This window comes from Macaca thibetana, chromosome 1, assembly GCF_024542745.1.
Source record: "Macaca thibetana thibetana isolate TM-01 chromosome 1, ASM2454274v1, whole genome shotgun sequence".
In the NCBI taxonomy this organism is placed as follows: Eukaryota; Metazoa; Chordata; class Mammalia; order Primates; family Cercopithecidae; genus Macaca; species Macaca thibetana.
In genome coordinates, this window is record NC_065578.1 from 111665399 (window position 1) to 111787294 (window position 121896).

The window sequence follows — 121896 nt, forward strand, 5'->3', positions numbered from 1 at the left end:
GGAGTGTGATGGCATGATCTCGGCTCACCGCAACCTCTGCCTCGTGGATTCAAGCGATTCTCCTGCCTCAGCCTCCTGAGTAGCTGGGATTACAGGCATGCACCACCACGCCTGGCTAATTTTGTATTTTTAGTAGAGATGGAATTTCTCCATGTTGGTCAGGCTGGTCTCGAACTCCTGACCTCAGGTGATCTGCCCGCCTCAGCCTCCCAAAGTTCTGGGATTACAGGTGTGAGCCACTGGGCCCGGCCTCTATCTGAAAGTTTCCGCTGTGTTCAGTGATTTGGCCTACAGGAATAAAAATGAGGACCCAGCACTCTGACTCCATTGTCCTTCCTCCACCTCTCCCTTCTTTCTCCATGCCCCTCAGGTGAGAAGGGTTGAGCTTCCCAAGTGACTTCCGTCATACCATAATCTGAATTATCTCTACCCTATTGTTTACAGGGAAATTCTATGATCATATTATTGGGAGGTTGCTGAATTTAGAAATTTATTTGCTTTCTACACAAAATCTTACTTTCAAGACTGTTTTGTCTTGATGGACTCAAAAACAAGAACTTGGCTCTGAGATTTAAACTGAACAATAACCTTGTGTTGAGGTGGTTCCTGCCCTTCCTAAAGCACTAAAACCTATTGCTTTCATAGGTGGAGAACCCCAGGAAAACAAAATGTACAGGATATGGATACACACCCAAAATACATTTTAAACATGCTATCTCTGTCTATTGCCTTAAGCAATTGGAGTATTTTCTCCAAAAGTACCATTATTGTCATCAATTCTTCATTGAGGTCAACTCCAACTTGCCTATTAAGGATACCCTCCCTCTTCCTCCAGACCCTAGTCCCAGCTACTAAATCCCTCTTTATACACAGCTCAGTTTGGACCCATTGTCCCGGCTTTGAACTTAGCCATTCTTCAAGCGTGTGAGTTCCAGTACTAACCCTTCTTGACTCAGGGTAAGAAAGAACTTACCCAGCCCTATTTCTTCACCTCACAGTCAGGAAAGGAAGATCAAACACAATGATGTTTTAAAACATGGAAAGAAAACATGTATGTGAAGTCACTTTGCAAACTGTAACACACTGTACAAATATCAAGTATTATCTCATGAAAGAAGCCTTCTCAAGCAACTGAGAATGGTTCTTTTCATCTTTTGAACCACAACAGTTGTCTCCAGAGTCCAGGAAAGATAAAGTTAGTGTCAGAAGGGAGGCTTAAGTCATTGAAGAAAAAGGATGAAGGAAAAGGGGCCACCTGTGGAAAGTCAGTTTCAGATGCATCTTATCTGCCCAGACAACCACGGCTTCAGACTTCTGCTCATAGAGCAGTATTAGAAAACACAGCTTAGGGATGGTACTGACAGAGGTCCAAGTCACAATGTTGAGATGGTGGCAAACAAGGACATCAAAAACTTCAGGCTGGCATCTTCTGTGGCCATGGGCAGAGATCTACTCAGGCTGCTGTCCAAATTCACTCTGTTGGGCAGAAAGGAGCTGATTTATGTCTCCAGCAGGTATGCCAGAGAAAATTCAAATTGATCAAAAATTAAATATTCATAGGACATTATTCATTAAGATTCATCTCACCGAGTGGATGAAATGAGGCAAGGGAAGAAATTAGCTTGCTTGAGAGTGTCAAAGTGATTATGTGATTAAATTGCAATTTATAATTTCTCCTTCAAAAAAAGCATCACTTCTTGATTTGTGTTTCTCCTCTTGCTGTGCCCCCTTTGTTGCCTAGGCCTGAGCCAAGGACACTCGGGGTTAATAGGAGACAGGAAGGCTCCTAACACAGTGCCTGGTCTTCCTCCCCTGTCTTTCCCCATCCACCGCTGACTCCGAGAGACAGGCCTTTCTACCCAGCCTCAGGGCTCTACTCTGGAGGCTGAGAACAGGGCTTCCAGAAGCAGAGGCCAGACTAATCCCCACAGTGCCACTCAGCCGGGGGATTTCCCAGCCTCAGGCCACTGCCCATCCTTCCTCTGCAAGAAAAAAGGTACAAAGTACAATTTCCCGGTAGCTCACCAGTCATCCCTGTAGAGCATAGCTGAATGGTCTATAGGGAAGTCCCCCCTGGCCACCTTCCACATTTAAAGAGAAGGGATATGTTCTTCCTGTACTCCTGGCCTCCCCTCCTGAACTTGATGTGGAGCTATGACAAGCCTCCTCCAGGCAAAGTCTGGGTCAGGTGGTTGGCTCTTGAAGCTTACCAGCTGAGATGCCATCCTTACCTCAAGGTCAACAAATCAGTTCCTCAGTTCCTGCCAACAAAGATCTCCAGGGAAAGTGAATATCAAAGTTCAAGGACCAAACATGTTCAGAGCAAGACAGCAGGCGTTCCCTTGGGTAACCCACCTCTTTTACCAACTGGCGTATCCACTCTACCACACCCCCTTTCTGGGGGACTCTCAAATTGGGCTAAGCCTAAATCCAGAGAAGAACCAGGAACACTCCCAAAGGCTTGCCACCCACAGGCCAAGCAGCTTTCATTTTCCAGCTGTGCTCTCCTGAGCCCTGAAGACCCAGAAGACACAGGGCCTGCCCTGTAGCGGAAGAGGGGAGGGGCTTGGAGGAGCAGCAAGCTCCAAATGGGGCAGGTGCACTTTCATCTGCTTTATACATGGCCCTTCTGTGTATGATTTCATTTCAGGAAAAGGTTTTGCTGCTAAAAATAATTCTTAAACCACTGAATTAGATGACCTCTCACAAGCCCCTTCCAGTCCAGGAGCCTCTGATTCTCTGACTTCAATGATATGGAAGCAAAATGTACTCTGAACTTCACAAAGCCTCTATTTTCTCCTATCTCTCACTCTTAGGAAACACAGTCTGTCTCTCTGTCTGTCTGTCTAGGATTCAGAGTGTAGCTAAGGTGATACGGATGGGTACGGAGGCAGATGGCTAGCTGCGTTTATCTTCCTCTGTCACTCTATCTGCTTCCATCTTGGCCTCTTACTGTCTCTATAACTCTCTCTGTCTCTCTCTTGCTACTAACCAATAAAGATTTAGAGGCTGGTTCCAGCAGCTGAGAATGGCAATATTAATTCCAAGCTTGTTTCCAAACACCACGGAGGTCTACTCGGGTTAATTAGTTGTGCAGGCTTTTCTACAAGTGAGCGAGCCGGCAGGGTTTTTTACAGCTCTGTCACTGTGTTTATTTGTTCGTTTTCTGTTTTATTTGGAAATACATTTATCTGACAATAAATAACATCCGCCATGACTAGAGCCGATAAAGGCAATGAACAGCCCCTTCAGGGCCTTGGGGGCCGTGGTGAGAAGGCTTCAAGATCGGGTCCCCCTACTCCAAGGGGTACTACCAGCCCTTGAGAAAGATGAAGAGGATGTGGGTCAAACCAGTGTGGGGAGGCTAGAAGAGACAGGATCAAGGGCCATGGACATGGCTAAAAGTGAAGGAAATGCCCACGGAGAAACAGAGACCATAGAAAGGAGTCAGGAGCCTGAGGCTCTTGGCAAATGGCAGTAAGGATACCCCTTTGGCATGACAGGGTGGAGGCAGAATATTTGGCTCTGGATCCCAGTTTCAGCACATACAAGCTGTGTAACCTCAGACAAGTTGCTAACCTCCATGCCTCCATTTCCTCACCCAAGAAACAAGAGCGATATTAACACCTTCTGCTCAGAGCGGTTGCAAATATATCTAGGAGACGATGAAAGTACATGCACTATGCAAACAATAGAGATTCTCATTTTTCAAATGAAAAGTATTTCTCAGGAGTATATAGTCAGGATTCTAGGCCTCCCTGGGAAAAAATTAATCTAAGATATTAGAGCAGGATTTGTCCTTGTGTCCAAAGGCTCTGTGCTAATGATTTCAACATGACCACACAGTTTGGCCCATTTATTTGTTGACCACAGTCTCACCAGGGCTAGTTCAGCTCTTGCACAAGCCCCAACTGGGAAGATTCCATTAGTGTAAACAAAAAAAATATTATGGGGAGTACTTCACTGTGATCCACATATACTTATTTAAGGCTTTCAGGGTAAGGGATGAGGAGAGGTGAGGAGGCAGAGGGATCACAGTATGAAACCAAGTAGGCAGAACAGAATATCGGTAGACAGTAGAAGCTCCGAGTTCAGCGTGCCTCTTTACATCACTTTCTGACTGTAAACCTAAGGGATGCTATTTAACATTTCTATCTCAGTTTTCTCATTTGTAAAATGGGGACAGTGACAGTACCTGGCTCATTGGATTGTGGTGTGAGGAGATGAGATGAAGTATGTGACATGCTTGGGACAGTAGATGGCACATGGAAGCGCTCAATAAACACTAGCTATCCTCAAAACACATGAAAACTACTCAAGAGACATTTCATTTGTGGGCACATGAACTTACTACCAATTGAGAGTCTGAGTGCTGAGGGTGAGCAGTGAAGGAGCATGTCAAATGGTAGGAATTAATCAAGAAATCCTTCCAGGAGGAAAGACAACTTCAACACAGGTTAAAAGAGAAGAGACAGGATAGCACTGCCTGCAGCTGGACATGTCCTAGCGTGTTTCCCCATTATGCTAGACCCGCAGCCAAGAGGAGCCAAGTAACCCCACAGAATTACCAGCAAGTCACCAGCAGATGGAGCCAGCCACCTCCGCACACCGCTGCTCAAGGCAGCAGCAACCTCTAAATGGACCGGCACCCAGCCCATCTCCAGTCAAGAGCAGAACTGAGGCCGGGCGCGGTGGCTCAAGCCTGTAATCCCAGCACTTTGGGAGGCCGAGACGGGCGGATCACGAGGTCAGGAGATCGAGAGACGATCCCGGCTAACACGGTGAAACCCCGTCTCTACTAAAAAAATACAAAAAAATAGCCGGGCGAGGTGGCGGGCGCCTGTAGTCCCAGCTACTCGGGAGGCTGAGGCAGGAGAATGGCGTGAACCCGGGAGGCGGAGCTTGCAGTGAGCTGAGATCCGGCCACTGCACTCCAGCCTGGGTGACAGAGCAAGACTCCGTCTCAAAAAAAAAAAAAAAAAAAAAAAAAAAAAAAAAAGAGCAGAACTGAGAGAGAACAAGGGAGAGTCACCCTCCTCGGCCCTGTGGAGATGATAGGGGTGTTTTCCTGCCCCAGTGTGAAGGGAGAGGGAATCCAGACTCTCCCTGATGCCTCAGAGGCACAGACCGCTATCAGAGTCCTTGTCATCCTGGGAGCCTAGAACTGCAGCCCAGTGCCCTTGTTGTTCCCCTCCCCAGCTGTGAGAAGGAAAAGCGGGATGCCTGATGAACTTACTTTGAGGGCTGGGACTGCACTTGAATGTAGAGACTGGTACCCATCTGAGTCCGGGAGATTCTGAAAGCAAGAGGCCCACTACAGTAGCCTCTCTAGCAGGGCTCGAAGGATCCTGGGGCAGCATGACTGGGAAGAAGATGGGGGCAGCTCTCCCTTCCCAGGGTTGTGGGGCCCTTGAAGGATTATGGGAGAGGATCCCTACAGGCCCGGCAGCTCTACATGGAGATGCACGAAAGTCAGTAGAAGGGCAGGAGCTGAGGGTTTGCCCAGGTACCCGTGGCCAAGTCAACAAAGGGTCATTGGGCGCCTGTACTGTTGTTGAGGGTAAAGGGAGGTGCATCTGTGTAAGGGAAAGAGGGGGAAAGGGTGGTTTTCAGTGATGGAGGAGGGTGGTGTGAGATCTTCAGCATCTAACAGAGCCACACAGAACAGGAAAGGGTAAAGGACACTCCTGTAACGAGGTCTCTTACTCTCCATCCCTCCCCTCTGCTCAAATACAGACGCTGAGGCCCGAGGAGGGAGGAGGTGAGGCACCTTCAAGCCAGGCCCTACTTCCCCTCCACTGCTCCAAACAGCCAGGACCCAACTCTCACTTGTGGTGGAGGGAATGGGAGAGAAGAGCTCTGAATCGAGTTTGCGATGAAAGTTTTAAAAATATAAGAGGCTGAGTCTTAATTACTGGAATGAGACTGTTATAGTAACCGAAAGTGGCTGAAAAGTTATGGAACCAGACCAAGACATCGTTAAGGGAGGGGCTCCTCAGCAGGAAAGAGAGATCTGGCACAGCACAGCCAGGGCAGTTACTGGAAGAAATAAAATCATTTCATGTTTATACCCCAACGAGGTGAGATTCCCCGGTGAATCAGGCACACAGGAAGTACCCAGGCCTTGGACACCAGTGTCCCTGTGGTCAGAATACCCCAAGAAGGATGACATCATGCGGAGCACATCCTCCTCTTCCCATTCAGGTGCTATCTCACCTCCCAGGGCAAGTGAAGCAGGAGGAATTTGTCCTCCAGCTTTAATGAGGCACTTACAAAGAGGAACAGGATGGTTTCTTCTTACAGGAATCTTCGATGGAATGCAGGCGCAGGCAGCTGAAAGAGATGGTGCAATTTGCATACTTCTGGTGGATTCCAGGAAGCATCAGCCCCATTTCACCCTAACAGCCGGTGGACTCTGCCTGGGAGGGCCAACAGTCAAAGAGAGCTTTCAGTCTCCAGGCTGAGAAAGTCAGGAGAGGAACAAGTCAGGGGACACCACCAGCCTTGGGACAGCATGGCAGCATATCCAGAAGATCAGGAAACTGCCACAGAGACTTGGTCCCCTCCTGGAAATTGAAAGAAAATGAAGTTTAGAAAGAGCAGGGTGGGAACTGGTTTGCAGAACAGAATGTTCCCTTGGCTTATTTTCATCTAGGGGAAAGGGAAGAACTAATACTTATCGAATGCCTGTGCTGAATCAGACACTATGTTCATTCTTGCCTTATTTAATCCTCTCACAACCCTGTAAGGAAAGCATTTTCTCCATTTTACAGATGGAAAAACTGAAGAAGAGGGGTTGCCTAAGGTCACATGTTGTTGGAATTTGAACTTCATGTTTGTCTGTATGGCAGACATGGAGATTCCATGCTTACATTGCCCCTTCAATAAAGGACTCACTCCCCTGCTACCAATAATGTTGGTTTTATTTGCCCCCAGCAATTAGTTCCTTCAAGGACCACCTCAGTTTTTAAGCCACAGTCACTCTCTTCTTAAGGCAGCTCCCAGCCAATGACTGAGCAAGGTGGTAGCACAATGGCCCATCCCTCTTCTACCAATGTGGAACTCCTCTAACAAGCGATTTTTGCTCGGAGTACCCCATTAGACTGGCAGAGGCTTTGTCAAGTCTGCATGAGAGGCCAAGAGCTCTTCCTGGCCAAACTGCTTCCTCCCTTTTCCATTCACAGATGTCCTCCCCGTTGCACTTCTACCTCTGTTGCAGCATCTAGTTCCAGAGAACCCAATGGAGACTCCCAACAGCCCAACTGCAAAGCTCTCCCTTTTTCTGACACTTTATCTTCATTTTCACTTGTCCTTAGGTAACATTGCTGCAGTGCAGAGAGTGAGCTCCGTCTTGGTAGCAGGGGCTTCTCCCCTTCCAGAAGAAAGCTACTAAAGGTTTAATGATTAGGGCAGTTCCCAAAGAGTTAATTATCCTTGATGATTATGTGCTCAATGCTCAAAAGCAGTTGCTAACATTCATACTTTGAGGTCTAAAGTCCAAGTAAAGAATCTACCCCCATCTTCTCCCTTTCCCTGATATCAATTCCACCCCCTTAAGTTGCTACAACATGGATTTAAGATATGGAGTTTTATTATTTGTTGTGCTTAATGGAAAAGCTTTAGGATTTCTGAGTTTAATTTAAAAAACAGATGGTCATAGCAACAAAAGAAAAAATAAATAAATTGGACTTCATCAAAACTAAAAATTTTGTGCTTCAAAGCACACTATTAAGAAAGTACAAAAATAAGCCAGCACCCATAATCCCAGCTACTCAGGAGGCTGAGGGAGAAGGATCACTTGAGCCCAGGAGCTCAAGGCCAGCCTGGGCAACACAGAAGACCCCATCTCTAAATTAATAATAATAACAAAGAAAGTAAAAAGACAACCCAATTAAAAATGGGCAAAGAATTTGAATAAACATTTTTTCAGATAAAATATACAAATAGCCAACATGCACATGAAAAGATGTTCAACATCATTAGTCATTGGGGTAATGCAAATCAAAACCAGAATGACATATCACTTCATATCCACGAGTATGGCTATAATTTTTAAAATGGATAATAACAGTTGTTGAAAAGAATGTGCAGAAATTGGAACTCTCATGCATTGTTGGTAAAACTGTAAAATAGTATGGCTGCCTTGGGAGACAGTTTGGCAATTCCTCAAAAAGTTAAATAAAGAGTTACCATATGACCCAACAATTCAACTCCTAGATATATATCCAAGAGAATTGAAAACATGTGTCCACATAAAAACTCATACTCAAATGTTCATAGAAGCATCATTCGTAATTTCCAAAAAGTAGAAAGAACCCAAATGTCCATCAGTTGATGAATGGATAAACCAAATGAAGTATATCCACACAATGAAATATTATTCAGCCACAAAGAATGAAGTACTGATACATGCCACAACATGGATGAACCTTGAAAACATTATGCTATATAAAGAAGTCAGATATTAAAGCCCATACATTGTATGATGCCACTTATGTTAAACATCCAGAATAGGCAAATTCATAGAGACAGAAAGTAGATTAGTGGTTGCCTGGGGCTGGGAGGAGGGAAAAATGAAAAGTGACTGCTTAATGGGTATAAGGTTTATTTTCGGGTAGAGTTAGATAGTGATGATGGTTCACAACTTTGTGAATATAATAAAAACCACTGAAATGTGCAACTTTAAAGGGTAAATTTTATGATATGTGAGTTATATCTCAATAAAAACATTTTTAAGCTGCTGAGTTGAATATTTTACATTTCCCTAAGGAGACCAAACCACTTCAATTAAGCTGGCTTATTAAGTGACCTTTGACTGATTTCCTCCCCCCAGGCTCATGGTCTTTGATAAAATTAAACTGCCTATCTTTGGTCTAAGAGGCTCATATTTCAGATACTTAAGGGCAGAGACTAGATTAAGTAAAGTCATTAAAGTTTTCATTTAGGGGAGAAAAGAAGAGAGCTAGCTGGGACCCGGTGAAAACCCAGATGTGGCATTAGGGGCAATCAGGAAAACTGATCAGTCAACCAGAAAACAGAAATACTAGTCTGTCCTTCCTGTTAGAAAATGAGTTCAACATCAGGGTTTAGAGGACAATCCAAAAGACAAAGGTCCGCTGGCCAAAGCTCAGTCCAGCACTTTGAATCCATTTCCATCGGTTCTTACAGTCAGTCATCAGACCCCAACAGTCTTAATGGTGAAGCAGAAGAGCAAGTTTGCTTTTCAGGAAGGCTCAGATGCTGCAGGGGATAAACTTGTAGTTGACTTCTCAGCCACATGATGTGGGCCTTGCAAAATGATCAAGCCCTTCTTTCATTCCCTTGCTGAAAAGTATTCCAGCGTGGTGTTCCTCAAAGCAGATGTGGATAACTGTCAGGATGGGATGTTCGCTTCAGAGTATGAAGAAATGCATGCCATCTTCCAGTTTTTTTAAAAGGAATGAAAGGTGGGTGGGCTCCAGTTTTTGGAGCTAATAAGGGAAAACTTGAAGCCACCATTAATAAATTAGTCTAATCATGTTTTCTGAAAACATAATGAGCCATTAACTATTTAAAACTTGTAGTTTTTTATTTACCAAAAATAATGAAGTATGGAGACTATATACCCAACTGCCATCTGATTATAAATGACAAACAAATATTAATTCTACCCTTTAAAACAAACAAAAAAAAAGTTATCTGGCCTTATAGGAATAATTCTGTCCTAATCTGAGGCCAGTGCCTAGACCAAGTTGTGAAACTAGATTCAACCACAAACCTCAAGAAAGGATCCAAGGCTATGAAGCATTACGTCTTCATAATGAACAACTGATATGGCTCATTAAGTTTATGAAATGGTCATGTCTTCTTTTAAAAAAAAAAAAGAACTAATGACCCACACATATATGGACAACTGATTTTTGACAAAAGTGCAAAGGCAACTCAGTGGAGAAACAATAACTTTTCAACAAATGGTGCTGAAGTTATTGGATATCATATCAAAAATAAAAATAAGGAGTCTCTCTGAGCATGCTCTGGCTGGAGAGGCTGCCCAAAGATAAAAAGATTAAATTAAATTTAAAATAAATAAAAATAAACTTCAATCCACACATTTTACTACACACAAAAATTAATTCAAAATAGATCATATATCTAAATGTAAAACCTAAAACTATAAAACTTCTTAAAAAATAGAAGAAAAATTTGTGTTAACTTGAGTCTCAGGTAAAAATTTCTCAGCTATGGCACCAAAAATACAATCCATAAAAGAAAAAAAAAAAAATTGGACTTCATCAAAACATTTTACCCATTGAAAGACACTGCTAAGAGAATGAAAAGACAAGCCACACATTTCAAGAGACTCTGCACAAGACATTTCTGATAAAAGTCTTATGTCCAGAAAAATACAACTCTAAAAATCCAACAAAAGAAAGCAACCGATTTTTCAAATGAGCTAAAGATTTGAACCAACACTTCAACAAAGAAGATAGATGGCAAGTAAGAACATGAAAAGATGCTCAATATAATCAGTCATTAAGAAAATGCAAATTCAAACCATAATGAGGCACCCTACACACCTATTGGAATGGCTAAAATTTTTTAAATGGCCATACAAGTATTGGCAAAAATGTGGAACCGGTGGAACTTTCATGATACAACCACTTTGGAAGACAGTTTGGTAGTTTCTTTAAAAGTTAAATACATACCGGCCGGGCACGGTGGCTCAAGCCTGTAATCCTAGCACTTTGGGAGGCCGAGACAGGCGGATCACGAGGTCAGGAGATCGAGACCATCGTGGCGAACACAGTGAAACCCCGTCTCTACTAAAAAATACAAAAAACTAGCCGGGCGCGGTGGCGGGCGCCTGTTGTCCCAGCTACTCGGGAGGCTGAGGCAGGAGAATGGCATGAACCCGAGAGGCGGAGCTTGCAGTGAGCTGAGATCCGGCCACTGCACTCCAGCCTGGGCGACAGAGCGAGACTCTGTCTCAAAAAAAAAAAAAAAAAAAACAAAAAAAAACAAACAAAAAAAAAAAGTTAAATACATACCAAACATATCCCAAGATCGTTACCTGAAAGAAAAGATAGCATAATTTCAGAAAAGACTTGTACAAGATTCATCATAGCAACTTCATTTGTAATAGCCAAAAAATAGAAACAACCCATTTGCCCATTCAGGGTAAAATGGAGAAACAAATTGTGGTGTATCCATACAATGGAGTATTATTCAGCAATTTAAAAAAACATGAACTATTGTTATGCAGGACAATGTGAATGAGTCTCAAAATAATTATGCTAAGTGAAAGACTCTTGAAAAAAGAAGTACGTATTATATGATTCTATTTACATAAAATTTTTAGAAATGCAAACAAATGTATAGTGACTGAAAGCATATCAGTGGTTGCCCAAGGCTGGGGGAAAGGGGCAAAAGTGGGTGAGAAAGACAGACGGCAAAGGGATACAAAGAAACTCCAGAGGATGATGGGTATGTTCACTGTCTTGATTTTGGAGACGATTCTGTGGATGTGTTTAAAACTCATGAAATTGTAAACTTTATATGTAGTTTATTGCATGTCAGTTATACCTCAATAAAGCTAGAGAGGCAAAAAAAAAAAAAAGACAGAAAAAAAAAAAAAAGAAAGAGACAGAGAGAGAGAATTCATGAGTAAGTGTACAATGTATCATTAGGCCGGGCACAGTGGTTCACACCTGTAATCCCAGCACTTTGGGAAGCCGAGGTGGGCAGATTACCTGAGGTCAGGAGTTCAAGACCATCGTGGCCAACATGGTGAAACCCCATCTCTACTAACATACCAAAAAAAAAATTAGCAGGGCATGATGGCAGGTGCCTGTAATTCCAGCTACTTGAGAGGCTGAGACAGGAGAATTGCTTGAATCCTGGGAGGTGGAGGCTGTAGTGAGCCGAGATTGAGACATTGCACTTCAGCCTGGGCTAAAGAGCGAAACGCCATCTCAAAAAAAAAAAAAAATCATGATAACATCCTACAAAATGGAAACAATGTGACAGAGACTGCAGCTCAGATCCTGTCCCACCCAAAGGACTTGGGGTTTTAGGATTGAATAATCCCAGAAAGCCCAGTTGGCTGACGCTTCCCCAGATCTTTTACACAAACTTTTCCTTTATTAGAACACCTTTCTCTCACCTTATTGCTGTTGAATACCAATGTATCTTTCAAGCCCAACTCAAATCTAAACTATTCCCTGAAGCTTTCCTTGTCTTCTCCAGGCAGAGTTAGTTTGTGGCTCAGTCTGTGCTCTCTCAGCAACTGGGAATCCAGTAATATATCCCCCTTGATATTCTAGGATGTAAGATTTGTGGTTTCAGCTGTTCCCAAAAGACCATAAACGTCCCCCAACTTGTACTGATTTGTCATTTTACTGAGGCATAAATTTGATTCCAGCCAGCTATGAAGTCCCTACAGAGAAGGAGAAGATGAAATAGTGAGTAAGACAAGCCCCAACCCACCCCCAAGACTTCATAACCCAAACCAACTTGGTTGGCATCTACTTAACAAAAACAAATTTTATTTTCTCTTTTATGAAGAATGGACTGCCCCCCCCCACCCCCACCTCTCCGCCAACAACAACAAAAAAACTATCATCTGGTGATGGAAATGATGAGTGAGTGAAACAGTCCAAAAATGGAATGGTCCTTAGCCAGAAAATAGCTTTATAAATTACTTTAATCTTTTATTAAGAATCTGGAAGGATCACTTAAAAATCTTAGTTGTACTTCACAGCATTTTATGGGGAGAAGTTATATACTATACTACAGTGGAATTAACAGGATTGGAAATTTGAAAAGGCTTTGGGCCTTGCCCCTCAATAATGTTAAAATTTCCCAGTAGCTCTAGTGGGTACTCATCACGTTGCATTATAATCATGTGTTTAGCTATCCCTCCAGCCTAAGAAGCAGTCATCTACATCCGAGAGCTACATCATCTGGGCTCAGATCTCAGTTCACCTAATAACCAACTTGAACAGGTTGCTTAACCTCTGGGTGCCTTGATTTCCTCATCTTTAAAATAGTAACATAGGCCAGGCACAGTGGCTCACGCCTGTAATCTCAGCACTTTGGGAGGCCAAGGCAGGCGGATCATGAGGTCAGGAGATCGAGACCATCCTGGCTAACACAATGAAACCCCATCTCTACTAAAAATACAAAAACTTAGCTGGGCGTGGTGGCAGGTGCCTGTAGTCCCAGCTACTCGGGAGGCTGAGGTAGGAGAATGGTGTGAACCTGGGAGGCAGAGCTTGCAGTGAGACAAGATCGCACCACTGCACTCCAGCCTGGGCAACAGAGCAAGACTCCGTCTCAAAAAAAAAAATACTAAAATAGTACCTAACTAATCACATTAATTTTGAGGATTAAAAATGGCAATACATAAAAAGCACTTAAACCAGTGTCTGACCCATCAAAAGTGATTGATAAATGCTAGTAACTAGTTTAAGAGTTTGCTCAAGGGCAGAGTTTATGTCTTAGGGAGCTTTTCAAAAATATCTAGTTCTCCAGTGGCTTAATGCAGTGCCTTGTGCATATGGTACATGCTCAATGAGAGCTGAAAGAGAGTGAAGGAGTCAGTGAGTAAATGAGTTATGGCTCTGCCACTTTGTCCGTAAAGTAGAAATTGCTTTATACTAGTATAATGGCGGCATTTTGGCTTGGATGGTCTGGTATTCAGACATAACTAATTCTGGCCAACATTCTCACAATTATCAAATCCACTACTGCAACCAATTTGCAACTTTTGAGAAACATGGTGCTATGATTGAGAGTGAATAAAAGGAGCAGAGAGGACTGATGGACGGGCAACGCTTGACCTCTGACATGGTTTGGATGTGTGTCCCCTCCAAATCTCATGTAGAAATGTGGTCCCCGATGTTGGAGGTGGTGCATGGTGGAGATGTCTGGGTCATGGGGGTGGATCCCTGGCCAATGGCTTAATGCTGTCCTCATGGTAATAAGTGAGTTCTCACTTTATTAGTTCACATGAGAGCTGGTTGTTTAAAAAGAGCATGGCGTCTCTCTCTTGCTCCCTCTCTCACCATGTGACATGCCTTCTGCCGCAAGTAAAAGCTTCCTGAGGCCTCACCAGAAGCCAAGCAGATGCCAGCACCATGCTTGTACAGCCTGCAGAATCACGAGCCACATAAACCTGTTTTCTTTATAAATTACCTAGTCTCAGGTATTCCTTTATAGCAATGCAAAATGGACTAATGCCTGTTGACCATGGTGGAGAGATGAGGAATAGAATCTGCCAAAACTGTTCAAGAGATGCAGAAGATAGAGCTGCCTTGGTATTCAGGTAGCACGCACCCTTGCCCCCTGAAGTCTATGTTCAACCCAGCACCTGGTGTCATCCTTTTAAAATGTAAATTGGATCGTGTCACTTTCCTATAGAAAACCCTCCAGTGGCTCCTTGTCTCACTTGGAACAAAACCCAAAATCCTCCCAGTGGCCTGGAAGGTCTTGATACAACCAGTGGCGCCTCTCCCCTCCCACCTCCTACCTTGCTGCTCCTTGCACGCTCCACTCTTGCCTTTCTGCTGGACCTTAGCCTTCTTGCTGTTCCTCAGACACTCCCAGGAGACTCCTGCTTGGAGTCTTTGCACTTGCTATTCCCTCTGCCAGGTATGCTTCTCCCCAGAAGTTCATGGTTTGCTTTGCCACTTCATTTGAATCTCTGCACGAATACCCGCTTTTCCTACCTAAAACTCCATGACTGTAGGGACTTTATTGTATGCATTGCTCCAGCACCAATACCTGGCCTAGTGTCTGGCACAGAGTATTCAATAAATACTTGTTGATTGATCTAGGTGAATAAAACCCCAGGAATCCACTTGGTTTCTGCTCCTATCTCCCTTTCAGGGCTAAGTCCTCCCCAAGTAGAAGCTTCTCCCTAGTAGTGAACTATCTGTGTCCAAACATAACTCCTGCACCCCCAGCAAAATAAGGGAGATAAAAATGTGTTATTGAAACAAAAAGGAGTTGCTGATTGTATAATCCTCTGGTGGGGAAACTCAGGGATCCTTGGCTTGACAAAATGAGTTTGCATTTGCCATTGTTTTCAAGGAAAGGCGTAAGGCACAAGGCGTTCAAAAAACGGAAGTCCTGATTACTGTGACTGTTCAACAACTAAAGTAATGGAAGGGAATATGGCATGAAAAGAGAGAGAGAAAAGGAAAAATCTAAATCATTCATGAGGCTCCCCCAGGGTGGGGTTCAAGAATATGCATTTTAACAAGTTCCTTGAGCGATTTTTAAGCAATCAGCTTAAGACAGGTCCTTGGAAATGGCTTAGAGATTTAATAAAGGATGAGTTCACACGTTATGGTGGGAAAGACATAAGCCATTACAGCCAAAAAGGCCTGGGTTCACATCCTGCCATCACTGCTTATTATCTCTGTAACCCTCTGCTATTCATATCTCTCAGATGCTGATGTTCAATTTCTAGTTACAATAGATAAATACATCTATCCTATTGTACTGTTATGATGATTAAACCGAATAACATAGGTAATGTGCCTGGTATATAGTAGTCATATAGATGGTAGTTTATTACTATTAGTGTTATGAATTCTGTTTTCTGAGGGCTTACAACCTCCCTAGAATGTTCTGTGGCAAATTGGCATTCTTACCCCTCACCCCACTATGTGACCTTACAGAAGTGAAAACATATAGTCAGAAGGACCGATTCTTCTGCGAATAGGAAAATCTTCAGCCCATAGCTTCCCCAGAGTTCGTCTTCCCTAGAATAGATCAAGGAACATATTTTTGCTCTTAACTACCCATTAAGCATTAATAATAAATCCTTATATTTTTAGTCTTCACTCTATCAAGGCTTTCACATATATTTCCATTATCACTCAGTCTCAGAGGTCCAGCAAGTGGCCTGTGTGCCCACAGCTAGAATGTGAGTGCTCTGGGACTTAAAACTCATAAACCCTGTGAACGTTCCATTAGATGACATACCCCATCAAGACCTTCTCCTCCCCCGAGGCAATAGGGCTCTGCAGTAATGGTGGAGAATGAGGAAGTAGCAAAGTCAATCTCCCAAGCTTGGCTCTCCGTGAAAAGGTAGCAATCTCCCGAGCTTGACTGCACATACCGCAAGGATGATTCCATCCAAATCAGACGGTGGCAGCAGCGCCGAATTCCGCTCAAGGCGGCCAGCCTTCTGCGACTCCACAGCCCCACCTGCTGGAGGCTGCCTTGCACACAGCCTAACTGTCCACAGCCCGCCCTGGACTATTGCTCTCCCTGAGTCCCACACGCCGCCCCGCTGGGGCTGGTTTGGGGGCCACAGTACAGGCTGGTAGCCTCAAACTTTGACTGAGGGAAGCATCTTTATTTCTTTCACAGTCTATGGTAAATCTTAATCTATTCTGTTGAACGAACTCTTTGCTTTTTCTGAACTTCAGCTTCTCCCAAGTTGTAACCAGAGAGATTTCACCTCTGGCTTTCCAGGCCCTCCTAGGGTGTTACACCATAGAATAATAAGGCATCGACTCTGCCAGATGGAAAGAATTGGGACTTTGGAGAGAAAACTGCTATAAATTTCAGAACTAGGGGGATAAAAGCAGCAGCATTCCCCAGGAAACATGGAAAAATGAAGTCTCAGAGAATCAAAGTAAGAAGCCACAAGAAACGGACTGTATTCAGCCCTCCACTTGGCTGTATTAAATGAGCACCTACTATGTGGCTGATACTGTGATACATGGATGAAACAGTCTCCACACTTTAAGTCTTTTCACTGGGACTTTCACTTTCACTCGGACATCACCTTTCTCCTAGCCATCTTCCTGTCAGTTTTCCTTCTGTGTTCTTGGTAACTTCATTCCACTAAAAACAAATTCTTCTATATCCATAACAATCTGCAAGAACTTTCACTATACCTTCCTCCTCCTTACCGTAACGGAAGCCTGGCCTTGCCCCAAGAACACTGGTTCCCTTGCAGCCCTCTTAAGGGAAAGCTGCTCTTCCTCCCGCGAGTTCTATTTTCCAGCCAAGAAGGGGGCACTTGGGGTCAGCAGTCTCCCAGCTTCCCCTGCCAGTTCTACATGATGACTTTTCTACCTTTGTCAAAGTCCCCCTCATACCAAATGGTTCATTGCCCTGTACTTCTTCTGGCTGTCACTGACCCTGGCTCACAGCAGCTGAGGACTCCCCCATTTACCTTACACATTAACCTCCACCATCATCCTGAGACAAACTGCCGAACCCAATCCATCCCACACCCTAACCTTCCCCTAACTTTCCTAATCATTTCAAATAACCTTCTGCTCTACTTATACTTTTCAAGGCCACAATTAGACCATTACTACCATAGCTCCACTGCCTCTCAAAAAAAAACTTTGGATCCTTTCGTAGTTCATAAGCGTGATGACTGGGTTTTCACTTTCATGCGTAAGATGTGCCTCCCTCAAACCTTGTTACAACATTGGCATATTACCCTTGTGATGTGGAAAAGCATGAAACTTCAACATCCCACTTGAACCACAATCCTCCCAACTCTATTCTGTTCCTCCCACTTCACCACTCCTTGGCCTCACTGAGTTCCAGCCCTTTAACCCCTTGTGGCCTCGCAGTTTATCTTTCCCTTCCCCTCAATCCCCAGACTTCAGTCTTTTAAAACCCAAGCTAGACCTCTGGCCAACAACTTGAATTATTTCCCGCCAGCTCCCTCAATACCGATGCTCCCTTTTCCCTCCACTCATAAGTCCTGGAAAACCCTACAGAACCCAGTTCTACAGCTGCCCACCCTGGTCCTAAACCTGGAGCTCCGAGTCCTGGTACAGAAAACTGTACACTCTGCCATAGATTTGTGTTTTCAGAGGTTCATGAAGGACTATTAGAAATCCACCTCATTCTCCCCATCCCCTCATCAGATAGCCTGGCCTCCTGCTTCACTGAGAAAATTAAGTCCAAGAACTCTCAACTTATCCCCTTCTTTCAAAAATATACTTGCATTACCCACCACATAGTCTTCTTGAACCCAATAAAGACATCTACAGGCTGGGCACAGTGGCTCATGCCTGTAATCCCTGCACTTCGGGAGGCCACTTGAGCCTAGGAGTTCGAGACCAGCCTGGGCAACGTAGTGAGACTCCGTCTCTATAAAAATAAATAAATAAATAAATAAATGAATAAATAAATAAATAAATCACATCTACAGTGCTTTGCCTGGGCAACATAATGACACCCCAGCCCTACAAAAAATAAAAAATTAGCTGGGCCTGGTGATGCACTCCTATAGGCCCAGCTTCTCAGGAAGCTGAGACAAGAGGATCCCTTGAGCCCAGAAAGTTGAGGCTGCAGTGAGCCACATTCACGCCACTGCGCTCCAGCCTGGGTAACAGAGCAAGGCTCTGTCTCAGAAAAAGGTAAAAAAAGCAACTTAGTGGTTACATCATACTTCATGGTGAAAGAATGAATGTTTTCCCTCCCAAGATCAAGAAGGCAAAAAGATAGCTGCTCTTTCAGCTTCTATTCAACAATGTATAGCATTTCCAGCACAGAAGAGAGTAAAGGAGATAATACAAGTTGTAAAAGAAGAAGCAAAATGTTCTGTAGTCACAGATAGCGTGATTGTGCCCATGGACACTCCTAAGGAATCTACCACAAAAAATTGTGAAAATGCCAGGCGTGGTGGCTCACACCTGTAATCCCAGCACGTTAGGAGGCTGAGGTGGGAGGATCACTTTAGCCCAAAAGTTCAAGACTGGCCTGAGCAACATAGTGACACCCTGTCTCTACAAAAAATAAAAAATTAGTCCGGGCACGGTGGCTCACGCCTGTAATCCCAGCACTTTGGGAGGCCAAGGCGGGTGGATCATGAGGTCAGGAGATCGAGACCATCCTGGCTAACATGGCAAAACCCCATCTCTACCAAAAATACAAAAAATTAGCCAGGCACAGTGGTGGGCACTCCCAGCTACTCGGGAGGCTGAGGCAGGAGAATGGCGTGAACCCAGGAGGCAGAGCTTGCAGTGAGCTGAGATTGCACCACTGCACTCCAGCCTGGGTGACAGAGTGAGACTCTGTCTTAAAAAATAATAATAATAAAAATAAAATAATAATAATAATAAATAAAATAAAATAATAAAAATAAAAAATTAGTTGGTCATGGTAGTGCACATCTGTATTCCTAGCTACTTGAGAGACTGAGGTAGGGTGATTGTTTGAGCCCAGGAAGTTAAGGCTGCAGTGAACCATGATCATGCCACTGCACTCCAGCCTGGGTGACAGAGCAAGACGCCATCTCGAAAAAAAAAAGAAAATTAAATATAAATTTAGAAAATGAATATTTTTGGTCGGGCACAGTGGCCCACACCTGTAACTCCAGCACTTTGGGAAGTCAAGGCAGGCAGATTGCCTGAGCCCATGAATTCAAGACCAGTCTGGACAACATGGTGAAACCCTGTCTTTACAAAAGAACACAAAAAAATTAGCTGGGCATGGGGACACACACCTGTTGTCCCAGTTACTTGGGAGCCCAAGGTGGGAGGATCATCTGAGCCTGGAGGTCAGAGGCTGCAGTGAGCCAAAGCTGTGTTACTGTACTCCAGCCCAGGAAACAGAGTGAGACCCTGTCCCAAAAGAAAAAATTTAAGTGAAAACTAATATGTGAATGTAACAAGGTTACCAAATACAAGGTCAAATATCAAAAATAAAATATTTCTCCATAGACTATGAATAAATAATTGGAATTTTTAAAAAACTTTAATACCATTTAAAATGGCATCAAGTAAGGAAAATGTTATACACACATACACACACACACACACACACATGCACCATGGAATACTACTCAACCATAAAAAAAGAAGGAAATCATGTCTTTTGCAGCGACATGGATGGAATTGGAGGTCATTATCCTAAGCGAAATAACTCAGAAACAAGAAGTCAAATACCACATGTTCTCACTTGTAAGTGGGACCTAAACAATGAGTACACATGGACATACAGAGTAGAAGAGCAGACATTGGAGACTACAAAAGGTGGGAGGGTGGGAGGTGGGTGTATTAGTTCATTTTCACACTTCTATAAAGAACTTCCTGAGACTGAGTAATTTATAAAGGAAAGAGATTTAACTGACTTACAGTTCCACATGACTGAGGAGGCCTCAGGATACTTACAATCATGACGGAAGGGGAAGTAGGCATGACTTACGTGGTGGCAGGTGAGAGGGAGAGCGTGTGAGTGAAGAAGGAACCTGCCAAACACTTATAAAACTATCAGATCTCATGAGGACTCACTCACTACTATGAGAACAGCATGGGGGAAACTGCCCCCATGATCCAATCAGCTGCCACCAGGTTCCTCCCTGAATACATGGGGATTACAGTTCAAGATGAGATTTGGGTGGGGACACAGAGCCAAACCAGATCAGAGGGTGAGGTCTGAAAAATTCTTTATTAGGTACAATGTGATAGGTACACTAAAAGCCCAGATTTTTTTACTTATGTAATATATGCATGTAATAAAGCTGTACTTCTACCCCCTAAATATATAAAAATAAAAAATTAAATAAAATAGCATCAGGACTTCTAATTCTGATCAACATGGAGTAACAGGGATCAATTAAAACTCCAGACACAACATAAGAAACAACAGCTTTCAGACATCAGGCATCAGACAGCACAGGCAGTGAACTCAGGAAACAAGCAAGGTGTGTTCTATGATTTTCGCAGTCTGTGATAGGAAAGGGTTTCCAGGCTTCGCCACAGGAAGGAGGAACGCAGGCAGAGCCCAAAAGTCTCCCTCAGTTCCGGAGATCATGCTGGGAATCTGAGGAGGCCAAGTCAGCTAGAGTTCACCCGGGAGAGCAACTGAGCTGAGAGAGCAGCACAGAGAAAGAGCTCCAGGGATCTGCGGAAGGTCTGCAGCTGAAGGCTGATCTGCACATTCACGTGAGGAAACTACCAAAGGCTAAGAAAAATTACACCTGAAAAAAGTACAGGGAAAAATCTTCAGCGTTCACCTACTAGCCACAGTAGAAAACCTCATCATTAACAGGTCATCAGGTAGAATATTCAGAAAGACGTTGCTGTAGTAGTGGGCAATATTAACCATACACCAAAGAATTCTGGTCATGCCGAACAAAGCAAGCCTCAGAGGGACCAAACAGTTTTCAAGTAACTTAACTACATCACAGAACAACACTCAAGAATATTAATAAGAATACAGAAGTATTCAGCACCCAACAAGGTAAAATACATAGTATTTGGAATTCAATAAAACATTATAAGACACACAAATAAGCAAGAAAATACAATTCATAATGAAGAGAAAAATCAATGAGAACTAATCTAGAAATGACATGGATGATAGAATTAGTAGACAAAGACATTTAAGTGGTTATTAAAGCTATATTCATATGTTCAAGAAGGTAAAGGAAAGATTGGGCATGTTAAGTAAAAACATCAAAGATATTTTTAAATTACCAAATGGACTGACTGTCGTGGCTCATGCTTCTAATCCCAGCACTTTCAGAGGCTGAGGTGGGTAGATCACTTGAGTCTAGGAGTTCAAGACCAGCCTCGTGAACATCGGAAGATCTCATCTGTACAAAAAAAATTTTTTCAGAAAAAATCCCATAAGAAAAGATCCCATCTGTACAAAAAGAATTTTTTACAGAAATGTGGCACATATACACCATGGAATACTATGCAGCCATTAAAAAGGATGAGCTCGTGTCCTTTGTAGGGACATGGATGCAGCTGGAAACCATCATTCTCAGCAAACTATCACAAGAACAGAAAACCAAACACCGCATGTTCTCACTCATAGATGGGAACTGAACAATTAGATCACTTGGACACAGGAAGGGGAACATTACACACTGGGGCCTGTTGAGGGCGGGGAGAAGGGGGCAGAGATAGCATTAGGAGATATACCTAATGTAAATGATGAGTTAATGGGTGCAGCACACCAACATGGCATATGTATAAATATGTAACAAACCTGCACATTGTGCACATGTATGCTAGAACATAAAGTATAATAAAAAAAATAAATAAATAAGAAATTAGTTGGGCATGGTGGTATGCACCCGTAGTCCCAGCTATTTGGGGATGAGGTGGGAGAATCGCTTGAGCCTGGGAAGTCAAGGCTGCAGTGAGCCAAGACTGGGCTACTGCACTCCAACCTGGGTGACAAAGTTATACCCTGTCTCAAAAACAAATAAATAAAAATAAGAAGCCCAAATTGAACCTGTAAAGATAAAAATTAAAATATTTGAGATTAATAACAACACATTAGACATTGAAAAAAATTAGTGAAGTCTAAGACAGAGCAATAGAAACTATCCAAAATGAAACATGGAAAGAAAAAAGACTGAAAAAAAATGGCGAGAGCATTAGTGAGCTACGAGGCAATCAGACTCCAAAGGGGGGAAAAGAAAGAGACGGAGGGAGTGAGAAGGGAGGTCAGAAAAAAGATATTAAAAAATAATAACTGAAATTTTCCACTTGTTATGAAAATGTGATGTCCAGAAACCTAAGAAACTTAATAAACCCCAGGCACGAGAAACATGAAAAACCAAAGCACATCATAAAATTGCACCAAAAACATAATATGCTTAGGAATAAATTTAACAAAATATGTGCAAAATCCATACGTGAAAAACTAGAAAACATTGCTGAGAGAAATTAAAGAATACCTAAATAAATTGACAGATATATTTTGTCCATGGATTGGAAGACACAATATTGTTGTCCACTCTTACCAAAATGATTGATAGATTCAATATAATTCCAGTGAAAAACCCTACAGACTTTATTTCACATAAATTGACAAACTGATTTTAAAATTTATATGGAAGTTCAAATGACCTAGAATACCCAACACAGTTTTGAAATAAAGACTAACAAAGTTGTAGGACTTGTATAACCTCACTTCAAGGCTTATGATAGAGGACCCTAAATAATACAATGTAATATTAGGGTAAGGAAAGACAAATACACAAATACAACTAAATTGACCAGAAATAGACCTGATGCATGGCCAATAAGCACATGCTAAGATGTTTAATCATTAGTCATCAGGTAAACAGAAATTAAAATCACAATGAAGTACTACCACACACCTACCAGAATGACTACAAATTAAAAATTGTAATGATACCAAGTTTGGTGAGAAAATAGCGCATCTAGAAATCTCATATATTACTGAAGACAGTATAAAATAGTTGAATCCTTATCTTGGTTATTGTAAATAGTGCTGTAATAAACATGGCAATGCAGATATCTCTTTGATATACAAATTTCCTTTCTTATACCCAGCAGTGGGATCGCTGAGTCATATGGTAGTTGTATTTTTACTTTTAGTTTTTTGAAGAATTTCCATACTGTTTTTCATAATGGCTGTACTAATTTACATTCTCACCAAATGTGTGCAAGAATTCCCCTTTCTCCACATCTTCACCAGCATGTTATTTTTATATTTTTTATAATACTATTTTAATTGGGGTGAGATAATATCTCACTGTGGTTTTGACTTGTATTTCCCTGATGATTAGTGATGTCAAGCATTTTTTCATATACCTGTTGGCCATTTGTATTTCTTCTTTTGGGAAGTGTCTATTCAGAACATTTGCTCAGTTTTTACCTGGATCTAATTTCGTTCTTCTGCATATGGAGCTTCAGTTTTCCCAGCACCAATTTTTTTTTTTTTTTTTTTTTTTTTTTAGTTTTCTGACAGAGAGGTCTCTCTTTGTCACCCAGGCTGAAATGCAGTGGTGCAACCACAGCTCACAGCAGCCTCAACCTCCCAGGCTCAAGTGATCTTCCCATCTCAGCCTTCTGGGTAGCTAGGACCATGGGAATGCACCACCACATGTGGATAATTTTTTTTATTTTGTAGAGTCTTTCTTGCCAAGGCTGGTATCAAACTCCTGGGCTCAGGCATTCCTCCTGCCTTGGCCTCCCAAAGTGCTGGGATTACAGGTTTGAGCCACTACACCTGGCCCCCAGCATTATTTATTGAAGAGATTGTCCTTTCCCCAGTGTATGTTCCTGGTGTCTTTGTCAAAAATGAGTTGGCTGTAAATGTATGGATTTATTTATGGGTTCTCTACTCTGTTCCACTGGTGTGTGTATCTGTTTCTATGCCAGTACCATGCTGTTTTGGTTACTATTGCTTTACGGTGTAATTTGAAGTCAGGTTATGTGATGCCTCCAGCTTTGATATTTTTGTTCAGGATTGCTTTGGCTATTCAATGTCTTTTGTGAGTCCATCCAAATTTTAGGATTGTTTTTCTATTTCTGTAAAGAATGTCATTGGCATTTTGGTAGGAACTGCATATAATCTATAGGTTGCTTTGGGTAGTATGGGCATTTTAACAATACTAATTCTTCCAATCCATGAACATGGGATATCTTTGCATTGTGTGTGTTTCCTCTTCAATGTCTTTCATCAGTGTTTTATAGTTTTAATTGTAGAGATCTTTCACTTCTTTGGTTAAATTTATTCCTAGGTATTTTATTATTAATTTTTTAGCTATTGTAAATGAGATTGCTTTCTTGATGTATCCTTTTTTAGATTGTTTGCTGTTGGCATATAGAAATGCTGCTGATTTTTGTGTGTTGATTTTGTATCCTGCAACTTTACTGAATTCATGTATTCTAACAGTTTTTTTGTGGAGTCTTTAGGCTTTTCTAAATATAAGATCATGTCATCTGTAAACAGGGACAATTTTACTTCTTCCTTTCCAGTTTGAGTTCCCCTTATTTCTTTCTCCTGCCTAATTGTTCTGGCTAAGAATTCCAGTGCTGTGTTGAATAAAAGTGGTGAAAGTGGGCATCTTTGTCTTGTTTCAGATCTTAGAGGAACGGCTTTTAATTCAGCATGATGTTAACTTTGGGTTTGCCATATATGGCCTTTATTGTTTTGAAGTATGTTTCTTCTATACCTAGTTTGTTGTAAGTTTTTATTATAAAGAGATGTTGAATTTTATCAAATGCTGTTTCCTGCATCTATTGAGATGATCATATAGTTTTGCTCTTTATTCTTTTGTACAATGCGGTATATCACATTTATTGATTTGTGTATGTTGAACCATCCTTGCATCCCTGGAATAAATCCCACTTGATTCTGGTGTGTTATCTTTTTAATGCATTGTTGGATTATGTTTTTTAGTATTTTATTGAGAATTTTTGCATCCATGTTCATCAGGAATATTGGCCTGTAGTTTTATTTTTGTTGTTGTTGTATCCTTATCTGGTTTTGGTATTAGAGTAATGCTTATCTTATGGAATGAGTTAGAAGTAATTCTCTCCTATTTGTCCTTTTCGAATAGTCTGAAAATAATTGGTGTTACTTTGGAGGGAGCTTTTAATACAATGGAAATGTTCTACATCTTGAGCGGGGGCAACATGAGTGTATATACTTGTCAAAACTGCACCAGAACTGCCTGTTGGCTGCTCAGGCGGTAGCATCTGATGGTGGCATCTCTCTGGGAACTGTACATTCAAAATAGGTGCATTGGTTGTATGTAAATTACATCTCAATAAAGTTGATTTTTAAAAAGGAAATAGAAAAAATCTAATTAAATTAATCCCTCTCTCCTGATTCTCCACCAATATCTCTGGAGAGTCCTCCTTAATCTTCTTTATAAATTCTTCATTTTTCCCTTTGAAACTCAGGGGTTACTTGATGTTCCATTCTTGATGCGCTTCTCCCTCATATAACCATAATTATTTCACTCAGTATTTGTGTTACAACTACCACCTATTTGAGGATCGTTTCAAATCTATATTTCTTGCACAGACTTTTCCCTTGCACAGACTAGCCCCAGAGAGCTATATCCAAATGCTTAATGGAAAATCTGTATCTCAAGCTCAACATATCCAAAACTAAGATAATTACCATACATAGGCCAGAAGCAGTGGCTCACGCCTGTCATCCCAACATTTTGGGAGGCCAAGGCAAGAAGAAAACCTGAGCCCAGGAGTTCAAGACCAGCCTGGGAAACATAGCAAGACCCCATCTCTACAAAAAAAAAAAAAATTAATTAATTAATTAGCCAGGCATGGTGGCATGTGCCTGTAGTCTTAGTTACTCAGGAGGCTGAGGTGGGAGGATTACTTGAGCCCAGGAGCTCGAGGCTGCAGTGCGCTATGACTGTGCCACTCTACTCCAGCCTGGGTTACAAATCAAGAGTCTATCTATCTCTAAAAAAAAAAAATTAGCACACACAACTTTAAGCCTACCTTTTATACAATATTCTTTATTTTTCTTTTCTTTTTTATTTTTCTTTTGAGACAGAGTCACGCTCTGTTGCCCAGGCTAGAGTGCAGTGGTGCAGCCTTGGCTCACTGCAACCTCCACTTCCCAGGTTCAAGTGACTCTTGTGCCTCAGCCTCCCAAGTAGCTGGGATTACAGGCATGCACCACCATCCCTGGCTAATTTTTGCATTTTTAGTAGAGACAAGGTGTTGCCATATTGGCCAGGCTGGTCTCAAACTCCTGGCCTCAAGTCATCCACCTGCCTCATCCTCCCAAAGTGCTGGGATTATAGGCATTAGCCATCACGCCTGGCCCTATACAATATTCTTCATATGCATTGATGCGCTGTGGCTGACACATAGTAAACACTTTATATATTATTCGTTGAATGAATGAAATGTGAAATAACTAACAGTCAAATATGCCTTCAATTCTCTGGTGAGCACCTATATTATTAAGCTCATGACCAACATGCTTTGTGGAAATTATTTCCACAAATGTTAGTTCATTCTCTTATTCCTTTCTCCTCCCCACCACTACCTCCACTCCCACCCCAGATGGAGAGAGGGTGAGAATGGAGTTGGTACACATCTCTGAATGGCACCTCCTCAGATTGACAGGCTTCAGTATTTCAAAATAAGAAAAGCTGCTCTCCTCTTCCCCTTCTTTCCCCCTTCCAACATTGTGGTCACCACCAGAACTGCCTGCAATTGGTATTCTGGGCAGATGTAGCCAGCTGCAAGGTGTGTTATCTGATAGTGCATCTGTCTGGAAAACCAGAAAAAGGAAAACTGTGTTTAGAAGGTATATTTTTCTCCTCCCCAGGTAAGCAGGAGAAATAATAGAATTCAAATTGGAATGACCGTGCAGCAAAACTTCTGCGCACTAGGTGTTTATCCCAGTTCATAAAAACAACGGTTTTGAAGTAATGAAAAGAACTCCCTGTTGGGGAAGCAAATGGAACTACATGTTTCTGAAACAGTTTGAAAGAAAACATCACACTCAATGACCAGACAGCAAAAACATGTCAAGCAGATTGGCACAGTTTGCTTCACTCACAAATCTTCCCCAGATGAGGCTCCAGGAAAGGCTGGACCCCTTGAAATCATACTACCATCAGGAAACCACGTGGCCTCCTATTGTCAAACCCATACAGCCTACTCAGCTTCAGTGGGATGTAAAGTTCCCCTTTTTTCCTATACTCAGAGCCTAAAAATTCAACTTCATTTCTATTTCTTTAATGGTATCCTACCAACTCTGAACCTTGGGACGCTGTCCCGCAAGTCCTTTTCTCTGTTGTCTCTAAAGACAAACACACAAGCTTTTATGGTCGGAAGAATTAACTGCTAATCACTAGAGGAAAATAGACATGGAAAAACAAAAGCAACAAAGACGAAAACGTTTATTTACCTAAGAGCTCTTATATACAGGGTAACCAAATGTCCCTGTTAGCCCAAGACGGTCCCGATTAACATCTATTTTCCTGGCATAATTACTAATTGCATCTGTTTCACTCTCAAAAGTATCATGTTTGGTCATAAAGTAGAATAAGTTATCCTATTTGTATGGCACTTACTTTATGCTGGGCATATAAACATTAACCTATTTGATCCTCAAAGCAATCTCATGAGATAAGAAACGTTTTCAAAGTAATCAAACCAAAGTATGGAGAGGTTGAGTAGCTTGCCCAAGAGTACACATATAGTCAGCATCTGAGCCAGGATTTGCCAACAGAGGCAACTGGCTTCAATGTCCTTGTCCTTAACCATTGTGGTAAGCTATGACAAAGCTTTAGGAAATCATGTGTTCTTTCATTTAATAAGTATAATTAATGCTTACTATATGCCAGGCACCGTGCTACTAACTAGGAATACAGTCATGAAACAGGCCGAGGACGTGCCCTGAGGAAACTTTCAGTCTGAGGGAAACACAGATACAACTAAAAGGACAAGGGGTACAGGCACAGGGTGCATGGAGAACAATCGGGATAGAGGTGGGGGTGGCATCTAATCAGGCATTAAGAGATGGTGGAAAGTTTCCTGGAGGAAGTGACATCTGAGGAGAGTGCTGAAGAAAGAGCATTTTATCTAGACTGGAAAGACCAGGAAAATGTGGTTCAGGCAGAACAGCAAATCAGATGGTCCTAAAGCCAAAGAAATCAAAATGAATCCACATAGTTCAGGAGGGTTAGTGTTGCCTGGGGTCAGGGAAGGAGCAAAAGTTGGAGCTAGAAATATACAGAAAGGCTAGATCAAGAGGAGATGTGACTGACATGCTCACATTTGCACTTTGTCCTGAAGTTAATGGGAAGCACATGGCTTACTAGGAAATTAAGCAGATAAGTGACCTGATCAAATTTTCACTTTACAAAAATCATTAGTGCTGCCATGCAGAAATGGTTTGAAGAGGCAAGAGCCAGAGCAAACACAGGAAACTCAGACAGAAGGCTGTTGCCAGGATCCATTAGAGGGAGGAAACAGGCTTGAACTAAGGTGTTGACTAGAGATGCAGAAAGACTTGGTGGATCAAGGAGGTAGAACTGGCAGGATTTGGTGATGGGGAAGATGTGGTGGGTGAGGGGAAAGAAGGGTTACAGATGCCAGAGAGATGTCCTATCTGAGTCTGGAGCTCAGGAGAGAGACCTGGGCAAGAGACACACATTTGGGAATCACCCACATATAGATGGTAACTAAGCCAGCTGGTTAGGCGGCTTATCCAGGAGAGTGTGTAGAGTGCGAAGTGAAAGAATTTGCAAGACCAGGCACAGTGGCTCATGCCTGTAATCCCAGCACTTTGGGTGGCCAAGGTGGGAAGATCTGAGTTTGAGACCAGCTTGGGCAATGTAGGGAGATCCCATCTGTAGAAAAAAATATTTTTAATTAGATGGCCTGGGCCGGATGCAGTGGCTCATGCCTGTAATGACAGAACTTTGGGAAACGAAGGCAGGCGGATCACCTGAGGTCGGGAGTTCAAGACCAGCCTGACCAACATAGAGAAACCCCATCTCTACTAAAAATACAAAATTAGCTGGGTGTGGTGGCACATGCCTGTAATCCCAGCTACTCAGGAGGCTGAGGCAGGAGAATTGCTTGAACCCAGGAGGCAGATGTTGCGGTGAGCTGAGATCACGCCATTGCACTCTAGCCTGGGCAGCAAGAGCAAAATTCCGTCTCAAAAAAAAAAAATTACCTGGGCAAGGTCGCACGCGTCTGTGGTCCCAGCTACTAGGAGGCTGAAGTGGGAAGATCACTTGAGCCCAGAAGGTCAAGGCTGCAGTGAGCTATGATTCCACCATTACATTCCAGCCTGAGTGACAGAGCAAGACCGTGCCTCAAAGCAAAAAAATAGAAAAAAGAAAAGAAAAGAAAAAAAGAACTGGCCACATCATCCAGTGTCAGTGTCTCTCCTAACAAGAAAATACAAAGAAAAAACCTGGCCATGCTCCAGTTGGGGTGGCTCATGCCTGTAATCCCAGCACTTTGGGAGGCCGAGGAGGGTCCATCACCTGAGGCTGGGAGTTCAAGACCAGCCTGACCAACATGGAGAAACCCCATCTCTACTGAAAAAATAAATAAATAAATAATATATATATATATACATATATATATATAAATTAGCCAGGAGTGGTGGTGCATGCCTGTAATCCCAGCCTCTCGGGAGGCTGAGGCAGGAGAATTGCTTGAACCCAGGAGGCAGAGGTTGCAGTGAGCCGAGATTGTGCCATTGCACTCCAGCGTGGGCAGCAGCGAGACTCTGTTTCAAAAAAAAAAGAGAGAGAAAAGAAAAAAGAAGAAAACTGGCCACAAAGAGTTGGAAGGAGGAGAGATGAGGGAGACCGAGCAAGAAAGCTTGATGTCGTCATGGCCGCCAAGAGAAAAGGAAAAGGAAACCAGTGTCTAAGGCTTCAAGGGACACAAGTTTGGGCCCAGGCATATCCACACAGTTTATCAACAAGATGGTGTTTGCAAATCTTAATGGTGCAGTTTCACTTGCAGGCAGGAGTGAGACTGCAAAGGGAAGAAGAGAAACTGCAAGGTGGGAATGGGGAGCAGGCAGTGTCTCAGGGAGAACTGTGGGGGAGGTCGAAGTAGAAGTCATGTCCCAGAACAGAGGCATCCAGCACCCTGCTTTTGTGTATGTGTGGCAAGAACACTTAAAATGAGATCTACCCTCTAAATAAATGTTTAAGTATACGATACATTACTGTTGACTATAGGTATGATATCATACAGCAGATATCTAGAGCGTATTCATCTTGCTGGACCAAAACTGTATGCATGCACATTGATTAGTAACTCCCCATCTCCGCCTCCCCTCTCAGCCCCTGGCATTCCACTCTTTGCTTCTGTGAGTTTGACTATTTTATTTTATTTCATTCCAACAGCCTGGGAGAGTTTGACTATTTTAGGTGCCTCATACAGGTGGAATCATGCAGTATTTATCTTTCCATAACTGGCTTATTTCACTTAGCAGCCTGTCTAAAGTTTGGTCAAGGAGAGAGTCCTTGTCACCAGTTGGCTGGGGCACAGAGAGAGAGGAGGCAGATCTGCTCTGGCTTATCCTGGAGAGACAAGCAGCAGTCAAGGCTTTGCACATCTAGTTATCCTAAGAGCACTGAGAAGTTGTAATTGGGAGGGAAGTTATATGACATCATCAGATTGTGTTTTCTCAAAATCTACTCAGATTGCTGTGTGGAGAATGGGCTGGAGGGGGCGAGAAGGAAATGCTGGAAGACCAGTTAGATTGCCAGTACTATCGTCATGGATAGAGACAAGAAAACGGGCAGAACAAGGTGATGGTGGTGGTAGAAACAGACATAGAGGGATTTGACAAATGTAAAAGGTGAAACTGACAGGACTCGGTGATAGAGTGGTGGTAGGGAGAAAAAGGTATCAATAAATGGCTTGGTATCTCATTTAATCTTTACTACAACCCTGTGAAACATATTATTATTTCCTCCATGTTATGGATAAGGGATTTGAAACTCAAAGTACTTGAGCGACATGACCGGATCACACAGCTGGTAGGTCTGGCTATAAAGTGATGCCCCCCTCCACTATGTTATACAGCAGTCAAGCAGTTCTTCCTTGAAGAATGCTCTCTTTCCTCTTGCACCACTGAAGGCTATACCTAGTCAATACTTCTACTAATAGCATGGTACTTCACCTACAATATTCTCATTATCTGTTTGCCTATAAAACAGGAAAATAAATAAGAATATTCTCACAGAAGCCGGCCACAGCTTAAGCCAGCTGATCTCCAAGGACAGCACAAATCAATTCCTTTGCTGAAGAAAGTGACTTCTTGGGCTTATCTGGCTATAAAAAGTGAAGGCCCCTGAAGACAGCTGAGATAAGAAAGGTTAGGGCAAAGAAGTTAACTTGCTCTGCATGACAAAGTTACAGGAGTTTTGAAGAAGGAACCATAGCCATTAATATAGTTTGGATGTTTGTCCCCTCCAAATCTCAGGCTGGAACATGATCTCCAGTGTTGGAGGTGGGGCCTAATGGGAGGTATTCGAGCCATAAGGATGGATGCCTCATGAATGGCTTGGTGCCCTCCCCACAGTCATGACTGAAGTTTCATTCTATTAGTTACTATGAGATCTGATTGCTAAAAAGAGCCTGGACCTCCTGCACTTCTCTCCTGCTCCCTCTCTTGCGATGTGACATGTCTGCTCCCCCTTTGCCTTCCACCATTAGTAAAAGCTTCCTGAAGCCTCACCAGAAGCTGAGCAGATGCTGCTGCCATGCTTGTACAGCTTGCAGAACCATGAGTCAAATAAACCTCTTTACAGTGCAAATTACCCAGTCACAGGTATTCCTTTATGGCAATGCAAAATGGACAACTACAACCGTCATGCTCGTCACTGTAACCCTAGTGCCTAGCACACAGGTACTCAACATATTTTTGTTGAATGAATTTGCTTTAAGAAGGGGATTATCTCTGGAAGAGAAGATGGGAGGCAGGGTCTGGAGAGAAGCAGGGACGGAAATTAATGAAGAAACAGGAGTGACTGGGCACGGTGGGTCACGCCTGTAATCCCAGCACTTTGGGAGGCCAAGGAAGGCAGATCCTGAGGTCAAGAGATCCAGACCAGACTGGCCAACATGGTGAAAGCTCCGTCTCTACTAAAAATACAAAAATTGGCTGGGTGTGGTGGCCCGCGCCTGTAGTCCCAGCTACTTGAGAGGCTGAGGCAAGAGAATTGCTTGAACCCGGGAGGCAGAGGTTGCAGTGAGCCAAGATCACGCCACTGCACTCCAGCCTGGGTGACAGAGTGAGACTCCATCTCAAAAAAAAAAAAAAAAGAAGAAGAAGAAGAAGAAAAGAAAAGAAAAAGAAAAAGAAAGAAACAGGACTGATGAAGTCAAATGGAATTCCTTGAAATGGGATGGTCCATGGCTTCTAGAAACAGTATTAACTGATACTAAATTTTAAATTTTCTGTTTTAAAAGAAAAATTGTTATAAAACTGGACTGAAATAGAACTTTGCATTACATAAATCATGTAAATTTCTGGTCAAATATTTATACAGTTGTCTGATACACATTAAAGGCAAATTCTTTCTTATGGGTGATATTGGTGGCAGTGGTGGGCCATCCGGAGCAGCCGCTGCCACTGCGCCAGCTGCAGCAGGGAGGTGAAAGTGGTGGTGGCAGAAGTAGCTGTGTGAGCAGCAATGGTGGTGCGTCCCCTGTGCCCCATGTCTGGAGACAGCTGACTGCACCGCCCCCACCCTTGCATGGCCAAGTGGGACCCACTCCCAGGCCCGGAGCCTCTACCACTCTGGACCCTGGCACCGCATTACAGCTCTTGCATGGTGCCCCTGCAGGGAGGGTACGGGGAGGAGAGATAGCTGCGCCTGGAACACTGCTGTGCTCCAAGGGAGCCAGCAGGAGCCAAGGACAAGTGGGAACCCCCCAGAGCCCACTGTGTGGGGGCTGCCACAGTGAGGCCAGCCGAGCCACCCACTAGCAGGGGAGGAGGGTGGTTGGGCATGCAGGGGTGGGCAGAGAGGGGCCCAGTGAGGACCTGGAGCCCCCCACTCCAGACTGCAAGGAGATGCCACCGGAGCTGCGTGCATGATCCAGGGACTGGGTGAGAGCCCCACCCTCCCAGGCACAGGACCTGGGCATCTCTGTACTCTGCACCCTCAGGGGCCCAGGAAAGTCCCTGCTGCCTCCACAGGCTCAAGGGTGTCTGCTCCCACTGCCTGGCCTCTCCCCACTCCTGGTGCCCGCTCTGATCTCAGAGCAGGACTGGGGCAGATTGCAGGGGCAATGGGGTTGGGGGAGCTGAGGTGGGGCAGAGGGCAGGTTGGAGCTGGCCTGCAGGTACCCCTCGGTGGGAGCAGCCTGGGCACCATGGATGGCAATAGGAGGCAGACAGGCTTCTGGGTAGAAGGGGGCAGGTCTCTGATGAGGCCCCACCTTCAGGCCAGGGAGGGCCTGAAGCCTGGAGGCCAGGTTGCTAGTCCCTCTGACCCGAGTGAGAACTTGTGGTGCCTTTTCTGGGCTGCCCATGGACCAACTGACATGCACTTCGTCCCCTCTGAGGCCCATAAAAGCCCCAGGCTTAGCCAGAGCTGGAGAGATGACAGCTCGAGCTGACCTGTGAATGAGAGCAAATGTGAAACAAGCTCTCAAGTATGTAGCAGATACTATTTTCTTCCCAAACATCCATCCCCACTTTTTCTGGTAATAGATAGAGATAGAAAGATGGATGGATGGATAGATAGATAGATAGATAGATAGATAGATAGATAGATAGATAGATATAACATTTGGCTATAACTTTCCCCTACTCTTCATCCATGTCTGCAGGCACATGACCTAGATCTAGCCAATAAAAGCAGCCTATCCCTGGCCACAATGACTGGTTCAGGGATGAACACATGGTTCAAGCAGAGCCAAGGAGACAGTGGGATATGTCTCCCACTTCTGGAAAAGAGCAGGTGCTCCTTCCTATTGAATATGATAAAATATGAAGCCTGAGCTACTGTGCTTTTGCCAATTGAGGAAGAATGCATGTCTAAAACAGAACCAACACAGAGGAAGCAAAGTTGAGAGACACGGGGACAGAAACCTGGTCCTGGCTGGACACAGTGGCTTGCCCCTGTTATCCCAGCACTTTGGGAAGTAGAGGTGGAAGAAGCACTTCAGGCCAGGAGTTCAAGACCAACTGGGCAGCATAGTAAAACCCCATCTCTATAAAAAATTCAAAAATCAGCCAGGCCTGGTGGCTCACTACCTGGGAGGCTGAGGCAGGAGGATTGCTTGAGCCCAGGAGTTGAAGGCTGCAGTGAGCTATGATCACACCACTTGCTCTGTCACTCCAGTCTGAGTGACAGAGCAAAACCAGAAAGAGAGAAAGAGAGAGGAAGGAAGGAAGGAAGGAAGGAAGGAAGGAAGGAAGGAAGGAAGGAAGGAAGGAAGGAAGGGAGGGAGGGAGGGAGGGAGGGAGGGAGGGAGGGAGGGAAGGAAGGAGGGAAGGAGGGAGGAAGGGAAAGGAAGGGAAAGAAAGGGAAGAAGGAAAGAAGAAAGAGAGAGAAAGGAAGGAAGGAAGAGAAAGAAAGAAAGAAAGAAAGAGAGAAAGAAAGAGAGAAAGAGAGAAAGAGAAAAGAAAGAAAGAAAGAAAGAAAAGAAAGAAAGAAAGAAAGAAAGAAAGAAAGAGAAAGAAAGAAAGAAAGAAAGAAAGAAAGAAAGAAAGAAAGAAAGAAAGAAAGAAAGAAAGAAAGAAAGAAAGAAAGAGAAAGAAAGAAAGGAAGAAAAGAAACCTGGTGGTCTTGGTAACATTTTTGAGAAAACTGATCAAGCCTCATCTGAGGTCAGACTACTCCTGGACTTTCTTATTGTGTGCTCCAATAAAAATCCTTTTTCCATTTTGGATAACAATTTCTGTCCCTTACATCTGGAGTCTCAACGATGATGTAAGATAGGGATTTGAGTTATTTTATTTGGAAAGTACGGCTGCAGAAAGGAGTTACGCAAGTCTACCTCCATTCAAGACTGAGTGCCCTGAGGTCCAAATCCTGTGTTAGTTATCACTGCAATGTTAACAGGCATTAATGGTTATTTTTAGGAATAAAAGGAGGACAAGAAAAAGGCAAGTGGCAGAAAGAAAAGGGGATGGGAAATGTATAAACTCCTCCCAAGAAAGCGGGTCACCTGGTCACTTTGTTCAGGGCAGACTGACCCTGCAGGAGCCCAGCAGGAACCATGAAGCAGGAAATGAGGGCACAGAAGCCTCCAGCACCAGACTGTTCCAAAGAGCCATTTACCAGGAAATTGCCTAGAAATGACGGTGCAGCCATAACCGGGTCATTAGTTTCCCTACAAATATTTCTCCCTTTTGTGTGCAACAAGGACCCATTCAGCCAACTGTGTGGGGCTTCAGCTGAAATAACAGACCAGAGGAAATGTGTAATTGGCTTTCATCAAATTGAAACTGTAAGGCAGCCTAGCCAAGCTGAAGCTCTGTCTCTGGCCCTAGCACAGAAATTATTTTCTGCTTAATGTGAGGTTATGTGTGAGAAAGAAGGGGGAATAGAGGAGAAAAAGAAAGAGGACCAGCCTTTGGGTCAGCTTCAGCCCTTCCGGCAAGGCTGCTCAGAGCTTTGTCTTAGCAGCCAACAAGGACAGAAAAGGAATCTGGCTCCACACTTTTGGAGAGGAAGGGACCTGGGACAGAGGAAGAGAGGAGAGGCAGTAAGGGGAGGGGTGGGGAGAGAGGAAAAGAGTTACTCCTTAATGAAATAAGGTGACTTACAAATTAGCTTTTAAAAAATAGTTCTCAGCTGATATCTTTTCCCACCAGACTATTTATATGAAATTTACACCTCGAAATAACAAACATAACGTCAACCAGTTTGCGAACTTACCACCTGGCATATGTGATGGTGACAATTTAATAATTGTTTAATAATTTAAAAAAGAAAAGTGAAAAAGAAAATTTGTGACTCACCCAAAGGGACATAAAGCATTATTTCAGGCACTTATGACTAATCTATATTTTGGGTGTGAGGGGAACTTTGCTGGATGATTTGGGAACTCTGTGGTATAGCTTATATATTTACAGTAAATTTTTCTTTTTTTGAGAAGGAGTCTCACTATGGTGCCCAGACTGGTCTTAGATCCCTGGACTCAAACAATCCTCCTGTCCCAGCCTCTCAGGTAGCTGGGACTACAAGCACACACCACTGTGCCCTGCTTATTTCTGGTAATTTTCTATCTGGAATTTTCTCTCTCATCTACTGCCAGGAATATTCCATCTACCTTTCCTTTTAGGTCCCTTTGAGCTTTGCATTCCCCATCCTGGCCCACCAGCTTCAGGGAAACATGTGAGGGAAACACAATTACTGAAGGGAGACAGGACTCAGCTCCTCTGACACCCTCCCCGGGGCCTCTGACAGCAATATAGTTGTGCAGTTCCCATAGTGCTGCTCTGGTCACGTGCTTCCCTGAGCAAATTTTCCCCAGGATCCTTTGGACTTCTGCCTTGGTGTTTTCATTGCCATCATCTCAGGTGGGGAACTGCAAAAGACCACATGACCCTGGTTTCCTGGTTTCCTGGTCCTCAGGAAGAACTGCCAAGCAGCAGCAGTAATGGAAAGAACACTGAGTCACACAGGCCTGGGCTCAAGTCCCACCTCTACCACCCACCAGCTCCATGAGGCCATGGCGGAATGGAAACAGTGTGGGACTGGAAACACGAGGACCTCACTGTGTGACCTCAGGCAGCTTCTCAGTTATTCCTTTCTTACACTGTCCAAATCTCAGTTACCTCATCATTAAAATGAAGATTATGATCACCACTTTAAAGTGTTGCTGTGGGGAGTGAAAGAAATCATATGCCTGGTGTGGAGTAGGCACTAAATAATTGGCTAATGTTGCTCTCATATTGTTATTGCTATTATGTGACCTTGGGGAAGACACTTAACCTCTCTGAACTTGGGATCTCTTCTGAAAACCTAGAAGTAATAAAAACTACCTTTCAGGATTGTAGCAATAATTATATATGTAAAGGTTACAAGGATTATTTATGTCACATATGTACCTGGTAAGCACCCAAGTTAGATTTCTATGCCTCTCACTTCTGGACTTCCCCTAATGCAACCTAGCATAAGAGTTTAAAGCTTCCTACTGGGCACAGTGGCTCACGCCGGCAATCCCAGTGCTTTGGGAGGACTAGGTGGGCAGATCACTTCTGATCAGGAGCTCGAGACCAGCCTGGCCAACATAGTGAAACCTTGTCTCTACTAAAAATACAAAATAATAATAATAATAATAATAATAAACAATTGGCGGGGCTTGGTGGTAGGCGCCTGTAATCCCAGCTACTCGGGAGGCTGGGGCAGGAGAATCGCTTGAACCCGGGAGGCGGAGGTTGCAGTGAGCCGAGACTGACACCACTCCACTCCAGCCTGGGCAACAGAGCGAGATTCCGTCTCAAAAAAAAAAAAAAAAAAAAAAAGGAGAGAGAGATAGAGAGTTTAAAGCTTCCATCATGGCCAAGCTGGCTCCTACATTTTGCCAAAAACCAAAGAATCTGTCTGTCCCTGAGGTGGATTTTTGAGCTGCCAGTCCTTGGAGTCCCCACCTGCTGTGCTGTGAGCTCACACCCATAAAAGGAAAAACTGTGTTGGCGGGAGGCATCAGAGGGACGGTCAGAAAGGAAGCCGACGGCTGCAGGATTCACTACTCGACACTAGGGGGCACAATAAGCTCAGGAACACTTTAGGGCCACACCCAGCAATCTCGTTTCCCGGTGCCCGAGTCTCCCCAGATAGGGCAGATCCAAGCAAGAAGAGAACGTTTAAGAACTGCCCAGAAAAGCCTTTGTGGGAACAAATGATGGGAGAAAATGCAGAAATGCAGGCGGCAGTGGAGGGCACACCTTCCCTTCGGCTTCAGCCTGGTCCCGGGCTGGAGAGCCCTGTCTGGCTTTCAGATTTTGACCTCCTCATCAACCCCGGGGAGAAGGGGCGGGGCCGGGAAGTGTGAGGAAAAGGAGATAATGAAGACAAGCCAGAAGCAAGCAAGCATTTCTTTTCATCACTTTTCCCACTCATTTCAACTTCTACGTCTAGCTCACTCAGCACTCAGCATCTTAATAAGTCCCAGTCCAGTGGGCCACAGCTAGAAAGAGCCTTATGGAGCCGCAGATGTTTAGTTGGAGGCTGGAACTCAGAGAAGAGGATTGAGCAAGATCTCCCAGGTAGTTTATACTTTCATGTACATCAGGTCGCTTGGATACTGACAACCACCTGGTCATGTAGACAGAGGCTATTACCTCATTTAACAAATAAGGAAACAAGTTCAGGTAAGTGCCCATAGCTCTCCTCCAAGCTATCAAGCCTTTATTGCCACCCACTATCCCCACTTCTCTTGCTTTCCCTTGTTTTAAAATCAGTCCAGGCCGGACGCGGTGGCTCATACCTGTAATCTCAACACTTTGGGAGGCCGAGGCAGGTGTGTCATTTGAGGTCAGGAGTTCGAGACCAGCCTGGCCAACATAGTGAAACCTTGTCTCTACTAAAAATACAAAAATTAGACGGCGGTAAGGCGCGCGCCTGTAATCCCAGCTATTTGGGAGGCTGAGGCCGGAGAATAGCTTACGGTATGCAGAGACTGGGCCACTGCGCTCCAGTCTGGGCAACAGAGTGAGACTCTGTCTCAATAAATAAATAAATAAATAAATAAAGTCCAAACTATACACATAATTCCAGGAAATTGCTACTCAGCTCCAAATATTCTATATCAAATTTGAAAATATTTGTTGCATTCCCCATCTTCCTAACCCACTTAGCATGATGGAGAGATGATAGAGCATAGTAATTTTGAGGGTGCACTTTAGAATCAGATCTAAGTAAATATTCTGTGTTCATCACTTACGAATTCCATGACCTTTGACCTCTGTGTGCCTCAATTTCCTCACCTGCAAAAGGGGACTGTTAACATCTATCTCGTGGAATTCTTTTAAGGATGAAATGAGATGTCATATAAAAAATTGCATAGTGCTTAGCACATAATTGAATAGCTTGATTAATGCATCTAGCATATATCATTATATTAAATCATAGGCTGAAATGATCTTTAGGAATTAGTCCACTGCTTTCATGCCTTTTATCAATGAACTTAAATGGAGTTAAGTGAGAAGGCTACTTTGCCAAGTAAGTTTGTGTATCAGGTCGAATGGTGTCCCCCCAAAATTCACGTGCACCCATCTCACACTGTGAATTTATTTGGAAATAGGGTCTTCACAGATGTCATGAGTTCAGATGACATCATGGTGGATTAGAGTGGGCTCTAAGTACGACGTGAGTGGGTCCTTTATAAGAAGAGGAGAGGACATACAGAAACGCTGAGACAGAGAGAAGAAGGCCATGTGAAGACAGAGGCAGAGATTGGGATGATGTAGTTACAAGCCAGTGATCACCGGGAACCACCAGAAGCCAGGTGAGAGAGACATGGGATGGAGCATCTCTCAGAGCCCCCAGAAGGAACCAACCTTGTCAACACCCTGTTTTTTTTTTTGTTTTTTTTTTGTTTTTTTTTTTTGAGACGGAGCTTCCCTCTTTGTTGCCCAGGCTGGAGTGCAGTGGTACGATCTTGGCTCACTGCAACCTCCACCTCCTGGGTTCAAGCAATTTTCCTGCCTCAGCCTTCCAAGTAACTGGGATTACAGGCTCCTGCCACCACGCCCAGCTAATTTTTGTATTTTTAGTAGAGACGGGGTTTCACTATGTTGGCCAGGCTGGTCTGGAACTCCTGACCTCAGGTGATCCGCCCACCGCAGCCTCCCAAAGTGCTGGCATTACAGGGCTGAGCCACTGCACCTGGCCAACACCCTGATTTTGTACTTCTAGCCTCAAGAACTGAGACAGAACACATTTCTGTTGTTTTAAGCCACCCAGTTGAAAACTACTATAGTTGATGACAGAATGAGAACTAGACTCCAGATTTTTAAACCTCTAGTCTAGGCCTCTTTTACTCCATTGCTGCCTCCCCAAGCCAGCAACAAACATTTATGGAATACCTTCTTAGAAAGTTTACTTATTTGGAAAAAATCGACACAATCTATAATTTTTAAGCACTTTAAGTTGTTGCCTGACACACAATAGGTATTTAATACATATTTTACTGTCCAGTTGATAAAATGATAGACATTAAAATGTTATATTTTGGCCGGGTGCGGTGGCTCAAGCCTGTAATCCCAGCACTTTGGGAGGCCGAGACGGGCGGATCACTAGGTCAGGAGATCGAGACCATCCTGGCGAACACGGTGAAACCCCGTCTCTACTAAAAAATACAAAAAAACTAGCCGGGCGAGGCGGCGGGCGCCTGTAGTCCCAGCTACTCGGGAGGCTGAGGCAGGAGAATGGCGTAAATCCGGGGGGCGGAGCTTGCAGTGAGCTGAGATCCGGCCACTGCACTCCAGCCCGGGCGACAGAGCCAGACTCCGTCTCAAAAAAAAAAAAAAAATGTTATATTTTGTTATACAAATCTAAGATATTGTTATGAACCATTTTTTACCTCTGCATACACCTATGCACCAGACTCTAAATTTATTTACAAGGTTTGTATATTGAAGAATCCCAAGGCTCCATAACTCTCTCACTGCTACCCTCTCAAAGATACACGAGGTTCACAAGTCCTGCCTGTTCCCTACTTCTAGGGGTGAAAAATTAAAAGGAAAGCAATCTGAACAGCCTTAGGACTCTGAATCCTACAAGGGTTGTTTTCATTTTTGCTGAGTCCATCTACACTCATTTAGGAACACGCAGAAGAGAAGCTAGGAAATCAGGGGAGCTGCCCATTGCTCTAAAGGAAGTAGGTCACAGGGCACTGCTCCCACCCACTCAGCCAGGGAAAAGAATGGGTGGTGGTGGGTTAACAGTTACAAAGGGAATGAGGGAAAGTAGGGAGGACCTGCCGGGCATGGTGGCTCATGCCTGTAATCCCAGCCATTTTGGGAGGCCAAAGCGGGTGGATCACCTGAGGTCAGGAGTTCGAGATCAGCCTGGCCAACATGGCAAAACCCCATCTCTACTAAAAATACAAAAATTAGCGGGGCACAGTGACAGGTGCCTGTAATCCCAGCTTCTCGGGAGGCAGGAGGCGGAGGTTGTAGTGAGAGATTGCGCCATTGCACTCCAGTCTGCGAAAAGAAGCAAGACTCTGTCTCAAAAAAAAAACAAAAAACAAAAAACAAGGGAGGAGCTGATTCACTAGAACAACTCTTAGAGTGACTCAGAAGCTAGCAGAAAATAGCCTGTTCTCCCACATCTGCTTCATTGTCAGGCGATGAGGCACTTCCTCATTGCATACCCATAGGCAGAGCAAAGGGGAGGAGGAGGAAATGGGATTTTTCAAGTTCCTTTGCCTGTTCCAGCACCTAACACTCCATATTTGCAATCATTTCAGACATTTTATTTCCAGTCAGTATTTATTGAGTACCTACTCTGTGCCGGGCCCTTCATCTTACCTTTCAGATTGTCAGTGTTCAGAACACAAGGCATGATGCCTTTCTGAAGTTCGGTATATCCTACATCATTACTCCAGATTCACTTATGCTGCTATTGAGCACCTCCACACATAGTCTTGCTGTCCTTCATGTATAGAGATGACCCTCCCAAGCCTAAAATCAACAGGGGGAGGCATGGAGCTTTCCTTCTGGCTCTAATGTTTGCTTTACAATCATCCATACCCATTCTTAGTCCACCATGTGAGAGCCAGTGTGAAGTGAGCAGAATATGGCATAAGTTTGGAGTCATATATCCTTACTGGAAATTATTTACTATTTACTAGCTCTATGACTTTATTTGACTTCTCTGAATCTCTATCTTCTCATCTGTAAATTGGACACAATGGTGTCTATCCTATACTGTAGGACAGATTTCTCATACAGTACTGAAGATGACATCAAATACCATTTAAATGAAAGTACATGGCACAGTGATAACATGATAAATACTCGTTTACTTGTTTCAGACTATAATCGCACAGACTGATCACATCCCTCGGTCAGACTGTAAACTGCATGGGGCAGGCGGCATCTGCCTTGAGGACTGTTTGCCTAGGCAAGTACTAGGTCCCTAATGCTGTCTTGCAAATTATAATTGCTAAGTTTAGGGATAATGTATTAAGTGTACTACATTATTTGTGCATTATAAATATTCGTCTCAAATATTTACTATATTGTATTTAAAATAATGTGGTTATCGTAAATGTAACCAGCTGAATCAATCTGTGAGCTGACAGCCATTCTGTGGAAATGGAATTCAGAAACTTTGACTTCAGGTAGGGATACAACTAGTTATACATCCACTCCCCTTTCTGAGTTACTCGGTCCTGCCTAAGACTTGCTGCCACCAAGATCTGCATTCCTGTGTTCACAAGGCAGACATTCCTTGCATCCTCTGTACTCTCCATTGTTTAACTTCACGGCAAACACCATTCCCCGCAATATAATGAGGCCAAGGACAGAAAAAAGTCACCTCAGCTGGCAAGCATAGTGTGGAAAAACCTGCCACACAAATTTGCAATTATTCGACTTCTGCCTGGAAAGCAGGTCGGCTGGATTTATGTCCCCCAAAGTTAGTATTCTCTTCTGTACAAACTGTGGTTGAGAGAAGGGTGATCTCCAGGTGTTTCATCTTTGCACCCTTGCTTGCAGCACCACGCCCACAGTCGCGTCCAGAAAAAAGAAAAAAAAAGGGGGGGAGCAAGGAAGCCAGGTTTTCAACAACTAATTCATTCTAATGCAGACATCAAAGCCCACTTCATTTATTAACATTCTGGAAAAAATCCCAATCGATCAGGCCACCAGAGCCCTCCTTTCCTAAACTCCCCGTACAGTCAGGGAAAAGCACTAAGCACTAGCCACGGTCCTGCCCAGAAACCACGCAGAGGTGGAAAGTTGCAGACCAATGGCCGGGAGGGGCACGAGCCCATCCTGAAGCCCGGGACCGAGGACGGCGCTTCCTCCCGGAAGTGACGCGAGCTCAATCCCAGCCTTGCTCTTCCCAAACAAAAGGGATCTTGGGGCCCCGGGAGGAGCCTGAATGACATTGGAGAAGCTCCGCCTCCAGCCGGCGCGGATTGGGGACAATGCTGGAGAAGCAAGGAGGCGATTGGCGCTGGTGAATGCCAATGCCCCCGCCGGGCGGCTGAGGGGGCGGGGCCTCTGCCGCTGTGGATGGGGAGTAGAGGCGGAGGGGAGCGGAGCCCGGTGCGTCGTGGAAAGGTAGGAACCACACTCCCTGGGGCTTGATGATGGCTGAGAGGCCGGGTTCTCAAGAGCAAAGCAAGTATAGGGGCACCGGTAGCTTCCCGCCGCTGTCCTAACGGCCTCTGGGCCCATCCCCTGAGGGGGCGGGGCCATCTCCTCCACCTCCCGGTATTCCCCGAGGAGGCGGCTCCTCATCCTTTGAGGGTCCTCACAGCTACTTTTTGTCCCTCGTCGATTCCCAGCTCCTCAGAAGGGGCTTCCCTCTGATACCCCTCATTCAAAGGCTCTTCCCACCCCGCACCTCAGCCTTGGAGGAGAGGACTCACAGGTACCGTACCGATTCTCTAGGCTGCCGCCCCCAACCCCGTTTTGCACCCCCGGAAGGCCAGACATCCCTCCCTACACCTGTCTCTGCTCTCCAGGGTGGGACTGGAGCTGCTTTCCTCCGTAAGATAAAATTAGTGTTTCCCAAAAAAGAGGGATGGGGCGAAGCAAAAATCAAAGACCGACCTAGACAGCCAGCTTTACCGAGGAAACGGCTTCTCCCACTTAACTTCTTCCCATCCCCCATTCTCTGATGCTCAGTCTTCCTCCCGCCGCCCCTCGCATCCTCTGGCCTCTTGTGAGGAGTCGAGAGCGCTCCTGTTTTGGGACTTCTTTGGACTCTGAAAGAGGGAGAACTAGGACCTCCTCTCCCTCGCCCTTTGTACCTTTCTTCTACTTTCTGTTCCTTCTGGGAGAACCCAGCCTCTAAGGGTTTCTTAGGTTTGAATTGCGTTTCATTTTTCCTTTTCCACCCTATTTCTTCTCTGAGAACTTGATGAAAAGCCATCTTATATTTCACAGTGAGGTGGGTGTGTTGGATATCTGCAGAGTTGGCTTTGTGTGGGCAGGAATGCAGTGTATGTTGCTTGACAGTCAATGAATAACACCATGTTTTCAAATGAAACAGTATACATAAGTAAATAAATAGCAGTGGATTAGGAATGAGTATATCCCAGTCTAGGATGGGCTGGTCCATTGCTCAGGGAGACTGCAGTTAACCTTGAAGGTATACTGCAGTTTGAAACAAAAGGCAGGAAGTGTTTGAAGAAAATTCAGGGTCAGTCATCTAGGCTTATGATTAATCTAGTCCTGTGTCCTTTGGTTACTCTCTAACCCCTTTTTTATAGTGTCTCCCCCGCCCCCAGGAAACATTCATGTATATTTTGATTGGTTTTACGATCATCTATCAAAATTTAGACGATGAAAAGTAATTTTTTAATCTCAGAGATCAAAGTAAATAAAGGCAAGGTGTTCTAGCTATTCATGTTTACCAAAAAGTGCCTCTAGTGTGCTCCTAAAGGTTTTGTCAAGTGGCCTTCATTTCAGCAGGTGCAAAGTGTTGATTTTGACCTCAAGTTAATGTCGTTGAATCCCCAGTAATCATCTATCGCTAGCACTTTTATATATTAAAATTTACCATATTTTTAGCATAGTTTTTTTTTTGCTTTCAATCTCAAGTCCACCTCCCCGCTGTCAACTATAGCCAAAGCTGATGGCAATGAAGTTCAAGGAGTTGGAATCACAGAGGGTGATTGTAATGACTGTTGTCTTTTACCTTCTTGATTAGACTTCCTGAGGGTAATTATTTTTGAATAGTTAGAATTGAAGGTTTCAGAGTGCTCACAGATCTTCTTAGTGAGCGTTTCCAAATCTCCAATAAGAAAGCACAGAGAAGAAACTGGAGGGTGTCTCTAGCAAACACAATGTGTGCTGCAATAGAAGGGTAAAACATGGGCTCCCTGCAATAACAGCAGAAAAAGCTAAAAGTAGAACAGAAAATCCCAAAAAGATAAGTTGTATTACATCAGCAGAGAACAGAAAATAAACTAAGGTAAGAGACTAAGCAAACCAAAGTTGTGGTGATTGCTGAGCTTTAATAGGAAAAAGCAAATAATGTTCTTTTATTATTTAGCACAGTAAGCAAGATCTGTTTGTTACACTTTTGGGTCTTGAAAATCTTTCCTTTAACCTTTTCAACACCTGTTTGGTCATGCCAGATGAAGAAAAGCGTAGTATGCAGGGGATATATGTCTGATCTCTCTCCTTGAATTATAAATTCTTTGAGGGCAGATAGTAGTATTTTTTGTTTTTCGTCTTTGTCTCTTTCACAGTTCCTGGTATATAGTATGACTTAATGAGTGTTTGTTTAACTTAGTTTGAAGCTGTCACCTTAGGGTAGACTGAAAGGCAATGCACTGATTAGATGTGGCACAACTTGTTAGTATAAACCGTCTACTTGTTGTCTTCATTTAACTTGATTTTCCCCATCTGCTGTCTTATGAAATTCCAGTGTCTTAAGTGACTAAAATTTTGAATTTCTTATAAAGAAATATCTGTGAGGCAGGATGTGGTGGCTCATCCCTGTAATCCTAGCTACTTGGGAGGCTGAGGCAGGAGGATTGCTTGAGCCCGGGTGTTTGAGGTTACAGTGAGCTATGATCATGCCACTGCACTCTCCAGCCTGGGCAGCAGAAAGAGACCCTGTCTCTTAAAAAAAAAAAAGCAGTTAAAAAAAAAAAAAATATATATATATATATATATATATAAAATCTACTGGTTAGAAAATACTATTTTTACTGTCATGAAATTTGCACCAGACTTAAGAACATAATGAGTGCTAATCATTTCAGGATTTTATTGTTTTAAATATCTGACCCGATAGGAATGAAGTGAATTTAGAAGAGCTCACTAGGGACTGATTGTTTACTGATTTTTGCCCAAGAATAGTTTCTGAGGCCAGGCTCCGTGGCTCACACCTGTAATCCCAGCACTTTGGGAAGCCGAGGCGGGTGGATCACGAGGTCAGGAGTTCGAGACCAGCCTGGCCAACATGATGAAACCACATCTCTACCAAAAATGTAAAAAATTAGCTGGGTGTGGTGACACGTACCTGCAATCCTAGCTACTCGGGAGGATGAGGCAGGAGAATTGCTTGAACCCGGGAGACAGAGTTTGCAGTGAGCTAAGATTGCATCACTGCACTCCAGCCTGGGAAACAAAGTGAGACTCTGTCTCAAAAAAAAAAAAAAAAAAAAAAAAAAAAAAAAAAAAAAAAAAAAGAATAGTTCCTGAGTGTTTGGTTTTAACAAGTTACTGATCTACTTTGGGACTTTTAAAATGGATTTTTAGTTGATTTTGTGTTTTTAAAGTAACATTAAAAATAGGAACGGGGCACAGAACAGCGTTGAGTCCCTAAGTGTAATTATACAAGCTGATTATTGATTATGGTGGGCATAATACAATCGGTCTTCTCTGGATTTGTATCTTGGCAAAATCACATTTGCAGTGCTACCAGTTAGTTTGCAGAACAGAATTTGAATTCTTGGTTTTTCTGAGTGGAGCAGAATGGTGTTTCTTGGGGGTTTCCATGTAATTGGTGTTTGGCGTCATGAAGCAGGAAGCAGGGATATGCTTCTAGAGGAAATTTGTTCAGTCTGTGGTGGTTGGCCCCAGGAGCGGCTTGTTAGCCTGTTTTCTAAAGGCCATTTTAAAATTTTTGAATATTTGGCTGAGCATGGTGGTTCACACGTATAATTCCAGCACGTGGGGATGTCCAGGCAGGCAGATCACCTGAGGTCAGGAGTTCGAAACCAGCCTGGCCAACATGGTGAAACCCTTTCTCTACTAAAAATACAAAAATTAGCCAGGTGTGATGGTGGGCACTTGTAATCCCAGCTACTAGGGAGGCTGAAGCAGGAGAATGGCTTAAATCTGGGAGGCGGAGGTTGCAGTGAGCCGAGATCACAACATTGCACGCCAACCTGGGCGACAAGAGAGAACCTTCATCTCAAAAAATAAAAAATTAACAAAATTAAAATTTCTGAATATTTGCTGCTATTAACTAAAAATTAAATCTTCCAAAGTTCAATTTAAAGCATTTTAGTGAGAAAATGGCTTATTTATTATGAGCCTCAAGAATGTAGTTATTTACAACACAGACTTTAAAGGCAAACCTAGGTTCAAATCCCAACTCTGCTACTGTTCACTGTGTGATCCAGGGCAAGAGAAAAATTTTCTGTCTTCACCATAGCTCAGTCTCAGTTTCCTCAGCTGTGAGATAGAAATAACTTGGAGAGGTTTCTTTAAGGATTACACAAATAGGCCAGGTGCAGAGGATCACACCTGTAATCGCAGCAGTTTTGGAGGCCGAAGCAGGTGGATCACTTGAGGCCAGGAACTCAAGACCAGCCTGGCCAACATGGCAAAACCCCATCTCTACTAAAAATACAAGAATTGCCAGGCGCAGTGACTCACGCCTGTAATCCCAGCACTTTGGGAGGCCAAGGTGGGCAGATCACCTGAGGTCAGGCATTCGAGACCAGCCTGACCACCATGGAGAAACCCTGTCTCTACTAACATACAAAATTAACCGGCGCATGCCTGTAATCCCAGCTACTCCGGAGGCTGAGGCAGGAGAATGGCTTGAACCCCGAGACGGAGGTTGCAGTGAGCCAAGATCGCGCCATTGCACTCCAGCCTGGGCAACAAGAGCCAAACTCCGTCTCAAAGAAAAAAAAAAAATACAAAAATTAACCAGGTATGGTGGCACATGCCTGTAGTCCTAGCTACTCAGGAAGCTGAGGCATGAGAATTGCTTGAACCCAGGAGGCGGAGGTTGTAGTGAGCTGAGATTGCGTCGCTGCACTACGGCCTGAGTGACAGCAATACTCTCTCCAAGAGAAAAAAAAAAAAAGGATTACATGAATATACATACACACGCACACATATCACAAAGCAAGGTACCCGGGATATAAGAAGCACTTAGTAATTGACAGGTATTATTATTAGCACTTGGCATGTGAGTTAAGGAATTTAATATTAAACATTATTTTACTCCTTCAGCATTTTAGCAAAGGTGAAGACTTAGTGTTGGATTTTAGTTATTGATTGGTTTTGTTTTAAATTTTTCAACATATGACTAAGTCCTAAATAGAGGGAAAGAAAGCTTGCTTGCATATGTCATGATCTCAAGCATCTGAGCCAAGGAGTTTTAGGAGAGTGTATATCTGTCTTGGAGTGTGTGTATTTAATAATTTTGTTATGCAAATTATCTTTCTTGAGTTTTTTGGTCCAAGGAAAAAAGAAAAGCAAGGGATTCAGCTAGCTGATGTCTTCTTTCTGAATTGTCAGTTGCTCCACTCCAAGCTCTACTCTTTAAGTAGCACCATCCTGAATGTCATATAAATGGTTTCGTGGATACTGTGATTACTGTGCAGAGTTATACCTTCTGTGAAATTTAAGGAACTTTTAATGGTAATTTTGATTAAAAGTGGTTTTTACCTTACTTTTGAAGACAACCTCCCCGACTGTCCCCAAAGTAAGGAGCGACGATAGGAACAACCAAAACTGGAGTGAGAAGAAAACATGGATAGGGGAGTTGAGAAGAGGTGGGGGAACGTGAAGGGTGGGAGTTTGTGGGTTAGAGAAAACAAGACTACAAGGAGGCATCGAACTACATAATGCAATATGCTGTAATATGGCTCATCTTTGCCAATTATTTCCAAACTCTACATTTCAGGTACAGAGCCAGAACTTCCAATCTAAATGTGTCATTTGCTGTTTAATGAATCCTTTCCAACTTCTGGAGCCACGAAGAATATAGTTCTCAATTGTTACTGAATTTAAAGAATGCAACCCTTAATTGTTACTGAGTTTAATAGAAACAAGAAAGGACAATAGGAAAGCACAGGATGATGGTGTCTACAGACAAAGATTCCTGACCCTGAGCTTTGGGAGCATCTGCATAGATTCTATGTGCAAAACTGCTGGGAAAGACTAGGCTGAAGCTGAAGTGTACTCTGGGTCTACCCACCATAGAAAGGTGAGAGCCAGGCCAGGCATGGTGGCTCACGCCTGTAATCCCAGCACTGGGAGGCCGAGACAGGTGGATCACCTGAGGCTGGGAGTTCAATACCAGCCTGACCAATATGGAGAAACCCCATCTCTACTAAAAATACAAAATTAGCGAGGCATGGTAGCACATGCCTGTAATCCCAGCTACTCAGGAGGCTGAGACAGGAGAATCGTTTGAATCCAGAAGGCGGAGGTTGCAGTGAGCTGAGATTGCGCCATTGCACTCCAGGCTAGGCAACAAGAGTGAAACTCCGTCTCAAAAAAAAAGAAAGGTGAGAGCCAGGGAAGGAGAACAGAAAGGAGAAGCGGGGATAAATTGTTTTAACATGAGATAAGAATTGTAAGTGATAATGGAGAGAAGGATGAAGGATAACTGACAGGTAGGTTATAGGAAAAAGAAAGAAGCACAAACTGGTTTTTTTGTTGGAGAATGGGGGCTTGGGGGAGGCCCTCATTACTTAGTTTCTGCTAAATAGTCCTTTCTGTTGTAGCAGGTGCTACAGAAGTAACAACAGAACCAATCTGGTTCTTAACTGACTTAATGTTTGAGGGTATAACAATGATCTGGTCTAGCCCTATATATCAGTTTCATCTTGTTGCCTCTTGTCCTTAAATTGAGGCCACAGAATAAATTTCCTTAAAAGGCTCTATCCCCAAAGACTTCTTCACTTCTAAACCCTTAGCTGTCACCACACTAACAGACTCTTAACACGTTCCTCTTAGGGGTTGAATTACTTCTCATTCGGCCTGTCTCATATCACAGTCATCATTTCCCCAGTAAACGCAGTTCCGTTTCTGACATCCCTGTTTTTGCTATTGGTATCATCGTTCTAGTCACCCAGTCTCAAAACTTCAACTGATCTGGGATTATTTCCCCTCTTACCTCCCTAAATGAAAATCAGTCATTTACAGTAAGTAAATTCTTAAATAACGAAGTAAATTCTTTTTAATGTCTCTTTTGTCAGTCTCTTCCATTCTTATTGCTACCATCCTAGTTCATACGTTTTTGCCTCATACCTATGCTGTTAAATTTTTCTCCCGACTACTCTTTGTTTCCCTTTTCTTTCAGTCAAGTCAGCTCTATACTGTAAGCATTAACCTTCCTGAAACTATGCTTTTGTTATGATTTTCACCAGGTTAAAAATGTTGAGTGGCTTCTCATTTTCTAAAAGGTAAAGTCCAGTTGTGTTGGCTGAGATTGAAAGTGCTGTACATTTCTTTCCAACCAGCATTTTTTTAGTATCTCTTTGAACCAGAGACTCCTAGTGCTAAGTGTGATCAAGTTGAACAGACAGAGTAGTTGTTCAGATGAGTTCAGAGTCTTGTGAGACAGAAGACAGATATGTAAACAGATGAATTGATGTAATAGAATGTGGTAACTGCTCTTGAATTACGAATGTAGATACATGTCCATTATGCATTTAATTAAATGTAAAAAAGAGCTGTGATATTTTTAGGAAACCCATTTCTCAGTCATCACAAGTTAAAGTTGTGACTTGATTAAAACCTGTTAAAATTCAGTAGAAACAAAGGCATGCATTTACCTGTATGCTAAAGGCACAAAAAACTAAGAAGAATGGCCTTTTCTTTGCCCAAGTATTGTGCAGATAAAGTTGGTTTGAACGTGTCCCTAAACTGACTTTGCCAGGAACTGGCCAGGCCATCTCTTTCTTTTTGGAGCAGATCAACCTGCCAGAAGTCAGAAGTAAACTTGTTTTGGTTTGTAAATTAGACATATGAATGATAGACAATGATGACCCATTGGAAAAGGGTCATTATCCTTGCAGATGAAACCAAAAGTATGCTCTTTAAGGATGAGAAATGAGAGACTGACCAGTCACTAACTCATTTAAGCCATGCAGCCTCCTGTTACAGTATGTATTGTTATGTCCATTTTATAGATAAAGAACTGAAGTTCAAAGGTTAAATTGATCAAAGAGCAAGTGGCAGAGCCAGGATGCAAACTCAGCTCTGTCAGATTCCAAAATCCATGTGCTTTCCACTATAACACATTGTCTCCTGGCAGAATTACTGTCCCTGAAGAACCATAGAACAAAAATTGACAGGCTTGTTGTTGGTAGTATTCAACTGATACTAAATTGTTAAAGTTTTTTAAGTCAGTTATCTGACTTAGAAGATTAGAAGACAAAACAACATTACCAGTTATATTTCTGTTAGAGGATTATTTGTAGTTTTTTTTTGCAATTCAGATAAAGTCAGGTTCTGGGCATAGCTAAAACACAGATTCCTTAACTATTTGATGGTTAATCCTTCATACCATACTCTGTGGAGTTTCTTCCCAGTGTGGAATCTTAGTGGAATCAGTGACGTCATCATCCTACATTAGCATTTGAAGGGTTTGCGATCCAGGCTGCCTCTAGAATTGTGGCCCGTGAATCATCTTACTGAAAATAATCAATCTTCGTGTTATTGTTCCCTTGTTGTGGTATTTTACAAGTTATGGTGACATTATTTCAGAAAAGCAAAAATTTGGGGGACTGATGGACAGACAGTAGAGACGGTCAGATACATATTTGATTGAAATCATGTTACAATTTCATTTAAACGAAATAAAGCCATCTAACAAATTATGTAGAAATGATTCGGCCAGGTGCAGTGGCTCATGCCTGTAATCCCAGCACTTTGGGAGGCCGAGGCAGGCGGATCGCCTGAGGTCAGGAGTTCCAGACCAGCCTGACCAAAATGGAGAAACCCCATCTCTACTAAAAATACAAAATTAGCCAGGCATGGTGGCACATGCCTGTAATCCCAGCTACTTGGGAGGCTGAGGCAGGAGAATCTCTTGAACCCTGAAGGCGGAGGTTGAGGTGAGACAAGATTGTGCCATTGCACTCCAGGCTGGGCAACAAGAGCAAAACTCCATCTCAAAAAAAACAAAAATTTTATTATTATTACCAGTCTCCTGGTAATAATATTCTGATGTTAAAAGACATTCTTTTTTAAAATGTTCAATAATAAAATATTTATTAATATAAAAGTTGTTATTCATTTTCATTAACATCCATTCCAGTAGCTTAACTAATGTAGTTCTAGTTTGGCCTTGTCTCAGATGAGAATACTTGAGGTGGTGTAAACAGATACCCAAGTAGACAGACCTTTTGTTTTTGTTTTTGTTTTAAGATGGAGTCTTGCTGTGTCTCCCAGGCTGGGGTGCAGTGGTGCAATCTCAGCTCACTGCAATCTCCACCTCCTGGGTTCAAGCAATTCTCTTTCCTCAGCCACCTGAGAATCTGGGATCACAGGTGTGTGCCACCACGCCCAGCTAATTTTTGTATTTTTAGTAGAGATGGGGTTTCACCATGTTGGCCAGGCTGGTCTTGAACTCTTGACCTCAGGTGATCTGCCTGCCTCGGCCTTCCAAAGTGCTGGGATTACATGCGTGAGCCACTGCACCCAGCCCAGACCTGTTTTTAATAACTTTGCGCTAATGTTCTCATTTGAGGGAAAAGATATTTGAATGTTTGTTTATGGGCATAAGGCTACTTCCTTCTTTTCTTCAGTATACATATAAATCTTGCTGACACCATATATGAGAGACAGAGAAAGAGACAGATGTGTACACACACACACTTACACATTCACACTCACAGAGAGATACAGCACAGTTGCATGAGTCTTAGAACTAAGCAAAATAAAAACCTGATACCTATTATGTTGTCGCAGAAAGCAAATTAGACTGGATCTTAAAAAGACATGTGTGTTAGACCTAGTTTTATTTAACTGTATTCACATTAGCAACTCTGGCCTCTGTAAAATGAGAGTGCTGAATTAGATTATTGCTGAGGCTCCTTCCAGCTTTGTGGATCATTCTTTAGCTGAGGTTTTTCCACCATATAATTCCTAAGGCTGATAAAATGAGAGGATCAGATGTAAGCAGTGGTTACCAAGGGAGTCTCTGGAGTCAGTTTACCTGGGTTCACATCCCATTTCTACCACATACTAGCTGTGAGGCTTTGAGCAAGTTTTTTAGCCTCTGTGCCTCAGGTTTCTCATCTGTTAAATGAGGAGGATGATGATAATGATGAATTTGTTGGGGATGGTTGTAGCATATCACCTAAGGTTGTTGTGAAGACTGAATTAGTTAATACCTGTACATGTCAAGTACTTAGAACACTGTCTGGCATACATTAATGTTTAGCTCAATAAATGTTTATCTTTTTTTCATTATTACTATTATTGTTTAAATTCTTCTTAGAAAACTATGCTATAGAACTCTGAAGTGGTGATGATTATTGCTGATCGTGTATCATAATTAATTTCTCTATTAAGCATAGATCCAGATAATCTGGTAACCTGGAATTTGCTTTAATATAAATAGAGCACTATGTATTTGAATAGAGTACTACAGTGTTATAAATGTTGACCCTAAAAATTACTAGCTTAATTATAGAGCTGATTTCTTGAGGCCTACTTCAAAGTCTATGTTGGCAGTATTGAATAAACAAGCATCTTGATCCCTTGGCACCATTGTAATTTCTTTGTAAGTGCACTATTCATATTATATTTCAGGATAGCTCAAAACATCCTTCCTCGTGGGATCCCGAAATTGATTTTCTCTAAAAATGTTCCCAAACCGTTCTGTTTTATATAATGCTATCTATAGTGTGGCTGGGAAAAAACAGACTGATAAGGCAAAATAAGGCATTCTGAGAAATACTATGTTGTAGTGCTGTCATGATAAGAGGAAGGCTTAGATCCCCCTTACTTACAATTAGATTAGATCTAGTTGTTCTAATAGTCTGTCAAAGTAGTTAGTGGTTAACATGTTGCGTGAGTTTGCTAGGGCTGCCATAACAAAGTACCACAGATGGGGTGGCTTAAAAAATAGAAATTTATTTTTTCACAATTCTGGAGCCTAGAAGTCTGAGATCAATGTGTGGGCAAGATTGGTTTCTTCTGAGGCATCTCTTCTTGGCTTATAAAGATGTCTGTGTTCACATTGTCTTCACTCTGACCCATATATCTCTGTTTCCTCTTCTTATAAGACACCAGTCATATTGGATTAGAGCCCACCCTAATGACCTCATTTTAACTTAATTATCTCTTTAGAGATCCTGTTTCCAAATTCAGTCACATTTTGAGGTACTTGGGCTTAGAACTTCAACATACGAATTTTGGGAGGTACAATTCAGCCTGTGTTATGTATATTTAACACATGTATTGTAGTAATCCAAATATTCCAGTAATATCTTTCACCTTCAACTGAGAGAAGCTTGATTTGAGATATAATAAATCTTATACTGTTTAATATTGGAATTGAATAAAATGAGATTAGTTATCATACCTTAATTTTAGAACTTTTGTAAATAGTAACAAAACGGCTTTCTTTTTTTTTTTTTTTTTTTTTTTTTTTTTTTTGAGACAGGGTCTCGTTGTACTGCCCAGGCTGGAGTGCAGTGGCATAATCTTGCTTCACTGCAACCTCCACCACCTGGGCTCGCTGCAATTCTCCTGCCTCAGCCTACCAAGTAGCTGGGACTACAGGAACACGCCACCATGCCTGGCTAATTTTTGTATTTTTTGTAGGGATGGGATTTTGCCATGTTGTCCAGGCTGGTCTCAAACTTCTGAGCTCAGGTTATCTGCCAGCCTCAGCCTCCCAAAGTGCTGGGATTACAGGCGTGAGCCACGGCCTTCAAAAACAGCTTTCTTTAACAAATGTACAAAAGATCTGCTTTTCTTAACCAGAAAATTCTTTTTTTATTTTATTATTTTTTTATTTTTTGTAGAGACAAGGCCTTGCTATTGCCCAGGCTGGCCTTGAACTCCTGGCCTCAATTGATCCTCCTGCTTTGGCCTCCCAAAATGCTGAGATTATAGGCATAAGCCACCACACCCAGCCAGAAAATTATTTTCTAGTAGCACGTTGATATGTTTTGCTTCCTAGCCTAACCTTTAAATGCCAAAGAGGAATGAAAGGGACCATTTAGAATGTTGTCACTCTTTTATTCCAAATGAATAAATAATCCTTCTGAAAAATTAGAATCTTAAATATTTTGAGATAGTCAAGGTAGTGTGTCAACACCTTCTACCCCCAATATGAGGTTGTTTTGAATACATTTTAATTTTTTGTTAAGGAGCAACCCGATTAACTGAAGCTTTGAATGCATTTTTTAAAATAGCAGTGCATTTCTGTTCATATTCAGATTTAGTGTTTGTAAATGTGGCAAGTTTCTTTTTTATTATTATTTCATGTATACTGGGTTTTAAGAAAGTGCATGATCTAGTGGGAAACTATCAAAAACACCCATTTCACCTGTCCATCTTGGCTCTTTGAGTTTTAAGAATTTACTGGCCCCCTGTATTTTGGCTTGGCTTATATGTATTGAAAGAGTCTTTACGGGCTGGGCGTGGTGGTCACACCTATAATCCCAGCACTTTGGGAGGCTGAGGCGGGCGAATCACTTGAGGTCAGGAGTTCAAGACCAGCCTGGCCACATGTTGAGACACCGTCTCTACTAAAAATACAAAAGTTAGCCAGGCATGATAGCATTGCCCTGTAGTCCCAGCTACTTAGGAGGCTGAGGCAGGAGAATCACTTAAACTGCAGAGGCAGAGGTTGCAGTGAGCCAAGATTGCGCCACTGCACTCCAGCCTGGGCAACCGAGTGAGGCGTATCTCAAAAGAAAAGAAAAAAGAATCTTTACATAATTGGAGTCAATCTCCTTTATATCTTTGCTCACTGATCACTAATCACTTTGCTCACCAATACTAAAAACTCACTGAATTACCTTAATCTGAGTTATTTGTAGTCCAAATATAAATTTCTTAAATTTGATAGCTGAGTATAAATTTCTTAAGTTTGATATCTGAGTATATAATTAAAAAGTGATTTTTATCCAGTGTGGCAAGAATGATCTCCTAGGTTAAATTACTGATTAAAAAAATTAGTCCAGTTGATTTATTTAAATAGATCTATATAGATTTTTTTGAGGCATTTCTATGTCAGGAACTATCTAAAGCCTCATCTAAAAATGTTGTTTTCCTACCTTATGTGGAAAAACCTACCACCTGGAAAGAAAGAAAGCCTCAGTTCTATGTAGATATGCTCACACCCAGATAATAGAGAGACAAACATCTTGCTTGTACTCCACCCTGCCCTGCCCTGTCCTGCCCTGTCCTACTGTTTACATAGCTATAGAAGCTGTTTGGGGTGTTTCTTTTTCTGCCACTCAGTCTCTATATGATAAAATGGCAGCAATGCTTGTTATCTTATGGAATTAAGTCAGAATTCCAGAGCAGAAACTGGGACTTCTTCAAGGAAAAAAAAAAAAAGCATAACCGAAACCAGAATGAGTGGAGCTTGGATAATATCCAGAAAGGGGAAAATATCAGAATAAAATGAACAGAGCCCAAGCCCTATCAACATACTTCTAGGCAAAATCAGTACTACAATTAAGGAGGCACAGTGGGGTAGTCGGGGGGATGCAGTTTTTAATACCCATAACTTCTGACTATTGGCACAATAAAGTTCATCTAGAAAAGACTCATGCTCTCCTGGCTATTGGCCTAAGGTTTCATCGTGGGATGAAACCTGTGAATAGACCAAATGGTATGCTGGGCAGGCTCATTTGAAATCACTTATTGATAACATAAAAATAAGTGTAGGCCGGGCACAGTGGCTCACACCTGTAATCCGAGCACTTTGGGCGGCCGAGGCAGGTGTATCACCTGAGGTCAGGAGTTTGAGACCAGCCTGACCAACATAGAGAAACCCCATCTCTACTAAAAGTGCAAAATTAGCTGGGCGTGGTGGCGCATGCCTATAATCTCAGCAACTCAGAAGGCTGAGGTAGGAGAATCACTTGAACCTGGGAGGCGGAGGTTGTGGTGATCAAGATCGTGCCATTGCACTCCAGCCTGGGCAACGAGAGCGAAACTCCATCTCAAAAAAAAAAAAAAAGTGTTATACTTAGCCCTTAAATGGGTTTATTTTTCCAGACTATTAAAGTATCTTTTTTAAAGATAAATATCTTTATCTTTTTTATTGTATATATTTATATGTGTATTTTTTATTGAGAAAACTATAAAGCTTAATATAGCTATAGCTGGCTATACCACAGTGTATGGTAATGTATCCAGACAATTTGTCTACAGGTGGTTTTTATTTCAGATTTATAGACTGTAGCATTCCTTAGAAATATCTGTCTAAACTCTGAGGAAAGTTGGGTCTTGGAAGGAATGAGCTGAGCATTTAGTTGAAATGATCTTGTCCTTCAGAGTCACTGATGATGAAAATGACAAGTGACAGCTTACTTAGAAAATAAGTAGGAAATGAGTCCATAGACTCATAGAAATATCTGTGTCTAAACTCTAAGGTAATTTGGGTCTTGGAAGGAATGAGCTGAGCATCTAGTTGAACTGATCTTATCCCTCAGTCACTGATGATGAAAATGACAAGTGACAGCTTACTTAGAACACGAGTAGGGAATGAGTCTATAGACACAATGTGGCATACCAAATATCCGTCAATCATATTTCTGATAATGAATATAGGGCTAGAAATACGCTTTTTCTGAATATCCTTGGCCACATAATTCTGCCCATATATTGGGCAGAAATTGCTGGAATAGCTTATTCAGTGGTTTGTGTATATGTTGTTGGGTCTATCTATATTCTTGACTGTTTAACAAACTCATACTTCCTGTCCTAACTTGAGAGATTTGTAATTAGTTTAATTATTGATTCTTGTTTTAATGAAGCAACCAAGGACTTATTGCAGCATTATTTCTTCCTTTGACACTGTCCCCATTTGACTGTTAGGTTTCAGCAACTCAAATGGGCTTTCAGACTTAGTGCCTTAAAATACAAAACAAAGATTACATTTTATCAAATAAAAGTGAAGGCCTATCATTTTTAATAAAATTTTTTGGGCCTAATACACTGTTAGGAAATCATAAACAAAAAAATTACATATAATTTAACATTTAACATCTGATCATAAATGTGAAAGAGTAGAAGCTGAGGATGCGTAATCAACCTTATAGACAAAGTCGAGATGCTAAGAGGCTGATTTGTTTGTTTATGGATTGTTGGGAGGTGAGGAGATGAGAATTTTCCTTATATGAATTTGGCAGTTTAAAAATTTCCATTGTAATTATTCTTTTTTTCTTTTTTTTTTTTTTTTTTTTTTTTTTTTTTTTTGAGACGGAGTCTCACTCTGTCGCCCAGGCTGGAGTGCAGTGGCATGATCTCAGCTCACTGCAAGCTCTGCCTTCCAGGTTCATGCCATTCTCCTGCCTTAGCCTCAGTAGTAGCTGGGACCACAGGCACCCGCCATTACGCCCGGCTAAATCTAAGTGCATTGTGCTTAAGTCATGGTGATTCAAGCAAATAGGTTTTTGTCATTTCAGAAAGAGAAAAATCAGAAGTTAAAATGGCAGTGGACATCTTAAAGTAGGAAAGATCTCAAAAGCCTCTACCTTTCCTTATTTTAGTTACCATAGGGAAGTCAGATTCCTGGTATTTTTCATATATTATTCAACTTCAACTTGAAGAACTGGCTATTTTCTTCTTTCTTGTCATTATCAACCTACAGCTGTCAGACCTCATCAGGGATAACAGTTGACATTAATGGGATTTACCAAATTGTTTATAGTATAATCACATGAACAATAGATTTCTCCTTATTTTGCAGCATTGGACACATTTCCACCATGCTAATGGCATTTTAAATGTATTTGGCAATTTTCCCAATTTTTTACTGAAGAAAACTTGAAGAGTTTATACTTGAGGACTGAAGTGTGATTCTGCTGATTGTCAGGTCAGTATCACCCCCACCTCCAAGAATATCACTGCTCTCCTAAAATCTAATGCAGTTTTACTATCCATTCTTTTATATTTCAGGCAAAAATTTATTGCATTGTCCTATATATTGAGATTACATTCAAATGCATAGAACAGAAGGAATTGTTAAATTTTAATACTTATAAATAGTGGTTATTGGAATATGCAAAAACAGATCTGTTGGTTCTTACATTACACAGCAGTGGCCTTTCTTTCCTTCTGTGTAATATTTGTATTGTATTCATGTAGACACTAAGCTGAGTTGGTATTTTTTTTTTTTTTTTGAGACAGAGTCTCACTCTGTTGACCAGGCTAGAATGCAGTAGCGTGATTTCGGCTCACTGCCATCTCCACCTCCCAGGTTCAAGCTATTCTCCTGCCTCAGCCTCTCGAGTAGCTGGGACTACAGGTGTACACCACCACATCCAGCTAATTTTTTGTATTTTAAGTAGAGACAGGGTTTCACCATGTTGGCCAGGCTGATCTTAAACTCCTGACCTCAAGTAATCTGCCTGCCTCCACCTCCCAAAGTGCTGGGATGGGATTACAGGCACAAGTAACCATGCCCACCTGAGTTGGGACATATTAGTGAAATGTTCCAGTTATTAACATTTGTGTGCAGAAGTGATTTGTAAACACAGAGATAATAAAAGAATTCTTTGTCATTGGCAAGGAATAGAACTTTTTCTTGCCTGGGCTGAACTGTTTTGTAATTAAAGTGACTCTGAAGATTGTTTTAATTTTACTCTTTTACAAGGATGTATATTTATCATAACAGATTAAAGACTTTTTTCATTTTACATGTCAAAGACTTTAGGTACAATGTAATTTAGTTCTTTGTATATGTACCTCTTATTTTTATTTAATTAGACTCTAACAAATAATACTTGATTTTTACTTAGAAGCTTAAAATGGAACCAAGAAGGACTTCCCAATTGCAAAAGGGGAGCTGAAGTTATTTCTGAGGTCATCGATCTTGGCTGTCTGCAATTTTTGATAGTGCCTTTCTTAAATTCTTTTGAAAAATGAGACAGGGTAATAGTTACTAATAATGAAACCATTAATAATGAAACCAGGTATCAGCAATGTGGTAAGATGTTCTACATTTATTAACTCAATCTTCATAGCAGCCCTGTGAGTTAAATATTATTATCCCCCTTTCACAGATTAGAAAACAGAGTCAGATAACTTGCCCAGTCACACAACTAGGAAGATGCAGATGTGGCATCTGACTACCAAGCTACATGTTCTTTCCAATATAACCTCTTATAAAGTGTAGCTTTATTAGGTTTGTTAGAATTTTTTTGTTTAGTTTTTAGTTTTTAGTTTTAAAATAAATGTTATGAGATATATCCCTGATACTAAAATGAACATCATTTACTAGTTGCTAAAATTCACTTGTTAGAAAATAGAGGCCGGCGCGGTGGCTCACACCTTTAATCTCAGTGCTTTGGGAGGCCAAGGTGGGCAGATCATCTGCGGTCAGGAGTTGGAGACCAGCTTGGCCAACATGGTGAAACCCCATCTCTACTAAAAATACAAAAATTAGCTGGGCATGGTGTCATGTGCCTGTAATCCCAGCTACTTCGGAGGCTGAGGCAGGAGAATCACTTGAACCCGGGAGGCAGAGGTTGCAGTAAGCCGAAACTGCACCATTGCGCTCCAGCCTGGGCAACAAAAGCGAAACTCTGTCTCAAAATAAATAAATAAATAAATAAATAAATAAATAAATAAAAAGGCCAGGTGTAGTGGCTCACGCCTGTAATCCTAGCACTTTGGGAGACTGAGGTGGATGGGTCACCTGAGATCAGGAGTTCAAGACGAGCCTTGCCAACATGGTGAAACCCCGTTTCTACTAAAATACAAAAATTAGCCATGTATGATGGCGGGTACCTGTAATCCCAGCTACTCAGAGGCTGAGACTGGAGAATTACTTTAACGTGGGAGACGGTGGTTGCAGTGAGCCGAAATCACCCCACTGCATTCCAGCCTGGGCAACTAAGACTCCATTTCAAAAAAAGAAAATTAGCAATTAGAGCTGAGGTTACATTGAAGATGTTTTACTGCGCTTTAAAAGGCTTGTGCAGCGTGTCTTGGAACACAATCTAACAACAAAGTGAAGTATGCATTTTATACATGTTCACTTAAAAGCAGTAGCTCTGGAAGGAATCACTTCTTTTTTTGTGTGGCCCCTAAAATTTAGTAAGAGTGATAAATTACTGGAGGATGTGTGAACTGGTCATGTTGTGATTCATTTTCCTTAAGAGTGGCAATTTGGAAATAAAAAGTAGAGAGAGAAATATTTGTTCTACTTTGGAAATTATAAAGTATATCTTAACCGTACACACTGGTCAGAAGGCCCTTCCAAGATTGTACAGCAGTCTAACTTCTATCTTTATGTGTTTTATGAGAATTAGTCTTGTAGAAAGGATTGAGCTTGTGCCATGCAATTTGCCATTTAACATACTTTGGAACATGCAGATTCTCAGAGAAATGTGAACTTATTAAGTCAGATAAATTCAGTTTGTAGTAGCCTAGCCAATTAAGATGTTTAAATAGGCCTGACACAGTGGCTTATGCCTGTCATTCCTGCACTTTGGGAGGATAAGGTGGGAGGACCGCTTGAGCCCAGGAGTTTGAGTCCAGTCTGGGCAACACAGGAAGACCCCATTTCTACAAACAATAAAAAATAAATTAACCAGGCATGGTGGCATGTATCAGTGATCCTAGCTGCTTGGGAAGCTGAGGCAGGAGAATCGCTTGAGCCCAGGAGGTTGAGGCTACAGTGAGCCATGTTTGCACCACTACACTCCAGCCTGGGTGACAGAGCAAGACCCTGTCTTAAAAAAAAAAAATGTTTAAACATTATACTTTGAGAATTCATTTGAAAGTAAGTTTGCATATAGTTGAATTAAGTCTATTTTACTATATAAAATATAAATATTGTGATAGCTATTGTCTGTGAAGGTAGACAATTTAAAAGAAAAATTTCTCCCGTACTCCCAGCAACATTATCTCTTTGCCCAAATTTTATTTTAACCAATTGAATAGGGATATCAGAATGTTTTATATACAGTTTTGGAAATTGATTATCTAAAACTGGGAAATCTTTTGATGGTCTAACCATTTTTCAGAGAAATGGTAGTCATTATAACACAATTTTACCTGAAAAATTAGTGGCTAATTTTTTTTTTTTTTTTTTTTTTTTTTTTTTTTTTTGAGACAGAGTCTCACTCTGTTGCCCAGGCTGGAGTACAGTGGCGTGGTCTTGGCTCACTCCAATCTTCGCCTCCTGGGTTCAAGTGATTCCCCTGCCTCAGCCTCCTGAGTAACTGGGGCTACAGGCGCTCACCACCATGCCCAGCTAATGTTTTGTATTTCAGTAGAGACAGGGTTTCACCATGTTGGCCAGGATGGTCTCCATCTCCTGACTTCGTGATCCGCCCACCTCAGCCTCCCAAAGTGCTAGGATTACAGGCGTGCGCCACCGCGACCAGCCCTAGCGGCTAATTCTTTCTGAGATTTTTCTAGGATGTTTGTTTGTAAACATGTCTGGAGGAAATACGAAAAATTGATCTTTGTGAGTGGTAGTGAAATCAGTAATTAAAGTGAATTTTATTTTCTGTTGCTGCTCAGTTTGTGATTAACATCAGAAAACTTATATTTCTATTTAATTGCAACTATTTCCTTTATTAAGGCATTTGATACTATAATTGCCCTTATCTCTCACTTTATTTTTTCTTTAATTGTATCAAATTAACGATGTCTTGGGAGATTGTCTGATTGTTACCTTTGTTTTAGGCTTTCAAGATGAATCTGGAAAAACTCAGCAAGCCTGAACTCCTGACACTATTTAGTATTCTTGAAGGAGAGCTTGAAGCAAGGGACCTTGTTATAGAAGCCTTAAAGGTATGTTAAAAAAAAAAAAAAAGAGAGGTCATCATACATTTTGAAAGTCATTCATTGGTTGTAATTTATTTATAAGGTATTTCTGTAGTTTCCATTGAAGTTGAATGGAGGACAGATACTTGGATAGGTAGCCACCTACATGGTGTGATATTAGGGACACTGGTGAAACCTTTGTGTTTTCAAAATAGTTGCCTTAGTTTCTCGATCCAATGTCTAGACCTTGAACTTCATTCTTTTTGAGACCGAATGTCACTCTGTCACCAGGCTGAGGTACAGTGGTGCTGTCTTGGCTCACTGCAACTTCTGCCTCCTGCGTTCAAGTGCCTGCGCCAGCCTCCCGAGTGGCTGGGACTACAGGCACACACCACCACGCCCAGCTAATTTTTGTATTTTTAGTAGAGACAGGGTTTCACCATGTTGGCTAGGATGGTCTCGATATCTTGACCTGGTGATCCAGCCCCACCCTCGGCCTCCCAAAGTGCTGAGATTACAGGCGTGAGCCACCGCGCCCGGTAGAACTTCATTCTTTTAGTTTAGTGGCCCTTAGCTGTTTTTGAATGCTACCCCTTTTAGATTTGATAAGACCAACTTCCTAATAAATGTATATACATCCATATATCAGAATTTGAAATATAGTTATCTGAGAGATCAAGGATCCCATGAAAACATCCACGGATTCCTTGGACCCCAGATTAAGAATTCTTACTTTTGGTAGTTTTAGCCCATTTCTAATTCTCACCACTAATTGCCTATTGTTATTCTCACTTCTTTCCCCCATTTATCGTCTGTCTCAATCCCTTCATAATTAGGATAGGAGTGGGGGTGACAGCTGCCTCTAATGGAAAAATCAGAGGATGACCTTGTTTTCTCTTTTATAGTTTTACCAAGATAACGTCTCTGCTTTTCAGCCTTAGAAACTGTACAAACCTGTAGTGGTTTATATCTCTGTTTACTAATCACTGTATCCTCAGTACCCAGCTTAGTGCCAGGCATGTAGATGCTCAGTAAATGTTTGTTGAACAAATGAAATGATTGCACCATTGTGGTGTGTTACTTTAAAAGACTACCATAATACTTCTAAGTGGATGTTGTGAATTACTAAATTTTAAAGCCTCTTCTTATGTGCTCTGCAGCATACACTGCCTTCTGGTTTTAATGTTAACAGATGCTTAGATGCTTTTTGCACATGTTTTCCTAAAATATATTTTTTTCTGCATGAATCCAATTTTGGTTACTATAGGCAGTTCTGATAAGTTGAAAGAGAAGCCTGAGAAGCAAGAGCTAAAATTAAGGGAGCATTTTGATATAAGATACCATTCAGAATCAGGCACAAGTGTTGTATTTAGTCTGCATATGGTCTGTAGGTGATAAAATTATTCTGAGGCTTAACTCTGTGCAGTTTAGGTGAAATGAATAGCTTCACCAGAAGTGACACATATTTAAACAATCTATTGTTAGATAAAATAGGGGGCAGCTGGGATTAAAATTGTTTCAATCCTTTGAGAAAAGTAACTGCCATAGCATTCTTTAAACTGAATGTCATTTTATCTATGGAGTTTTGGGGATTTTTTTATTGTTATTTGTTTTGGTTCTCCAATATATCATGATTTTACTGCATTATTTGTATAGCTTTTGCTTAACAATAAACACTTGTTGGACTTTATGAACTAATATGGCAACTTACTAATTTTCTTCCTTTTAATATTGGTTCCTAAACGATGCTTAGTGGGTTGAAAAGGTTTTGGTCTTTGTTCTAAATAGCTATGATTTGTTTTTCTTTTCTGTTTTGCTTCCAGTAAAAAAAAAAAAAAAAATCTTTTTATTTTCTCCCTAGCTTCAAAATAGATTTTTGTCTGTACATAAAATCTATTCTTTAACCTTATATCTCTAAACAAAACCATATGGCTTACTGTCACTTCTCTGGCAAGGCTCGAGTTTCTTTTGGGATATGTTGTAAAGCTCCCATAGGCTATAAGTTGACCTTACCTGTAGAGTTAGCATTGTAAAAGAGCTATATTCCTATTCCAAAATTTCTGCAAAGTGCCAGATTGCAGCTATGCTCTTCTAGAGCCCCCATAATTATGTTCTTTTTCTTCCCAGAAGCCTCCTCACTCACTCTCTGTTGCAGCCAAGACATGTTTGGCATAGAACCAGGGAAAGCCAATAGAAAATAATTTAACAAATTATTCAGTGTCTTGTGTATTTCAAATCTAATTGTTACAGAGGGGACCTATACTATATTTCGTCCTAATTAAATTTTATTTAAAGTGGTTTTCTGATTTAAAAGGAATCATGTCAGAAAAAAAACCTTCTTTATGAACATCTTTCCCTTTTATTACTTTAATTTCATGAATAAGAACACTAAAGGAATACCCTCTACAAAGAAAGAAAATTACATTGCTCATGAACTGTCTGGGGGAAGCAGAGAGTGGAACCACACAGTTCAGCAGGAAAGCCTCAGTTCATTAATTCCAAGCAAATCTAGTAAATGGCTTCCTACCATAGTCTGTGATTGCTCCAGAGGAGAATAAAGGAAGGTTAATCAGTGATCATTTTTAAAAACCTGAAAAATAGATTTGACTGCTAATAAAATTTAGATTAAATAGTTTATTTCTGAATATTCCACATCAGGTATATTACATCTGCACATCTTAGATCTGATGCAAAGCTGCACTAAATGGCTTCTGTGACTAAATAGAATCCACCTTGCATTTATTGGTATCACTTTATTTTAAAGCATTATTTAAATCATCTATACAATGATAAATGGTGAAATATTACAGCTTTCATGTGGAATTAACTTAAGGAGTCTTGAATTCCTTTTCACTGATGCCTCAATCATAAAACAGGTATAACTCTTTTAAAACTGAGGATAGAACTTTGTTGTGTTTGGCCAAAGGCTGTTGCAAAATTCCCAAAGCAAGAAGATTTACGGGCAAAAATGTTGCAGACATGACAAAGTTAGAAGTATATTTAGAGTACGAGATTATGTAATACATCATTCTATAGGTTTAACTGTGAGTTTTTTCAGCCACAAAGGTTAAAATGAAAAAATCTAAATTTTATGTCTGTGTTGAAACAAATAATTTACTTTCACTGAAAATATTCTTGAAAAAATAATCATAAGGATCTAATGACAGTGCCAGATACAGAAAACAAAATAAAAGTTACCATGGAAGGTGCTGTGGCTTAAGAACATCACAGCTATGATCATATAGTGGTTAGTACTCTGTGTTGTGCCTGCAGCAACCTCAGTTTGGATCCAAATTGTGGCACCAAAAATTAAAAAAAGATAACATCTCAAGTTCACTGTAAGTCCATAGTCTAACATCTGCTTTTGGTCATGGCCTTGTACTTATTATGGAAGCAGATTATTATAAAGACTGGTCTGAAATGGAAAAAGGTAAAATTGAACTTAGCAATCACCATACATTGTCCTATACTAATAAGCCTATGAAGGTAGTTTGCATTTTTTTAAAAAATCAGATATTAGCTTGCTTGATAACAGATCTTTGAAAGTCTTAAATGGACTCAAGTTGAAACATTCTTTGGCACCCATAAGCCTGGACCTAACAATTCTTTGGCCAAAAATAATCCCATTTTAATAGATGGTTTTTAGGAAGAGCTTTTAAGATTGGGATGGGTGGTTTCAATCATTGAGAAAGATCACCTGAACACATGAACATAGGCTATAACTGACAGAAGTCCAATTTCTGTCTAGTTCCCAACTGGGATATAGGGTGAAAATGAACTTTATTTAGGTTACTGAGTTATAAGGTTTTTATATTTACATTCATGACCTTTATTATGAAACATGTTAATGAATTAATCAGTGACCATTTGTGTCCGTGTTTTAATGTGTTTTTTAGAGTTGGAGTGGCTTCTTTTTTTTTTTTTTGAGATGAAGTCTCGCTCTGTTGCCCAGGCTGGAGTACAATGGCATGATTTCAGTTCACTGCAGTCTCCGCTTCCTGAGTTCAAGCAATTCTCCTATCTCAGCCTCCGAGTAGCTGGGATTACAGGCATGCGCCACCATGCCCAGCTAATTTTTAAATATTTTTGTAGAGATGGGGTTTCACCGTGTTGGCCCGGCTGGTCTTGAACTCCTGACTCCTGATCCACCCACCTCAGCCTCCCAAAGTGCTGGGATTACATGCGTGAGCCACCACACCCGGCCTGGAGTGGCTATTTTTATTCCTATGCTCTCTCTCTCTCTTCTTCTGGAGACAGAGTCTTACTCTGTCATCTAGGCTAGAGTACAGTGGCTGGAGTGCACAGCTCAGTGCAGCCTCAACCTGCTGGGCTTCAGTAATCCTCCCACCTCAGCCTCCTGAGTAACTGGGACTACAGGGGCTTGCCACTAAACCTGGCTAAGTTTTGTATTTTTTGTAGAGATAGGGTTTTGCCATGTTACCCAGGCTGGTCTCAAACTCCTGCTCAAGCAATTCTGCTGTCCCAGCCTCCCAAAGTGCTAGGATTACAGGCATGAGCCACTGTGCCAGCCAGTTCCTGCTCTGTCTGAGTAAAGTTTATACATGGATTCCTGGCTTTTCAAAAAAGAAACATAAAGACAATTACTAGGCACTCTTCAAAACTATCAACCAGAATATTCAATTAAGTTTAGCTGTTAGGAACATGAGCTTTCAAGTGAGATGGACTTAGGGTTTGAGCTCTGCCACTCAATTGTAGTGTGATCTTAGACAAATTATTTTACCTTGTAAGTTTTATCTGTAAAATGTTATGGTTATTATGAGGACCAGATGAGATAGCAAATGCTAATTGAAGTGCTCAGTGCTCATTTACTGTTAGTTATTATTATTAGAACATAGGTTCAAAGTCCAGCCATCCATTTAGGGACAAAGATACATTCCATAAAGCAAGAAATACTAATAAGGCCAGGCACTGTTGCTTATGCCTATAATCCCAGCACTTTAGGAGGCCGAGGCAGGAGGCATTATGTTGGCAAGGCTAGACTCAGACTCCTAGCCTGAAGTGCTGAGAGTCTGAGTCTAGCCTTGGCAACATAATGAGACCCCCTTTTCTACAAAACAAACAAACAAACAGAGAGAGAGAGAGAAGAAGAAGAAGAAAGAAATACTGATAATATGCTGTCCTTCGTAAGGAGAATGACAGTTCTTCTCAATTAAATCTTTGTTGTTATTAGTGGTGCTTGGCCATTATCTTGTTTTTCTTATTGTATTTGACAGTTTTGAGTTGACGCATTCCCATCCACACACCGAAAAGCGTATATTTTGAGACAGCAAAGGTTAAGGGCGTACTCTGGGGCATGGAGCAGATGTTATAGTTCCTTCTCTTTATGATGAAAACAGGAAATACAGGGATAATGCAGAAGGCTTTGTAGCAGATCTTTTTTTTCGTTGATTTGTTTATTCTTCCATTGTTTGATTCAGCTTATTTTGTTTTTTTGAAACAGCTTTATTGAAGTATAATTGACATATGATAAACTGTATTATTTGATATGTGCAAATTGATGTTTTGATATGTATTTCCCCATGAAACCATTATCACAAGATAACAAACATATCCAAAATTGCTCCCCCAAATTTTTATGCCCCTTTGTGACCTCTCCTGCCCAACTTTCCCCACTACTCCCTGCCCCTTACCCCAAACCACTGATCTGCTTTCTGTTATTAGAAATTAGTTTACTTTTTCGGAAATTTTATATAAGTGGAATCATACAGAACATACCCCATTTTTGCCTGGCTTCCTTCACTCAGCATAATTACTTTGAGATTTATTCATGTTGTTGTGTATACTGATAGCTCATTTCTTCTTTGTTACTTAATAGTGTTGGCATTATATATATATACCACAGTTGGTTTTATCCACTTATCTGTCGATAAATATTTGTATTGTTTCTAATTTGGGACTTTAAAGTTGCTGTGAACATTCATGTACAAGACTTTGTGTGGATATATGCTTTCATTTCTTTTGAATAAATAGCTAGAAATTGAATGGCTTTATCATATGATAGACGTATATTTAATTTTAAGAATCTGCCCAAGTGTTTTTCAAAGCGATTGTACCATTTTACATTCCACAGATATATCCAGTTGCTGCATATCCTCACCAAAACTTGGTATAGCCAGTCTTTTTCATTTTAGCCATGCTTATAGGTGTGTGATATCTCATTATAGTTATAATTTCCATATTGTTGGCTGTTGTTGAGTATCGTTTCATGTACCTACTAATTTGTTCTCTGTATTGTGGGGGTTTTTTTGGTTTGTTTGTTTTTTGTTTGTTTGTTTGTTTGTTTTAGAGATGGGATGTCACTTTGTTGCCCAAGCTGGAGTGCAGTGGTGCAGTCATGGCTCACTGCAGCCTCAACCTCCTGGACTCCAGCAATCCTCCAACCTCAGCCTCCCCAGTAGCTGCAACTACAGGCACACACCACCATGCCTGGCTAAGTTTTAAAATTTTTAGTAGAAATGAGGTCTCACTATGTTGCTCAGGCTGGTCTCAAACTCCTCACCCTAAGTGATCTTCCCACCTTGGCTTCCCAAAGTGTTGGGCTTGTAGGGATAGTCACCAGCCCAGCCTGTGTTGTTTTCTTTGGCACAGTGTCTGTTAAAATCTTTTGCCCATTTTTTTTAAGTTATTTATTTTCTCGTTATTTAGTTTTGAGAGTTTCTTATATATCTGGATGCAAGTCCTTTATCAAATATATGTCTTGCAAATATTTTCTCCCAGTCTGTGACTTATTTCATTCTCTTAACTCTGTTTTTTTTACAGTTAAGATACTTAACTGTTATAGTCAATAACAATGTATTGTATACTTGAAAAATCACTGAGTAGATTTTAAATGTTCTCACTACACAAAAATGATAAGTATGTAAGATAATACATGTTAATTAGCTTCATTTTGCTGTTCCACAGTGTATACATATTTCAAAACATCATGTGATGCACTATAAATATTTACAATTTTTTATCAATTAAAAAATAAATTTTAAATAAATAAAAACCCAACCATAATCTAGACCAGGAAAAAAAAAGTGCATCTTTTGTAGATAGGAAAAAAGAAAAGATACCTAACTGTGTCTCATTTCATTCTCTTAACTGTATCTTAAGAAAAGATACTTAACCTTGTCTCATTTCATTCTCAACTATATCTTTTGAAGAGCAAAAGTTTTTCATTTCCATGAAGTCCAATTTATCAGTTTTTTGTTTTGTTTTGTTTTTTGAGATGGAGTCTCGCTGTATCGCCAAGGCTGTAGTGCGATGACGCAATCTTGGCTCACTGCAACCTTTGGCTCCTGGGTTCAAGTGATTCTCCTGCCTCAGCCTCCCAACTAGCTGGGATTACAGGCACATGCCATCATACCCGGCTAATTTTTTGTGTCTAGTAGAGACAGGGTTTCACCATGTTGGTCAGGCTGGTCTTGGACTCCTGACCTCAGGTCATCCACCCACCTCAGCCTCCCAAAGTGCTGGGATTACAGGCGTGAGCCCCTGCGCCCGGCCTATCAATTTTTCTTTTATGGATTTTGTTTTTAATATTATATCTAGGAAATCTTTGCCTGTTTGTCTCCTGTTTTCTCCTGGTTTTTTTGGTTTTTGTTGTTTTTCTTATAAGTCTCATAGTTTTAAGTTTTACACTTAGGTCTATGATATATCTTCAGTTAATGTTATGTAGTACAATGCGTGGACCCTTTTTTTGTTTTTTGTTTTTTGGTTTTTGGTTTTTTTTGCATATAGCTCTCCAGTTATTCTAGCACCAATTGCTGAGATTATCCTTCCTCTTTAGAATGGTCTTTGCATCTTCGTCAGTCAGTTATCCCTATATTCATGTGTTTATTTCTAGACCCTCTGTTCTGTTCTTTTGATCTATTTGTCTGCCTTGATGCCAATATCACACTGTTTTGATTATCATGGCCTTGTGGTAACTTAAAATCAGTTAGTGTTAGTCCTCCAACTTACATTCTTTTTGAAACTTGTTTTTCTTATTTATGGTCCTTTGCATTTCCATATGAATAGAATCAGCTCGCCAATTTCTCTAAAAATCTTGTTGGGATTTTGATTGGGATTGTATTTAATCTAGAGATCAATTTGGAGAGAATTCATATCAACAACATTGTGTTTTTCGATCAATGAATATGCTATATCTCATCATTTATTTAGGTTGTCTTTAATTTCTCTCAGCAGTGCTTTGTAGCTTTTAGTGTATAACTTTTTCACATGTTTTTGTCGGATTTACCCTTAAGTGTTTCATGCTTTTGATGATACTGTAAATGGTATTGGGTTTTGTTTTTGTTGTTTTGGTTTGGTTTGTTTTCTTGAGACAGGGTCTCACTGTCACCCAGGCTGAGTGCAGTGGCATGATCATGGCTTACTGCAGCCTCAAGTCCCCAGGCTCAAGTGATCCTCCTGCCTTAGCCTCCCAAGTAGCTGGGACTACAGACACACATCACCATGCCCAGGTAAATTTTTTTTTTTTTAGAGAGATAGGATCCCACTATGTTGCCCAAGTTGGTCTCGAACTCCTGGACCCAAGTGATCTTCCCATCTCAGCCTCCCAAAGTGCTGGGATTACAAGCATGAGCCACTGCACCCAGCCACTATTGTTTGTTAAATGTTAATTTCTGATTGTTTATTGCTGTTTTACAGAAATAAAATTGGCCAGGTGGGGTGGCTTACACCTGTAATCCCGGCACTTTGGGAGGCTGAGGCAGGCAGATCACCTGAGGTCAGGAGTTCAAGACTAGCCTGGTTAACATGATGAAACCCCATCTCTACTAAAAGCACAAAAACTAGCCGGGCGAGGTGGCACATGCCTGTAGTTCCAGCCACTCAGGAGGCTGAGATAGGAGAATCATTTGAACCTGGGAGGCAAAGCTTGCAGTGAGCTGAGATCATGCCACCACACTCCAGCCTGGATGGAAGAGCAAGACTCCATCCCCTCCAAAAAAGAAACAAAATTGATTTTTGTATACATTGATTTTATATCCTGCAACCATGCCAATAAACTCACTTATTAATTCTAGTAGCTTTTAAAATAAATTCCATGGGGGCCTGCCACAGTAGCTCATGCCTATAATCCCAGTATTTTGGGGCCTAGGTAAGTGGATCATTCGAGTCCAGGAGTTCGAGACCAGAATGGGCAACATGGTGAAACCCCTTGTCAAAAAAAAAAAAAAAAAAAAAAAAAATCAGCTAGGGGTGGTAGCCTGCATCTGTAGCCCCAGCTACTAGGGAGGCTGAGGTAGGAGACTTGATTGAATCAGTGAGATTGAGACTGCAATGAGTTACATATAATTGCACCACTGCACTCCAGCTTGGGAGATAGCATAAGACCCGGGCTGAATCAATAATCAGTCAGTCATTTTCACTGGATTTTCTACAGACAATTATGTCTGCAAATAAGGACAGTTTTACTTATTTCTTTCTAATCTGGATGCTGTGTGTGTGTGTGTGTGTGTGTGTGTGTGTGTGTGTGTGTCTGTCTGTCTGTCTGTCTTACTACATTGACTAGAACCTCTAGTACAATGTCAGGTAGAAATGATGGGGATATCTGTGTCTTCTTCCCAGAAAGCATTCAGTCTGTCAAGTTGTTAGCTGTAGGTTTTTCGCAAATGCTCTTTATCAGATGGAGGAAATTTCTATTTTTAATTTGCAGGGAATTTTTATCAGGAATGGATGCTGGATTTTTGTCCTGCTTTTTCTGTACCTATTAAAAGCATAAAAATTTTTATGTCCTTGTTGTGTGTCTAAAGTATTGTGTGAAAGAGAGCTTCATCCCCTTTTTTATTGACCTTCTCTGAGATCAAGTAGAGTGATGTGGGGTAGCTTTTTCAGATTTATTCTGCTGCTTTTTAGAAACTAAATTCTGTAATTTAATTTTTAAAATGTTACTGTGCTGGGCACACTGGCTCACACCTGTAATCCCAGAACTTTAGGAGGTCACTTGAAGCCAGGACTTGAAGACTAGCCTGGGCAATATAGCAAGACCCCATCTCTAAAGAAAAGAAAAAAGAAAAGAAAGTAAAATTTTGCTGAGTAGAGTCCAGTAATTAAATCATTTTCCCTATCACAAAACTTTTTTGTTTTGTTTTGTTTTTGAGACAGAGTCTTGCCCTTCACTGAGGTTGGAGTGCAGTGGCATGATCTTGGCTCACTGCTGCCTCTGCCTCCTGGATTCAAACAATTCTCCTGCCTCAGCCTCCTGAGTAACTGGGATTACAGTTGCCCACCACCACATCGAGCTAATTTTGTATTTTTAGGAGAGACGAGGTTTCACCATATTGGCCAGACTGGTCTCAATCTCCTGACCTCAAGTGATCTGCCCACCTCAACCTCCCAGCGTTCTGGGATTACAAGAGTGAGCCACCACACCTGGCATCCCAATGGCAAAACTTAATAATTTAAAAATCATAAACATTTCAACAGAAGAAACAAAGAATAACTCTACTGCTTTTGTGAACTCCTCTCCTTTAAAGCAACTTTCCTTTGTCTTTTATTAGTTTTAATATTTTATTGGCTGTTTATGATCATTTTTCCAAAGACAAAAATACAAAGTGTGAATTTTTATACCTGATAGAATATTATTACCCCTTTCCCAAGAATAACAGAAATAATCTATTTGAAACTATCTTAAAGGCTCCTTTTATGGTAAACCATTTAAATTGATTTTTAGTGGGTCAGTCAGGAAATAGACATCAAAATGTACCATTCCTTTAGTATTTTTCCGAAGGCATTTTTTGTCATCGTTAATCTGGGAGGACAAGAACATGCATTTTAAAGGGGATTGTGTTCATAGATGACATCCTCTATATCCGAATGCTGCTCCAAAGTCAGTAGTTGCAGAATAAGTAAACATAGTATTGCTTCTCTGTTTTACTTTTGGGTAAAAAAATTCAGGGTTGGTTTCTTTTACTGAATTTACTAATCTTAAGACACCTATTGAGGAGAGTTGCTGTAGTCTACATGATTTTACTTAAAAATCCATTTACGAAACAACATTTTGTATAAGTTACTTCCAATTACCCCTCAAACAACCCATGATAACATAGTTATATTGATCTGGCAATTAAGTCTTCAGAAAAAGTAAATCCTGCTGGGTGCAGTGGCTCACGCCTGTAATCCCAGCACTTTGGGAGGCTGAGGCAGGCGGATCACGAGGTCAGGAGATCGAGACCATCCTGGCTGACATGGTGAAACCCCATCTCTACTAAAACTACAAAAAAATTAGCTGGACGTGGTGGCACACGCCTGTAGTCCCAGCTAGTTGGGAGGCTGAGGCAGGAGAATCACTTGAACCCAGGAGGCGGAAGTTGCAGTGAGCCAAGATCACACCACTGCACCCCAGCCTGGGCAACACAGCAAGACTCTGTCTCAAAAAAAAAAAAAAAAAAAGTAAATCCTTTATTAATAGCTACATGAATTGGGTGGTATATCCACATGATAGAACATTATGAAGCCATTTTATGATAAGATGCATATGAAGAATTTTTAATGACATAGTAGTGTTCCTAGGACAAAATTAAATATATCCTTTAATCTCAATTATAAGTATTTTGTATATATATAATATATATATACACACACACAAACACACATATACACACACATAAAAGACTCAAGCAAATACATTGGAATTTGTAGTTTGAGTGTTAATAGTGGTTGGCCCTAGGTAGTAGAATCACATGCATATTTCAATTTTTTCTTCAGAACTTCTGCTTTATATCTTAATTACTTTTATTTCAGAAATGTTGATTTTGTTAAGTAACAATAATCTTGTACAACACATTTTTTTTCTCAACTCTCAGTTTATTAACATTCTTGCCCAAAGAAGATACTTTAGCCTTCTATTATTCACTTTGTAGGAAAATACGTTAGAGCTAATCAGACCTACCGTTAAATTCTTCTTTTTTTGTTGTTCCTGATATTAAGTTAATGTTATTTCTTTCCAACCCACCTGAAATAACTCACCTGTCTCTGCCTAAAAAACCAACCTAAATTTCCAAACTATCCAGTAAAAAGATTGCAGAGTTTGGGGGAAGAAAAAAGAAGACTGGAATAAAGATACCTTTTATTGTACCACAGTCTAAAGAGTTGTCTTTTAAACATTTTTGAAATACATTTCACATTTCACCATAATCCAGGACATATATACACACCCATATACTTATATTAACTAAAACCAAAATTTCACTAGAATTTACTTTGTGTTTTACTATACTATAATATTTGCACTATACCATACTGTACGGTAATATTTTCTGTTATACTTCATTTTTCTTTAAATGCTGATTATGACCCCACTAGACTAGTTTTATGATCCACTAATGAGCTGTGATCCAAAGTTTGAAAAACATTAGTCTAAAGCACTTCTTGTAATGTCTTAATTTGTTTTATAGTGGCAAAATTGTACTTTGTTTCATCTTGCCAGGTCCTGAGACTGGAAATAAGATTTATTTAGGTATGTTTCTTATAAAATTCTAAAAGAATTTTGCTAAGCTATGGAATCATAAGCTATTCCCAAAGTTAATTCCTTTAACAAGAACTAGCATTGTATATAGTCCTCTATAGTTTTCATAGTGTTTCTATGTGTGATATGTTGCTGAAATCTCTATGCCCATGTGAAGTTGATATTCTAGATGCAGATCCTGGAGCTCATCTCTTGTAATTTAACATATTATTTTCAGATTAACTGTGCTCAGCTAAATGAACTATAGAATCTGACCATAAGAGATAAAATATGTTTCATTACAAACTGTACCTGTAAAGGTGAGGAGCAACTGGCACTCTCCTATATTGTTGTCCTCAACTGGTTGAGGAGAGTTTGGAAATATCTATCAAATTTAAAAATGCAGAGCCAGGCATGGTGGTACTCGCCTATAGTCCCAGCTACTTGGGAGGCTGAGGTGGGAGGATCATTTGAGGCCAGAAGTTCCAGGCTATAGTGTAAAATGATTTTGCCTGTGAATAGCTGTTGTACTTCAGCCTGGGCAACATAGCAAGACCCTACCTCTTTCTTAAAAAAATGCATGTATCTAGAAGAAATTTCATTTCTAGGAATTTCTGCTACAGATGTTCTTAAGCCTTTACAGTACAGATGTTCTTAGACCTCATCTTTACACAATAAAGTATATGTGTAAAGATACTCATTGCAGCATAATTCGTAGAAACAAAATGCTAGAAACAATTTAGTGTCTCTTATTAGGGTTCTGGTCAGTAAATTATGGTATGATTGTAGAATAAAATACTGTGAAACTGTTAAAATGAAAGATCTTTATATATAATAAAGTCACAGAGCTGTGTACTAAATTCTTAAAAAAAAGACAGTATTAAGTTGCCACTGGTGAAGCCAGAAATACATCTCACAAAGCCTCTTCCTTCCTTCCTTCCTTTTAGCTTGGTTCTCTTGAGAATGGTAAGAACTCCTCTAATGATCTGTTCTAGGAAGAGCATGAAATTAGTAAGAGGGAAGTGCCAGATTCAATGGTAGAGTACTCTAGCAGAAAAGAGCCAAAAGGTACAGGACAGGCTATTCATATGTGTTGGTTGTTCATAAATTGGCTATTTATTAAAAAAAGGACTGCATTCTTAAGCGAGTAAATGTCTTTGCTCCATTCAGAAAAACATCAAACCCCATGTATAACAGCTAGCTCTTTTCTTTCTTTCTCTTTCTTTCTTTCTTTTTCTTTCTCTTTCTTTCTTTCTTTCCTTCTTTCTTTCTCTCTCTCTCTCTCTTTTCTCCTCTCTTCTCTTCTCTTCTCTTTTCTTTTCTTTTCTTCCTTTTTTGAGACAGGGTCTCACTCTGTCACCCATGCTGGAGTGCAGTGGCATGATCTCAGCTCACTACAACCTCCGCCTTCTGGGCTCAAGTGATCCTCCCACCTCAGCCTCTTAAGTAGCTGGGACTATAGGCATGCACCACCACACCCACCTGGCTAATTTGTTGTTGTTGTTGTACCTTTTTGTAGAGATGGGGTTTCTCCATTTTTCCCAGGCTGATCTCCAACTCCTGACCTCAAGTGATCCACCCACCTCGGCCTTCCAGAGTGCTGGGATTACAGGCGCGAGCCAACACACCAAGCCATAGCTAGCTTTTTTTTTTTTTTTTTTTTTTTTTTTTTTTTTTTTTTTTTTTTGAGACAGAGTCTCACTCTGTTGCCCAGGCTGGAGTGCAGTGGCATGATCTCGGCTCACTGCAACCCCTGCTTCCCAGGTTCAAGCGGTTCTCCTGCCTCAGCCTTCCAAATAGCAGGAACTACAGGTGCACGCCACCACGTCCAACTAATTTTTTTGTATTTTTAGTAGAGACTGAAATACATGTTAGTAGAGACTAGAATACATGTTTGTAGAGACTAAAATACATGTTTCACCATGTTGGCCAGGATGGTCTCCATCTCTTGACCTTATGATCTGCCTGCCTCTGCCTCCCAAAGTGCTGGGATTACAGGCATGAGCCAGTGTGCCTGACCATCTAGCTCTTAAAAATTATTGTCTGGCATCAGCTGTTCGCTGTATAACTTTTTATCATGTCATCATTCATATTACAAATTGTGGCATTTAGGGGTTCAAGAATGAAGATGCCAGAAGAGTAAACAAATTTCTCGTTTAACTGATGTCTTCCTGTGGGTTCTGTGTTTCGTTTTGTTGTTGTTGTTGCTGTTTTAATGTTTTTGAAGAAAGGGGAAATTCAGTTCATAAAACAGTACCTATTTAGAGAACATATAGTTTTCCAGCAGTTATGGAGGAGCTCAGGAAAGATTACAGCAGTGAGGAATTTCATTGCATTTATTCAGCCTGTAACTAAAACAAATAAAAAAGGGAAATAGCTTATTCCTATTTTGACTTCCTCTTATTGTATCTTCCTTGCATGTGTTAGCCTTGTGATTTGAGATTAATCAGGGGTTATTTCTAGTTGTCCCCATAAAGAGAAGAGAAGCAAAGGAAGACAAAGAGGTTGCTTCTAAAACTAAAACCCATGGTGTATCATTTAGTATTCCAGTTAGCCAGTTGTAAGAATAATTTGGAAGATAGGAGAAAACCATCTTGTATGTTTGCTGAAAATCTTTATGGAAAGGAGGCATTTATAGAATGAACTGGGAGTTTTATTATGTAAAATTGTTTTGTTAGAAAAGCATAGTAATATAACTCTTCTACAAAACAGTCCTCTCACATATGCACAAGTTTGCTTATTGCAGCATTGTTTAATACAGTATTGGAAACTGTAAACAACATAAATGTTCATCACTAAGTTCCATCAATGGCTGCAAAAACTGGTGCATCCTTAGTATGGAATATTATATAATTTTTTTAATGAGAAAAAAAGCTACGTACTGACTTAAAAAGATCTCTTTCAGACAGTGAAAACAAATTGCAGAACGGTTTTACACAATAATATCTCTGTAATTAGGTTTTATACACACAGACACCACACACATGTGAATGTATATATATTCTTGGAAATGGAGGCTGGGCACAGAGGATCACTTGAAGCCAGAAGTTTGAGACCAGCCTGGGAAACAAAGCAAGACCCTGTCTCTACAAATAATTAAATTAAAAAACTTAAATTAGAAAAAGAAATGGTCTGGGAGGATACCTAACATACTAAGAACTTTTAGGGAGGAAAGTGAAAGGGGGTTATGGTCAGGAACAGCTTCAGCTTTATCTATATAGTTTGATTTTTATTTTTTTTTATTTTTTTTTTTTTGAGACAGAGTCTCGCTCTGTCACCCAGGCTGGAGTGCAGTGGTACGATCTCAGCTCACTGCAAGCTCCGCCTCCCGGGTTCACACCATTCTCCTGCCTCAGCCTCCCGAGTAGCTGGGACTACAGGCGCCCGCCACCACGCCCGGCTAATGTTTTGTATTTTTAGTAGAGACGGGGTTTCACCATGTTAGCCAGGATGGTCTCGATCTCCTGACCTCGTGATCCGCCCACCTTGGCCTCCCAAAGTGCTGGGATTACAGGTGTGAGCCACCGCACCTGGCCTATAGTTTGAATTTTTATGAGAAAATATTTACTGATGATGGAATTACAATAAAAATATTTTTTTTATTTTTTTTTTTATTTTTTTTTTTGTGAGACAGAGTCTGGCTCTGTCATCCAGGCTGGAGTGCAGTGGCCGGATCTCGGCTCACTGCAAGCTCCGCCTCCCGGGTTCACGCCATTCTCCTGCCTCAGCCTCCTGAGTAGCTGGGACTACAGGCGCCGTCCACCTCGCCCGGCTAGGTTTTTTGTATTTTTTTGTAGAGACGGGGTTTCACCGTGTTAGCCAGGATGGTCTCGATCTCCTGACCTCGTGATCCGCCCGCCTCAGCCTCCCAAAGTGCTGGGATTACAGGCTTGAGCCACCGCGCCCGGCCTAAAATAAAAATTTTTAAGAAATACAGTATGCACAATGGGATGTCAAGGAGACTGGATTCATTGGTAGAAATGAGTATATGATTGTATTATTTTTAAGTCTCTGTTCTTACTGATTGGAAATGTCTAGAGATTTTTTTCATCCATTTAATAATACATTCTTCTTTTCTTACACCACCCTATTCTAAGAGTAATGCCACCTGTCCTCTTGATCTTATCTTTACCCTGTTTCTTCATGACCTTACTCCATCAGTTACACCTTGCCTTCTCGCTTAGTGACCCAGTTTCTTCTTTTAATACTACTACTTATCTTTGGCTAAAGCCTGTTTGAAACTTTCCATTCTATATTAAAAAAAAAAAAAAAGAAGACACCTTCTCAATCTTGCCGTCCTTCTGAGTTATCACCCTATTTCTCTTTCTCTCTTTACACTGAAATATTTAAATGTAATTTGTACTCCTGCTTCTAGTTTCTCATTCCTCATTACTCATTTGCCTTTTGTTTCTACTACTCTAATGAATTTTACATTTTGAAGTTAAAAGTAACCTCTGATGGCCTCTTTTAATTAGATTACAGTTACCTAACTCAGCATTCAACGGCATTGACCATTCTCCTTGTTAAACTTCTTTCCTTGGCTTCTGTGATATTCTTGTCTTGGTCCTTCTCAGACTCCTTTGTGTTTTTTTCTTCCATATTCCTCTTAAATTTGATATCTTCTGTGACTAGATAAAATGTCCTTTCCTGTAGTTCTCATCGCATACTGTTCAAAATCTGCTATAGCACTTTTCATAACTATATTGAAATAGCATTGTCTCTTGCCCTACAGACTTTTAAAATCCTAAAGGGTAGAAGCCGAAATGTTACTCATTTTTCTGTGGTTGAGTGTGTGTTTGTTTTGTTTTAAAATTCCCCATGGCTGGGCGCAGTGGCTCACACCTGTAATCCCAGCACTTGGGGAGGCCAAGGCGGGTGGATCACTTGAGGTCAGGAGTTCGAAACCAGCCTGGCCAAAATGGCAAAACCCTGTCTCTACTAAAATACAAAAATTAGCCAGGCACAGTGGTGCATGCCTGTAATCCCACTACTCAGGAGGCTGAGGTGGGAGAATGGCTTAAACCTGGGAGGCAGAGGTTGCAGTGAGGCAAGATTTGTGCCCCTGCACTGCAGCCCGGGCAACAGAGCAAGACTCCATCTCAAAAAAGAAAAACATAATAATAATAAAATTCCCTGTATCCTCAGTTTCTACTCCCATGCCCTTCTTGGTCTCCATAAGCAACTATTCTTATACATTTTTTATTTGTATATATTCTTGTGAAATGTATTGCCTTGTGTGTATCAATTTGCATAAATGGTATTGTGTTATCTAGCTCATTCTGTTTCTTACTTTTTATAATTACTGTGCCTTTGCAGTCCGTCATGTTGCCATGTCTTCACACGATCTGTTGCTTCTATCTGCTGTGTCATACTCCATAGTATACACTTATTTTACTGAGTCTCCTATGTGGCTTTTTTTTTTTTTTTTTAAAGAGACAGGGTCTTGCCATGTTGCCCAGGCTAGTCCTGAACTCCTGAGCTCAGGCAATCCTTCCGTCTTGGCCCCCCAAAATGCTGGTGTTGCAGGCATGAGCCACCATACCTGGCCTCCTGTGTGACTTCAGGTCTACACCTAGCATAGCACAGTGGTATGTAGAATATGTTAGCTGAATGAATAATACATAAACAGATATTTCCTGATACTTTGTTCTTAGCCCTGTCACATCGTAACCTATTTACTCCTTTCCTCAGTGGATGATTTCATCTGTTTTATTGGTTTCTATGGGTTGTTAACACCCAGATTTGTTATTTTCTTATACCTAGACCTATATATCCAAGTGCCTTTTTGACATATGAACCTAAATATCCCATATCACAGTCTCTGCATCCTTCCCTAAAAGCCTGTGTGTTCTGCCTTTGTTCTCTGTTTTGATTAAGGGTATCACCAACCATCCACTCACCCAACCTAAATACTTCAGAGTATCTGTGTGTCTTCCCTTTTCATGTCTAACCAGGTGCCAAAACCTGTAGGCTCTTCCTCCAGAATACCCCTTAAATGTGGTATCTCTTTCCCTCTTATATTTTGACTTTAGATCCAAATGGTGTCTGGATCCAGCCTCCTATGTGACACTTGGCTACTCATCTTATATCCTAGATTTGTAGCCTAACCATCGTTAGTATCAAGTTGATCTTGTCATTTTTCTCTTTGAAAACTTCTCGTGACTCCTTGCTGCCTAGAAAATTAAGCTTTAAAGACATTACATTCAAGATATTTACAGACTGGCTGGAACCTAGTCTCATTTCCTGCCAGTCTACTAGCTATAAATCTGACCTCTGTAGCCAAATTATGCATTTTCATTCTTCCATAACCTTGCTTGAACTGTTCCCTTGCTTGGAATACCATTTTCCTTTCCTTCTTCTTCACACCTAGAACTTTTCATATAAAAAGTGTATCCAGCTGGGTGTGGTGGCTCACGCTGGTAATCCCAGCACTTTGGGAGGCCAAGGCAGGTGGATCATCTGAGGTCAGGAGTTCAAGACTAGCCTGGCCAACATGGTGAAACCCCATCTCTACTAAAAATATAAAAATTAGCCGCGCGTGGTGGCACACACCTGTAATCCCAGCTACTCGGGAGGCTGAGGCACGAGAATCACTTGAACCCGGGAGGCAGAGGTTGCAGTGAACCGAGATGCATGCCATTGCACTTCAGCCTGGGCAACAGAGGAAGACTCTGTCTCAAAAAAAAAAAAAAGTGTACCCAATAAATGTTCATAAAATTGAATCATACATAACATGGTTTCTCTTTTTCTGTTGTCTACACTGAATTAGTGATATTAGGAAAATTTATATATTTGTGCTGATAAGCATCACAGATTATAGGGATTTGTCTACTTTATGTTTACTTTTTTTTTTTTCACTAAATGTAAGCTCCTCGTGGGGGGGGCGGGCAGGTCCTTAATCTTATTTGCCACTATATCCCAGGTATCTCGACCCAAGTAAGTACTTCATAAGTATTTGTCATACAAGAGAATGAGTTCAGGCCCTGTAAGTCTACTTTGAATGTATTCAAGGCTCAAAATAGATTGCTAATTATTAATTCATATTTCTCAGAAAAGAAGCTTAACTTTAGTAATACAGTTTTATAACTTTTACTGTTGTTGATAATTTCCATTTAGTGACATTATTTACATCTTACCCTGTACTAAGAAGGAACAATTTGTTCTTCAGACAGGAAATCATTGCGTTGTGTTTGTTTCTTTATTGGTAGTGAAGGATACCACATAATTGGAATATGTACTTTTGCTCACTATTTTGTATTCATCTAAAGAAAAAATCGTTTGGAAATTATTTCCTATTATTTGTTAATTTTCAACTGACATTTAATCTTGGTATCCTTTCCTATCAAACTGCGATGTGATCATCTGCATTCCCTGACTGGTTATTTTATCAGATAAAATAGTTCAGTATGAAAAAAAAGAGTACGGTGTTGCTTGTCTTTCTTCATCTGGATACATACAAAAATATTATTTCCCAGACTTTTTAGCTAAGGGCCTTTGTGGTCATCTGTCTAAATTATGCAGGTTCTCTATCTTTCAGAATGTATCGACTGATCCTCCATTTCGCTGTGATTTTTTTTTTTTTTTTTGGAGATTTGCTTTTTTATTTATTTTTTGTCCCGTTTTACTGTTGTTGTTTGTTTGTTTCTTTGGCTTTCACAAAATCTTTATCATCCCCCTTTGTCTGTTTGCTTTCCAAATTGATAACTTTTAGTTCTTTAACCTTTAAAATGTCTTTTTCAGGCTCTTGTCCATCCTTTTCTATGAATATCTGTCATAGGACAAATGACTGACATCTTCACAACAGACCTAGAAATTATTAAAGGAAGAAGGTGCCAAAACAGAGTCTAAGAGGCCTAGACTAGAGCCAGTTTTCCTATTATAGGATTAAAATGGAAAAGGGGGTCTTGGTTATTCTATTCTTATCTGGTGACATTTGAAGTTTCCATATGGTGTTGCCACCCTTCAGAATGAAAAGAAGAGCTCATGCCACCAAAGGTCACTCCTGTTCTTCTTATCCATCTGTATCCCAATCCTCTTTAGCACACTTCTTTTTTTTCTTAGAGATAGATCTCACTATGTTGCCCAGGCTGGTCTCACATGTCTGGCCTCAAGTGATCTTCCTCCTTCAACCTGCCAAGTAGCTGGAATTATAGGCATGAGCCACTGTGCCTAGCTCCCTTTAGTATACTTTTTTTTTTAACTTTTATTTTAAGTTCAGGGGTACATATGCAGGTTTATTATATAGGTAAACTAATGTCATGGGAGGTTGTTGTACAGATTATTTTATCACCCCTAGTACCCAGTAGTTATTTTTTCTGGTCTTCTCCCTCATCCTACCCTCCACTGTCAAGTAGGCCCCAGTGTCTGTTGTTCCTCTCTTTATGTCCATGTGTTCTCATTGTTTAGCTCCCGCTTATAAGTGAGAACATGTGGTATTTGGTTCCTGCGTTTGGTAAGGATGATGGCTTCTAGCTCCATCCATGTTTCTGCAAAGGACATGATCTCATTTTTTTTTATGGCTGTGTGGTATTCCGTGGTGTATATGTACCACATTTTCTTTATTCATTCTACCACTATAGGCACTTAGGTTGATTCTGTGTCTTTGCTATTGTGAATAGTCTGCAGTGAACATTCATGTGCATGTCTTTGTGGTAGAATGACTTATATTCCTTTGGGTGTATATTGAGTAATGGGAGTGCTGGTAGTTCTGTTTTTAGGTCTTTGAGGAATTGCCATACTACTTTCCACAATGGTTGAACCAGTTTACACTCCCACTAATAGCAACCTCACCATTTGTTATTTTTTGACTTTTTAATAATAGCCATTCTGACTGGTATGAGATGGTATCTCATTGTGGTTTTGATTTGCATTTCTCTAATGATCGGTGATATTGAGCATTTTAAAACATGCTTGTTGGCCACATGTATGTTTTCTTTTGAACAGTGTCTATTCATGTCCTTTGCCCACTTTTTAATAGAATTGCTTGGTTTTTTTTCTTGTAAAGTTGTTTGAGTTCCTTCAGGGTTTCTTTGTTTGTTTTTGTTGTGAGACGGAGTCTCACTCTGTTGCCCAGGCTGGAGTGCAGTGGCGTGATCTTGGCTCACTGCAACCTCTACCGCCTGGGTTCAAGCGATTCTCCTGCCCCAGCCTCCCAAGTAGCTGGGACTACAGGCATGCGCCACCACACACAGCTAATTTTTTGTATTTTTAGTAGAGACGGGGTTTCATCGTGTTAGCCAGGATGGTCTCGATCTCCTAAGCTCGTGATCCACCTGCCTCAGCCTCCCAAAGTACTGGGATTACAGGCGTGAGCCACCGCACCTTGCCAAGTTCCTTCTTTATAGATGCTGGATATTAGACGTTTGTCAGATGCATAGTTTGCAAACATTTTCTCCCATTCTGTAGGTTGTCTGTTTACTCTGTTGATAGTTTCTTTGGCTGTGCAGAAGCACTTAAGTAATTAGATCCCATTTATCAATTTTTGCTTCCGTTGCAATTGGATTTGTTGTCTTTGTCGTGAAATCTTTGCCAGTTCCCATGTCCAGAATGGTATTGTCTAGGTTGTCTTCCAGGGTTTTTGTAGTTTTGGGTTTACATTTAAGTCTGTAATCCATCTTGAGTTAATTTTTGTATATGGTGTAAGGAAAGGGTCTGGTTTTAATTTTCTGCATATGGTTAGCCAGTTATCCCAGCAACACTTATTGAATAAGGAGTCCTTTCCCCCATTGTTTTTGTCAGCTTTGTTGAAGAGCAATTGGTTGTAGGTGTGTTGCCTTATTTCTGGGCTCTCTATTCTGTTGCATTGGTCTATGTGTTTGTTTTTGTACCAGTACCATGCTGTTTTGGTTACTGTAGCCCTGTAGTATAGTCCAAAGTTGGGTAGCATGATACCTCCAGCTTTGTTCTTTTGCTTAGGATTGCCTTGGCTGTTCAGGCTCTTTTTTGGTTCTGTATGAATTTTTAAATAGTTTATTCTAGTTCTGTGAAGAATGTCATTGGTGGTTTGATGGGAATACATTGCACCTGTAAATTGCTTTGGTCATTATGGCCATTTTAATGATATTGATTCTATAGTTCATGAGCATGGAGTGTTTTTCCATTTGTTTGTGTCATCTCTGATTTTTTTGAGCATTGTTTTGTAATTCTCATCGTAGAGCTCTTTCACCTCCCTGATTAGTTGTATTCCTAGCTATTTTATTCTGAGTGTGGCAGCTGTGAATGGGATTACGTTCCTGATTTGGCTCTCAGCCTGGCTGTTGTTGGTGTGTAGGAATGCTGGTGATTTTTGTATGTTGATTTTGTATCCTAGACTTTGCTAAAGTTGTTTATCAGCTGAAGGAGTTTTTGGACTGAGACTATGGGATTTTCTGTAGTCTATATTTCTGTGTCTATTCTAGATATAGAATCATGTCATCTGCAAACAGGAATAGTTTGACTTCCTCTCTTCTTATTTGGATGCCCTTTATTTATTTATCATGCCTGATTGCCCTGGCCAGGACTTCCAATAGGAGTGGTGAGAGAGGGCATCCTTGTCTTTTGCCAGCTTTCAAGGGGAATGCTTCCCACTTTTGCATATTCAGTATGATGTTGGTTGTGGGTTTGTTGTATACTTCTGTTATGAACAGAAGATAAAGGCAGTCTTAGGTTGGGATTACTTGAACTTAATAGTTGCAGTGGTCAACTTTAGCATGCACGATTTCACCATATGTTTGTGCCTTATTGCAGTGATGACCATTGCCAGGTCATATTCAAAATTATCACTAAACACCCTGCAATGCAATGATAGCCCACCTTTTACTTTTTAGTTTTGACCTTTTTACTCTTTCCCCATTTTGTTCTCTAAAGAAGAATGATCCTTCCTTAATTTGAGTCCCAATCTATCTATTTGACTGCTGGTTGAAACCAAATAGCTAGCTAGCTACTTCTCTCTACGTAAGGCTACAGTGACAGCCGAAATTGCTCCCTTTCCATCTGCTGACTTGTGACATAGGGCTTGTTCTTTCTCTTAATATGTTACTTAGATACTCTATTCCGTCTTCTGTCATTAGGATGTATGAATACACTGTCCTTGCTTCTGTTTGCCTGCCCTGGCATCCTGCTCTCACCATGCTGGGGATCTTAAAGTATTACTCTCCCCTTTTTCATTCTGCCCTGTCTCTTTTCACACCTCCACCTCCACTTCCCCCACAAATTTCTTATTCCTGTTACTTGATTACTTCTAAATATGAATAGTTTCTACTTCTTAACCACGATAAGGCCCTCTTCCCAGACCTTATTTTTGAGCAGCTTGTTTCTTGGCATGTTTCTGCGTGATATCAGTCTGTTCATAATTTAAGAAACTTGCTTCAAATAAATTTTTAGAGTTAAGACCCATCTCACAGTTATGCAGCTTCAGATCTCTCTCCCATAGAGTACTTGTAACGAGAGGAAATGAAGATATCCTTTAACATCTTGTTTACTGAGCTCTTTTAAAATATATTAACCTTGAAGTTTTCTTCACTCTCTGTTAATAGTGAATGAAAGAGCCCAGCACATCTCCAACAAAGGTTTTTCAAGTTCATAGGGTTAATTTAAAGTGTCACACACAGCTATAGTCTGTAGGCTGGGCTTCATTGTGTAATACTTCAGAGAGAGTTTTGGGTTGTGTGGGCCCCCTACCCGAACCCCGCCAACCTCATGGTGTTTCCTGTAATTCATTAAATTGCCGATTGCTCCATTTATCTGCCAGAACCCACCCACTTCCAGGGTTGGCCTTTTCCTTCCTATTCCTTGTGAATGTAAAGTCGAAGTCTTAGAAAATTCCGATCTCAAATAAATTGTACTTGGTGTTCTTCTAAACGTTAATGATACCGTTTAGAAAACATTTAAACAGAGAGGCTATTTGTTCATTGCTGATATTAGGCCTTATACTTGTCTAGCAAATTTTAAGCTCCTTGAGGGCAGTGGACTACATCTTACATAGTCACCTCTCTATTCCCATGTCATTACTCATGTCACTTATAATACACAGTACTCAGCAAACATTAAGTATTCAATCAAACCATTCAAAGCCTAGGCTCTGCAAATCACACGCAAGTCCAGAAAACTTTCCCAGATTTCTCCAATAATATTTTGGTTGTTTAACCCTGATAACACAGAAATGTGTTGTGTTGTTTGTTTTTTGTTACATTGTGTATATTTGATGTTAGACCAAACCTCTCCTGGTTTATAGACTTTATAACATTTGTTAGTTTAAAATAAAACAATAATACTGATTACTTATCATTTCTGTTAGAATTTCCACGTTTATCATAGCTTAAATTGTTTAAAATTATAGATTCAGGATTCAGATTTCTTGCATTCTTCATTCCATTCTAGTGTTTCTCAAAGTTTTTGGACAGTAACACATTAAAAAGTAGACTTTGCAGGGTACTTCTAGCATAAGAATACAGGGTACACATCTGTATTCTTATGCTAGAAGAAAAGTTCCTCAAAATGCATCTTGTAACATTCAGTGCTCTGCAGTGTTTTTTATTCTGTTTTTTATTCTGTTTCATTTTTAAGTTACTGATCAAGACCTACTAAGTTGAAATTCATTCCTTCAAAGTCCTGGGGATGTGTTTCTGTATTACTCAATCAGCTAACATAGTCAGCACTTAACTATATATACCACTTATTGTTCTTCACTACTTAATTAGTTTTGTGACCTTGGGAAAGTCACATGTTTAATGTTCAGTTTTTCTACAAAATGAAGATAATAGTGATGTTAACTTCATAAGGAATGTTGTTAGGAATAGATTAGATATGTAAAATACTCAGCACTCACAATAAACGCTCAAGTGTTAACGTCTCTGTTGTTTTTGCTGTCATTATTGTTAAAATTACTTTGATTTGACCTTCCTATCTGTTTTGGAAATACTGTATGTAAAACATATACTACATATAACTTGTTTCCTTTTAACTTTTATTACATATATTTACATTTTACATTGTTTAGGTGGAGGTATAATTTGGATATAGTGAAATGCACAGATCTTAAACATTTCAATTCAGTGTGTTTTTACAGATGCACACATCCACATAACCCACACTCCTATCAACACTCAGAACATTCTTATCACACCAGGAGCTTGTGCCCGTTCCCAGTCAGTCATCCCCCTGTCCCCAGAGGAAACCAGTGTTCTGATTTTTTGTTCACCATAGTTCAGTTTTGTTTATTCCACAACTTCATCTAAACGGAGTCACGTGGAACATACTCTTTTATGCCTGGCCTCTTTTTTTTTGTTCAGTATGATGTTCAGGTTCATCAGTGTCACTGTATGTATCAGCACTTTGTTCCCTTTTTTTTTTTTTTTTTTTTTGAAATGGAGTCTCGCTCTGTCGCCCAGGCTGGAGTGCAGTGGTTGGATCTCAGCTCACTGCAAGCTCTGCCTCCCGGGTTTACGCCATTCTCCTGCCTCAGCCTCCCAAGTAGCTGGGACTACAGGCGCCTGCCACCACGCCTGGCTAGTTTTTTGTATTTTTTAGTAGAGATGGGGTTTTTACCGTGTTAGCCAGGATGGTCTAAATCTCCTGACCTCGTGATCCGCCCGTCTCAGCCTCCCAAAGTGCTGGGATTACAGGCTTGAGCCACTGCGCCTGGCACTTTGTTCCTTTTTATTGCTGTCTAGTATTCCATTTTATGAATGCACCACATTCTGTTTATTCTGTTGATTGATATCTGATTATTTCTAGTTTGGGGCTGTTATGAATAGAGCTGCTATAGGTAATTGTATAAAACTTTTTTGTAGATATGTCTTTTTATATCTTTTGGATTAATATTTAATACTTAGAAGTAGAATTACAGGTAGGATTTGTCTAACTTTATGAGACATTTCCAGATCAGTTTCCAAAGTAACTGTACTATTTTATACTCTCACTAGCAATGTGTGAGTGTTCTAGTTACTCTATATTCTTTCCAACATTTGATGTTGTCAGTCTGTAATATTAGCCATTCTAGTGGCTGCATAGTGGTATCTTCTTATTTTTTAACTTATACCTCCCTGATCCCTACTGACTTGAGCACTTTTTCATATGCTTTTGCCTATTGCAATTTTCTCTTTAGGTATGTGATGCATTTCTATTTTTGTATATGGTGTAAGGTATGCATCTTCTCATTGTATTTTCAGAAATGTACAGTCTCCTGAAAAAAGACATTAGGATCTAATGTATCATTTGAAATAATACTTTTTTCAGTTGGAACAAATGTACCACTTTGGTGATGATACTGATAATGGGGGCGGCTGTGCCTGTGTGGGGCAGGGGATATATGGGAGATCTCTGTATCTTCTACTGCATTGTGCGGTGAACCCAAAAGTGCTCTAAAAAATAAAGTTGTTTGGTTTTTGTTTTGTTTTGTTTTGTTTTGTTTTGAGATAGTGTCTCACTCTGTAGCCCAGGCTGGAGTATAGTGGTGTGATCTTAGCTCACTGCAGCCTCTGCCTCCCAGGTTCAAGCAGTTCTCCTGCCTCAGCCTCCTGAGTGGGGACTACAGGCATGTGCTGCCATACTAATTTTTATATTTTTAGTAGAGACAGAGTTTCACCATGTTGGCCAGACTGATCTCAAACTCTTAACTTCCGGTGATCTGCCCACCTTGGCGAAAAATACATTATTTTTAAATTATACTTCAAAATTCTTAATTTATATTCAGAGCATTCTCCCTTTATTAGTTCATTAATCTGTTCGGTACTTGTTGAATTCCTAAACTCATTTTCTTCCCCACCTCAAAAGGTTATTATTATGGACTCAGTTCAGAATGTACATATAATTTCTTTCAACCACCTACCTACACTGAACAAGTAAGACAAAAAAGAAAAAAAAATCTCAACACGTTTGATTTCAGTTTCATTAGAACATTTCACAGGACTCTGGAAATTGAATGTTGAAGCAGCTACATTATGCTGTTTACTCATATTCCTTTTTTTTTTTCTTTTTTTTTTTTTAAGAGACAGAGTCTCGCTCTGTCACCCAGGTCGGAGTGCAGTGGAGCAGTCTCAGCTCACTGCAACCTCCGCCTCCCAGGTTCAAGCAATTCTCCTGCCTCAGCCTCCTAAGTAGCTGGGATTACAGGCACCCGCCATGACGCCCAGCTAATTTTTGTATTTTTAGTAGAGACGGGGTTTCGCCATGTTGGCCAGGCTGCTCTCGAACTTCTTACCTCAGGTGATCACCTGCCTCGGCCTCCCAAAGTGCTAGGATTACAGACAGGCGTGAGCCATCGTGCCCAGCCTGTTTACTCATATTCTCATGCTGTCAACAAGCAGCCTAGGGGCTAGAAGTGCCACACTTGTACCTATTTATACAAAACTATTTTTAGTCTTGAATTTAGTACACTTCAGTCAAATAATAATAAATGGTCATCAGTCCTTATGTAAATAATTGCTCTTATAAATATTTATGGTTGCAGGTTGACTCCAAAGGGAATATTTGAAGTTCATTCTATTTCACAGTTAGTTAAAATATTTTTGAGACAGAGTCTCACTCTGTCACCCAGGCTGGAGTGCAGTGGTGCGATCTTGGCTCACTGCAACCTTCCCCTCCCAGGTTCAAGCGATTCTCATGCCTCAGCCTCCTAAGTAGCTGGGATTACAGGCGTGCGCCACCATGCCCAGCTAATTTTTGTATTTTTAGTAGCAACGGGGTTTCCCCACATTGGCCAGGCTGTTCTTGAACTCCTGACCTCAAGTGATCTGCCTGCCTTGGCCTCCCAAAGTGCTGGTATTATAGGTGTGAGCCACTGAACCTGACCTGAAATATTTTTAAATCATGAAAATTTTCTCCCTTTACTGTCATGTTAAATTTTTATACTATTTTCCAAAAATTAAAGTTTAATTTAAATGAGGCTAAATCAGCTCTCTTATAGGTATCAAACATTAAAATCTAGTTCTTGTTCAGCAATTGTAAAGGAATTTCCAGAACCAGATTTTCTTACAATATTGTTATCATCTTTATCCAGAATGTTTGCTTTATTTCCAGTTGCTCAGGTTGCTATAAACTATTTATAGCTTATCTATAGTGTGAATTACTTGACAATAAATAGGTTCAATGTGCATGTGAAAATGATTCCTTTTAACGTGCTTTTGGTAGCATTAACCAAATGCTTGGAATCATATTCTTGTTCTGGTCCCTGACATGAAGTATTCAGATTTCTTTGAAGACCTATGATGTTCATATTGCTGATTACTTTTTAAAATATCACTTCAGAATTGTCTCATTAGTGGCAAAAATGCATCCTAATCCAGTTATGGTACCAGCCTTAGTCTTGAAAATAAAACCTTATAGTCGAATATAAACTTCCAATTAAATGGGCCTTAATTCTTCACTATTGAATTTTGAACCATTTTTCATGTTGGTGCCAAAGAATAAAAAGAAATTGATTTTCTACTTTAAGATTGGAATATACACACACGCTATCCTGGGAAGTGGGGTGGAGATGACTACTTCATATTTCGTTTTGAAGTTAGGAATAACACAACTGAAACTTCTGGAGAGCAAGTATGGCCGACTCTAAGAATATTATGTGATTTGATTTTAAGCTTTCAGTAGTGGTGTGTTTCATTCAGCCTGTGACAGTAAAAATGAATGAGTAATAGATGACTAGTGTGCTCTGGCTGCTGTGATAATACCCTCTGTTATTGAATCTGTCTAACCAGCCATTTATTTTTCTGTTGTCTGCAATTAAAGACCATCATGTTTTCTGACAATGTAGGAATTTCTGTTCAGTTAAAGTGTATGTTGTTACTGGATTAAAAATAATAAAATTGAATTTACTTTATTACTAAACCCCCCCAAAACATAAATCTAAGATCATTTAAAATTTCTTATAAAATAACTGAAATATCATTAATATATTAAAACCCAGCTTTGATAGTTTTGAATATAGGTGTTTGGTCTTCAAATTTTGACATGAGATATAAATGACAGTAGTAGCACATCTAGTCATTGACCTTGTAGCCAGCCTCCAAGATGGCTCCCAATGATCTCTACCTCCTGATATTCACACCCTTGGGTAGTCTGCCCCCAAATTTACCAGAGTTGGTCTGTGTGACTGATAGAATACATCAGAAATGATGATGTGTCACTTCCAAGATTAGATTATAAAAGACATTGGGACTTGCATCTTGGTCTCTGTCTCTTTTAGGGGTCTGGGGGTCACTTGCTCTGTGGGAAGCTGGCACTTGTAAGGAGCCAAGGCCTATGCCAACAGTCATGTGAGTAAGTAAGCATGGAAGTGGGTCCACCAGTCACAGTCATGGTTTCAGATGACTACAGCCCTGACCAACAGTTTGATTGCAACCTCATGAGATCCTGAACCAGAACCACCCAGCTAAGCCCCTCCCAGATTCCTGACCCTCCAAAACTGTGAGATTTTTTTTTTATGTTTATTATTTAGGCTGCCTACTTTGGGGGTGATTGGTATGCAGGAATAGATCATTACACACCCCCATTAAATTTCTTCATTCTTCAAATCTTAATGTCTGTTTTGAGGTTTTATTATTATTTATACTATTAAACCTGTAATCCATATAGTTCACCTGATTGAATCATTAAGTTGATTGAAAAATACCATGTTCTGTCTTCCATGTTTTGATATAATATAGACTTTGAATTCACCTTTCCTATATTTGATCCCATATTAGAATGTACTTAAGAGAATCGCTCTCTGACAAGGAGTCTTTTTTAGGTTATTCCACAGATCCTTTTCCTTTACAGGCAAAGCTGTCTGTATTATACAACTTGTAATTACTATGTAAGTGATTATGGAATTACTATGAAGTACTGCAAGAGAAAGCAGACAGCCAAACAACTGTTCTCAGGCTGAGACCTCACCAAAGAAGCTCTTTGTCTATTACTCATAACTCTGTGGTGCTTATTAATTATACAGGGTAATCACAGTGTGGGTTTTAAAAGTCGTATTTTGGGGATTAGTTAACTATATACTACTCAGACCAGAGAGACAGCTTCTCAGCAGATCTGATGTCAAGGTCATGAATTGTAGTCTAGCTCCTACTCTTCCATCCCACTTTCTTCATGGTGCTCTGAAAAGGAAAAGGTTATTAAAAATATTTGGGTGTGCTTTTTCTATTTCCTTTTTGCCCTACTAAACCAACAATGCCAATAATTATTCCTTTACCATCACTAACCATACTGAAATGGCTATCATGAGTAAGAAATGTGACAGAAAAGTAGTATTTCAGCTGCATAAAGAGATTATTTTTTCTTTTGCTTCTTTTTCTAAACTTTTCTATTTTTCTAAACATGGCCTAAAAAAGTGGGGGGGAAAAAAAAAACATAGCTGGGTGAGGTGGTATGTGCCTTTAGTCCCAGCTACTCAAGAGGCTGAGTTGGGAGGATCACTTGAGCCCAGGAGGTCAAGGCTGCAGTGAGCTTGCACCACTACACTGCAGCCTGGTTGACAGAGCCAGACCCTGTCTTAAAAAAAAAAAAAAAATTTGCTTTCAGTGAGTTATAGGTAATCAATTTCAGGTTTTTTATCTGAATTTAAAGACATTAAAAGAAACATGGTAAAAGGGAAACGTTGATGAGTCCCATGTTGTTTGGCACTGTTGCTTTTAAAATATAACTAGCTTTTTCGTTTTATTTTCACTATGTTTTATTGATTGATTGATTGAAACAGGTTCTCCTTCTGTTAACCAGGCTGGAATGCAGTGGTATAATCAGAGCTCAGAGCAGCCTAGATCCTGGGCTCAACCAATCCTCCTGCCTCAGCCTCCCAAGTAGCTGGGGCTACAGGCACATACCATCATGCCCAGCTAATTTTTTGTTTTTTGTGGAGACAAGGTCTCCCTATTTTGCCAAGTTTGGTCTTAAACTCCTGGGCTCAAGTGATTCTCCTGCCTCTGCCTCCCAAAGTGCTGGGATTACAGATGTGAGCCACTACACCTGGCCATTCGCCATGTTTTAAAATAAGAAAAAGAATGACTGGTTCAGGAGTTGATCTTTTCTTTCTGCATCCTAAATGGACTAGAGGTTATTTTGAAATTTTACTGTGAATTTCCTTTTTAACTTGGAGCTGAAAAAAGTCAGGTTTCGTCTTAGACTCTGTGTTTTATACCTCCCCCACTTTAATTCACACACACACACATATACACACAATAAGGCTAGAAAGATGGTTATTAGTAACTTAAAGAAATGGATTTCTCTATTCATGTTTCCAGTATACAAATACCATCCAAATACTCCAGTAATGTCATAAAGTAAGATGGCTGTAGTCGAGCCAGAAGTAAAACCCCGAACTTCTAACTGCTTTGAATATTTGCCAGCTAATAGCAACATAAAATTTTACCATAAGGCTAAGTGATTCCTGGGGCCTAAATTGAACAGTCAATGAAGAAGTCTTCAGATTTTCAGCACTGAAATACTTCTGTGTTAAAGAAACCCCATGTTTGCATTATTTTCTTAAAGATTCTTTTAAATTAAAGCATAGCCATTGAATTGCAAACTTCCGTTTCTTTTTAAACAGGCTCCTATTTGTGGATGGCGGTGCTAACATAACTACTGATTAAACAGTTTTTAAAAATGGATAAATAATAGTAGTTTTCATGAATAGATTTAATTTGAAAGCTTAAATTACATAGTACTTTGCTGTAATTTTTTAGTTTCTTCAACCCTGTTAACACTTCATTTTTCATTGCAAAATATCTCAAGAAACTTTTAAATATCTGTGTAATAAGTAAAAAGTAATGTGCGTGTAATATGTGATGCTCATATGAAGTTCTTCAAGGTCTTGCTACAGAGATAAGGAAAGAGGGAAGGAAGCCTAGGAATATCTTTCCACCCACCTCCTGATCCTTATACTTCCAACTGGGTACCCAGGGCTAAAGCCCTTGACCAGACTCCAAGCACCACCTTGCATCCCCTTCTTACATGCACATCCCCAAGGCTCATCAAGCCTTGAAAGAGACAGAAAAGAGAATGGAAAGTAACAACCAAACAGAGACAAGAAGAGGGGGTGGAATTTGGCAGCAGGTGGAAGAGATTTTGTGTGCATTTCTGGTTGTGAGGTGCTTCCATCCTCCTTGACCCATCAACAACTGAGTAATGGTTCATATGTACAGATCACAAGTCATCCTAGATTGTAATGTGATCCTACTTACATTTTGCACACTTTATATATCTGCTGGCATTTTGTTAGGTCTCTAAATATATAAACTCATAAAATTGTCGTGCTTAACATATTTTAGGAATGCTAGTGCCATAACATGGGAAAAAAATAAGATGTATCTGCTGGTAATATAAGCATTCATAAGCAGATACAAGCAGAGGCAGTAAGCACAGAGGTTAAGGACACAGATTTTGGAGCCGGGCTGCCTGGGTTTAAATGCCAATTCAGACAACTTGCTAGATGAGTAACCAGGAATAGTTTTCTCATCAGCAAAATCGAGATGATAGCACTACCTTACAGGGTTGTACATTTTAAACGAGTTAATATGACTATAAATATTTAGAACAATGTCTAATACCCAGTGCTTTATAAGTATTTGTTCTTGTTAATATACCATGCCACCTTTCTAATGCTGTTTCTTTAGATGGCTCAATCTGACTTGTAATTAGCAGGTTACATTTATACTAATACCACAACCTTTAATGTATAACCACTGGATAGCAAATACCCCCTTCTCAGTAGTTTTAAAAAACAAGATGCTTATTTTTTTTTTCCTCTTTCCCAGGCCCAACACAGAGATACTTTCATTGAAGAACGCTATGGAAAATATAACATCAGTGATCCTTTAATGGCTCTACAGAGAGATTTTGAAACACTGAAGGAGAAAAATGATGGCGAAAAGCAGCCAGTCTGCACAAACCCACTCTCTATTCTTAAGGTGGTGATGAAGCAGTGCAAGAACATGCAGGAGCGCATGCTGTCCCAGCTGGCTGCCGCTGAGAGCAGGCACCGAAAGGTAGGTTCACCTCAGTTGATGTGTAAATCTTTGTGAAGTCTTGATAAATTATGCCTGATACTTTCTTGTCAGCTGCCAGTTTTTCACAGTAATTCAATTGGGCATCTCGCGGGTATCAAAAAACCCCTTAGTTTATGTAAGAGTCAGGAGATAGAAAAGAAAACACAGCTTATTCCAAGTGTTAAGTTTAGAGAATGTGCCAGACACATTATTTAAGACGGCATTCCTTCTTGATATATCACTCCAAAACACTTTGTATGTTTTTTCAGTTCTTGATCATTCAAACTTTGGGGTTTGGCCAAGCTTGTAGCTGAAGGGAGTGTTCTCTATTTGCTTACTTAAGAGATAAATAAAAAGATTAACAGGTATTTGAGGCATGCTATATCCAAGGGAGAGAAAGAATTTACCTGAGGATAAACACAGAAGCCAATAGATTATTTTCATTTATTCCTGTTATTCCTAGTTTTGAGTTTCATTGCATTTTGTTGCTCATGAAACCATAAATAGTCCCTAGGTTTATTTACCTTAAAGGTGTTCTACTCTATTAGTGAAGTGTTGTGTGTGTGTTTCCATATTTAACGAGCCCTAAATTAGGAAGACAAACCTTACAGTTATTTACCTTATTTACCTTAAAGCTGTTCTACCCTATTAGAAAAGAGTGTGTGTGTTTCCATATTTAACAAGCCCTACATTAGGAAGACAAACCTTACAGTTATTTACATTACTTACCTTAAAGCTGTTCTACCCTATCAGTAAAGAGTGTGTGTGTGTGTTTCCATTTCTAACAAGCCCTAAGAAGGCAAACCAGTGCTTTCCTCTGCTTCATCTTACTGGAATTCTAGTGCTTGTGAATTTATTCACCAACTTGTCATCTTGTCATTTACTGCTCAAATTTGGCCTGTAAAAGATGCTTGGCTACAATCTTCATTTTTAAAACACTATCAGTTTAGATTTATGCCAACAAGGCAGTTATCAGTGCATTTGGTAGGAAACATTTTCATCTGAAAAACTGGGTTAGCAGCTGCAAAATTTGGTGGACCTTACTTTTCTGGTTACCAGTATTAGAGCCATCTGCTTAAATTGCATCTGATAAATTTTCTAGGCTCTGGGTCTCGCACGTGATCTTTTCTTTCCCTTCACAGAAGCCAAATGAAAGGCCAGAGTGGAACTTCTTAACCATGTGGATAGGCCTCAGATGTTCCACAATCCCCCAGAAAATAGAATGTTCAGAGTTTATGTATTTTTGTAGGAAATGTATTTTTTCCATAGCTTTAATTAGATTCTCCAAGTTACCAGTTACCCAAGACCCAAAAAAGTTTTAACCTCTGATTAGAATGAAGTAATCTGAAAACATTTACACTCCAATTTAAAAGGTTATCAATGGGTGGGAGTTAGTTGCCTAAATTTGGGGCGGGGGGCGGCTTTTACATAATCCTCTAAAAAATCTTCACAACATTCTTGTTTAATAGGCAGGCTTTATTTCCACTTCATCCATGAGGTGACTGAGTTGTGTTGAAGCTAGTTGGGCTAGCTTTCATGCCCATGGAAGGTGTACTATGGACAGTTTGTGGCTCTAGGTGATTGGAGAGAGGAAGAAGTTAAAAATAATTCAAAATTTCTTAATACTATATTGCAGTGCTAAATGTTTTAAGTACTAAATTTTTGAAACGAAGTACCAACGTTTTTTTTTTCTTTTTTTGAGATGAAGTCTTACTCTGTCACCTAGGCTGGAATGCAGTGGTGCAGTCTCGGCTCCCTGCAACCTCTGCCTCCCAGTTCAAGTTTAAGTGGTTTATCAAAGTAGAATGCTGACTTTGTTAGAAATCAAAGAGTACCTAGAGGCTTATAATTAGAGTGCTCATAGTCTCAGCTTATGCCTGTCACCTTGGCTTAGTTATTAACCATATTCCCTTTGACTGTCAGAAATGTTCTGATTTGAATAATAAATTACATGGTCATTGTGCTTACAATGAAAAACAGTGTTTCCTATTCCACCTCTTATTCCCCATCCTCCCTAGTATTCACAGGCAACCACTTTTTTCTTTTAGCCATTCACTTTGGTAGCTAACCTCCATATTTCTAAATACTGCACTGTTCTCTCTTGCTTTATCAATTTTAGACTTTTATATTACTTTCTTTTGTATAGGTGCATATTTAGTTATCTTAACACCCTACCTCCCTTTCCTTAACCCTTGCCCAGAACAAATTTAATCCTCTTTTCCCACCACCATTCTCTGTCACACTATTTCTTGAGTGTGACAGGCTCAGGATTTGGGAATACTAAATGTGACAGATGCCAGATGCTGATGGTCTATGTGCAGGAATCAGTGTGAAGGGACAAATAATTCTGAAAATACAGGCTTTAAAGGCCAGACATGGTGACTCATGCCTGTAATCCCAGCACTTTGGGAGGCCAAGACAGGCAGATCACTTGAGGTCAGGAGTTCAAGGCCAGGCCAGCCAACATGTGAAACCCTATCTCTGCTAAAAATACAAAAATTAGCCAGGCATGGTGGCGGGCCTGTAATCCCAGCTACTCAGGAGGCTGAGGCAGGAGATTAGCTTGAGCCCGGGAGGTGGAGGTTGTAATGAGCTGAGATCACACCACTGTAATCCAGCTTGGGTGACAGAGCGAGACTCTGTCTCAAAAACAAAAACAAAAAACAAAACAAAACAAAAACAGGCTTTGAGCCAGTTCTCCTGTTTTCTGTTCTACATTTCACTTCTCCTCTGTAGTACCTGCCACCTCCAGGTTCCATCTCGTTGGGGCTCTGCAAGGCAAAACAGCTTCCCTCCTTCAAATTAAAGTAGTTACCACTCCTCCAGCCTCTTTTCTTCTTCAAAATATTATTAAAATTCCTTCTCTGCTAGAGGCTCTCTCCTTTGTCTTTGTGGGGTTTTAGTGTTTTTATTCCATTTCTGTAATTTTAGAGGACTCTCAAACGGGAGAAGATATGACTTACCACTTTTGGCCAAAAGCATGTCTTTCTATTAAATTGAAAAATTAGATTAAAAAAGGAAATGTGCCAAATTTTTTTTCTTTCTTTTATTTTGAGAGACAGGGTCTTGCTATCTTGCTTGGGCTGGAGTACAGTGGCTATTAACAGGTGCGATCATAGCACCCTATATCCTGGAACTCTTGGGCTCAAGTGATCCACCTCAGGTCCCAAGTATCTGGGACTACAAGCACATACCACAGCACCAGTCACTCTTTTTTTTTTTTTTTTTTGAGATAAAGTTTCACTCTTGTTATCCAGGCTAGAGTGCAATGGCACAATCTTGGCTCACCGCAACCTCGGCCTACTGGGTTCAAGCGATTCTCCTGCCTCAGCCTCCTGAGTAGCTGGGATTACAGGCATGTGCCACCACGCCTGGCTAATTTTATATTTTTAGTAGAGATGGGGTTTATCCATGTTAGTCAGGCTGGTCCCAAACTCCCAACCTCAGGTGATCCACCCGCTTTGGCCTCCCAAAGTGCTGGGATTACAGGCATGAGCCACTGTGCCCAGCCTTTTTTTTTTTTTTTTTTTTTGAGACAAAGTCTCACTCTGTTGCCCTGTTGCCTGGGCTGGAGTGCAACGGCATAATCATGACTTACTAACCTCGACCTCCCTGGGCTGAGGTGATCCTCCCACCTCAGCCTCCTGAGTAACTGGGACTACATGCACACCTCACCATGCCTAACTAATTTTTTATTTTTTTGTAGAAATAGGGTTTTGGGTTGGGCACAGTGGGTCACATCTGTAATCCCATCACTTTGGGAAGCTGAGGCAGAAGAAGCACTTGAGTCCAGGTGTTTGAGACCAGCCTGGGCAACATGGCGACACCCTATCTACAAAAAATCAGCAGGCCATAGTGGTGTATGCCTGTAGTCCCAGCTGCTCGGGAGGCTGAGGTGGGAGGATCACTTGAGCCTAGGAGGCAAAGGTTGCAGTGAGCCGACATGACGCCAATGCATTCCAGCTTCGGTGAGAGTAAGACCCTGTCTCCCCAAAAAGAAAAGAGAAGAGAAGAGAAGGAAGGAGAGAGAAAGGGGAAAGGGGAGAAAGAAATGGCTGGTCTTCAACTCCTGGGCTCAAGCGATCCTCCTACCTCTGCCTCCCAAAAGTACTGGGATTACAGGCATGAGCTCATTTGTATTTTTATAGGGCGGTTTCATGTCCCAGAAAATTTTCTCTCTTCACTCATAAAAATTTTTAGTGAGAAGACTAAGAAATGGCCTTTGGGACAAGAGTGCTCTACCCTGGAGGTCTGGGCCAAGGCACTTCTGAAGCATGAGCAGAAGCTACTAAGCAATCAGAGTATTTGCAGTTGTAGATGGGATTATGTGAAAAATGTCGCCTTAAATTGATATTCTCGGCCATGTGTGATGGCTCACACCTGTAATCCCAGCATTTTGGGAGGCTGAGGCGGGTGGATCACTTGAGCCCGGGAGTTCAAGACCAGCCTGGGCAAGATGGGAAAACCCCATCTCTACAAAAAATACTAAAATTAGCTGGGCGTGGTGGTGCACACCTGTAGTCCCAGCTACTCGGGAGGCTGAGAGGTGAGAGAATTGCTTGAGCTTAGGAGGCTGAGGCAGCAGTGAGCCGTGATTGCACGACTGCAGTCCAGCCTGGGTGACAGAGCAAAAACCCTGTCTCGAAAAATAAATATATTTGTCTTCTCCTTAAAATTGGGCTTAATCCTTTGGCACCAGGATAAGTGGAATAGGGGTAGGCAGGTTAAATAAAAGGCCTTATGAAAAATCTCCATTTAAGATCTGTATAATTGAGCCTTTTTTCATGCAGTAGGAAGTCAAGAGGGTCTTTTCACCTCTTACCTAACTATATAAAAAGGTATATTATTAGTTAAACAAGGCACACTTAGAATGTCACCTATTTGAAATGTTGAATTTCAGGCTCCTTCTTTGGTGCCTCCGGTGATTTGAGCATTGAGAGGAAAATCTCAGCTTTCAGGTTTCTGTGATCCTGTCTTGCTCCATCACCTGCACCTGGCCCCCAGTAACACCAAACTGCCTGCAGTTTCTTGGAATTGCCGTTATTTCTCGAAACCTCCTCAACCCCTCTAGCTAATTAGTTGCTCTCTTCTCTCTGTTTGCATATCATTCTCTGCATACTTCAAGTAAAGTAAATATCTTACTGTTAAACGCAGAGCTTTCATGTCTTTCACTGTAAGTCAGTGTGCTCCTTGATAGCCCTTGCTGGGTTTCATTTATTCATTTGTTTGATCTCTGGAACTATCTTAGGTGCCTGATTTGGCACTTAGTATTGGTTGTATTAATAAATGTGACTCCTTGATATTTGGAAATGAAATTTTTAAAATTCTTTAAAGGTGATCCTAGACCTTGAGGAAGAAAGGCAGCGGCATGCACAGGATACAGCTGAAGGAGATGATGTCACCTACATGCTAGAGAAGGAAAGAGAGAGGCTGACTCAACAGGTAATTAAGGTAGAGGGATTCACAGTAGCATTTGCCTGGAATCGCATTTCCCAAAGATTATTTTGCAGGATGCCAATTGGTATTGTTCAAAAAAGGGGCTTTGTGGTCAAATAAGTTTAGGAACTACTGGATTAACCAAAGTTAAACAGGTTTCTAACTTAGTTAGGATCTTTAGTATGCAGAAGCACATTGTGAGTCTTGAAGAACAAGATAGGGTATTCTGTGTTTAGAAAATCCATGGTTTTAGAAAATCTTTTATTGGCATAGATCCCTCACTGTGGGACTATTGTTCCATAGAACACTCTTTGGGGAATGGTAACTTACAGCTTGTAGCTCTCAATCTTTTGACTTAAAACCCCCAGTAAGAAATGATATTTTATTCACAACCCAGTATATATAGACACACACAGTTATGCGTGAAACAAAAATCTCATGAAATGATATATAACCCCTACTGCTTCAGAAAACATTGATGTTTTCTATTTATATATTTTTTTAAAATTCTAGTCATGGCTCAATTTGTTTCCCCATCTGTTAATGGATCTCAGAGTTTGAAAAACACTGAGTTTCTTCAACCCTTACCTTCTCACAGAGAATCTCTGCCTCAAATAGGGTTGGGAAGACAATTAAAACAGACTATATTTGTGTAAAAAATATGATTCAGGCTGGGCACAGTGGTTCACGCCTGTAATCCCAGCACTTTTGGAGGCCGAGGAGGGAGGATCACCTGAGGTCAGGAGTTTGAGACCAGCCTGACCAACATGGAAAAACCCCATCTCTACTAAAGATACCAAGTTAGCCGGGTGTGGTGGCGCGTGACTGATCCCAGCTACTTGGGAGGCTGAGGCAGGAGAATCGCTTGAACCCACGGGCGGAGGTTGCAGTGAGCCAATATTGCGCCATTGCACTCCAGCCTGGGAGACAAGAGCAAAACTCAGTCTCAAAAAAAAAGTATGATTCAAATGCAACTGTTTGTGTTTGTTTGTTTCTAAGACCCAAGAAAATTATTGCTGAAACTTTAAAAGGTTTGTTTTCAGCAACATTCATCACAAAATGTGGTTGATACAGCTTTCTGTTATCTTGTTTTGATTGGTTCTGATGCTCTGCACATACATGAAACGCAAAGATACATCATATTCCCACTAATCACTCCAAGACAGTACAGGAACTAGAAGTGCCTCCCAAATCATCAAAGAAAGATTAAATCATAGTGTGTGCATTTTTTGTTAGGTGTTCTAAAACTTCAGAAATACTTGATCTAAGCACTGTGATATGCATGTTAATCCTGTATACCAGAGAACAGCTAACAAAGACACTCTCCTTGATCATAGTTTTTCAGTATATCTCTCTTTTCTTTTTTTCTAGTTGGAATTTGAAAAATCCCAAGTGAAAAAGTTTGAAAAAGAACAGAAGAAGCTCTCTAGTCAGCTGGAAGAGGAGCGCTCCCGCCACAAGCAGCTCTCATCCATGCTTGTGCTTGAGTGCAAGAAAGCCACCAACAAGGCAGCCGAGGAAGGACAGAAGGCAGGAGAGCTGAGCCTGAAATTGGAGAAGGAGAAGAGCCGGGTGAGTAAGCTGGAAGAAGAGTTGGCAGCTGAGAGAAAGAGAGGCTTGCAGACTGAGGCCCAGGTAGAGAAGCAGTTGTCAGAGTTTGACATCGAAAGGGAACAACTGAGAGCAAAACTGAACCGAGAAGAGAACCGGACCAAAACTCTGAAAGAAGAAATGGAAAGCTTAAAGAAGATAGTGAAGGACCTAGAGGCTTCCCACCAGCACAGTAGCCCTAATGAGCAATTGAAGAAACCAGTAACCGTGTCCAAAGGCACAGCAACTGAGCCTCTCATGCTAATGTCTGTGTTTTGCCAAACAGAGAGTTTTCCAGCAGAAAGAACCCATGGGAGCAACATAGCCAAGATGACAAACACTGGGCTGCCTGGTCCTGCCACTCCTGCTTACTCATATGCAAAAACCAATGGCCATTGTGACCCAGAGATACAAACTACCAGGGAGCTGACTACAGGCAACAATGTAGAAAACCAAGTGCCTCCACGGGAAAAATCTGTGGCACTGGCCCAAGAGAAACCAGTGGAGAATGGTGGGTGTCCTGTGGGGATTGAGACTCCAGTCCCAATACCCAGTCCACTCCCTTCCAGTGGGAGCTCACTGTCTCCCAGCAGCACTGCCTCCTCCTCTCTAACATCCTCTCCTTGCTCTTCGCCGGTACTCACTAAGCGTTTATTGGGGTCATCAGCTAGCAGCCCTGGCTACCAATCATCCTACCAAGTAGGGATCAACCAACGGTTCCATGCAGCTCGGCACAAATTTCAGTCCCAAGCAGATCAGGAGCAACAAGCCAGTGGCCTACAAAGCCCTCCGTCCAGGGATTTATCCCCCACCCTCATAGACAACTCTGCCGCCAAGCAGCTGGCCCGAAACACAGTCACTCAGGTGCTCTCCAGATTCACTAGCCAACAAGGGCCAATCAAGCCAGTCTCTCCCAACAGCTCTCCCTTTGGCACAGACTATCGAAATCTGGCCAATACTGCCAATGCAAGAGGTGACACAAGCCATTCACCTACTCCAGGGAAAGTGTCCAGTCCCCTGAGCCCCCTGTCTCCAGGAATCAAGTCCCCAACCATCCCCAGAGCTGAGAGAGGAAACCCTCCACCCATCCCACCCAAAAAACCTGGCCTCACCCCTTCTCCATCTGCTACCACTCCACTGACCAAAACTCATTCCCAGGCAGCCTCTTTGACCACCACAGAAGACCTTGCCAGCAGCTGCTCTTCCAATACTGTTGTAGCAAATGGTAAGGATGTTGAGTTACTTTTGCCTACCAGCAGCTAGTCCCTAGGAGGGAGTCTCCACGTTTGACATTCCATCAGATTTCGTCCAAGAGCTCAGTCAGACTTTTGAGTCAGATTACGTTATTTATTTTGATAGTAACTGAAACCATCTGTATAATACATTTAGTGTATTTCACCATTTTGTATTTTTTAAGTAGAAACTGAGTAGTTTGGATTTTTATGGCTCACATCTTTTTACTGAAGCCAGAAAGGCACCTCAAAGATGTCTCAAGCTCAGCAGTCACCGTCATATTGTGATGAAGAAAGCAAATCACCAGGTGGTGATTTGGTATCTATTTGGGAACTAAAATCACTCAACACTCATTTTGAATTATGCAGAAGTGGTTCATGCAGATTTTTATTCCAGATGAACATGTTTTAAAAGTGCCTGAAATATGACTGCCATATGAATGTGATTCTGCAGCAAAAAACACAAAATGGATCATTTAATTGCAGAAAATGACATCCTCTGCGAATTTTGAATGTTAAAAACCAACACTGCTTTTGATTCTCTTTTAATGTTTTAATACAAGCTTTGTGTTCTGAAACAAGGCTGCATACGTAGAATGGGAATCCTTCTAAAGGTGGGTGTGAACTTACCACAAGCTGAGCTTTATAGAGCCCTTGAGAAACCCTCCTGAGAAAATCAGTTGGGGTGCTGATTTTCTTGTACTTTTGAAAAATTGAGTCACCCCCAGTTTCCTGCATAAGTTCTTGAACAGAATGAAATCACATCTCCATTCAAAAAATGTCTCAGACATCTACTGTTGTGTAAGGAACTTCTGATTCTGATTGCTGTTACTTGAATAGGAAATGGTTACTCATTCTGTATAAAAGTTTTGCAACAGAATGAAATTTTTATTCTTTAATCAAAAAGCAATAACTTGAAATTCACTCTTTGTAATATTATAAGTCAGAATTATACAAGTTTTACCAAATTGTTACACTTATTCTCCAAGCTGCCAGAACCTGGTATCTGTATCTCTAAAACCAAATTAACTTTTGCTTAAATGGGAAGTATACATAGATCTGTACAGAAACATTACCCCTTTACATGTTTAACATACACACACTTAAACACATAAATATTAATGTGATTATATCTTTGGAGTTTGCAATATAGCATAAAGGACAAGTAGAACTGCACATTAAGATTACCTACCAAAGCAACTAGATGTGGCTGGGACGCAATCAAAGGAGGAGTTTTGTCCACAGGATGGTGGGGAAATTCCAAATGAAGCCCAGATCTTCAGTATCATAAAAAGGCAGAGCTGGCCAGGCACAGTGGCTCATGCCTGTAATCCTATCACTTTGGGAGGCTGAGATGGGAGGATCGCTTGAGACCAGGTGTTCAAGACCAGCCTCATCAACATAGCGAGACCCCATCTCTATTAAAAAAAATAAATAGGCAGAACTAAACTAGCCCCAGTGTCACAAAACTCAACTGGTCATATAAATGAGTGAAACAGGCCTCTCAAGCGGTGTAAAACAGCTGGGAGTAGTGGGAGCTGTGGCAAACTGAAGTGCCCAAGCCCCATTTAAAAAAGGCATCTGTTCAGCTCCATCTGCTTGCTGCCATGCAAGAATGCTAAACCAGGATAACCAGTTCTTCACATTTTTTGAAATCCAGATTTTCATGAGAAACATTCTCATTTTTAAATATCAAGAACTGATTTTAAAATGTTTAAATAGTGCTGGTTAAAGAAACACTTCTGCAGCTGGATTTAGGTTGCAAGCTGCCAAGTTGCAACCTCTTTCATTCTAGAAACTTCTGTCATTTTCATCATAGCAAATCTATGTGGACAAAAGCCTCCAAACTTTCCAACTGTGTAGGCCAGTACAGCTGGCAAGGTTCATAGAATATAATGACTATCCCCCTCTGCCAAATCAGACTATCCACAACCCAGCTCAGACACAGTGGTTATATGGATTTTGTGTCCATACAGGGGAGGCCTTGGTGTCCTCACATACATTCTCCTAGCCAACATCTATCCAGCAGCCCTGACCTCCTGCTATAATTTAAGTCTGTTTCCTTTTAGTCTAATAAGAGTTGATAGTAAAAAGGCAGGTGATGGAAATCAGTGTATAAATCACAATGGAGTATATTGGCGACTCCACAGCTTATAGTTTGATAAAGGCAAATACGTGAAAAATGAAAATGCTACTAATGCCCCAAGGTGTCTATCAAAATGATGTAGGGGGTATCTTAAACTGTCCAAAACAATCATGCATTGAACTTTATTCCTATGCAGAGCCAATAGTGTTGATAAAATAGTTAAACTTTCTAAACTGGAGAGGAGGCTACAGTGCCAGAGAGTTATTGTCTCTTTTGCTTTAAATGGTAATCTTAAAAGTTGCATTGTGCTCTTCCTTTGTTTGGGGATAGATATATATAGAGAGAGATACTATAAGGAAGTTTATTTCTTAGGAAGTGCACTGAATAATGCATTTCTTTTACAGTGTAATATGGGGGTGGGGATATGCAAAAGAAATGTGTATTTTTGCTAGTTGCCTATCTTCTGAGATAAATAAGCACAATCTTGCAATGGATCCAATAACCCAGTTAGGTATTATAGATTAGTATTTAAGTTTGCTGTAGATTGTGTGTGTGTGCTAAGTAAAAGTTCCATGATTCACAATTTTAGTATTAACCCATGTTGCAAAAGCTGTTACTGGCCAACAGATTGTAATGATGTGTACCATATAACACAAGCATTAACTAGGCATTAACGTTTGTAAAGCCAAATACACCATGCAGAAGTCTTCATTTTTATAACAGGCTACATTAAAACAAGTTAAATCATGCTGTTTGGGGGGAAAATAGTCTTGTTTGTACAAAGTGAAAAATGGCACAATTTGGGCATATTTTGTTGGGAAGAGGGGGTGGTATAGAGGGAGCACTTGACTGTGGCTTTGACAAACCAAATGAAGTCAATGACCCATCCAGGTTAGACTCCCTAAGGAACTAAAACATTGATTTTCTTTAGAGTCTTAGAGCTGGAAAAAGCCTTTACAATAATCCAGTCTGTGATTTTTTAAACCATTTGGTGGTTCTGGACCTTTTTGAGAATCTTAGAAAAGATGTAAAGTTTATCCCTAGAAAAATGAATATGCCTATATGCAAAATTTGTTTGATGGCTTCATAGGATCCAGAGACCCTGAAGCCATCCATGGCTCATGTATTCCTGCTTAAGAAAGCATAGTCTTGTTCTGCCCTCTCATTTTACAAATGATTAATGCAACCCTTTTCAACTACTCCAGTGCTGTTGCTGCTGCAATGTTAGCAAATGCAAGCCAGACAGAAGCACTTGAAAATCCTTTGATGTACAAAAAATGTTCAAACAGTGTGGATGTTTACATATCTGATGTTGCCAGCATTTAAGCCAATTAATGATCATTTCAACAAATACTAGCTATATCCAGTTTCCCTTAATAGCCTGTCAGCAGTGCTGCCTTGTCAATTTGTGTGCGTGTGTGTGTGTCTCTGTGTGTGAATTCATAAGGAGTGCTTCTGATGCGTAGTCCTTGAAATGGAACTTCAAATGTCTTTCGAAACGCTGGCTTCAAAATAGGATGTGTTTTCCTAATGAATCAGAAGTAGGCAGTGAGCATTGTTCACAGGAATAATTTTTAATTTAATTTCTATCAAACTAGTTGAGAAATGAGAGCCTGTCTACCCACTATTTGTATATCAATGGCCAATTCATTAGTAAAAATAAAGGAGGAGAAAGGAGACTGGAGTAGTGGTTCTCAAACTTTACTGTGTGTTACTATAACCTGGGAAGCCAGGTAAAATAAAGATTTCTGGAGACTGGATCCTCTGACTAGCTGATGCAGCTAGTCTGTTTTGAGCAACAGTCCTTCGTAGCCCTTACCTGTTCTTTCACAACAACTTGCTATTTGCCTCTGACCCAAGGAAATGTCTTAAGCTCCTGAAACTGGTTTGGCAGAATGTCAGTGATATTCAGAGTCAAGAGTGCCTACATATGAGTACCAAGCACCATGCTAATGATTTCACATACATATTACCTTATTAATCCTCACACGGGTGCTGTGTGGTGTTATTATCTCTAGTGTAGTGATGAGGTAGTTGAGGGTAGAGATTTGTACAAGCACCCTCAGCATATGACAGCCAGGATTTAAATCCTAGTGCTTTGTTCTTTCACTACCGGTATTTCCCAAATGAGAGTCTCCTGGAGCTCTTGTTAAACATACAGATTCCCAGGCTCCTCCACTGGCGATTCTGATTTCAGCAGGCTATGGTGGAGCTCTAGATAAATGCTTTGGTGATTTCTTCAGATAGAGCAAGTTTAGAATATCCTGCAGGACACCATACTGCTCCACAGCCCCCCCAGAAATGGATCATCGGACCTACCCAATGCCAGAAGACCTGCATCAGGTCAGATAAATGGAACAAAAACAAAACATCATTAATTCCCCTCAAACAACATGTTTTTTAAGTATCTAAGATGAACCAGAAAGCAAGGTAGTTACTAAGAAAGATACAAGTTTAATCCTGTTCCCTGCCCTTAGGGTACTCACAATCTAGTTGGGGAAGCAAAACATTAACAAAATGATACATAATGAGTCCAGAGGCAACAGTTTGATAGAATAATGCAGGCGAGCTTTTAAAAACCATAGGGAGGGCCAGGCACGGTGGCTCACGCCTGTAATCCCAACACTTTGGGAGGCCGAGGCAGGCGGATCACGAGGTCAGGAGAATGAGACCGTCTTTGCTAACACGGTGAAACCCCGTCTCTACTAAAAAATACAAAACATTAGCCGGGCATGGTGGCGGGCGCCTGTAGTCCCAGCTACTCAGGAGGCTGAGGCAGGAGAATGGCATGAACCCGGGAGGCGGAGCTTGCAGTGAGCCAAGATCGCGCCACCGCACTCCAGCCTGGGCGATGGTTGAGCAAGCCTCCATCTAAAAAAATAAAACCATACAGAGTTATTGAAGGTGGTTCTGGTGAAAGCACTCTGGTAGCTCAGAGGTAACACAGCTCTTTATGGGCAGGAAAACGTTAACTAGAAAGGGAATGAATGTCTTTTCTCCTCTCTCCAGGGCATTATTTACCTGGAGTTCTGTAACATGTCCCTGTGTTTGTTTTTTGTTTTCATTGGCTTGTCTTGATTCTAGGATAAGGTCAGAGGCACAGGACGTCCCCAAGAGCTGAGTTCTGTTTCAGGGAGACTGACAGACACCAGTGAGTGCTTTCTGCAAGGGTTGGGGCTGACCTAAGAAAGAGCTCCCAGGTCACAGCATTCTGCAATACATTGTCCAGTAACGTGTAGGGAAGATCTAGGAACACGCAAAAGGCAGTTTGAAAAAGGACCTGGTTGCCAAAATAGCATATTACCCATCAATGTCCTCTCCTACCCATTTCCCTTCTTCACACCCTCTAAATCTCTATAAGCAAATGAGGGGAATGCAAACTAAGCTTTGAACAGAATCAGATGAGTCCTTCTGGGACACTTGCAGAGGACTTATTTCTTCCGAAGGATGTGGCAGCAGCTTCTCCCAATAGTGGTAATGTTTGTTTCACTGTTAGACTGGAGCACAAGGAGCATGCAACATGTGGCTCTGTCCACACCACTGTGAGATTGTTGGTTCTGAGAAATTACTGGGGGAAGTGTTAAAACAAGATTGGCCTTATTTCTGGGGAGTCACCTGTTTAACCTGACAAGAATCCTACTCATTAACTCAATGTGTGAGACGCTAGGATGTGCCACATGGGTTCCCCTTCAGGAGTGAAATTTAATTCCCTAGGTGCAGGGAATGCTGACAGTAAGTGGCCCTCAGATATAACCCCTTATAGGAATTGCCTTCACTGAAAGAAAATCAGCTTGGACAGCTCATATATTAATACAAAGACTGGGCATGGTGGCTCACACCTGTAATCCCAGCACTTTGGGAGACTCAGGCAGGCGGATTGCTTGAGGTCAAGAGTTCGAGACCAGCCTGGTCAACATGGTGAAACCCCATCTCTATTTCTATTAAAAATACGAAAAAAAAAAAAAAAGCCAGGTGTCATGGCACACACTTACAATCCCAGCTACTTGGGAGGCTGAAGCAGGGGAATCGCCTGAACCCAGGAGGTAGAGGTTGCAGTGAGCCAAGATTGTGCCACTGCACTCCAGCCTGGGCGACAGCAAAACTCTGTCTCAAAAAACGAACCAAAAAACAAATTCAAAGACTAATTGATGTAAAGTTTATACTGACCCTCTTGTCCCAAATTAGGAGAACTCCGAAGGTTCATCTCAGCTTCAAAACCACCTGAAGAGTTGCCTAAGACCTTTATTGAGACTATATTGCAGATTATCTTCTCCCTCTGCCCAATCCTGCTTCCATTCCCTAGGTGTGGATCCCGAGGGCATTCCCAAGTAAGCCGCCTCCATCATAATCTCCATCTCAGTCTACTCTGTTCCTTTGGTCATGATGAAGTCCTCTAAAGAAGGGAGGACACATTTTCTGAGTATTTATATAGTGCCAAGCTCTCAATCAGATATTTTACACGTTACTTCATTTAATCAACAACTACTAAAAGAGGCAGATAATCCCTGTTTCACAGGTGTGATCATTAACCCCTACTGAGACACAGTAAATTGCCCAAGGTCCTACAGCAAAGCAGAGCTGAGATTCAGTGTTAGCTGGGATTCCAATCGTTGAAACCCTATTTGGCTTTCAAGTCCACTCTCTTTCTGCTGGCCACACTATAGTATCAAAACAGTAATGATACATTTGGGGAGTTTTGAATATTAGCTTTTTGTCAGTCAAATACCCAAGTATAAGCACACTGATCAGCTAGCTTTCTTTGAGACCTTCAGCTAGAAACAAGATACTGAAGGAACTGGGTTTTGGTGCAGAGAAAGGAAAAGGATGATTTCCCTACACACATGGAGTCATGAGATGTTAGAGCTAGAGGTAATCTTAGAGACCCTTAATTCTAGCTCCCTCATAATCTAGATGAGGAAAATGAGCCCTAGAAAGGCCAGGGGACAGGCCCAATTGTACATGTCTAGTTCACAGCAAGGCCCGGCCTGTAGAGAAAGTCTGGCTCCCTCATCCTGCCTCAGCCAACTGCTCCTCCCTGAGCTGACCTGAAACCAGCAGTTCCTAGCCCAGCCCTGGCTGCTCCCTGGAGCACTCCTTCCCTCTCACCTGCTCTACCATGTCTGGCTTTGATCTTGTTCACCTGGGCTGCCCCTTGTTCCAGGCCTAGCCCTCTGCCTAGGGCTGTCTGCCTGCCACACTTGTTGCCACAAAAATCCTGTCCCCGTGTCTCTGAACAGGTTTGACGGCTGGGGCAAGGGTAGGAGCAGGGAGGGTGGTGGGGCTTCTCCTCCCACGCTGTGCCTCCATCTGTCTAGAACCAGCTCTGGGAAGCACTCATCAGGCATGTCTTGCTCCTCAGGTCAGGCATGGACAAGATGCCACCAAAGTCCTGAGCATCTAGCCCCTCCCTGCTCGGGAGTCTGACTTGCCACACCTGCCTGCAGAGGAGGGAACAACTGAGTGCTTGAGGGGAAACTCCTCCTCCTCCTCCTCCTCCTCCTCCTCCTCCTCCTCTTCCTCTGAGGCCTTCCGCACCTGAACGCAAACATACAGCTCTGCTGGGAAGGAGCTTTTGTCTTTTGTGTCTTCAAAGGACTTATCCATTTCCCTTCTCTGTAGTGCCTACCCTCCTACTCCCCCTCTCCCTCAGCCCACCCAACCCAAATCAAAGCCTTCTAGGGCGGTTTGTGCCTCTGAGCAGACAGGGTGTCCTCAGGAAGACCCTGATCCAAAGGGATTCAGGGTGGTGGGGCAGTTTAGGGGTGGCGACCAAAGCACACAGGCCCCTTCTTCATCTCTAGCGTGTTTTCCTTCTCCTGAGTCTTGGTGAGTCAGAGCCACAGGGCCATGCACAAGGCTCCTATTCAGGGCTCGTTTTCCTTTCCCTCTACTCAGATCTTGGCATCTCTCACTCCTTCATTCTCTGTGTGGGCCTTATTCTCACCATGGGAAAGCTCTGCTCCCTGCGCTGTGCCGCCTCACTTTCCCCCAGCAACCCCCCCCAACCACACACACACACACACACACACACACACACACGCACACCCCTCATCCTTGCCTTTTGAGAGTTTGCAGGCCCAACTGGATACAAATATATAGGAGGTAGAACAAAATAGAAATGTTACGCTAATAAATCCTTATTCACATATTCACCCGGTTTTATTGCTTCTGGCTCCGTGCGGACCTCACCCAGGTTGAAAAGGGGATACACACCACACACTCGCTGTGCTTGCCCTTCATCTATTCAGTATATCGTTATCAAGCACTGACTCTGTGTCAAGCAAGCATCATGCTAAGGGCTGGCATTTACACTCTGGTGGAGGAACATGTCTCAAAGAGGTGACTCTCAGGGTTGTGCAGGGCAGGATATTACAAGTGCTCCAAATGAGGGTTGGGGCCCCTAAGATTCAGGAGAACTGGAAATCCCTGGGTCTAGAGACTTAAGCACCTGCTCTAAATAAAAGAGAGAAGGAGATCAGTTTGCATTGATAGGGTTCTGGGTACACTACAGCAAGGAGTCTGAGCAAGAAAAGCAGTTCAGAACAGGAGGTCTGTCGCTCTGTGCGCAACTTTGGACAAGTGATTGAACCTCTGCCAGCCTCCATCTCAGCATCAGTAAAATAAAGATGCGAACCTCCCTCTCAGGGTTTTGTGAGAATTCCGTGAGATAAAGCAGGCACGTGCCCAGCACACAGTAAGAATTGCGTGGGTTTGCTGCTCCCTTTACGGAGCGGCACTACGGGTGAAGGCGCGGCGATAGAAGTTCCTTGTCTAGATTGGAAGCCATGTGGTTCTGACGCCAAGGCCCTGCTGCAACGTGCCCGACGGGCTACTCCGGGCTGGCAGCCCCGCCCTTCTTCGGAAAGCTGACTTACTCGCGCCCCCTGGTGTTCCGCATGCTGTGACTCTCGCGACCGAGGTCTGGGCGCGCGCTACCTCTCTGAGGAAAGGACGGGGTCAGCCGCCAGGAAGGGGCCCACTTCAGACGCCGGTGCAAACAAGGATGTGCCTCCTCTCGTCCGCGTGCTCAGCCGCCTCTCTGGTGTCTAAGTTCGGAGCACAGCAGCTTACCCTGCCTGAAAAGCGGAACGAAGCCTAGACTGCGTAAAAAAACAGAGGAGAACAGAAACCACCACCTCACAGGATTGTTGTGAGCCTTAAATGAGCAAATTTAAGACTTAAAACAGGTCATTGACATAAGAAAACCTTCAAAAAGTGATAGCTATTAGTATCATGTAGCTTCTAGAACAGTGGCTGACTTATAGTAGACGCGCATAACTGTTAAAAAGGGGCCAGGAGGACTCTATTTATGCATTCATCCATTTAATTATGCTTCGGAAATGTCTTGCTCTTTTCATACTGTCGATGCTGTAAACTACAAAACCCATAATAAGCCAAGTAAGTAAGCAAGAGCCAGCACTCTGGGAGGAAAACAAAGAGATTTCCTTTATTGAAATATCCATGCCACAGTTCCTACTAGGTGCCAGGCACTGGGAGAGGCACTAGGATAGAGAAATAAATAAGTTACAGGCCTTTAGGGATTTTAGGTGCTGGTGGGAGAGACAAACACGAAACGCAGTGTTATGTGGATCATAATAAATAGAGGAACAAGCTGTGGCTGCACGGTTAACCCCCAGTGGAGTCAGGAAAGGTCTCACAGAGGAAGGAACAATTGTCTTGGTCTTGAAGGAGAGGTAGATGCTCCCAGGTGAAGAAGAGAACGAAGGACATTCCAAGGAATGAGGATAACATATACAATGCACCAAGTTGCCAGCAGGCACCATGTTTCTGGTGAGAAGCCTGGGATGGAAGTCTAGATCAGGAGAAGTAAGCAGGAACTCGACAGGAAAGGGCGTGGTCTGCCCTGGCAAAGAATTTGGGCCGTTATTTGGTGGGCCGCTGGAAGCCTGAATTGAGGAGCACCATGAGCACAGGCACATTTACCAAGAAGCTAATGAGGTTTAAGCTTCGAGGCCCATCACTGGCATGGCCTCTTCCAAACCCTGAAGAGCCCAAGCAATGTGGTTGTAAAATTTGCAAAATAAGATAAATCTTAACTGCAATCAGTTAACACTGCTGTCTCTTTTCACTCTTTCTCCTGTATCACATTTTCCCCCATGTTGGATGGCCTTGGAGTGGTAGCCATAAGCATTTTTGGAATTCACCTAAAAGTAAGTTGAGTGAAACACTACTTTGTTTAATACTTGTACTTAATTTTCCCCTTTTCTTCTTGATACATAATATTTTACATATTTATGGGGTATATATCATATACATACTATGTGTAATGATCAAGTTTGTTATATACGTGGTATGTATAATGGTCAAGTCTGTTATATACGTGGTATGTATAATGATCAAGTTTGTTATATACGTAGTATGTATAATGGTCAAGTCAGGATATTTGGGATATCCATCACCTTGAGTATTTATCACTTCCATGTGTTGGTATCATTTCAAGTCCTCTCTTCCAGTTACTTTGAAACATACAAAGTATTGTTGCCAAGTATAGTCACCGTATTCTGTTATCAAACATTAGAACTTATTTCTTCTATCTAACTGTATGTTTGTACCCATTAATCAACTTATCTTGGTTCCCCTCCCACCAACCACCCTTCCCAGACTCTGGTTTCTATCTTTCTCTTCTCTACGGCCGTGAGGTCAACTTTTTTAGCTCCCACATATGAGTAAGAACATGCAGCATTTGTCTTTCTGTGCCTGGCTAATTTCATTTAACATAATGACTTCCAGCACCATCCTTATGGCTGCAAATGAGTTGATTTCATTCTTTTTTATAACCGATAATATTCCATTGTGTATCTATACCAAGTTTTCCCTATTCATTTATCTGTTGATGGACACTTAGGTTTATATCTTTGCTATTGTGAATCATGCTGTAACACACATCTGAACGCAGGCATCCCTTTGATATACTATTTATTTTCCTTTAGCTAGATACCCAGTAGTAGGATTCCTGGATTATAGTAGTTCTATTTTTAGTTTTTAATAAATCTTCGTATTATTTTCCATAGTGGTACTAATTTACATTCCCATCAATGGTGTATAAGAGTTCCCTTTTCTCTGCGCCCTCATCAGCCTCTGTTATTTTTTTCTTCTTTATAATAGTCATTCTAACTGGGGTAAGATGATATATCATTTTGGTTTTGTTTTGCACGTCCCTAATGATTCATGACATTGAGCATTTTTTCATGTGTCCATTGGCCATTTGTCGGTCTTCTTTTGAGAAATATCTATTCATGCCCTTCTCCCATTTTTAATGGGGTTATTATTATTATTTACTGTTTAGTTGTTTGAGTTCCTTGTATATTCTGGAATTAGTCACCTGTTGCATGAGTAGTTAGCAAATATTTTCTCCCATTCAAGAGGCTGTCTCTTTACTCTGTTGATTGTTTCTTCTGCTGCATAGACGTTTTTCAGTTTAATACAGTCCTACTTGTCTATTTTTTGTTTTGTTTTGTTGCCTGTGCTTTTGAGGTCTTGGCCATAAAATCTTTGCCTAGAAACAATGCCTTGAAGAATTTTCCCTGTGTTTTATTTTACTAGTTTTATAGTTTTGCGTCTTACATTGAAGTTCTTAATCCATCTTGAGTTGTCTGTATCTAGTGAAAGATAGGAATCCAGTTGCATTCTTCTGCATATGATTATTCAGTTTTCCCAGCACCATTTATTGAAGAGGGTGTTCTTTCCCCATTGTATGTCCTTGGTGATTTGTTGAAGATGAGTTGGCTGTAAATATGTGGATTTATTTCTGAGTTTTCAATTCTGTTCCATCAGTCTATGTGTCTGCTTTTATACCAATACCATCGTATTTTTGTTACTAAAGCCATGTAATCCATTTTGAAGTGAGTCAAGAAGTGACTCTGAAGTCACATCTGAAGATAGTGTGATATCTCCAGCTTTATTGTTTTTGCTCAGGATTACATTGGCTATTCTGGCTCTTTTTTGGTTCCATACAAATTTTAGTATTTTTTTTTCTATTCTGCGGAAAATGGCATTGGTATTTTGATGGGGATTGCATTGAATATGTAGATTGCTGCAAGCAGTATGGTCATTTTAATAATATTAATTATTCCAGTCCAAGAGCATGGAATGCCTTTCCATTTGTTTATGTCATCCTGAATTTTGTTCATCAGTTTTTTGTAGTATACCTTGTAGAGCCCTTTCACCTACTTGGTTAAATTTATTCCTAGGTTTTTGTTTGTTTGTTTGTTTTTGTAGCTATTGTAAATCAGATTTCTTTCCTTTTTTGTTCTGTTTTTGTTTTTTGTTTTTTGTTTTTTGTTTTTTGTTTTGAGAGGGAGCTCTGTCACCCAGGCTGGAGTGCAGTGGTGTCATCTTGGCTCACTGTAACCTCTGCCTCCCAGGTTCCAGCAATTCTCCTGCCTCAGCCTCCCGAGTAGCTGGGATGACAGGCACATGCCACCACGCCTGGCTAATTTTTGTATTTTTAGTAGAGATGGGTTTTCACCATGTTAGCCAGGCTGGTCTCAAACTCCCAACCTCAGGTGATCTACTATTTCGGTCTCCCAGAGTACTGGGATTACAGGTGTGAGTCACCGTGCCTGGCCTATTTCTATCTTCTTGTACTACATCTTCCAAAATTGTTGTGATTATTATTTCTGATTGGCTTATCTTTTAGTCATTCTACTCCAGATATGAGTAGTTTACACACCACAATTACAGTGCTGAGATATTCTGTGTTTTGCTGTGTACTTCCTATTACCAGTGAGTTTTGTACCTTCAGATAATTTTTGATTGCTCATTAATGACCTTTTCTTTCAGATTGAAGAACTCTTTTTAGCATTTCTTGTAGGACAGGTCTGGTGTTGATGAAATTCCTCAGCTTTTGTTTTCCTGGGAAAGTCTTTATTTCTCCTTCATGTTTGAAGGATGTTTTCACCAGATATAATTTTCTAGGGTATAAGTTTTTTCTTTCAGCACTTTAAATATATCATGCCACTCTCAGCAGGGCGCAGTGGCTCACACTTGTAATTCCAGCACTTTGGGAGGCTGAGGTGGGTGGATCACCTCAGGACAGGAGTTTGAGACCAGCCTGTGGCTTCTTACAGGGTCTGGCCAATACGGTGAAAGCCCATTTTTGCTGAAAATATAAAAATTAGCCAGGTGTGGTGGTGCACACCTGTAGTCCCAGCTACTTGGCAGGCTGAGGTGTGAGGATCACTTGAGCCCAGGAGGCAGAGGTTGCAGTGAGTCAAGATCACTCCATTGCACTCCAGCCTGGGTGACAGAGTGAGAGTCTGTCTCTAAATAAATAAATAATAAATCGTGCTGCTGTGGTGTACACATGGGGGAAAGGCGTCCACTCTCTACGCACGAACCTAAGCACTGAGGCTGCTCCACCAGTGGGGTTAGGGTCACTGCCCCAGGCCCCAGGCCCCAGACAGTCAGCTCTCAGGCTCGCCCACTTGGACTCCTGGTGGCAACAACCGCTGCATTTGTGTGGGTGGTGGGGAGGAAGGGGAGGCGGTGGGATGGGTGGAAGGAATTCCACTCTCCGATTATGAGCCCCAGAATAGAGTCTGTGCCTCTGCTGGGGGCAAGGTCGCTTCTCACAGGGTCTGGAAAGTGTGTGCTCTGGTTTACTGTGACTGTGTCCCAGGGGTTGCCTCCTTAGTGTGCGGCACCATCCTTTCCCTGAGGAGTAGCAGTTAATGTGGGCCAGGTACTGGGGACCCTGTAGCACCTTTGGGTCCAGCCAGTGCTGTGCCACTGTAACCCTCTGAGTGGACACTAAGGGATATCAGTGGGGGATCCGGAAATGTGGACATAGGAGGGTGCTTTCACAATGGTGCTGTGCTGCAGTCAAGTATGTCTTGCAGAAGCATGTGACCCTGGTGCGATGCCCTGACAGGGCCTCCAGACCACCACCCACACTAGTCTCAGAGTTTGTAGGGTAGAGGAGCTCTCTCACGGTTAGGACTGCAGCAGTCTGCAGCAGGGATGTGTATAGCAGAGGGATTCTCACGGCCAACCTCGACTGAGTTGGCCACTCACTTCCTGTTCCATCTGTGCCTCAGGTATTTCCCATAACTTCTCTGTTGAACTCCAGTGTTCTCTCCTAGATGTTCTATTGGAGGTATAATTATCTATTCACAATTATTGATTCCTTCTGTAAAGAGTGAGTGTCTAATGTCTCTAGTCAGCCATTTCGAACCCCATCTCAGTTTTTTGAGAGAAATGTATTTCTGTGGTTTGCCGTCACTTCCATGAGTTTATGCTATCCATGCCAATAGGAATAGCTTCTAGGAATACTACCATCAATTAATGTGCTGCCTGACCTGACATAATGACATGAAGCAGCAGTGCCAAAGGTTGTGTTCAAGGAATATACCCTTCAGTATCTGGCACTAAAAGTAAAGTGGGAAGCGAAGGAGAAACCAGTTTGGAATATGTGGAGCCAGGACACATCTATAGAAAATTCATCTAGTTCTCAGCTGTGTAAAATTGTAAGTGGGCAATTAATTTTTCATTAATGCCCAGCCAAAACAAAATTTATCTCTTGCCAAGGAAACTGCTCAGTGATGCAGTGTATGTAATTATAAATACATCATACATATGAAGATGTGATCAAGGAGTATGAAGTCAAAAGATATATATATGTATTTTTTTATTTTCAAGAATTCTGCTTCTGACTTCAAATAGAGTAACAGGAATTGGATTTATTCTCACACCTAAAAAAAAAAAAAAAAAACTAAACATTAAACCAAATATATTAAAGACGTTGACTATCAGACAACAAAGGACAAAGATGGGAAAAAAAGTGAGTCTTATAATTGCCCCCCAACAGGAAGGAGAAATCCAGGCATGGCCACGTGATCTCCTTAAGTTGAGGAGGTAAAGCTGGGAGTCTTGGGAGGGAAGAGTATTAGAGGTAAGACAGCTTCAATAAGAGAGATCGTCAAAGGATGTCAGACGCCTCCCCTGGAGTCTTTGACTAAGTGCTAATCAGCAAATGTATGAGGAAACTACCCAAGGCCAATGAGAGAACCACCCAAAAGGATTAGAAGAAACTACTCAGAGATCTCATGGGACTGGGAGTAGTTTCTGTTCTCATTAGCGAACAATGAAAAATCTCATAATTTGCAGCACATTCATAGAGTCATCAGAGTTTTGTCTCTATAGTGGGCCAAAATAAGCCCTAGAATAAATGATGCTCTGTTCCCACCAACCCCCAACCCCTGACAAAAAAAAAAAGAAAAAAATTCAAAAGGATAAAACTGTTTATAAATAACTATGTCTCAGAACAAAGCTCAAGAATATGTATAGGAAAGCAAAAATATCCAGCAGTCAAAAGGTAAAAATCACAATGTCTGGCATCCAATAAAAAATTACAAAGCATACAGAAAAGTAGAAAAATATGGCAAATAGTTAGAAGGAAACTCAATCCTTGAAAATTACTCCAGCCTGGGCAACATGGAGAAACCTTATCTCTACAAAAAATACAAAATTTAGCTGGGTGTGGTAGTGTATGCCAGGAATCCTAGATACTCAGGAGTCTGAGGTGGGAGGATCACTTGAGCTTGGGAGATTGAGGCTGCAGTGAGCTGTGATCATGCCACTGCACTCTAGCCTGGGCAACAAAGCAATACTAAAAAAGAAAAGAAGGAGAGAAAGAGAGAGGGAGAGAGAGAGGAAAGAAAGAAAGAAAGAAAGAAAAAGAAAGAGAGAGAGAGAGAGAAAGAAAGAAAGAAAGAAAAAGAAAGAAAGAAAGAAAGAAAGAAAGAAAGAAAGAAAGAAAGAAAGAAAGAAAGAAAGAAAGAAAGAAAGAAAGAAAGAAAGAAAGAAAGAAAGAAAGAAAAAGGAAGGAAGGAAGGAAGAAAGAAAGAGAGAAAGAAAGAAAGAGAAAGGAAGGAAGGAAGGAGAAAGAAGAGAGAGAGGGAGGGAGGAAGGGAAAAGAGAAAGAGAAAGAGAGAAGGAGCAAGAGAGGGCAGGAGGGACAGAAGGAGAGGAGGAAGGAGGGAGGGAGAGGGAAGGAAGGAAGGAAGGAAGGAAGGAAGGAAGGAAGGAAGGAAGGAAGGAAGGAAGGGAGGGAGGGAGGGAGGGAGGGAGGGAGGGAAGGGAAGGGAAGGGTAGGAAGCAAAGGAAGGAAGGAAGGAAGGGAAGGAAAAGAGGGAGGGAGAGAGGGAAGGCAGGCTGCCCAAAATAACACAATGACAGAAATAGCAATTACATTAAAACAGCTATTATAACTGTACTGTATATTCAAGGAGATAGGGAAAGGATTGAGTTTGTTAACTAGAGACATGAAAGATGCAGAAAAACTAAAACCAAAATTCTAGAGATGAAAATCACAGTATCTGAGATTAAAAAAAAAATTGGATGGGATTAACAACAGATTACACATTGTGGAAGAAATGATTATTAAATATGAAGAAATATTAATAAAAGCAATCCATAATAAAACACAGAACATAAGAAAATATTTTTTTAATGACCAAAGCATTAGTGAGCTTTGGGTTACATTCAAGTGACCTAATATAAGTTTAATCGGCATCCCCAAAGAAAAATATTTGAACAAACAATAGCCAAGATTTCCAAATTTGATGAAAACAATAAATTCACAGACACAAAAAAGCCAATAAATATAAGCATAAGAAACATGAAGGAAACTGCAATAAGAAACATCATAATCAGCTGGGCGTGGTGGCTCACACTTGTAATCCCAGCACTTTGAGAGGCTGAGGCAGGCAGACCACGAGGTCAGGAGACTGAGACCATCCTGGCTAACATGGTGAAACCCCGTCTCTACTAAAAATACAAAAAAAAAAGAAAAAAAATTAGCGAGGCATGGTGGCGGGCGCCTGTAGTCCCAGCTACTCGGGAGGCTGAGGCAGGAGAATGGCATGAACCTGGAAGGCAGAGGTTACAGTGAGTGAGCTGAGATCAGGCTGCTGCACTCCAGCCTGGGCGACAGAGCGAGACTCTGTCTCAAAAAAAAAAAAAAAAAAAAAAAAAGAACGCTTTTTTTTTTTGAGACAGAGTCTCGCTCTGTCGCCCAGCTTGGAGTGCGGTAGCACAATCTTGGATCACTGCAACTTCCGCCTCCCAGGTTCAAGCGATTCT

At 41.3% G+C, this 121896-nt stretch overlaps 1 protein-coding gene, 1 non-coding gene and 1 pseudogene across 4 annotated transcripts; all 3 read left to right on the forward strand.

Annotated features, from left to right (window-relative positions):
• Window positions 1-9194: 9194 nt before the first annotated feature.
• Window positions 9195-9514, forward strand: LOC126949663 (thioredoxin-like; annotated as a pseudogene).
• A 7844-nt stretch (window positions 9515-17358) lies between these two features.
• Window positions 17359-17462, forward strand: LOC126945548 (small nucleolar RNA U13). Its single transcript, XR_007722478.1, has one exon. It is a non-coding gene; the product is annotated as a small nucleolar RNA U13 (small nucleolar RNA).
• Window positions 17463-43237: 25775 nt separating this feature from the next.
• Window positions 43238-107537, forward strand: CTTNBP2NL (CTTNBP2 N-terminal like). Of its 3 annotated transcripts, none has more exons than XM_050747381.1 (6): window positions 43238-43479; window positions 59021-59146; window positions 62971-63078; window positions 96217-96447; window positions 101782-101889; window positions 103255-107537. In XM_050747381.1, exons 3-6 carry the CDS (start codon window positions 62980-62982, stop codon window positions 104734-104736), a joined length of 1920 nt encoding a protein of 639 aa, XP_050603338.1. In that variant the 5' UTR covers window positions 43238-43479; window positions 59021-59146; window positions 62971-62979; the 3' UTR covers window positions 104737-107537. The 3 variants fall into 3 exon arrangements, with proteins under 3 accessions (XP_050603338.1, XP_050603329.1, XP_050603341.1); XM_050747372.1 differs by lacking the exon at window positions 43238-43479 and adding an exon at window positions 43489-43792; XM_050747384.1 differs by lacking the exon at window positions 43238-43479 and adding an exon at window positions 46082-50273.
• Window positions 107538-121896: the final 14359 nt, after the last annotated feature.

What these genes read in the sequence shown, in the direction of transcription:
- CTTNBP2NL (XM_050747381.1), top strand. Translation starts at nt 62,980, where the DNA reads ATGAATCTGGAAAAACTCAGCAAGCCTGAACTCCTGACACTATTTAGT. An exon ending in CTGAGAGCAGGCACCGAAAG is followed by an intron (nt 96,448 to 101,781) that starts GTAGGTTCACCT and finishes AATTCTTTAAAG; the next exon opens with GTGATCCTAGACCTTGAGGA. An exon ending in GAGAGAGGCTGACTCAACAG is followed by an intron (nt 101,890 to 103,254) that starts GTAATTAAGGTA and finishes CTTTTTTTCTAG; the next exon opens with TTGGAATTTGAAAAATCCCA.